The 140,251-nt window shown below is 49.3% G+C and overlaps 5 protein-coding genes across 9 annotated transcripts in view; 3 read left to right on the top strand and 2 right to left on the bottom strand.

Moving 5' to 3' along the window:
• NCOA6 (nuclear receptor coactivator 6) overlaps positions 1-25,176 on the top strand; it is a 43,756-nt gene extending 18,580 nt beyond the window's left edge. For 2 of the 3 annotated variants that reach the window (XM_014260789.2, XM_014260788.2), the window contains 9 exons: positions 201-1,016; positions 3,710-3,856; positions 4,798-5,917; positions 11,200-11,321; positions 12,214-15,165; positions 16,267-16,335; positions 18,239-18,275; positions 21,499-21,647; positions 24,575-25,176. In XM_014260789.2, coding sequence (XP_014116264.2) covers positions 201-1,016; positions 3,710-3,856; positions 4,798-5,917; positions 11,200-11,321; positions 12,214-15,165; positions 16,267-16,335; positions 18,239-18,275; positions 21,499-21,647; positions 24,575-24,621 — 5,459 coding nt within the window. In that variant the 3' untranslated portion in view covers positions 24,622-25,176. The remainder of the gene's footprint in view (positions 1-200; positions 1,017-3,709; positions 3,857-4,797; positions 5,918-11,199; positions 11,322-12,213; positions 15,166-16,266; positions 16,336-18,238; positions 18,276-21,498; positions 21,648-24,574) is intronic. The other variant, XM_014260791.2, reaches the window with a different exon arrangement.
• Positions 25,177-28,202: 3,026 nt separating this feature from the next.
• Positions 28,203-50,748, bottom strand: TP53INP2 (tumor protein p53 inducible nuclear protein 2). The gene is made up of 4 exons (XM_088064456.1): positions 50,543-50,748; positions 40,530-40,858; positions 37,112-37,421; positions 28,203-35,659 (listed from the first exon to the last, which is right to left on the bottom strand). The coding sequence occupies exons 2-4, from the start codon at positions 40,651-40,653 to the stop codon at positions 35,413-35,415; spliced, it is 681 nt and encodes a 226-aa protein (XP_087920582.1). The 5' UTR covers positions 40,654-40,858; positions 50,543-50,748; the 3' UTR covers positions 28,203-35,412.
• Positions 50,749-77,676: 26,928 nt separating this feature from the next.
• PIGU (phosphatidylinositol glycan anchor biosynthesis class U) lies at positions 77,677-96,621 on the top strand. 3 transcript variants are annotated; one of them, XM_005532196.3, is made up of 12 exons: positions 77,677-77,842; positions 79,474-79,538; positions 80,802-80,861; positions 81,824-81,886; positions 83,141-83,250; positions 84,867-84,967; positions 86,912-87,009; positions 88,827-88,981; positions 89,496-89,639; positions 90,442-90,566; positions 92,285-92,427; positions 95,122-96,621. In XM_005532196.3, exons 1-12 carry the CDS (start codon positions 77,713-77,715, stop codon positions 95,233-95,235), a joined length of 1,308 nt encoding a protein of 435 aa, XP_005532253.1. In that variant the 5' UTR covers positions 77,677-77,712; the 3' UTR covers positions 95,236-96,621. The 3 variants fall into 3 exon arrangements, with proteins under 3 accessions (XP_005532253.1, XP_087920862.1, XP_014116237.1); XM_014260762.2 differs by lacking the exon at positions 77,677-77,842 and adding an exon at positions 78,149-78,390; XM_088064736.1 differs by lacking the exon at positions 79,474-79,538 and having other exon boundaries at positions 77,732-77,842.
• A 2,285-nt stretch (positions 96,622-98,906) lies between these two features.
• TLDC2 (TBC/LysM-associated domain containing 2) lies at positions 98,907-102,591 on the top strand. Its single transcript, XM_005532215.2, has 6 exons — positions 98,907-99,035; positions 100,032-100,187; positions 100,609-100,761; positions 100,901-100,996; positions 101,589-101,662; positions 102,098-102,591. The coding sequence occupies exons 1-6, from the start codon at positions 98,907-98,909 to the stop codon at positions 102,231-102,233; spliced, it is 744 nt and encodes a 247-aa protein (XP_005532272.2). The 3' UTR covers positions 102,234-102,591.
• A 2,596-nt stretch (positions 102,592-105,187) lies between these two features.
• On the bottom strand, positions 105,188-132,979 carry SAMHD1 (SAM and HD domain containing deoxynucleoside triphosphate triphosphohydrolase 1). Its single transcript, XM_014260759.2, has 16 exons — positions 132,805-132,979; positions 132,652-132,718; positions 127,685-127,757; positions 126,186-126,346; positions 124,484-124,599; positions 122,146-122,216; positions 121,186-121,341; positions 118,523-118,623; positions 118,316-118,424; positions 117,721-117,812; positions 116,276-116,391; positions 112,704-112,843; positions 109,890-109,979; positions 108,704-108,808; positions 108,250-108,387; positions 105,188-107,159 (listed from the first exon to the last, which is right to left on the bottom strand). The coding sequence occupies exons 1-16, from the start codon at positions 132,956-132,958 to the stop codon at positions 107,037-107,039; spliced, it is 1,812 nt and encodes a 603-aa protein (XP_014116234.2). The 5' UTR covers positions 132,959-132,979; the 3' UTR covers positions 105,188-107,036.
• Positions 132,980-140,251: the final 7,272 nt, after the last annotated feature.

Below are 140,251 nucleotides of genomic sequence, written 5' to 3'. Positions count from 1 at the left end.
AAAAAATGCAGGCAAACAATTTAGCCTTAGTTGTTTTGGGATGGGTTTTGTCTACAGTAAGATTTGGGGGTTTTTTGTTTTTGGTTTGGGCTTGTTTTGGGTTTTCTTTTGGTAGAGTTATGGGGTTTTTTGTTTGTTTTTTTTTTGTTGGTTGGTTTTTTGGGGTTTTTTGTAATTATTTTTCTTTGCTATTTTATTAGATGCAATGGACCCACTCTTATCTGGGCTAAATATACAGCAACAAAATCATCCATCTGGATCTTTAGCTCCCCAGCTCCATTCAATGCAGTCAGTTCCTGTAAACAGGCAGATGAACTCAGCCAACTTCCAGCAGCTACAGCAGCAGCAGCAGTTGCAGAATCGGCCTCCCCAGCCACATCAGCAGCCACAGCAGGGTATTCGACCTTCATTCTCTTCACCAGCACAGGTTCCAGTTCCCCCTGGCTGGAACCAGCTTCCTTCTGGAGCACTTCAGCCTCCTCCAACCCAGGGAGCACTGGGTACATTGACAGTAAACCAGGGTTGGAAAAAGGCCCCTTTGCCTGGACAAATGCAGCAGCAGCTTCAAGCAAGACCATCTCTAGCAACAGTACAAACTCCTACTCATCCTCCACCTCCATATCCTTTTGGAAGCCAGCAAGCTTCCCAGGCTCACTCAAACTTTCCCCAGATGAGCAATCCTGGCCAGTTTACTGCTCCTCAAATGAAAAGCCTTCAGGGAGGGCCCTCGCGGGTTCCTACACCACTACAACAACCCCACCTGACCAACAAGTCTCCTGCTTCTTCTCCCTCCTCCTTCCAGCAGGGCTCTCCTGCCTCATCTCCAACTGTTAACCAGACACAGCAGCAGCTGGGACCAAGGCCTCCCCAGAGTAGCACTCTTCCCCAGGGATTCCAGCAGCCTGTCAGTTCTCCTAGTCGTAATCCTATGGTGCAACAGGGGAATGTACCCCCCAACTTCATGGTGATGCAGCAGCAAAACCAAGGTCCACAAGGTTTACACCCTGGTTTAGGAGGTAAGAAGTACTGAGACCTTTTATTTTAAAAGGAGAAGAAACATAAAGTGTCTAGAACTACTGTAGCTGTTAGTTCTGAAAAGAACCTTTATGAGGCAGAATCAATGAACAGAGAGAGTATGAGGTGGGTATTGGTGAAAGAGCATCAGCATCACTTGGTTTCTACTCTGTCTCTGTCCTGCAGTGTCACAGAGATGCCTGGAGGGTCAGGGAGGAGTTGCTGCATACATTGCCCTTATTACTGCCAGTCATCCTGTTGACAGCTCTTCTGGTGCCTTTAAGCAAACTTAGGATGCTAAAAGCTGGTGTGGAGATTTTGTTTAGGTTTGGGGTTTTTCCTTCTGAGAGGAAAGGGGAGGATTTTTTGTGAGAGTGTAATGAAAACACGTCTTTTCTCTCTTCAGCTTCCTCTATCACCATTTACATTTTCTACTACAGAAGTGAAGCATTGTTTTGCATCTTCCTTTCTAAGCTGTGGATGTTTCTTCTTGTCACCAGTTTCTTCCCATATAAAGAAGCAAGAGCTATTGTTACCATGCTCTTGTACTTCCTATCCTAAAATTAAGAGGTTAAGGGATGTTGTAATTTCTCATTTGGCTATGTTGTCTTTAGTTTTCTCTTTGGACCAATGCACTCAATTTTTTTCCTTACTGCTCCTAGAGTTCTTCTCTAACAATGAAAGCATTACTTTTGTCAGTCCCAGGATCTCTTTTTTGTCCTTGGTGGGTTTTTTCCCCTTGACCCCTTTGCATTTTCATGCAGATTTTTCATGCTTCTCTTTGGTCACTCATTTGTTCATCTTCCTCTCAGATGGCTGTTCTCAGGTCCCATATGCCAGTTCTTGTTGAAGCCTTTGGAATTATTTCTTCATGTACTTAAAAAATATGGTCCATATTCTTTGTGCACCTACACACACATTCTAGTGTCTTGCATTCTCATGTTGTACATCCAAAATCTGTCCAAACACTGTAAAAATTCCTGTTTCTTGGTCTACTGATGTGGACAAACTTCTTGTCTTCACTGTTTGTACCATGGGTCTCGTTTGAATTCAGATGAATTTTCTGTCTTTCAAGGTTCTCTTGGGATCTGCCAGTGCCTTATACTTGGTGTATCTTATTTTGTCTCCATCTGGAAGCAGTTATTCATTATTTATTATAGTCACATTTCCCTACAGTTTTGTCTCACCAGCCCTATCAGTTTCAGTCCCCATCAGAAATCTTAGCCATGACCTACTACAAACCTACTACAGGTCTAAACCCACTACAAACAATCCTCAATTTTTTTGAGTTAAAAGTCACACCAGAAATAAACTATCAAAATATGTTATTTGGTCTTATTGAAGACCTCATTGCTAAAATCAACAATCCTGCTGTGATGTTAAGATAGGATCCTCAGGTGATGTTAAGAGATAGGATTCCTTGGTTTCAGCAAAGCTGTGTTGCTCTCACTGCTGAGATCTTTGCCTGACTTCTGTGCATGCTCATCCTTTGCTGCAATTTATATATTCATTTGTCATTATAAATCTTTCCATTTTTAAGCTACCTTACATTTAAATGTTTGGTGTAAATGAATGCATTCATACACTTTGCATTTCACACAGCCAATTTAGCAAATCAGAATTTATATGAGATTTGGAATAGGCCAAGCTAACACTTTCTTTTTTTCTCAGTTCAAGCATTCCTATGTGCAAAACTTCCCTGAAAGTTTAGCAAAAGTAAAGCTGGAGTCCAGTGATGTGGTGTTTCAATAAGTCTGTTCCTGTATTTGCAGATATATTTGGTGTTTGGCCTATAGACTTGATTACCTTGAAATATTATACAACCTAAGACCAGATAATTAGCACAAGCAGTAAAATTAGGTGTACAAGAAAGCTGTAACTGCAGAAGGAATTGAAGTCACATTCTGGCACTGGGTCAGGAAAATAAAAGGAGTGGTGGGCAGGGTTGGTTCAAAGTCTGAGGCATTGTGTGGACAGTGAGTTAAAAAGAAATGGATACTCTGAAATCCATCCATGCTGCTGCTCACATTGGCAGGTAGAGGGGAGGCTTTTCTCTCTGTCCCAAGGCAGCAGTGATGTTTGGATGTGCCAAAGTGTGGGTATTGTGCCACATAAGGGTCTCAATGAATTCCTTGCTCTTGCAGCAGGAATAGCAGAGTTACTTGAATGAGCAGAACCTCTGGATGTACTGAACCATGGGGTTCCTCAGAACACTCTGGGATGAAAAGAACCTTTGAGTGTGTGCACACAGCAGCAGTGATGACTGTGTGTGCCTGGTGTGTCAGAGCTGGTGAGCACATCACTAACATCACTAACAAAAATGCCAGTTATTTCTGTTTGTGTACATGGAATAAATTAAGGGCTTGTGCTAAGAGATGCAGTAGAGCAGAAAGGAGCAAACCATGTTACTTTTAATTTCTGGTTTCTAAAAGGCCAAATGTGGACTTTTCACCTTCTCTGGGTAGTAAGTTTTGTATGTAAATTATGGTTTAAAATTAGTCATAGTAATTTGTTAGAATTATTGCACAGGTAAGAGCTATAAATGTCATCAGTGAATTTTGTATATTGGCAAAAAACAATTGCCTAAACCTGTCATGCGACAGCACAGACTCAAAGGTATTCTCCAATTATAGATTTTGTCTATTTTTTTCTTCCCATTTTCCATACTAACTAATCAGAAAATTCTCATGTTCAGGAATGCCCAAGCGGCTCCCCCCGGGGTTCCCTGCAGGCCAGGCTAACCAGAACTTCCTGCAAGGTCAGGTGCCCTCCACAGCTCCAGGAACACCAGGGAACAGCGGAGCACCGCAGCTGCAAACCAGCCAGAACGTGCAGCACACAGGTCTGACTGCACTGGGGTGTTCCTCAGCTTTTCCATTTGCCATTTGTAGCACATGATGCCTTTTCCTGTGTCACATGGGTCCCAAACCATAAAACTCCTGCTATTAACAGGGAGCTGCTGGCTGGGATTGCAGCCGCACTCTGGTGTAGTGCTGGATAGGGAAAAGAAAAGCATTAGGCTGCTCATGTTTCTCAAGACCATGATATTATTGATGAGGGCTGTGGGTCTGGGCTTCAGAAGCAGCTGTTGAGAAACTGAATGGAAGGCAGCATTGAAGTTTGGAGGCAAGGGGTAATAAAGATACAACACAAAAGGAACTTCTTGACTAGAAAAAAAAAAGTGTAATCTTAGAAGCAGAATAGAAAAATAATACTGCTCTGCTTTGAAAAGACTATTTGTTACTTCCTTTAAAAATTTCAGAAGTCTGAAAATTTCTTAAAGTGTGAAAATGAATCTTTAATTCACAAATGTCTCCCTCCATTTAACAACTCAATTATTACTCTTTTGCCTGGATTCTGGGTACCCTGATGATGTAACTTCATCAGTACTCTGTGTGCATTTATTCTTTAACTACTATAAAGTAACCTCAGGGAAGCTCATTTTGGTTAGGAATTACTCTGCTGAGTCAGGTGACATTGTGGAAGATTTTCAAACTTAGGTGCAGAGAGCAACTGAAATTAAGTTTCTGTTCTGTCTTCTGCAGTGGGAGACAGAAGTACCAGTCCAAGTGTTTATTTTAATATGTACAATATTCTGTTTTGACAACTAACATGTACCTATAGCATCAAACTCTGCATCCCAGGACTGCAAATGTATGAGATACACCAGTTTATTGGAAAAGGGAGGAAAGCAATTTTGGAATTCTCAACATTTAAAGGTGTGAAAACTCTTGCACCACTTCAATTAGTTTCTTACTGGTATTTTCTTCTTATTTTCTTAAGGTGGCCAAGGATCTGGACCTCCTCAAACTCAGATGCAAGCAGCACATGGCCCACCAAATATGATGCAGACCAATCTAATGGGACTTCATGGAAATATGAACAACCAGCAGGCTGGTGCTAGTGGGGTGCCACAGGTTAACATGGGCAACATGCAGGGACAGCCTCAGCAAGGACCACAGTCCCAGCTTATGGGGATGCATCAGCAAATCGTGTCCTCTCAAGGACAGATGGTGAACATTCAGGCTCAGGGATCACTGAACCCTCAAAACCAGATGATACTTTCTCGAACTCAGCTCATGCCACAAGGACAAATGATGGTGACACCTCAAAACCAAAATCTTGGTCCCTCTCCTCAGAGGATGACCCCACCCAAACAGATGATTCCCCAGCAGGGACAGCAGATGATGTCCACACACAATCAGATGATGGGACCTCAGGGCCAGGTCTTGCTACAGCAGAACTCAATGATGGAACAGATGATGACCACTCAGATGCAAGGAAATAAGCAGCCTTTTAATACTCAAAACCAGTCCAATGTTATGACGGGGCCAGCTCAACTGATGAGAGGACCAACCCCAAACATACAAGGAAACATGGTGCAGTTCACTGGGCAGATGATGGCACAGCAAGGCCCCGTGAATGGGAATCCTTCTCAGGTGATGGGAATTCAAGGGCAGGTTTTAAGACCCACTGGACCTGGTCCTCACATCTCTCAGCAACTTGGGGATACTGCAACCACAACAAACAACGATGGGAACTTGACACAGATGTTACCTGAGGTTCCTGTGCAGCAGCCAAACATGGTGCCTTCTCATATGCAAGGAATGCAAGGAAACAGCAGTGCTTCAGGAAGTCACTTCTCTGGCCATGGGCTGCCTTTCAGTACAGGGTTTAGTGGAACTCCCAATGGGAATCAGGTTTCCTGTGGGCAGAACCCTGTGTTTCCTGTCAATAAAGATGTGACGCTCACAAGTCCGCTCTTGGTTAACCTACTCCAGAGCGATATCTCAGCAGGGCACTTTGGTGTGAACAACAAACAGAATAACCAGAATGCCAACAAGCCAAAGAAGAAGAAGCCTCCAAGGAAGAAGAAAAATAATCAACAGCTAGAACAAACAACGTAGGTTTACTATTACAGTGTTTTTTATAAGGGGCATGAAGAAACTCCACAGGCATCTTGTCAATATTTTATCAGCAAGTAATGGGTGAGAAAGGACTTGTATTTTATTCATGTTGTAGCAGTTTCTCTCAAGAGTCTGTCATTGGAATGTTTATTCAAGATTAAAACTAACATGCAAATATCCAAACTCAGTTATAAACCAAATTCTACCAGCACTGTTCCTTCCCTTTACTGGGTGAAGGAAGTTTAGCAAGTGGCCCATGGTGCCATAGCCCTTGGAAGAGGCTTTTTTAAGCAGGCTGACAGCCACGATCAAAGGGTGGGAAGTACATTCAGAAGAACTAGAAGCCTCTATATAACGTGTGCAGGACAGATTTTGGGGAATTGTTTCCTGAATCATGTGCATGTCCTGACACATTTCTGCCTAGAATTGAGCTGGACTTATCTCTTAGTTGAAGCTGCAGCTAGAATTTAGAGGGAAGAATGTGGTACTTTCTGGGTATGAGATTAACAAATCCAACCAGTGCTGGTCCTTCTGGCCTAGCAGAGATCAGGAAGGAAAAAACCCCACAGCTCTTGAGAGGGAGGAAGCCAATGGAAAAGATTGAAAGATAATGAATGAATGTGTCTTATTAGTGAAAATACAAGATTGCAGAATCTCTTCCTTCTTTGGCCAGCATGTTCTTTCTTGGCCAGCTGTCCTGTAAGCATTTGCCATTGACAGTTCACTGTCACCCAGAACAGGGTGGTAGCTGCTGCTGCTGTGCCATAATTCACCTCAAATGGTGATAGCAGAAATACTTTAATTATCCTGATGCTGCAGATGAGCCCATGGGGCATTAACAGGAACCCACCTGATGGTACTTTGGGGGATTGTTTCAATCAGGGAAAAACAAAAAAAATTTGCACAGAAAATTATAACACAGAAATATCCAAATATCAAAATTAAATTCTTAGAATGAGACAAAAATAGCATATATATTCATAGCAAATATATATTCATATATATTCATAGCAAATTAAACTCCTGGTGTGGCTCTAATTCCACCAGTCTGGCCCTTTTGAATAATCATTTTTTTAACCTGAAGTTTATACTGCCTTTCCTAGGGACACATGTTCAGTTCAGTGCAAAGATGGCATCAAGTACTCAGCATCTGTTCAATATTTTAACTTTTCCCTTGGTTATTCTGTGTGTAGCCCCAGCCTGCATATTCTGCAGTGTCAAGATTCCTTCGTGAAGATGAAATTAATAATCTCATGGACAAGTGCCTTGCTGTGGAAGTGACAGCATTCAGAGGGAGCAGATGAGTTGGCACCACCTTCTGAAAAAAAAATCCATTAATCATTAAAGAAAACTCTTATGATTTTGTTTTCATTGGTCTTACTGATGAGCACCCAGCCTCAGTGTGGCCTGGGAACATCAATAAATGTGTCTATAAAGCTCTTCCTCTGAGCTTGCAAAGCCTCACAAGATTATTTGCTTATTAAAGTTTTCACAGTAGAAGAAGTCTGAATTACAGCTTTTCTAATGAGCTATGACAGCTCAATTCCAGCTCCTAAATAATGCTTTGAATCCAATTTTGGTGTAATTAACAAAGGAACCAGAATGTTGTTCTGATATGGATGAGCATTTTGGTTCTATGTGGACTATATCAGTATTTGATCCTTTCAGAAGCACTGAGAAAGGAGCTGTGCTTACAAAAGTTCCTGAGTTTGTTCTCCAGCAAAAAGAGGGAGACTGCAGTGAAAGCTGGCTGTAACACCTTCCTGCCTCCCTCACTCTCAGCTTCCCTCACATCGTTGGGCAAGCTCAGCATTTCCCTGCCTTGGAATTGGCAGGAATGTAATCTGATCTGGATCACGTTCTCTTGCATCAGAGGCAAATAGGATGCTTTTCATCTCAGCTTCCTCTCTGTCATTCTTCCTCAGAAATTTTAGAATTCAGAGCAGCAAACCTTGTGTAAAAAGTGCAGCTAAATTGATAAAGAGACTAAAAAGAAATAATTTCTAAGAAATAATAAGATAATAACAAAAGTACAATTAGTAATATAGATTGCAGTGACGTTGGAACATAAATAGGATAAGTGAGCTATTGAATGAGTTTATTCAGCTGAGTCTAGAATACTTTCAAGGGGTTGCTTAATTGAGCAACTTTGCATTGGAATGAAACCCAGGACATTTGGGTTGTTTAAAAGTGTTTGCATCTGTGTGCTGAACCTGAAGACTGTGGGTAATGGGATGTAAACTAAAGAACAAGATGCTAGATGAAGTGGGATTGTGGATAAAACAGCTTGGTTAGTTCTACTAAATCCATGCACAAACAAGTTCTTTAATGTTCCCCTGTGCATGGACCATGAACATCCTGTGCACTGGGAGAGCAGAAATCATCCACTGTGGGAGGTCATTGCCAGTGCTGCCATTCAGGCTGCACATCCAGTGCAGGTGGTGACAGCACTGCAGGACAAAGAGACTTTTCCCAAGCAGACTCGAAGAGTTTCACTGTAGGTCTGGGGGTGCCCTCATTCAGCAGCAGAGGAGGAGCCTCTCTGTACCCCAGAGCTGCTGCTCCTGGGCTGGACTGGGTCTGCCACACCTGTCATTTGAGGTTTGCTCTCCTTGTGATCCAGCTGCCACCTTCTTTGGTTTGGTTGGTTTGGGTTTTCCTGGAGTTCTCTCTGCTCTGATGAGGGGTTTGTATCTGAAGGTTGTACTTCAGAGTGCAGCTGGTAGAGCAGAGGTACTGCTGATGACAATCCAGACTGTACCTGGTGTGCACTTACTCATGTATTTTTTTACAACTAGAGCAATAGAAAAGAAGAATAAATATGGAATATTTTGTCCCTCACACAAACACCTTGCTATTCATATTCTGGCTATTTTTCACAAGTGCTTGTTGCTAAACATGCCTGGTGAATTTCAGCCACACTTGAGATTCAGTTGATGTTTAAATTTTCCAGCAATGATAGAAGCAGACTTTATTACCATAGCTGCTTTTTGCTGGCAAACCAAGCTTGGGTCTTTTCTGACAGATTTGCACAGACCCATCTGGCAGGAGGTGTTTGCTAAGGATCCACTGTGCACCAGGTTTGTTTTCTGGGTTAAAGCTGTCTGTGCAGTGATGCTGTGTATCAGCTTTGAGCTGAACTTTAACTGTGGCATTTTTAATCTCCCACCATTGTAAATAAATAGCAAAATTGACAAAGCTGAGATTGCTTTCAGTTCACATGGCTGGTACCTGCACCAAAGGCTGCAGCTCTTCTGGATGATTTTGCTGCCAGAATTTTTGTTCACTTGTGGCTGTTTATATAATGCTCTGGGGCATATCTCTGCATTATGCCAGTTTTCATCAAATTTATTGGTGGAGGCATGTAAGCCTACACCACCTGCATCACAAAAGTTGGTGGTGTGCTGGATTAGACACAGCATTGCACTCCAGGTGCTTTCCTTGCCAGTACTTGCCCTCAGCAGCAGTGGCAGGAACAGTTCTGTTTGCCCTATTTTCACCTTTCTTCTCTCTTGGTGTATGTTCTCTCCAGTTTTGACCCACAAAAATTCAGGGATTTCCAGTCACATGCTGCTTTTTGAATGTTGATTAGGTAGCTGATAGAACATCAGGAGAGGTCAGGGTGCCTCCATGGGTGTCTACAGCTTTGGGTCAGCTGTACAGATGCCAGAAACTGTTACTCTCAAGGAAATTGAAGTAGGATAAATCTCCCCACCATTATGTATTTCAAATTCTTAGTTTGCTGAAAGTGTTACTTTTGCCCATGGCATTTCTACATGATTCTGCCTCTCTTTATTGGCAGTGTACTTTTTTGATGTCTTTAATTTTAACTTAGAGCTTTTCTTACATAGAACTTCCCATAAACTTCATATATTCATGAAGGTGATAAGCAGTTTAGTTCTGCTCTTCTTCACTCTTTGTTTTACATCCTCTGACCATATATATTGTTCACTATAGAAACTTGGGGTTTTTCTAAGTCTGCAAAAGCTCTCTTGATTTAGTCAAAGTATTGGGCATTGAGTCTGGACAATTTTAAATTGTCCTAGAGAGTCTCCTGGAGCATCAGATTCCTCAGGAGAAGGACTTGGGGGGTGTTGATGGGTGAAAAACTGAATGTGACCCAGCAATGTGCACTCACAGCCCAGAACCCACAGAGTCCTGGGCTCATCCCCCAGTGTGGGCAGGAGGTCCAGGGGGATTCTGCCCCTCTGCCCACTGAAGTGAGACCCCACCTGCAGAGCTGCCTCCAGTCCTGAGGCACAAGAAGGACACTCCTTTGGACACAGTCCAGAGGAGGCCACAGAGATGCACCAAGGGCTGGAGTCCTTCAGCTCTGGAGCCAGGCTGGGAGAGCTGAGGGTGCTCACCTGGAGAGGAGAAGGCTCCAGGGAGACCTCAGAGCCCCTTCCAGGGCTTAAAGGGACTCCAAGAGAGCTTGAGAGGGATTTTGGAAAAGGGATGGAGGGACAGAACAAGGAGGAATGGCTTCCCACTGCCAGAGGGCAGGGCTGGATGGGATATTGGGAAGGAATTGTTCCCTGGGCAGGCCCTGGCACAGGGTGCCCAGAGCAGCTGTGGCTGCCCCTGGATGCCTGGAAATGTCCAAGGCCAGGCTGGACAGGGCTTGGAGCAGCCTGGGACAGTGGAAGGTGTCCCTGCCCATGGCAGGAGGTGGAATGAGATGAGCTTTAAGGTCCTTCCAACCTAGACTCCAGCATGTGATCACTTACAGAGTCCCAGTACTACACAGTTCTGTGCTCTGGAGGGTGACTGCAATGCCTGACATGTCAGTGCAGTTGTGCTGTGATGTTATCGGAGGTTTTGGATACCCTGAGTGAGCCACTTCTGGGTGCAGTACTGGAAGAAAATGTTCTACCATTAAAATAAATTAAAAATGCATTTACCCATGGCATTTGCTTATCCATACAGATGTCATAGAAAAGCCTGTTTAGTTTAGTTGGAATATACATACCTCTATAATTTGAAATATCCATTGGCATTCTCTTAGTTATAAAGCTCAGATTCATGGTAGAAATAAATGTTTTAAGATCAACAGAGCACCAGGCAACTTGTTTCCTTTACAGTAGTACTTAAGGCAGTGACACACAGACCTGGAGTGTGTGTTCCAGTCTGGCAGGTTACATCAGAGGCATTTCAGTGGGTTATTCCAGGGCTGTGGAGAGTGCTAGGTATTAACTACTTGAGTACTTAGTTATAGAAGCAGAAATCAAACACTGATGTAGGGGCTGGATCTTAATTGCAATTATTTTTCTTTCAGTTCTTCAGAATCACGTCCAGCTGGCCTGGAGGAGAGTGATCAGTCGTCAATGTCTGGAGACCAAGGAATGAATTTAGATAAGTCAGGCCCTAAACTCTCAGATTTTGCAAGTAGACCACCAGGTAGTAGGATTTTTCTGTGATTATCTGAATGTAATAACTATAGGAGAGCTTTTAACGATCTTTGTGACAGTTCTATTTTATTTATGCTATCACACACTCAAGTTCAAACCTTTTTTCCTCCTAGTAAGCAATTGGTACCATTGTTTAAGTGTTTTCTTTGGGTTTGCTCAAAATGAAGAGGTGACCCCATTCTCATTTATCATCCTAAATGTATCATACTGAGTACTGTAGCATTATTCACCAGTAACATAACTGATAAAAATGTTGTATTTCTAGCTGTAGCACAGACTGATGTCTTAAAAATTCAGCATTGGGTAATAGCTGATTTTTGAGAAGAAAAAGTGTTTGTAGTTGGAATGATCCTTTGCATGTAGAGGAGATTAAATCTGAAGTCTGCAATAGGATATATATTATAAACCACACAGGGGTCCTTAACATGTTTTTGGCTGAGTAACACATGTCAGATTTACTTTGTACTGAGGAAAATGTCAGGTCTGGGGCAGGTGTGCTGGTCATGACTCTTGGGGGCTGTCAAACTCTGAAGTTACTTTTAAGGAGTAATAATTAGTGAAAGTCCAACTCTGCATTTCTCAGTGAAAGGAAGCCTATGGGCAGTTGCAGACTTGTCAGGTGGTGTGAACCTGGGTTAGCAGCTGATACAGTGCACTAAGAGATCTCCAGTTAAATCTCATACGAGTCATACATTAAGTAAAACTATTTTTATGAATTAAGTAAAATCTTTGGCTTTGTTTGTAAAGCCTGTTTTGTTAATGTGGCTCTCATCCAAGATAAACAGGCTGCAGGCTGTACTTTCTATCCAATCCTGTTTGTTACAGAAATTCTGCTTCCTCTGATTTTTGGTTGGTTTTAACACGTCATCCTGTTGCCTTAGGTTATCCATCTCAGCCAGTGGAGCAAAGGCCACTTCAGCAGATGCCACCTCAGCTCATGCCACACACTCAGCAGCCCCAGCCCCCACAGCAGCCACAGGCAGCCCCACAGCAAGGCCAGGCACCCCCCCAGACACCGCAGCAGCAGCAGCAGATGATGATGATGCTGATGATGCAGCAGGATCCCAAATCAGTCAGGCTGCCTGTGCCCCAGGGGGTTCACCCCCCCAGGGGACCCCTGAACCCAGATGCCCAGCGGATGCCGATGCAGCAGAGCGGGAACATGCCAGTGATGGTGAACCTCCAGGGGCCTGGACCGGTGCCTCCATCTCCTGACAAACAGAGGATGGCCCTGCCAGGCAATCCTCTGGGAAATAATGCAAGAAAAATGGTTTATCCAGATAATGTACAGAATCCTTCCAGCTCACCCCTCAGAGAGGTGTCATCAGTATCTTCTGTTCCAGAAGGAGGTGGAGCTGAGGGCCCTCCAACGTCAGGAGCTCAGAATAATGTGACATCTCATTTAGTAGTTTCACAGAACCAGCTAATGATGACAGGACCCAAGCCTGGACCATCCCCACTTTCAGCTGCTCAAGGCGCAAGTCCCCAGCAGCAGTCTAGTTCTCTGTCTAGTGCTCTTACACACCATTTTCCAAATGTTGCTGCCCCATCACAAACTTCAAGGCCTAAAACCCCCAACAGAGCTAGCCCAAGGCCGTATTACCCTCAGACTCCTAACAACCGTCCACCCAGCACAGAACCCTCAGAAATTAGCCTGTCTCCAGAGAGGCTCAATGCTTCTATAGCCGGTCTGTTCCCTCCCCAGATCAATATCCCTTTACCTCCCAGGCCTAATCTCAATAGAGGGTTTGATCAGCAGGGTCTGAATCCCACTACTTTAAAGGCCATTGGACAAGCCCCATCAAATCTCACAATTAACAATCAGTCCAGTTTTACTGCCTCACAGTCACACAAGTTGGAAGGTGTGGTCATGAATTCAGGCAAACAAACCAACGCTGGAGGAACAAAGAGAGCAAGCCCAAGCAATAGTCGAAGGTCCAGTCCTGGATCCAGTAGGAAAACTACACCAAGCCCTGGCAGACAGAATTCAAAAGCAGCTAAATTATCATTGACAACTCAGCAGAATCCATCTCTCTTGCAGAACATGGAATTACAGAGAAATATGATGGCTGGTCCCTCTTCTTTGCCGACACCTGTGACCACAAGTTTTCAAAGTAACTCCATGCTAAGTAACCAGAATCCTGCGGTTTCTGTACCTGCTGTGACTGGCATTCCTGAAGACAATAAGGAGAGCCTTAGTGTGCCTCAAGATACTGAGAGTCAAAGTGCACAAGGTGTCCAAGGTAGCAAGGACCAGCCCAGTATGGAACTGAAAGGTGTCCTTACTCCAGAAATGAAAGTGCTGGTTCCTGAGGAACCGGCAAAAAAAGATGGGCAAGCCTTAGACAGCAGTAAGCTCCCAGTCATGGAGGAAAGTAAAGCCGTGGTGTCTCCAGCTATGAGGGAGGCACCAACTTCTCTAAGTCAACTTCTTGACAATTCTGGAGCTCCTAATGTGACCATTAAGCCCCCTGGGCTGACTGGTCTTGAAATGGCACCAATAGTCCCCACTGGTGAGGAGCTAAAGAAGATGGCTGTCATTCCTCCACTGCAGGATTCATCCTCGAGCAAGGAGCCATCTAACTCACTTAGCCTGCCTCAAAATAATGAGCCCTGTCCAAATCCAGGGCACCAGGAACTGGGAGAAGTAAATGCAAGCGTGGCACAGAGTGTTCCTCCAGTAATGCAGAGGCCTGTTAGCTCTTCTTCAATTTCAGGTCCTTTACCCCCCAACCAGATCACAGTTTTTGTGACTTCCAACCCTATTACATCTGCTGCTAATACATCAGCTCCATTGCCATCCCACTTGCAATCTGCGTTAGTGTCCACTGTTGTCACCATGCCCAACGTGGGGAGCAAAGTGATGGTTTCGGAGGGACAGTCGGCAGTTCAGTCCAACACCCGGCCACAGTTCATCACACCTGTGTTTATAAACTCATCCTCAATCATCCAAGTGATGAAGGGCTCTCAGTCCAGCACGATTCCAGCAGCCCCCATGACTTCTAACTCGAGCCTGATGCCTCAGTCGGTCGCGGTTGTTGGTCCTTTGCATATCCCGCAGAATATCAAGTTTTCCTCCGGGCCCACTCCTCCCAGCACCTCATCCACCAGTTCTGTGTCCAGTATTCCCACCAGCAGATCACTCGTCCTGAATCCCTTGGCATCTCCTGTCCAACTGTCTTCTTCCACCCCAACTCCTTCCAGTGTTCCTTCACAGCTTCCTGCTCAGCCAGCCAAGGACTTCAGCCTGGAGGAGACTTCCCAAGGTGCGGGGTCGGGGGAGCAGTGCCCTGTGCCAGCAGCCCAGGCGGGACCTGTTGTTTCCCCTCTGCTTACAAGCAGCCCGGGATCTGGGAATAGACGCAGCCCTGTCTCATCCAGCAAGGGAAAGGGAAAGGTAGACAAAATTGGCCAGCTCCTGCTGACTAAAGCGTGCAAGAAGGTCACTGGCTCCCTGGAGAAAGGGGAAGAGCAGTATGCTTTGGACGGAGAAGCGGAAGGTCAGGGACTAGAAACGTCGGTCCCAAATAGTTTGGGAACAGAGCAACCACCAGCAGAAGCCGATAACAAAAGCGGGACGCCTTCAGCACCCAGTGTTACAAAACAGAGCACTTCTGGGCCCGGCAGCTCCAGCCTCAGCCCCTCGGCGGCCGCTCCGTCCTGCGCGTCCCCGGGCGCGCCCCCGAGCGCTCCCGGCCCCGGCGCGGCCCCGGCCGCAGCGCCCCCGGCAGCCCCGGAGCCCGCGGGCAGCCCCGGCGGGGGCCCCGAGCCCAGCGGCAGCGCCGGGGCCGAGGAGAAGCCCGCAGCACCCCCGGAGCTGCTGCAGAGCGCAGGTGAGTGCGGGGCTGCGCGGGGCACGGAGGGAGCGAGGGGGGCTGGGGATGTGCCAGGGGCTGCTCTCCGTGGCACTGCAGCCGAGGCTGACAGCTGCTCTTGTTTCTAGCAGCTGACTGATACACAGCCTTGTATTCGCCAAGACTGGAGCTCCAAATGTTTTATTTCACTTTCCATTTACTGCTTCAGTGGGGTGTTTGTCATGAACATATGATTCGGTGACTTCATGTAACTGTTGGAAGCAAGGAGGAAAAGTGGATGTATCAGTAATGACAAATACTCAGGGTCCCTTTTACACTGGTAGATACACTGGTGTTCTGCTTTGGTCTTGTCAAAACGATAAAATCATGGATAATAAAATCCACAGAAATCAGGGGAACTGAAAACTTCAGCTTCAGTGTGACTTTCCCGATGGCTGTTGGATGTTGTAGCTGTATGCCACTGGAAAATGGAAGCTTCCTTTGAGCTTCACAGAAAGAATTCTGGCTTTCTAGGAAGTGATAATCTTTATTTAGGCAGGAATGTTAAACTTTTTGTCTTCCTGTTCTAAGTTCACTATCACATAGAAGATTAGAAAGCATTAGCTCAACAAAAATTATTTTTTCCATCTGATTTTTTTACTTGGCAAACTAAGGTCAAATCATCATCTTATTGCCAAAGGCCTTCAAAGGCAACTCTGAAGCATATTGTGTATTTTAATTGAAAGAGTGAGGGCATTGGTTCATTAAAAATATACTATTTTCCTCCAGAATCTCTGTTGAAATGAACATTAAAAAAAGAAGACTAAACTATTGAAATTTTAGGATTTCCTTTAATGTCACAGTCTGCTGAAAAATTGTTACCTTTTAAAATGTTTATGATACTTCATTTCATCACTCATTCTAGTTTGAGAAAACTTGCTTGGGATAGTTTTGCTGAAGTTTGTTTTAAAAAGGGGGAGGTGTGTGTGGTGGGAGGGGAGTGAAGGGTAGATTAAAAACATTGCATCTGTAAATGGCAATCAGTCAGCTGGGAAAGTATTTTGTACCAGCCTGATCACATAACAAGAACTCCTCTACTCCCTTTGACAATAATGTTTTTTCCCTCCACTTTTATTCTAGCATCCTCTCAACATTTAACACAGAAAAAAAGTTCAGTTGCAACATCAGAAAGTACTGTTCAAAGAACAGGTAAATCTCCCTTTGGAAAAGCAGAATAGAGGTGAACTAAATCCTTTATGTTTGGAACTGAAAATATATTTGTTTGAATGCATATTCAGTGGCCATTAATACACTGAGTATTTGGGGGGGTTGGGTAGGGTTTTTTATTAATATTTGTGCTTTTGGGATTGTTTTTCTCTGCTAGTTACATTGTGCTTTGGAAGACTTCAAAGCCTTGTAGAAGATTCAGGGTGGGGTCAAGTAAGAAATGAAAAAATGAAAAAGGAAGGTTTTAGATAGTCAGTGATAAATTGGAGGGACTGGATTTGTAACAATACATTGTATTTGAATTTAGAAGTTCTATGCAGAGCTAATAAGAGGGGTGTTTCTTTCATTGTACCCTTCTGAATATAGAAATATGTTCATGCCATGCTGGGATTGTGTTTTAGAGTTGTAATCATTTTTTTTTTGTGTTCAACTTTTAATGCCCCTCTCAGCAGTGTTTCAGGATGGACCCCTGGCAGATGACTTTATGATGTTGACATCTGTTGTCATGGTGTTTCACCATCAGTTCTGGGATGGTTTTAAAAAATAACTTAAAATTTTCCCTACTCCAGGCTGAGTAGGGAAAACAGACAGATGCGGGCTTACTTATGGGAAGTGCTACTCTCCATCCATTTCCATCTCTAATCTGATTAGAAATAGGGTTTTCAGAAAGTAAAAATGGTATGAAATTGTTTTCTTTGAATTTCCACTAAGACAAAGGTGGTCATACTCTTGTTTTTTCACACCTGACTCATTGCCCTGTGCTGCTGTGACTGTAGTGGGGGTTCCTTTCTGGGGGAAGCACTGATGCAATCCATGTTTTACTGTTGGATAATCTCCCAGTTTAAATTTTGGGTGGGAAGAAAGGTAACTCCTTTGATTGCTTAGTTTGTTGTTCCTTTGTTCCCAAGACATCTGTTTTATTCAGACAATGTGAAATATATCCATTTACACTGAAGAGGCTGCTGTTCCAACACTGCAAATTCATCCTAGGAGGACAGATGTTACCTGTTCTCTTACTTATTTTTAATGCCTCTGTTCATTGTGCACACTCTAGCAAACTTTGGGGGCTAAATTGCAAAGGCAAAACCCCAGTTTGTGTCCCACTGGCCTCAAGCTTGATGGGGGAATTGGGCTGGACAATGAGACAAAAGCACAGGGAGTTCATCCATGGCATTGCAATGGTAATCCCTAAATCTCTGCCAGTTCCTCAGGAGAGGGCCTGTGTTTAGGTATAGCTCTTCCCTCAACAAAGGATATGGTGCATATGGGGAGAACTAAAAGACAGACAGTAAAAAGACTTGACATTTTATGTGCTGTTAAGGAGAGCTTTTTACTGAGGTGAAGACTCCGAAGGAAACCTGACCTGTTTGTACAAAATCACTGAGAGAGAGAAAAAACAGGCCAGGTCTTTGCATCATCTCCCCTGAGATATTTTCCAATTCTGTACAAGTGCAATTTGGCTTCAGAAATTTGTCATTAGAAGATATTGCTGTGAGAGGCAGTTGGGTTAAGGCAAATTTTTACTTGCAGAATAAAAGATGGGTACTTTTAAGGTTTAAAAATTAATAAAACCTAGAACATTTAGTAGAAATAAGCTGTCTAAAATGGAAGTTTAAAAAGGGAGAAGAGTGTAGTGTAGCCAGGGAGTTTCTCTACATTTTTTTTTCTGCAGGGCTTTAATTTTTCCCTGTCCTAGCTGACTGCAGTGTCCTGAAGACTGTGATCAGACCAAGCACTTGGCCAGTGTGGTATTTTGGCTTGCTTTGCTTTGAGAGAAGCTTATCCTTGAGACCTAATATGTGATAGAAAAATGTAAGCTAGTCATGCCTTGTCAGCAGGTATGTACCTCTACAGCAGACCTTAAAATTATCTTTTTCTTTTGTAGAACTTGAGACAAATGCTGCAGTAGTTGCTGGTCAAAGGTAAGGAGATAGTTTATAGATTCAGAGTAGATGTAGCTTTCGTGGGAGGAAGTCCCTTTCTCTTTGCTTAATTGCTCAACCTCTGCTACTGCTTTTCATTTTCTTGGCCATATCCTTTCTTTCCTGCTAAGAAATCAGTCCAGTTGAATGATCCAAACCATTGCTGAAATGCAATGAACATAAGGTAACCTTTTCCTTAGTCTGTGCTTGAGCAATGTTTCCTCTCATCCTTTCAGGCCTGGATGTTTCATATCCTGGAAGGGTCTTGGTGGTTGCACAACAAATCAAAACTAACCCCCCAAAAGCCTGCAGCTTAGCTGTTGTGTGAATTTTTGTTTTCTGAAGTCTTTCAAAAGTTTGTTCTTCTGTGTTGAGGATTTTTTTCCTCTATTTGCTTGTTAACACTCTACCAAAGCTTGATAAGAAGGTCAGGTAGAAACTTCATGTTGTCTTGGTTAAGTTATTCAGTAATTAAAATAAATTATTTCAAATGGTTATGTTCTATCAGAAGAAAGTACAGTTTCCAAGATCTACTTGGAAGATTCTAAACTCCCCAGGCTCTCACTCAGTTGGCAGTGAGAGCCCCTGGGAGGGATTTTGGCTAATGGTGCTGGCACAGCCAGTCGGGTTTTGGACACTGCCCTTATGTGTGGAGAGACCCCCTAGGTCAGGGCAAGAGGGGCAGCCCCTTGTTGGGTTCCTCAGGAGATGAGGCAGTGCCTTCCTTTGTAAGGCAGGGTATGCAGTACATTTCCTCAGATCAGGAATGGCTCTGAATGGAATATTTAACCATATTTATCTTCATTTGGATTGGTATCTTTCAAAGACAGGCTGAAATTTCACAGTGAGTTTTCTTCAGGATAGATTTTTTCTGAAAAGCTGAAGGTGGGACATTGGCAGCTGAGGAGATTCTCCAAATGAAGTGTCCTTGTGTGACCATCTCCAGACTCACCCAGCACATCAGATTACCACAAGGGCACTCTCAGGGTTTTTCTGATTGATGCTCTTCTGAACAAGACTGGAAAGGAAGGAAAGTTTGCAGGCAATCTGGGTCTAGTGATGGCTGATACAGTGGGCAGCTTTGGGCTCCTGGAGTTGAACCATACAGGACATATGGTATACATATCATGATAGAATCACAGATGGTTTGGGTGGGAAGGGACCTTAAAACTTACCTTCATTCCACCTCCTGCTATGGGCAGGGTCACATTCTACTATCCCAGCTTGCTCCAAGCCCAGTCCAGTCTGGCCTTGGACACATCCAAGGATGGGGCAGCCACAGCTTCTCTGGAAATGCTGTGCCAATTTCTCCCTAACTGTTGCACTATATTAGGAATGGCAAAATGCAACACAGACTCTCTATATGGGTTGCACAAGAGAGCAAGTTTTATTCTTCCAGATCTTCTTTTATAGACAGGTCTGAGAAGGTCCGAAAGGTAAAACTCTCATTGGTCATGAAACCAACACATCACCATCACTGGACAGTTGGGAACACCACCCCTTGACCTTTTCTTGCCAGAAAACAACAAGGTGACAAACACCTGCAGATGTTGTTTTCCTTCTCTAAAGACGGTTTGGATTCCTCCTTATGATTTCCCAGGTCAGAGTGAGAACGTTGTGTGACTTAGTTTCACACAGGCTCAAGCTAATGCCTGAAGCCTCAAAATCTCTTATTTGACCATTGCCAGTTCCCATACCTAATATCTGATCTAAACCTATTCTCATTTAAAGCTATTAAAAACCTTTAAAGCCTTAGGGGAACCTTGCAACCCATAAACCACTAGAAATATTTTCACTTGGAGTAACTTGATTTCCTCCTATAAAAGGAGGGAAGTGATGTGCTGGTTCCTATGAGACAATCCCAGCTCTGGATTTAGTCTGAATCTGTAAAAATGACCTGTACTTCGGGTGCTGATGCCTGTTTGCTTCCCTCTGGGGGTCCTCTGAGGTAGGTGACAGCTGGTTCAGCTGCCCCAGGTCCATAGGAGAGCACCACTTTGAGACCTGTTTGGGGGATCCAGTTTATAGATGGCCCATAATACTCCCTTTTGGGGAAATAGATTTCAGTATTTATTTTGTATCTGAGATAATCTACAATCCATATATCCTTTGCTGTGTGTCCTTCCTTGAGAATGTTTGTCTCTCCTTCCATTGAGAAACTGTTTTATTTCAGGTTTCTGTTACTTAACCCCAAAGTTTGTGTGGTTTGAGTCCTTCCCCTCAAAGCAGGACTTGTGTGAAGGGTGACACTGCAGTGAGACCTCTGTCACACCCTGTGCTGTGTGTTCACTCCAGTCTCTGCTTCAGGCAGAGACTTTCCTGAAATCCTGCAAGTTGTCACCCAAAGGGCCTGAAATTAGCTTTCTTCTTTTCCATTAGCAGCAGAACAATTTATTTAGTTAATTACTTATCTTTGAATTCACAAGAGAGAAGTTTGGTTTAAACTTCTGAAACTGCTTAGTCACCATAAATTGTCTGGAAATAATGCATTAAGGAGAAAACACCCAAAGCTTAGGATGAGTTTACAGGGCTAAGAGCAATAAAATAAAAGAGGAATTTAATTACAAAATGTGGCACTCCCTTTCTTGTCTCAGTGGCAAGAAAAAGATTTCCACAGTACCTAAAATTATTATTTTATAGCAGAAAAACTTTCTGTTTGGAAAAAAAAAAAAGGGATTTTTACAAGCTTTAAAACTTGAACAAAGTTTTAAAAAACCTTTTATTTTTAATATGTGAAGAAATCACTTGGATCAATGGAGTAAGTCTTTTTAGCAAACCCAAAAGTTGGCATACTCCCCAAAGAGTTCTTAATTCCTCCTGATGTCCATCTGCAATTTCAACTCTGTACCCCCATACTGCAGCAGTCTCTAATGTAACCTGTTTGCTTTTCCTAGACTTCAGTAATGGTGGCACCTGTGGAAAACAGAGCAGACAATTTATAATGCATCTAATTTCTTGGTCTTCTAATGTTGAAAATATTCTCTTTGAGGACTTCTCAATTCTGTATCCTCTGATAATTTTTGATAGAAATGGACTATACTCTGGCTTACTCAGGTCATTCTTCATCTGATAGAACTTCTGGTATCTCTAGCGTTTCATATCTTCAGTGCTAATAGTCCGGAACTGGTACCTGTGTCAGGCCATCCTCCAGCTTGTCTGACTTGCATAGAAAAACATAATTCTTCTCACACTTCATCAGAAATATTTTGTCCCACTTTATTAGTAATGAGACAAAAGAAAATTGTGAAAAGTCTAAAACTCCAAGTAGAAGAAATTCAAGAACAGAGGATTCTGCCGCTTCACAGGAAAGTGTAGAAAACGGGCAGCGCAAGAGATCCTCGCGACCCGCGTCCACGTCCGGCACAGCTAAAGGTAACATGCACAGCCACCCTTCCTGGGGAGAGGGCAGCTCCTAACCTGCTTCCCCAGGTGTTTGCCCTGGCAGTAGCTGCCTCATAACACTGGTTTGCAGCTCACACACCTTGCGTGCTTTATCTCTAGTTTCAAGGATTTAGCCACAGGTTGGTGTTGAAGCGTTTCCCGGCGTCTGCACTGGCAGTAAATCCTGTATGAATTCCTCTTTGGTACATCTGTGGAACTTGTTTTCTGCAGCACTCACCACCGTAGTGTTCAGCACCTTGCCTAGTTGAATTCTCTTGGCAGAAATGTGTTACTGTTGGAAGGACCGTACTCAGATCAAAAAGTGACATTTTCCTTTTCCTGAAGCCTGAAAGACACAAGACTTAAGTCTTCCCAAGTGCACTGTCAGCTCTTGCCAAGTCAAATGCCATGGTTCAGGCACGCTCCAGAGGCTGCTGAAGTGGCAGCCAGGAGCATCAGGGAGTGCTGTGTGCTAGCACAGAGCCTCAGCTCTGCTTCGCAACAACATCTGAACTCCTGAAGTTATTAAGCCATGGCAGTAGCAGGTGCTGACGTTCCTTACTCCTACCCAGGTTACAATCTTTAACAGTTATGCAGCATTTCTGTGATATGCACGGCCCAGTGCCAGGCTGAAGCTAATTCTGTCAGCTTCTTGTGTTTAAGGGTCAGAAAAATGCTGATGGACCAAAGTTATGCAAGAGAGTAGAGAGAGACCGTCAAGAGAAAACATTCAACCACTATTTTAAAGATAATATACAGAACAAAGAGATATTAATATAAAATGATTATAAAAGGAAGTCAAGTTGAATTCAGCCACCATTTCCATACTGGAGGTACTAAAGTGTGATGGTAAGAATATTGTGTTTTCAGAGTTTCAAACAAGCATTCCAGCTTTATGTCATTGTGCAATGACTCCCAAAGATTATACAGGGGACCTATATGTTCTGCACTTTTGTGACTGCTGAACTTAATTACATTTACTTCTTGTGGCAGGACTGTGCAGAAGAATCTGAGTCTGTATTGTAAAAATAAATTCTCTTTCATGATTGTGAAAAAAAGGTTTCAAGAATGTGAAGCCAGTGTAAAATCCCTGCCTGCGTTTGAGGGGATCTGGAGGGTGTAACCTGCCCCCACACTGTACTGGGTAAACCTAAAGATGACAACCAGGGACACATCAAATTCTGAAAATGTGGGAATGGGAAAGTGCATCAAATTTAAATCACACCAAAACTCTCACAGGGGTTTGTGCTGATTGTGTAATTTGTTTACCTCTGTAAATAAAACCCTTGTTTTTAAATGATGCATCTGAAGCTGCCACGGTGTCCAAGGGCTTTGCTGGACACTTGGGTGCAGTTTGCAGGGGACACCTGGCTGTGCTGCCATACCTGTGAGCTGCTCTGAGCTGTGGAGAATGAGCCAAACCAGGTGCTGTGTGCCAGAGGACAGGCTGCACGCTGGTGAGGTGGCTGCAGAAGTGACATCTGGTTTGCCACCTGTGCCTGCTCTGTTGTACATTATTGTTAGTGAATCAGAGCTTGATTATTCTGGTTTGGTTGCTCCTGTCCTCATGTTATCTGTGTCCTGAGAAATCCCCTAATCCATGGCAAAAGGAATGTGGGGCTGGGAGGAGTTATCTCTTGAGATAAAGGCTGTTTAAAGTCATTATTAGGGAAAAAAATCAGCAGGGAGAGAGAAGGAGATTTTGACCAGCTGGAGCAGGAACTTGGTTGCTAAACCTCGGAAAGGAGGAGGCAGAAGGGTCACTGTGAGAGAAGAGCACACAGGGAGGGTCAGCCCTGTCCATGTGTGCATTATGGGTGCAGGGTTTGGGGGGATGCTGGTGATGATCCCAAGGGATGGAGACAGGGGCTGAGTGCTGCTGGCCCAACCCTCCCAAACACGGAGCCTTGAGCAGCAGCAAGGGCAGCAACAGCTGGAGCTGAAGCTACTTCAGTCAGCCCTGCTGCTTGGAGGGCTCCAGGCTGGAGCTGTGGAGATGTTTCACTTCTGAAAATTGGTACTGTACTGGTGTTTTCCCTTTTTGGAGTACTTTTCCAGCAAGGGCTGCTTTTAGCATTTACTGTAGCTTTGAGTTTGTTAAATTTTGGAATGTTGATTGTTTTTTCTAATTCCACATGTAACAGCTGTGGAGTTGTACTGCTGCTGTTCTAATTTTAGATGGGCTTGGAAATTTTTTTCCCTTTTGACTCTTAAAATATACACAGCTGCAATAGTTTTTGGAAAACATTATGAAGAGCCAAAGAGACATTGCCAATGTTTAAAATCACATTTTAAAAAATATCTAGAGATGCAAATGCCCTTGGTCCTTACTCTTTTTTTCTTTTGAAATGGAAACTTAGTGCCTTGGTAAGTGCACTGAACATGTCATCTGCTGTTGCAGTGGCCCTGCAGGTGTTAACATTTGTGTCTTTTTGCATCAGCTGTGTTCCTGTGACTCAGTGTACACTGCAGAGACTTGTTTTTAATGACTTTTTAAGAGCTCAGACAACTGGGTTGTTATCTGGCATGGCAGGCTCCAAAACACCTCCCCAAGTGGTTGCACAGCACAACCTGGGTCTGTGCTTCCTCCTGTGACACGTGGGGGACATTACAAATATTACAAATATTACAAATATTACAAATATTACAAATATTACAAATTTTAGGCTCTTCTTGCAAAGACTGTTCTGTTAGGTTTGCATAAATGTCCAGCTCCCACTGCTGGTGTCTGGAGAGCAGCTTGAGCTGACGGCCCAGGGGTGCCACAGCTGCTCCAGAGTCAGGCCCAGTGCTGGGGAAATGCTCTCCAGAGGTTCCCACTCTGGTGGGAGTTTGGAAAAATGACAGGGCAATCTGTGCCCCTCTGGGGAATGGTTACCGACTGCATATCCATGCTTCTTTTCTTCTCTTGATTTCAGAAACGAGTGCCAGTGCAATGCAGTCAAAAAGAAGAAAATCCAAGTAAATTACTGCATGGAAACATGAGACTTGTAAATGAGTGTGAATTTACCAATAGCAATTTTGAGCTGTGATTTTTCTTTTTTAAATAAAATTCTGTACAGTAAGTCATTTTAATATTATACTGTTCCCGATAAATGATTTTTTTTTTCTATAAAACAGATAAATAGATATAAAAACTGGGTTCTTCTAAAACCCCCTGGATTTGCAAAGTGAAGTCAGGGTTAGCACATTAGGGTAATGTGTTTGTATGAAATGGAAGGGGAGGGGAAGACAATTGTAAATTTATTTGTTTCCACTTTTCATAAACAATTTAGAATACAGGGTTGTCATTTTTAGGTATTATAATAATGTAATGTGCTGTTGTTTAAGTACTGTATGTGAATAGCAGTCAGAGGGTTTATAAATGAACCCCATGTTGTTTGGAAATGTAAATAATTTTATTATATAGTAGATCTGATGTATTTGTTGTAGAAATGGACCAGTGAAACAAAAAATAAATTTAAGGGTTTGTATAATGTGGAATCCCTCATGCTCTAAATAAATGTTATTGTCCTATAAATTGGGTTGAATTATTATTAGCAACAACAGCAGCATCATTCCAAGCAGGGTGATTGGAGAGATTATTTAGAGCTCCAGGCCTGCAAGCTCCTTATATGTAGCTTCAGCAAGGAATTTGTTTAACTACAAACAAATTAAGTGATGCAGCTGTTCCTGCAAAGCAAGGGGGAGCAGGAAGGGCACCGTGCTGCCCTCGGGGCTGTGCAGGGAGCACAGGAGCTCCAGCAGCCTGGCTCCCCACAGGGAGCAGGGAACAGGCAGGGAAAAGTCCCAATTCTGTGGGGTGAAGGCTTCTGCCAGGCAGAGCCTGGCGTCCCTGGGTCTGGAGAACTCTGCTGGGTGGGATGTGCTGCCTTGCAAAGTAGGTCAGGCTGCTGGGGAGAGCCAGGAGCCTGAGCTTTGTGCACACACACTGCCACCTCTTCTCTTTCTTGCTGAATTCTAAAAATATGTATCTCAAAATGCTAATTAAATATAAATTGTTATTAAATAGAAGTTGTCAGCTTTTATAATCAGAGAAATAAGCTATTTGTGCACAAGGTAACAGGCACTGAGTGGGGCCTCACAGAATCACTGGGGTTGGAAAAGTCCTTTAAAACCATCAAGTCCATTTGTTCCTCTAGCACTGCCAAGGCCACCACTAACCCATGTCCCCAAGTGCAGAATCCACACTTCTTTAAAATCCCTCTAGGGATGGAGACTCCAACCAGGCAACTGTGCCAGGACTTGACAACCCCTTCCATGAAGAAATTTTCCCCAATATCCAACGTGAACCTCCCTTGGTACAACGTGAGGCCATTTCCTGCCATCCTGTCCCTTGTTCCCTGGGAGCAGGGCGTGACCTCACCCAGCTCCACCCTCGTGTCAGGGAGTCCTGGAGAGTGAATGTTCCCCTCTGAGTCTCCTTTTCTCCAGACTGAGCTCTCCCAGCTCTCTCAGCTGCTCCTTGTGCTCCAGCCCCTTCCCCAGCCCTGTTCTCTTCTCTGGATATGCTGCAGCCCCTCAATGCCTTTCTTGCCGTGTGGGGCCCAGAACTGCCCCCAGGACTGGAGGTGCTTCAGCAGTGCCCAGCACAGGGGCACAGTCACTGCCCTGGTCCTGCTGCCACAGCACAGCTGGTACAGGTCAGGTGTCATTGGTCTCTTGCCCACCTGGCTCTTGTTCAGCTGCTGCCACCAGCACTCCTGAGGCCTTTCCCACCAGGCAGCTTTCCAAGCACTCTTCAGTGTCTCCAACCTCCCTGCCAGAGTGTGGCTGCTCCATGTCCCTGTGCAGGCACAGCTGATGTGGGTACAGGAGCTCCACATCTTTGCTGGGCCCCGCTCTCTTGGGGCTCACCCTGCTCCGTGCTTGGCCTCGCTGCTCCGTTGCTGCTCGGGTTGGGTGAGGAGCTTTGGAAAAGGAGGACTAGGTCCATGAAACTGCAAAGTCTTCACAGAAAAGGTCCACATACCAATAAACCAGGAGAAGAGAGGGGATGTGCTTCAGTTTGTGGGAAATACTACACTGTGGGGAGCAGAAAAGCTTGAGGTCAGGGTCACCATTTACATGGATCTTGGAAAAGAAGAACTGCAAAATCCTATCACTGGGAAGGAGCCTTAGAAGGAGCAAAGGGTCCTTGTCTTTGTCCTCTGAGTGGTGCAGGACTTTGGAGCAGCTCACACCCAAAGCCCTGGAGGAGAGCTGAGCCAGGCTGGGTGCAGGGAGGGCAGCCCATGGGGCAGGGAAGTGATCACACCCCTTGGCATTTGGGGATCCGGAATGGACCTGGTTTCCACCTCCCACCCAACCACAAGATGTTGAGAATGCAGAGGAGACACAAGAGAGGGCCACCAGGATGTCCTGGGGCTGGAACATCTGGCCAACATCGCCCTTTTGTGCTCTGGAGCAGGTGGAGCCAGGATTTTATAGAGATGTGAGCTGGGAGAAAGGGACAGACACCACCAGGATAAATGGAAAGAGAGGAGGTTCTGACTGAGCAGAAGAAAGGATTCCCCCTGGGATGCAGTGGCAGGATCTCTCTCTTTGGAGAATTTCAAGCATTGGCTGAACAAAGCCCTGTACAATGTGGTCTGAATTCAGTATTTTCCCTGCTGTGAGCAGGAGGTTGGACTGGACATCCTGAGCTCCATCCATCCCAAATAACCCTAGGCTTTAACACCAGCTGCCAAATTTGGTTTTTCCATAAGAAGGTTTATCAAAGCTACAAAAGCTCACTCCCAGCTATTTTTTTCATTCCCAATATCTAGTCTAACATTTCTTTGAAGTGCTTTTCCCAGCAGCTGAGGGGTCATGGGTATCTCCTCAGCTTGGCTCTGCTGGAGGAGCTGGCACAACCACTGGGCTGGGCAAGCCCCATCCCACTGCTGCCCAAAGCTGCTCATGGCCATGTCTCCTCCCATCTTGGGTATCTCCAAGGATGAAGACTCCTCAACCTCTCAGCCTGCTCTTGTGGCCAACCACCCTTGCAATGAAAAAGCATTTTCTTATGTTTAAGTGAAATTTCTCTTTTTTATATATTTTTACTTCAATTTGTGTCTCTCACCCTGTCCCTGCACTGAGAATGTTCCAGTTTTGTTTTCTGCACTCCCCTCATCAGCAGGCCACACACAGAACCAGATCTCCCTGAACCTCCTCCAGGCTGGGCAATCCCAGCTCTCAGCCTCTCCTCCTCTCCAAGACTTTGATCACCTTGGAGGCATCTCTGCCTCCCCTGGGTACTGAGAACATCTCAGTGCTTGGAGAAACAGCTGATGCTGCAGAGATTGGCTGATCTGGGATTTTCTCAGGACAATTGACATCTGCTTTAGCTCTGTCATTATCTGCTGAGTTGTAAGGTTTGGTAATGGGGAGGGGGAAAAAATCCCCTCCAACCCCTCAGCCTGTGCCATCTCCTCTCCTGTGTGACAAGGGTCTTCAAAGGGGATGTTTTTCTGTTGTCTCTCACACCATTGATTTTTAAAAGCATTTTTAAAAAACCAAAGCATTTTGCAGACAGACTTCAAGCTTTAGAGGAATACACAAAAATAGTTTTTAAATATATATAATTTTTATTTATTGTGATTTTTCTTTATATTAGATTTTTTTTTTTTTTCAGTCAAGAGACAGCATTACAACCTAACAACCAAAACCAGGTTACACACACACAGGCACACTACACAATGTATCCCAGGCAGTCAACACTCAAATGTTTACACAATGTCCTACCAGGAGGAGACACCCCTTCCCTACAAACCCTGCTTGCACCAACTGAACACGTAACACACAAAAAGGACGGATTTTGTCAGCTTCGAGTTCCAGACGAGGTCTCAGTCCTACAGCTGTGATGTACAAAACGTGAAGCTGCTTTTTCCCTCTTCTCCAGGATCCCCAGTGGCTGTGCCACGTGTAAGGCAGAGCCCAGGCACAGGGCAGGAGGGCACGGGAACGTTCTCCAGGGCATTTCAGGGAAGGTTTAAGGCAACCTCTTCCAAGCATGGAACAGCCATCTGTCCTGGCGCTCCTCCATCCTGCTGCTCCTGCTCCTGCTCCTGCTCGCTCCCCAAGCACAGCCCGGTCAGCAACTGGGATTTAGAGCTTTTCAAAGCTGCCTTAGAGATTTAGTATATCCAAAATGCTAAATGGTTTTTAGGGAAAAAAAAAAAACCAACAAAAAAAAAACCCCAAAAAAAACCCCAAACCTGCTTTTTGGGACATTCATTCTGTTGGGCTTCTCTGAAAAACCCCACAGTGACTTTGAAAACAACACAGAAACACAGAAATATCGAAAACTGACTGACTCCCTGGTCACCTCTTGCATAGGACTTGTAACTGCAGTTCAGTGATTTATTCAAGTTCTGTAATTGTGTTTAAAAAAAGATGCCAAACCATGAAAAAGGGTGAAGGCACATGTAACAGCCAGTCCCACATAGGGGAGGGTAATGTGTGGGCATGAGTTTCACAAGTAGATACCGAGGTGGATACATACAGATAGAATATTGCAGTGCTTGGTGGCTCTGTACAAGAACAGTTCTGACACAAGAGGAAATTTCACTGGTTTACTGCTACACCTTGTGCTGCTCCCTCATCCCAAGAGTTCCTGAAGCATAAAGCCGAGCACAACAGTTCAGTGAGACTTGGGCACAGCTGCTCGTGGCTCCCCAGCAAGGGTACATGAGGTGAATGTGGAAGAGCAGAGGAGCTTTGGGCTCCCATGTACAACCCATTTTTAAGCTACACGTAGAATTTACTGTGCTGTTTCCCCCTCCCTTTGCAGAGAACACAATCCTCCCCCCGCCCCACCATGGAACAGAATAGGGTCAGAGAAGGATTTTCAGGTTTAGCTACAACAGAGTCAAAGCTTTGCAGCTCATTTTGTGCTCTGGAGCATGGGGCAAGCATCCCTGTACAAAATATGGGGTTGGAAAAGCAATCCCCTTGCCAGCCCAGGAGTGTCAGCTCAGGGGAAGTGACAGGGACACACCTGGGTGTCACCACTCTGCACAGAAGAACTGAAAAGCCAATCACACATAAGAGCCACCTTTGCTATGCTCTTCCTTGTCATCCTCATTCCTCTAAGGTGAGGGTTATGGGTTTAGTTAAGGACTAACATTTTCAAGAAGCAAAAAGAAAGGCTGATGGAGATGCATCGATGGAGCAGGAGACCTCCTGCCCAAAGGTGTCTGGAGCCCACGGCTGGGGACTGCTCTGGGATGCTGGAGATGAGCAAAGAGAAGGTGGCATCTCCAATAAGTGTGAGGACACCTCTCAGCAAAGAAGGGATTCTCCAGGCAGGCAGAGCCTTTCCCACCGCTGCATCCAGCTCCTACAGCCGCATTCAGCAACTCGTGGCAGCCGCAGTGATGGGAACGGGATGAGGACAGAGCCCGTGAGGACAACAGGAGATTACTGACTTCGGATGGAGCAGATCTGAGAGATGGAAAGCTCCACCTTGAAGAAGACAAGCCCTGAGGGGATCAGCCCCTTTTAAGGACTGTTCCTGTGGGTCTGCCTGTGGCAGTCCCCTGGGAGGGAGAGGCTGCCGGAGCCGTGGGTGTCCCTCCTAAGGCTCTGGTCCCTGCCAGCAGCTGTGCTGGGGAAGTCACCACAGTCCAGTGGTGGAGAAGGGCTTGGGGGAGAAGGTCTGAGAAGCTGGGGGAATGCTGGGGTGCTGGTGCTTCCCTCCTGCCACCAGCAGCTATTGCTGAGTGCATGCAGCAAAGGAGGAGCAGCAAACTGGAGGCTGGGAGTGGTGGGACTCCCAAGCCACCAGCTGGACGTGGATGGCCTCTGGTTTGAAGCCCGAGACTCAGGGAAGACTCGAGGACTGCCACCAGCCATTGCCAGGGCAGTGGGGCTCAGTGCTGCCTTCTGAGATATGCTGAGAACCATTTCTCTTGACTTGAGGTGACTTTGTCTTCTTACTGTTTCCTAATTATGTGATGTTTGATCTTTGGGGACTCACTTGTTTTTCAATAAATTCACACAAAGTTTAATTTCCACTTTATGCAGGGCAATGGAATTGATACTGATCCAGAGGGGCAACTGCAAGGCTGTGGGACTCAAGCCTAGACCTCACTGGAGTATTTTTTCATCCTTTTTTTTTTTTTTCTTACTGGTGTGATAAGACATCTAAGTGGGTATTTTGCTCCCCAGTAGGGCTGAATAGAAGAGGAAGAAGTACTAGTATGATGTAAATGTAAAATTATTGATTAGAAACATGCCTAAAGAGAGAAGATTCTCACAATAGTGATCTTTGGAATGAGCCATGCATTTATGTTATCCACAATGAGAAGGAAACGTGGACTCCCATGGAAAGAATAATTTTCCTTTCAGACCAAGCTTTTGCAGCAGGGTTTCTTAGAAAGAACATTTGTGAGCGCAAGTTTCAGAGCAACAGGTGAGGAGGACTTTTGCCCCTCTCTCTTGGCATCCCTCCAGCCTCAGTGCCAAACAAGAGCCAGAATTCAGTGTGAGAACTTTGTTGTGGCTGCCAGTGAGGGTCCTGAGTGTGCTGTGGCCACAGCCTGGCCTTGCCCAGTGCAGCAAGCCCAGCCTTGGGGGCCTGGGGGCACTGGGGGGCTCTGGTGCATCCCAAGAGGTGGCACTTCTCCAGCAGGGCTGTCCCTCCTGGTCCTGCCACACTTTGTGGGTTCATTCCTCACACTGGGGCAGGGCAGCCAGAGCAGAACCAGGCAATCAGATGAAATCTTACTTGGAGAAGACACCCCCGCACCATGGGGGCTTCAGTGGTGGGAAGATTCTTCCCTCCATAAGGGATCTTACGTGCACTGCCCCAGCCTGCCCCAGTGCCCTGCTGTCCCTGAGCCTGCAAGTCCAGTACAGGGCTGGAGACAGCTCAGGTGTCTGAGCCCAGCACTGACACTGCCCAGCAAAGCTGGCATTTACTGAATAGGGATTTACCCAGGTCTCTCCACTGGGAATTCTTCCCTTTTTTATGCTTTCATTGCAAGAAATACATAAATTTCCTTCAGTTGCCTGCATCACCATTTCTCCAGGTGATCATTTCGATGGCTTCCCCCATCCTGGTTGTCTCCTGACCTCAGTGGTGTGGTGTGGTGGGTCAGGCCATTACACACAGCTCTGCTGCACTTCTCAAAGCCTAGGATGCTCAGTGCTGAAAATCCGTACCTGGTTGTTCACAAGCCAGTCTAAAAAGGGACCAGCCCCATTCAGCTGTGAAGGTGAATTTTCAGGGCATGAACGAATGAAGAGGGACTGCAGCCCAGGAATGATCCCACCACAAATGGCCACAATTTCTTTTCCACACAGGAGTGTCAGAGCACCCTGCAGCTCCTGTCACCACCATGAGCCACATCCCTGCAGCATCCTAGAACCAAACCCCACATTGTAACACAGAAGCCTGGGAAAAGGACATTTTTTAAGTCCCCAGCAGATTGGTTTGTCCCTGAGCCCATGCTGTAGTTTCCCCCTACACAAGCACAGAAAAGAAAGCAAAATACACCCCACCTGTCCCAGCAGGAGCAGCCCAAGAGCTCCCTGCAAACCAGAACCTTCCAATCAGAAACACCTCACAGCACATCACAAATGATGGGTGCAAAAAAAACCCCAAAACAACAAACCCCTAAAAAATCCAACCCCAAAACAAGCTACTGAACACCCACACTGGGCTGTGAAATATCTAAACACGCAAATGGGTGCACACACAGGAAGTTCTCAGTTTTTAAGCACCTTTCATTTGTTTTAAGATTCAAGGAGACAAAAAACCTCAGTGAAAAGGAGTTTTCTTGCTCTGGCAGCACTGGGCAGGAGGCCTGGGACCAGGCCAGGCCTTGTGCTTGCTGCTGGGCAGGAGCAGAACACTGCAGGTCCTCTGCAAAGCACAGGTTGAGCAGAGCACAGGGAGATGGGTCACACTGGGGGTGACAGTAGCCTCGCAAGGGTTGGCAGGTGAGTGTTAGGTGTTAATAGATAGCAAGAGTGCAAACAACAGAGGGGACTTGCAGGAGTTCATTTGCTGTGGTTTGTGCACTCTGCTGACCCACCAGAGGCTTAGGGTCTGGATCAACCTCTTCATGAAAACATTATTAATAATTTATTAATCCTTTATAAACATACTCTGAATATAAAGTGTGATAATAGTTCTGCTTGATCTCCTGTGCTGGCTGGACATGGAGCAATGAAAGACATCTCAGGCTGGCACGGAAAGAGCCTGAATTTGCTTCTGAAAACCAGGATGGAAGAAGAAGAAGATCACCTGTTTGAAATGGGCACTGGGGGCTGAGTAATGGGGGCTGAGTGCTGGTGGCAGTGCCAGGCTGAGACAAATCCCCCAGGAACACAGCCAAGGGCTTCTGGCTCACAGCAGAGAAGGGTGCACGGGAGGATTTCCATAGGGGATTTCTCCTGGGGTACATTTCCAGCAGTCGGGCAGGCACAGGAGAACCTGGCAGGTGAGACATGGCAGGATCTGCCTCAGGACCACTGCTCCCCCCAGCGTGTTCCCCTGGGAGCTGCCAAGGGGACAGACAAGGGGTCACAGCCAACCTCTGATTTCTGGAGTGCTCTGGAGGAACTGGCAGCAACTCAGATGCACAGGAGGAGAATCTGTAATGGAGACCAAGCTGAGGGTTGGACAGTGCTTGGCTTCTTGATGTGTGTTGGGGCTGGAGAGAAAATGCCTCCTCCAATGCTGCTGCCCAGTGGCCACAGCAGCTCATCCAGCAGCACGGGGAGAGCGGGATGGGAAAGCAGCACCTCATCAGACACCCGGGAGCTCGGGCTCAGCCCCTGCCCGCTGTCACAGCACCTGTGCCAGTGTCCCTGCAATGCTCCTGGCCCATCCCAGGCATCACTGCAGGGGAAAAAAGGCATTGAGTGTGAAGCCCAGGAAGTCAAAGATGTAAACGCTCCCTTGGAGTCGGGAGATGTCAGTCTCTCCACCAAGAAGACATGAGGGACAGAACAGGGTGATCTCAGTGTGGTCTCAGGCCTGGCGAGGGACAGAGGTCGTGGTGAGGCCCAAGGAGGGTGGGACAATGCCGAGGGCACCGAGTTCCCCAGCTCTGTGCTTTTGGGAATGCTCAGGTAGTGCAGTGAAGGGGAAATGCTGCAGGTGAGCAGCAGCATCCAGCTACTGCAGTCCAGGCTCCCTGGCCCGGAGCTAGGGGCCGTTGCTACTAAGAAAGTTCATTTTGGCTTTATCTTATTAAAAGAATCAATAACTACCAGCTGTCTCAGTTCGGGCTCACCACAATTCCTTCAACCGAGATTCCTGGCTGATATTAAAGGATGCCACATGATGAGTGGAAGAACCTCTGGTGAAATCAGAATTTTCTGGAGTGTTGTGGAGGTATCAGAGGGTGGAAATCCAGGCTGTGAGCTGGTCATGAGCAGGATTTTCCCAGGGCACAAGGTGCAAAACCAGTTTTTAAAAGGAGTGAACGGGGAGCAGATCAGCAAATTTCTGCTGGATTTGAAGCTGTCTCAGCTGGTGCTGGAGCCAGTGAAAAGCCTGGACCATGTTCTTCTAAAGGCAGAAGGAGTCCATCATGGAGAGAGGAGGGATTTGCATTTAAAATTAGTGTTGCCTAGCAGTGGAATCTGGCCCTTCATGGGAAAGGATGCAATTTTTATTGGAGAAAGAAGATGCTTCTGTTACAGCTCCTGTTACAGCAATCCTCTCACTCAGGCCTGCCCCATCTTGATCCATTGCAGTAGCTCCCAGATCCATCTTTGTCCTTATATCAGCCTCTTCCCCCTGGCCTCCTCTTCAGCATCTCTTCACCACCAGCATGGACGTGCTTTGGCCACCTCAGGGAAGCTGTGCAGATCCCTGCCTCCTCTCCCCTCCCAGGGACTGACACCAGTCAGACAACACTCCTCAGCTTAACAGAGCCTCTTCTTAGTGTAAAGATACAGAGAGAAACATATCCACACACACAGACAGGCGTATCCATAGGGATACAGGTGTGGCTGGGGCAGGTGACTGGCTCCAGGAGGAAGGGGCTCACCCAGATGGGACCACCAGCCACGGTGATGCCACCCCAGGCTGGCCATCCTTCCTGCCAAGGGCTCCAGCGTGGCGCTGGGACAGTGCTTTGATTCCTGAGATTCTTTTTAAGGTTGATTTTAAAAAAAACACCGTGAGGCACCAGGAGCCGCCTGGCTGACCCGGCCACAGAGATTCCACCAGCGCTTTTAACCACAAGCCCCTTCAGGACTGGCAGTGGGGGGGTTATCTTATAATGGTAAAATGTAGCTAGGAAATCAAGGAAAGGGAGGAGTATTTGCTGGTTTTGCAGGGTGGAAGCATTATTTAGTGTCATTGATGAGATTTTCCTAAAAATCCCAGATCTTGTGGCTTCATTGCTCTTGTCACTCCTGCTCGGTGTCTCTGTGACATCCCAGCCAGGTTGTACACGGAGTCATGACGTGAGGAAAGGCACTGATGTCACAGGCTTATCAGGACAAACGGGTTTTACCGGGAACGGGTGGATTTCAGGAACAGCTGATTTCACTGGGAATTCCCACGTGAAGCCGTCGAGGCTGTCGGGGGTGGCGGCGGGACCCTCCATGCCGGCGGCTCCGGGGGTCATGGTCCAGACGGCATCGAGGGCTCGGTGAGGGCGGCGGGAGGAGGATGAGGAGCGCGGGCCGGGCTCCGGGAGGATGAGGGCGCGGGGTGCGGAGCGAAGCCGCCGCCGTGTCCCCGGTGGCCGCGGGGGCCGCACTCCCGGGGCCGGGCCCGGGGCAGCCCCAGGGCGGCGGAGCGAGGTCAGTAGTTGCAGTGGCGCTGGCAGGGCTGGTGGACGAAGGCTCCCGGGAGCTGCTTGGCGCGGCGGGGCGGGCGCTGCCGGGCCCGGTTCTGCCGCTGCAGCGCCTTCTGGGCCAGGCGGTGCCGCTCCGCCAGCTGCTTGGCCCGCTGGGCCCGCTGGGCCGGGCCCGCCTTGTCCAGCAGCGCCGCCTTGGCCGGCAGCGCCCGGCCCCGGGCCACCAGCTCCGGCCGCGGCTCCGGGCCGGCCCTGCGGAGACAGCGCCGTCAGCGCCCGGCACCGCAGCCGGGGAACCCCGGCCACCGAGCCGCCCTGCACGGCTCTCCTGCACACCCAGGGCAGCGCTGCTCCAGCCAGGAACAGCTGCGACACCCGAAAAAACCCAGACCCCACCGGCAACTCCACTGTGTCTAAATCCCTGGAGCCCGGTCTGTCTCAATCCCACTGCGACTCCTTCGGAGCCTTGGCTAGTCTCGGGTTCCCTTTAGCCCTTCTCTGACCCCTCCAGCACTGAGGAGCTCCTGAAGCTCTGGATATCAAGCTCTGGCCCACAGGGAGTGTTTGGAAAGAGAGAAGTCCTGAAGGAATGGTGTCACCTAGACAGGAATGGTGTCCACTAGCCAGGGCCCGTGTCACCTAACCAGGAATGGTGTTCTCTAGCCAAGAATAGCATCCCCCAAGGAGGAATGCTGTCCTCTAATTAAGAATGCTGTCCCCTAAGCAGGAACAGTGTCTCCTGGCCTGGAGCAAAGCTCACCCCAAATTCTTACTCCTCCCCTGCTGCACTGAGGGGCTCCAGGGGAGGTGTTGGAGGGCTGGGACTGGGGGGACAGCAGGGACCCCATGGCACGGTGGCAGCCAGGGCTTGTCCAGCAGAGCTGGGGCTGAGCGTGGGCATGCTCCAGGTTTTCCCTGGGGGCTGCTGGGCAGTGGGGAGCAGCCCTGGGGGGCTCCATCCACAGCTCCAGGACGTGGCCTCAGGAATGGGTGTGAAGAGCTCCAACCCACAGGCCTGGGGGGGAAAAGGGGCCATTTGGGGCATTTCTATTTAATTTCCCCACTGCTAAGCTGGGGTTTGAGGCAAGGAGAAGCTGGTGGTGTCCCACTCCCCACAGCTGTGGGATACCCCTGTGCTGGGCCACTCTGGGGCCAGGTGGGGGACTGAGGGGGGCTGCAGGTCCTCCTGCCTGGGGGACCTAGGGGTCTTCAGGGGGCCACGGTGCCCAAGGGCCACCCTGTCCCATTGGGTTTGCTTTGCTTGGGTGATACCTATGCAAACCCCCCGAGATTTTTTGTTACCCCCCCTGGACAGGTGGCAGGGTGACAGGTGACACTGGTATGGGCAGGAGTGGCTGTGCACGGAGGCCCTGCTAAGGGCAGGGGAGATGAACACAGCCCTCTCCCACCACAGCCCAATGCCAAGCTCATGTCCCGCAGCCGTGGCCATCCAACGAGACCCTTTGGCAGGGGATTTTGGGACACAAAGGCTGCCAGCCATGCATAGTGCCAGCTGGGGCACCCTGCCAGCTACGCAGGGTGTTCCCTGAGGTGGGCGTGGAGACACTGCCTCACTATGTCCGTGAGTTTAAACATTCCCGGGTGTAGGTGGGGATTTGGGATGGCAGGACTGACCATCCAGCCCCGGTCCCTCAGTGGCTGCTGGGGCTGCTGGACCCCCAAACACCTCCAAAGCGCACTCACTCCGCAGCGTGGTCCTCGGGGCCCTCCGCATCCACCTCGAGGGTGCTGGTGACGTACACGGACATGCTGGGGTGCTCGATGAGCAGGTCCTCCATGGGGCTGCTCCCCACGCCGTCGGGGCCGGGCTCCTCTGCAGTAAAACAGGGGGGAGGGGTGACAAACCAACTCTCGTCCATCAAGCAGGGACCGGCCGGAGCCGGGGAAGCGGCCGCTGGCGGGGGCGGCCCGGGGGGCGCCGGGCGGGGCCGCGCCGGGCGCCCGGAGCCGCCAGCGGGGGAGCGGCGGGCGGGCCCGGGGCGGGCACGGCTGCCTGGGGCGGGGTGCAGAGCCATGCGGGGCACAGCGGGGACACACACACATACCATGGACAGTGGGGAGGGAGGGGGAGAGGGGGAGAGAAAGGGGCATCGTTAGTGCGAGAGACACCCACCGCCACCGCGCCGCTCCACCGGGCCCCGCCGGGCAGGGAAACGCGTCTGCTTGGAAAAGCCCGACCACAGAGCTGGGAGAGCAGCACGGTTCACTGCAGCAATGGGGCTTTTTCCTTCCTCAAAAGGAGAGAAGTTGAGGTAGTGAAAACCGCTGCTTTCCCCGTTCTGGTGGCACCTGAGCCGGGCCGGGGAACGCCTGTGCTCACAAACACCACCCAGCAAACATGGAAACCAAGCACACGCAGAGCAGAAAAACAGTCCACACCTTTTCTCTGGAAGAAATCATGGGAATAAATTCTTCAGCAAAGGTTTTCACCGTGCCTTCAACTCCAGCCTGTTAGAGGCCAAATTTTGAGTGGCTGATCCAGAAGCTGATACCTCCCCAGCCTCCCATGCCTTCCCTTCCTCATCTCTACCTGGCAACAGCACTTGGGCTGGTGCTCTTCTAGGCTGCCTGTGCTTGAAATTACTGGTGCTGTAGTGGGAAGGGAGCATGCACCAAAAGTGGGGGTGCTCACACTCATTCCCAGACTCAACAGGGGGATTTGAGGGAACTGGTGAGGGGGGAGGCAGTGCAGTATCTCCATGGACTCTGCAGCCAGGTGAGGGAGCAGGAGGAAGCACAGATGAATCTGTTCTTTCGTGGAGAAACACAGAGGATAGGGCTGGGTATTCCTGGCTCAGTGCTTCCCCAGCTCCTCCTGCAGCTGATGCCCCAGCCCAGGGCTCAGAACAGGCCACAGTTGGCCTTGCAAACACAAAAATGTCTTTCTCCAGGTCAGAGGATATCAGTCTATTAATAGTTGTTGACATGCCAGGAGATTGTTTGTCAGCCTGGGGACAGCCACCCAGCCCAGCTGGAGCAGCACTCCCACTACAGTGGTCTGTGGGCACAGAGAGCAAGGGACTGCCCTGTGCCCATCCTTTGCCAGGTGGGTTTTAATGTCACAAAGCAATATTTTGGGATGCTCAAGTACCTCAGTGATGCAGCCACATCCTGGGAAATGCTCTTTGCTCTCTCCCTGGGTGCTGAGCAAGGCCAGGCTAAGCAAGGGGGCAAGAGCAGCATCAGAAACATTCCAGGAAGGTCTGAGTAATTCGGCTGCATTTTGTGACACAGAGGGCAATGGCCAGGCTGCCAGAGGCTGAATCCAGAGGCTGAATCCAGAGGCTCCCTAGGCTGCCTCTCTGCTGCTGGGAGGGAGCCAGGCTGGGAGCTGCTGCTGACCACCACAGCTCCAAGGGGAAGGATGGGGCTGAGTCTCCGGGTTTGGTTTTTGGAGTGTTTGGTATAACTCGAGCCCCAGAAATAGGGCTGAAAGAATCTGGTCCCCCACTGTTCAGGGACTGCTGTGGGAACAGACTGCAGCTGAATTAGCAGTGGGGTGGCATTCACAAGCAGACTGCTGGAAGCCAGCACTGCACCGAGAGCCGAAGGACTTCACTGGAAAAACATGGGAGTGTTTTGTGCCAGAGTCAAGCCCTGGTCCCCTGTGAGCCATCTGCAGATCAGGCCTCAGTGTATCGTTTCTGTAGCTGGGGAAGCTCCTGGCTCCTTCTGGCATGCTTTAGGCTCGCTGCAGCTGCTGCCAGCTGGCCCTGACACGTGGCTGATGCTCCAGGGACCGCCTTGCAACACCCCCTGCCACGGCACTGCCAGGACCCCACCTGAACACCCAGAGGACAGAGAAGCCTCCACAGCTGCCCATAGCCACAGCACCCATCACCTCCAGCAGCTCTCCACAGCTCCCACCAGGCATGGGGCTGTCCCTGTCCCCCATCCCAGTCTTGTCCCTGCTCTGGTCCCCTCTCCAGGTCAGTGCATATGGGGAAAAAACCCCTAACTAACAACATGAATCACAAAAACAAGCATGGTGAACAGGCAGGGAACATCTGCTCAGAGACCTGCTGCCTGCAAGAGAGAGGACAAAACCCTCCTAAACCTGCAGGATACCTCTGTGGTCCCCTAAGCTGGGACATCACAACCAACCAGGGGCTACCAAAGCAGAGCATGGCCATCAGGAGCTCCTGCTCCAGGCAGGAGGGTTTGTCTCTGATTGCTGCTGGATTTGCAAGGAAAAGGTCATAAAAACATCATTGAAATTGGCTGAGTCATCAATCTACAACAGAAACTCCCAAGGTCTGAACAGAGCTGGAGAAGATCTGCACAGGAGAAATTCAATCCACCTGGCTGGTGTCAAACAGGGCTCTGGATGGCTCTGGGAAGGGGCTGTGGGTTTTCTAGGTACAGGCATCTGGTGCCAAACATGCCTTGTGCTTGGCATGGGCAGTGGGAATAATTTGGGAAGATAACCCCCATGGAGCTGAGATTTACTCCTCTCAAATGACCCAAAGATGGCCAGATCCCTGGTGGCACATCCCCATCTGGGACAGGCAGGCTCCACTGCCACCTGCCCTCACAAAGGGACAACCCCACCCCCCCAGCACTGCCCTAGGCCTGGGCTCTCCCAGGGGAACAGGAATGCTTTAAGCAGGGGCAATGCAGGGAGCAGCTGAGCTTGGCTCCTCCTGGAAAAGTGCTGTCCAGGGCACAGCTCAGCACAGTGCTGCAGCCGGTGGCAGAGCCTGCCAGGGCTGGGCCCCCCACACCATCAATCCCCCCTGCCCCTCTGTGGGCAGGATCACACCAAAACTCTGGGTGATCTCCCTGGCTGCTGCCTTGCCAGGCTGCTGGACAGCAGCAGCCCCAGCTGGAGATGGTGATGCTGCTCCTACACCAGCAGAAAGTTGAGAACCATCACTGGGAGAGGAAAGGGAAAAAGGAGGCGCAGGTCAGGGGCTGCTGCAGTCACCACAGGGCTGGGCACCATGGGCAGAGCATGGGGACCAGGGGAGAAAAAGATGAAGGGCAGAGCTGCTCCCATGTGGTGTAAGCTCATCTTGCTGACATCTCAAGGGTTTGCCAAGCTCTGGAGAGACAAGGTGCAGCAGAGGCTGTGGGAAGCCAGTTCTGTTGCTTTCCTCACCTGCAAGATCAATTATGAGCCAGCCATCCTCCTCCTCCTCTTCCTCAACAAAGGGTTTGGGCTCCTCCAGGCCCTCTGGCGTGTTGCTGTCACTAAAGAAGAGGCTGGTGAGACGCTGAAACATGGTGGGGAGAGGTCCAGCAAGATGGATGGGGAGATAGAGCTACTGCTGGGCACCAGTTTCCAGGCACAGACACAGGAGAGATGGGCAGGGAGGGGAAAAAGAGCCCTCAAGGTCTCAGTGACAGATGTTTGGCTGCCAGAGAAATCAGAGCTAGGCGGTGTGCAGTGCAATTGTGAGGTTCTTCACTTGGCTTCAGTGCAAAGGCCTGTAAAAGGGAGAGAAAAAGGAACATTAGAACAGGCTGGCAGTGTGGCCCTCCTGCATCCCAGGGGCTCAGATGGGCTCCAGGGGACAGCAAAAAGGTGGCTCTGGCACTGCTCTGTGCCATGGGCTGTCCCAGCTGGTGCTGTATGTGAAAGCAGCAGTGAAGGGCTGGGTGCTGTGCCCTGCAGCCTCCACCTGCATCAAGCCCCACATTGTGTCCCCATCCTCATGAGTGGGGTGCCCAGGAGACCCATCCCCAGGAGCTGGCAGGGACAGAGCAGACACTGTCCCTACGTCAGGCAATGCCAAGCTCCTCACAGCAGGCAGGGTGAGGACAGTGTTGTCACAGAATCCCAGACTGGTTTGGATTGAGCAGGACCTTAAAGCTCATCTCATTCCACCCCCTGCCATGGCAGGGACACCTTCTACTATCCCAGGCTGCTCCCAGCCTGTCCAGCCTGCCCTTGGGCACTCACAGGGATCCAGGGGCAGCCACAGCTTCTCTGGGCACCCTGTGCCAGGGCCTGCCCACCCTCACAGGGAGGAATTCCTTCCCAATATCCCATCCAACCCTGTCCTCTGGCAGTGGGATGCCATTCCCTTGTCCTGTCACTCCAGTCCCTTTTCCTAAGTCCCTTTCCAGATCTCTTGGAGCCCCTTGAGCCACTGGAAAGAGCTCTGAGGTCTCTCTGGATCCTCTTCTCCAGCTGAACACCTGCAGCCCTCTCACCCTGTCCTAGAGCTGAGGGACTCCAGCCCTCAGAGCATCTCTGTGGCCTCCTCTGAACTCACTCCAGCAGCTCCACATTCTTCTTCTCCTGGTTCCCCAGGGCTGGAGGCAGCTCTGCAGGTGGGGGAGTCTCACCTGAGAGGGCAGAGAGGGGCAGAATTCCCCGCCCACCCTCATCTGCTGCCCACACTGTGGGGACAAGCCCAGGATGCTGTTGGCTCTCTGGGCTGGAAGCACACACTGCTGTTCACATCCAGCCTCTCATCCCAGCCCTTTGTGAGTCTCTGCTTCACCTCTGCTCAGCTCATCACTGTTTTATCCCTGGGAAAGCAGATTTCCTCCAGTGTGGGGAATTAATTTCATTAATGACTGCCAAGCTCCTGGCAAGGCACAGAATGGCAGCCAAAAGGTGCAGAATGTTATTTGTGTGTTACTTGTGTGCCTTTTGGTCCAGAGACATTAAAAGGGTATTAAAAGGCCATAAAATGCCATGAGAGCTCAGTGCAGTGAGAGGGGACATCTGGGTGCTGCTGTGCTTGGCACACTGATGTGGGTGCATTTAAAGGGTAAATCCCCATTTCATGGCAAAGCCCCAGCTCAGGGCCCTGTCAACCAAGGGGCCATGGAGCTTAAGTGATCCTCCAGCCAGGGGAAACTCCATCTGCTCTAGGCAGTGTGGAATGGGAAGGGTACAGGAGGCACCATGTGTCCATACACACCCCAGTCCTCCAGCAGGTCAAGTTCTACATCAGTCCCATCACCCTGTGAAGTGGCTTCCCCAGCCCCAGCATCCTGGGAAGGGGGCTGGCCTGGGCACTTCTGGGGCTCAGGCACACTTTTATTCATCCCTGTGGGATGGCAATGCCTTTTGCAGTTTCTCAGGTGCCTTGGGAGGAACAACATCTGCTCTACAATGGAGAAAATGAGAAATCAAAGGAGCCTCCTCCGTGGTTGGGATCCCCTGGACCTCAGGGGCTCTGATCTCAGACACTCCCAGATGCAGAAGGGAGTGATGGAGCATTAAGCAGCCCTGCAACATCCAGCTCTCCCTCCCTGGCATGGCCAGGGCAGCAGTGTGACACTGCTTGTCCCTAGAGCAGGTCTCAAGCTCCTGGTGACTCCAGTTGTCCCAGAGGCCCAAGGCAGACCCTGAGCCACAGCCATGCCCTGCTGCAGACTGCAGCACTCAGGGGGCAGCCCAGCCTCCCACTCACTCTGGGATGGCTCAGCTGAGGCCTGTGGAGCCTCTCACCAGGAAGAACAGGAGGTCAGGGAAGACTGCCTGCTCTGTGTCCTAAGAGGGTCCCTGGCTTCCCCTGGAGGCACTGAGCAGGGAGGGAATTGAGGCAGAATTGTCTCTCTGACCCCACAACCACCACGGCCATTCTGCTACCCTCCAGTGCTATCAATGGAATCAGCCAGACACCCCCTTTAGCTGGATCATTAAAGCACAATAATTGAGGTTAGGGAAACAACAGGCAGAGGGGCTGGTGCCCAGCTGGGCTTTGAATGGACTCTCATGTGCTCCCTCCCACGGGATGTCCATGTGCACCCATCCCCACCGGGGTTCCATCACACCATCTCAGCCTGGAAACCCAGCACCTGCCTGAGCACTCGCCTAGTCAGTAAATATCTTTGAATATGACATGAATGTTATTTATTTATTTAAGAAGTTTATTACATATCTAATTGTGGCAGAAACTCCACCGCTCCCAGGTCCCTGCTGGTGATGTCCCAGTGTCCCACTGCTTGTTCCTCCCGAGGTGCCCGGGCAGGAGGGCGTGGGGCAGGCACAGGGGTCACAGGAGGCCAATCCATGGCCCTGGCTCAGTGCAAGGTGAGTGCTTATTGAGCTGGGGCATTGCCAGGCTGAGCCAAAGCTGATCAGGGTCACCAGGCAGGTCCTGAGGATGACACAGCGGGGCTGGGGACAGCAGGGTCCCCTGTGCTGTGCCCCAAGCCCACCACACCAGGAGGACACTGTCAATGCTCTTGACTTACCTCATGCAATTGTCAGGCTTTCCCCCTGCCTAGGTATGGATGTCACCCAAGAGCAGAGCTGGGGACAAGGTCTGGCACACAGGGACAGGGGAAGACAGTGGCTCCAGTCTGGCTGCCAGGGGAAGGTCACCCAGAAAAGCACCCAAGCAGCCACCACAGGCCAGGGGCTGAGCCAGGCAGGGATTTTCCCTGTTGCCTAAGCAAAGTCAGCCTGGAATGTCTCACTGCAGTGAGTGCTTCCCATGCTCTGCAGGCTTGGCTTCGGGAGCCCCCTGCAAGAGTCTCATCCTCCAGCAAACTCAAAGTCAAATAACCAATGACATGGTCAAAACCTTTTCATTTTCCTTTGTTCAATCATGACAAAAGCCTTCACAGGACAGTAGAAAGCTGTTCCCCCAGGAACCAGAGGTAACTTGTCTTTTCTGAAGACACAACAGACACTATTAATTTTGATTGTCCCCTCTCCCAAATTTAACTCCTTAAGTTAAGGCACAGGGGCTCACAGGCAGCTGCCATAGCTCTGGAGGAAGTGGGAGAGAATTAAAAGCTCCTCTAAGAGCAAAACTTGAAATGGATCATTTTAAAGGATCATTATCCAAAGAATTCAAGCCACCAGCTATCACCCCCCCCAAACTAGGGAACATGGGGTGGCCCTGACCTCCTTCCTGGTGCAAGGGAGTTGGTGCCATGGGTGGGCTACAGTGGCAGGATCAGCCCCATGGTGGTGCCCAGGGAGCTGCAGGAAGATCCTGGCAAAGCCTTCAGGATCAAACCTGCAAGGGTGAAGTTAGGAGCGAGGCCAAAATGTAGGCAAGGACCAAAATGAGCATTCATCTTCCCCCTCACTTTATCCTGTCTCCTCTGAAACACTCAGGTTAAAGCAGCAGGATGAAGCTCTGATCTCCAAAACTCTCAGCAGGTTTGTGGATGACACTGAGCTGTGTGGAGCAGTCGATTCAGGACCAGAGGGTCCTGGACAGGCTGGAGGAGTGGGCTCACGTGAACCTCCTGAAGTTCAGCCAGGCCAAGTGCAAGGTCCTGCAGCTGGGTCAGGGCAGCCCCAGCAGCAGCACGGGCTGGGGGCTGGGTGGGTTGGGAGCTGCCCTGGGGAGGAGAAGGACAGGGGGTACTGCTGGTGACAATTGGATGTGACCTGGCCGTGGGGACTGGCAGCCCAAAAACCAACCCTGTGCTGGGCTGATCCCACAGCGTGGGCAGAGGTGAGGGGGGATTCTGCCCCTCTGCCCACTCAGGTGTGACCTCACCTGCAGAGCTGCCTCCAGCTCTGGGGACCCAACAGAAGAGGGATTTGGAGCTGCTGGAGTGAGTCTAGAGGAGGCCACAGAGATGCTCCAAGGGCTGGAGCCCCTCAGCTCTGGGACAGGCTGGGAGAGCTGAGGGTGTTCAGCTGGGGAAGGCTCCAGGGAGACCTTAGAGTCCCTTCCAGTGCTTAAAGGGGCTCCAGGAAAGTTGGAGAGGGACTTGGGACACAGGATGGAGTGACAGGACAAGGGGCAGTGGCTTTCCACTGCCAGAGGACAGGGTTAGATGGGATACTGGGGAGAAGTTTTTCCTTGTGGGAGTGCTGAGGCCCTGGCACAGGGTGCCCAGAGCAGCTGTGGCTGCCCCTGGATCCCTGGAAGTGTCCAAGGACAGGCTGGGCAGGGTTTGGAGCAACCTGGGAGAGTGAAAGGTGTCCCTGCCCATGGCTGGGGTGTGGGATGAGATGCTCTGTAAGGTCCCTTCCAACCCCAACCAGTCTGTGTGTCTGCAATCTCCCCCTAGAAGGGAGCAGCTCCTGGCCTTGAGCTGCTCCAGACCCTCCCTGGCAGCCCCCAAGCTCCTCCATCAGCTCCTTGTGGAGGGCTCGGGGTGATCTGCTCAGCCCTTCACAAGGCAAGAGGCTCCTTGGCCGGCTCCTGCCCGGACAGTGGGATGGCCACGTGCCACCTCCCTCCCTGCAGCTCCCAAGCACTTCTCTGCCTGGGGCAGCCAGTAGCAGATCAAGCTCTGGTGTTTATCCAGGTACTTGGAAAGCCCCTGCTTTCCCTGCAGCAAACATTTGCCCCGTTCACACCAGGGCATGGAGGGCTGGCAGCCTCAATGGGAACTGCAGTGCAGGAGGGACCGTGTCCCTGACAGGGGATTGAAGTCAATCTGTGCCTTGTCACCACACAGAGATGGTGCCCACAGAACCAGTTTGGGCTAGGAGATGACTTCTCTTCCTTTCAGGACCCTTCTTCTAGCTCTCCTATGTCTGCAGGTGCCCCACATCTATGAGGGAGGTGTGTCCCAGGCGTCCCCCTCAGGACACAAGGGGACCACCAATGTACCACATCCTTGGGGCTGAGCTGCCCCAGAAACCACACACTGACCCCCTGTCCCCTGCCAGAGCTGGGACCACCACCACAGGACAGCTGCCATCCTTCCCAGGCTTCCACAAACCCCCTTACTCAGCACATCAACCCCATTCCAGTCATTGCCAGCACAAGGAGACAGCCCACCAGGGACACTCACTTGGGGACAGATGAGTTTCTAAATTAACTATGTTTATCAGACTCCTTCCAGAAAGTCCAACAGCCTTTTACAAGCCAGAAGGTATTAAAAATATTTAATTTAAAGTGGAAGTAAGGAAACCACAATGCATCAAGTTACTTTTTCTTCTTCAGAAACCTTGACACAATAATTAGTTTTCTGAGTCACAGCGGCTGCAAATAACCCCAGGAGCTAAGAATAGGGAACAGGATCGGCAGCAAAGCCCCAGGATGCGCCAGGAGCTCGCTGGGGCAGGAGCTGCAGTGTCACAGGACTGGCAGCTCTCAAGAGTCACAGTCTGCAAGAACAACAGCAACTCCCCTCGAAAATGGCAACAGGCTCCCTGAAACTTTCCATAAATACTTGGCAGCAGGAGGGATGCTGCTGACAGGCAGCAGGAGCAGTCCTTCCTCGGCACAGCTAAGAATACCCCGCAGTCATCCCAGCAGGAGGCAGAGGTACAAATCAGGTGCCTTCCTTCAGCCCACTTGGGAAATGGGATTTTCGACTCATTTTACCTAAATTAGACAGGCGTTTCACAGGCTCACTGTGCTGGACATATGAAAATCCTAAACCTCCACAGAAACACAAAACACAGGAGAAGGGGATTTGGCAGCTGGGCAGTTCAGGGGAGTTCTGCTCATCACCCCAGAAATGACCAGTGGATCATCCCTGTGCTGTCCTCTACCCATCCCCATCAGGGGAGGGACAGAGCTGGCAGGGACCTGCTCAGGACAGTTTGGCCAGGCTGAATTAACGCCTTTGGTCCCACAACAACTGTACTACAGGTCCAGCTGATCCTGCTGCTTTGCCAGCAGGCCCCTTGATGGGATTCCCTTCAGAGAGCCCTGGGCACAGGGGCAGAGCTGCACCCCGAGGTGCTGCTGGCACAGACAGGCTGATTCCAGCAAAACAGAGGCTGAGTCACAGCCAGAGCCTCTTCCATGGCAGATCAGTGGAGCAGAGGGGGAGAAGGCAGAAAGCAGTTTGAAAAATCCCAGGAAATTCTTAATCATGAGACTCTTCTTATTAATGGCAGACTGAGACAGGACCTGGAAGGGCTTTCCTCAGCCAGTTCATGGTCTCAGCAGGGACTGGAGTTCCCACATGCTCCTCCAGAACCTCCTGAAGGAGGGAGACCCTGCAGAATGAGGAGATGCTTTTCCCGGAGCTGGTCTCTGCATCCATGCAGGCTCTTGTGTCACTGCTGCAGGAAGGTCCTTACCCCAAGGGCAAATGTGACCTTGTGCTGTTTGATGTCACCACACACAGTCCTGGAAAATCTGCCAGTGGCTGGCAGAATCCAGGAAATTTTAGATTTACCACAAGCTATGCTATGAAATGTTAGAACTTTCCTTTCTGGGATTCACTGGATGAATCACCCCAAGGAGTGAGGAGCCCGAGGAGCTGCACACTGGGAGGGGAGCAGCCCACCCTTACTGCCTCCATAAATCACAGAAACTGAACAGGACCTGGCACTCTGGACTTTGACACCTCAAGAACCCCGAGCTCCCCAGCAGCTCCCCCCAAGCCCACTCAGGGCCCCCCTGACCAGAGCAGGACTTGCTGTGCAGTCAACATTAAAAACCCCTTAGATACAAGTTTATGCCACAGGGGTTTCCAATCTTATTACAAGCAGGTGTTACCATTTCATTATCTGGGGAAAAATTTTCATGTTTTTGCTTTTTTGTTCAGCCAGATAAGCAGCAGTTTGATGCAATGGGTTCCCAACAGTGACACTGAGCTACAGCAGACAGCTTTTGTCTTTTTTTATTGTAGCTTTGTTGTTTGAGGGGGGAGAATGGGGGGGTATCTGGGGAGGGGGAGGAAATATAAAAGGAAAGATTTATTTTAGAGCAAAACAACATAATTCTTGGCACTCTGTAGATTAAACCTGGTGGGAAAGGAGGTCCAGCACAGTCCTGTACCAGAGCCCAACACCTGTTTCTGGGAGGGTTTCTGGGATGATTTCCTACCCCAGTAAAACAAGGAACAGCACTTGGCACCTGCCCAGCTCAGCCCTCACTGGTGCCACTTCAGCACTGGCTATTGCTGGGCTCAATGGAGACAGTTTAATCCACTGTTTTGGGATGCCAGGGTGCCAGTCTCTTTGCTCAGGTGCTCTGAACAGGGCCGGAGCTTCCCTACACAAATATGTAAATGTATATGCATAAAACAGCAAAAATGCCCTTTTTAACCCATTTCTGCACTCAACAAAGTCCAAGTTTTTCCACAATGAGTTCCTCCGGAAGGGAGCAGGATTAGTTTCCAGGGCCTGCCAGGCTCAGCCAAGCTGAGGTGAGAGACATGAAATCCAAAGGAAAGTTGCCCTTTTAGGACTTAAGACTTTTTTGAGCTGTCCCAAAGGAGGTGCCCTTGGAGCAGCAATAGCAGAAGGAGATGCTGTGTTTGGTACCCGAGGGACTCCTGGGTTCAGCGTCCTGGGATGTGGTGGAGCTGCCCCACCGCACAAACCTGAGCCTGGCACTGCCAGCAGCCTCCCCCTGCCACGCCTGGCCCCTTCCCGGGCAGCACAATTAACTCAATAAAAACACCAAAGCGTTCGTCTGAATCTCATTAAAACTGGTGGCATTTACAAAGACAACTGAGATCTAAAGACAGAGGGACCTAAATCCAAAGCACCAGGATTTACTAGAAATAAGTTAAATATAGAATAATTTTCTGTATTAGAGATTTTAATCTATTCACATTCTTAACACGATTTTTTTTTATATATAGTATACTATATATGCTGTATTTTATACAGTATATAATATATAGTATAGGAAGGTGTCCCTGCCAGAACATCCCCCTGCAGGGGGTTGGAACGAGATGATTTTTAAGGTCACTCCCAACTCGACTCATTCTGTGACTCTACGACATATTTCATATATTGACACATAGTTATATTTATATATTCGCATTCCTTTTTCCAAAACTACACGTTTTGCACCCGAAGACCGTCTAAGCATGCCGGGGGGAGGCACAGGCACGTTTCGTGCTGAGAACAGGCGCAGCAGGGCCTGGCGCGGGGGGACCCGGGGGGGCAGCACGGCGGGACCCGGGGGGGAAGCACGGCGGGCCCCGGGGGGGAAGCACGGGGGGCCCCGGGGGGCCAGCACGGCGGGACCCGGGGGGGCAGCACGGCGGGACCCGGGGGGGCAGCACGGCGGGACCCGGGGGGCAGCACGGCGGGACCCGGGGGGGCAGCACGGCGGGACCCGGGGGGGCAGCACGGCGGGACCCGGGGGGGCAGCACGGCGGGACCCGGGGGGGCAGCACGGCGGGACCCGGGGGGGCAGCACGGCGGGACCCGGGGGGGCAGCACGGCGGGACCGGGGGGGGAAGCACGGCGGGACCCGGGGGGGAAGCACGGCGGGACCCGGGGGGGAAGCACGGCGGGACCCGGGGGGGAAGCACGGCGGGACCCGGGGGGGAAGCACGGCGGGACCCGGGGGGGAAGCACGGCGGGACCCGGGGGGGAAGCACGGCGGGACCCGGGGGGGAAGCACGGCGGGACCCGGGGGGGAAGCACGGCGGGACCCGGGGGGGAAGCACGGCGGGACCCGGGGGGGAAGCACGGCGGGACCCGGGGGGGAAGCACGGCGGGACCCGGGGGGGAAGCACGGCGGGACCCGGGGGGGAAGCACGGCGGGACCCGGGGGGGAAGCACGGCGGGACCCGGGGGGGCAGCACGGCGGGACCCGGGGGGGCAGCACGGCGGGACCCGGGGGGGAAGCACGGAGGGACCCGGGGGGGCAGCACGGCGGGACCCGGGGGGGCAGCACGGCGGGACCCGGGGGGGCAGCACGGCGGGAGACGGGGGGAAAGCACGGCGGGACCCGGGGGGGAAGCACGGCGGGACCCGGGGGGGAAGCACGGCGGGACCCGGGGGGGAAGCACGGCGGGACCCGGGGGGGAAGCACGGCGGGACCCGGGGGGGAAGCACGGCGGGACCCGGGGGGGAAGCACGGCGGGACCCGGGGGGGAAGCACGGCGGGACCCGGGGGGGAAGCACGGCGGGACCCGGGGGGGAAGCAGGGCGGGACCCGGGGGGGAAGCACGGCGGGACCCGGGGGGGAAGCACGGCGGGACCCGGGGGGGAAGCACGGCGGGACCCGGGGGCAGCACGGCCCCGGTGCCGCGCTCGCCACCGCCCCCGGCCCGGGGGTCACGGCGGGACAGGGCAGCGCTGTGACGTCTCAATGTCATATGCAAATCAGGCGACGTCACCAGAGCGCAGCCAATGGGAGCGCGGAACGACCGCCAATCTTAATCCGGTGATGAAGAAACAAACAACGGGCGCGGGGGGGCCGGAGCCGAGGGGTCCCGGGCCGCCCCCGCCGGCCCCCCCCGCCCGGGCCCTGCGAGCCCACCGAGCCCACCCGCGCGGCCCCGGCCGTGTCCCGCGGGACTCACCGGCCCTGCGTGTCCCGGGCGGCAGAAGGCGCTGAGGTAGTGCCGGTGCCGGTGGCCGCGGAGGTGCTGATACCGGTGCCGGTGGCCGTGGCGGTGCTGGTACCGGTGCCGGTGCCTGTGCCTGTGCCGGTGCCGGTGCGGACCCCGCGGTTCTGCCGAGCGCCCGCCGCTCCCCCGCACAAATCGGCACCTTCCGACAGCTGATCGTGACGTCACAGCGATGCCCCGCCCACCGCAGCCGCAGCCAATGGGAGCGGGCGCAGGGAGGGCGGGGCCCGGGCCGGGGGTCCCGGGTGGGGAGCGGGGTCTGGGGGGAGCCGGGAGGGGCCGGGGCCGCTCCGCTCCGCTCCGCTCCCGTTCCCGCTCCCGTTCCCGCTCCCGCTCCCGTTCCCGTTCCCGCTCCCGTTCCCGCTCCCGTTCCCGCTCCCGTTCCCGTTCCCGTTCCCGTTCCTCTCCCGTTCCCGTTCCCGTTCCCGTTCCTCTCCCGTTCCCGTTCCCGTTCCCGTTCCGCTCCGGTTCCGCTGTGCCACGGAACCAGGAGGTGGCGGAGTCCCGGGCGAGGGACTCCAGGAACGCGGGACGAAAAGGGAAAGGCTGGAGACCCCCGGAGTTTTGGGGTCGGGGAGAAGGGCTCAGACCCCCGAGGGTGCGGGGGAAGAGGGGAGCTCCGGCACCGAGATTGGACGGGAACGGGAGGGGGGAGATGGACGAAAATGAAGATCTGACGCCACTGGGAAAGAGGAAAGCGATAGAGTCCGGTCCCGCGGGCAGCGGCCCCAGGACGGGGGGGACAGGAAGGCTGCGGGGGGATGTGCCGGCCCCTCCCGAAGGGAAGGGACAGAGCCCTGAGGATTCCCAGACACGTTTCCTTCTCACTGCTGCGCTGCAGAGGCCTCATCCAAAGAGAAATTCTGGTGGGACAGGAATGAGGGGGCTGAGGCTGAAAGCCCTGGATGTGCCACCCAACCATTACCTGAGAGACAGAGGAGGCTCAGAACGACACCAGGAACATCCCTGGAGTGTCACAGCCCCTCAGGATGCATCACCAGGTTTGCCTTCATCCTCAGCATGGGCTGAACATGGGACCGAGGTTTGGTTTGACATTGTGCCAGGCTTGTCACACGGCAGGATATTGTCTGTGTAAAGATAGAACATTTATTAAAACAGTCATTAATGGAGCAGTTTGGGTGTCTGAGTCATGCATGGAACAGTTAGGACTCATCTGGCATCACAGGTGAGAATTCCCCATTGTAAATTCACACGAGGTAGAATTTAATTGTGTCTTATTCAACACGAGGTCACAAATAACATTATTTAGTCTTCTGTAATTGAAGTATCTTGCAGAAGAACGTAAACCATTTTGGGAGGAGAGCTGCCACCCTGCAGAGCTCCCACCCCACTTTGCCGGAGGGGAGCAGAAGCCTGTGAAGCTTGGAGCAGTCCTAAGCAGAAAATCCATTCATTTGGGGTGTCCATGGAGGGCATTTTGAACTGGCCACGGCAGTTTCAGCTAATGCCCAAGAGCTGAAGTTGTTGGACATAGTGGGGGACGATCTGCAGAAGACAGCCAGAAGTTACAGCATAACCACACTTGACCCCCAACCTGGTCCCTGCCTGAAGCCAAGAGCTCCTGCTGCCCATGGAGGTTCATTTTGCTGCTTCTACTTGTCCTGGTTTCACGTGGAGATTGCAACATGGCTCCTGCTGGCTGCAGCAGGGCTGCAGAAATTAACCTTTAATCCTGCTGCCATAGAGGAGGGCATAAATAAATGCAGCAGAATGAGTCTTGTTAGGGTGAAACATGTTCCAAGGTGAAGTGCCCCATTTGTGCTGGCATTTACCCTAAAGCACAGGTTTAAATGGGATGACCCTCTCTCCATTCCCACGGGGATGGGAAATGCTTCAGTATCAGCCACACCCTCCCCTGGTCTTCTACTGCCAAAAGGGGGTGGCAGTTCCCTCCCAGGGCAGAGTGTAGCCCAGTGATTTACTGCTGGAAAAGCTGCTGCACAGATGGAGAAGCAGAGGAAGGGGCTCCTCACCAGCCTGAGGCCATCAGCAGTGGCTGCCATGTCCTGCCATGTCCTGCTGTGCCCAGCCAGGGGCTGTGGCCGGGGGCTCTGGGGTGGGTGACAGCTCTGCTGTGTGACAATGTGCAGCGGGAAATGATTTTCATCTTGCTGGCACAGTGGGCACAAAGCCGTGGTGGCCCAGCCCTTGTGTGCCTACAACCCTGTGGGGCTGAGCTGGGCTCCACATCAGCTCACAAATCCACATTTGTCTTCTGTCTGTGCGTGGGGATAGCAGGGAGAGCCCGGAGGGACCCCTCTGTCCCCAGGGACAGCGGTGTCTGCCACCACTGAGTAAGGGAAAGGAAAGCAGAGTGCCTTCCCTGCGCTATCCTGAGCTAGCATGGGTGGACACAGGGCATGACCTGGCTTTGGCTGGATGGCCCTGGCTCTCAGGTCACTGGGAAAGTCACGCTGAGTTCAGCTGCAAGGCCTGAGGTGGCTGTGCCTGGAGAGGATGAGCAAGCAGCTGACTGCAGCTCACCTGCCCGCAGGTAATGGGGAGTTAGCTGGGTTTTGTGTGTCACAGCACGAGTGCACCCCAGCAGGTGCCTCGGGCTCTGCTGCTCAGGCGCGTAACTGGAGGCACTCTGAATTTGGGTGACTGCTGAAAATAGGAAGGTGATCACACTGGCTTCTGCTTCATCCAGGAGGTTTTGGGAGCAGCACTGAGAGCCTCTGGCAAGGTGCAGGGCCAGTGTGTAATGCACATGCTTCATTTCACCCAACAAATGGCATGCAAAGCAGGCAGGGTGCTCATTATGGAATGGTTTGAGTTGCAAGGGCCCTTAAAGATCACCTAGCTCCAAGCCCCATTTGCCTGCCCTTTATTTAAAAAATATGGTTGGTCCAGCTACCCAAAACTTCTGAAAAAATAAGAGATCAGGAAATAATAGTATGTTTGGATCTTTGCAAGCCCTCCAAGAACATCTCCAGCATTTGCCACTGATGAGAAGGGGGTCCCAGGGCAGCCCTCCAGCCCCAGCTGCCCATTCTGGTTTCCCTGCAAGTCCCTAGGATGACCTTGCTGCATCCCACACAAAGTGCTGCTCCTGGCATCCTTGACATGAGTTTTCCCCAAGCCCAGAGAGCTCTGCCCCAGCCATTCCTCCTGGTGATGCTGAAGTCACCAGGTAACTGCTGAGCACCTGCAGAAGCATTTCCCAGCCATATCCTGGGGCTATGGGTCAGCAGTCCTTGCAGCTCCCAGGTGCCTGAAGGCCACACGCTGAGTGAGCCACAGGGCTTGCTGCCACACTGTGAGCTGGGTGCTCGTTAGCTGGGGCTGGGAAGAGCAGTTAATGAAGAAATACATGTGCAGTGTACAGAGACAATCCTTCAACACAGGCTCTGTGCCAAACAGCAGAAAACAGGAAAATGAATGACAGAATATGCTGAGCTGAAAGAGACCCAAAAGGATCATCCAGTCCAGCTCTGAAGTGAATGGCCCATACAGGGTCAAGACCTCACCTGGCTGTTACTGGCACCATGCTCTGACCAACTGAGATAATCTCAGGGTCTTTATGAATGACCAGAAGCTGCTCATTCTCCTTTCCCAAGCCACCCTGTCCCAGCCTCCCCCATCCTGCTGAGAGCCCTTGGAGCACCCACTCCAGGACCCCAGGGATGTGCCCAGACACCCACCCAGCCCCAGTGAAGCAGACTGGGAGGTGCTGCCAAACACCCACACAAACACACCTCTGGTGTCTGTATGTGCCACACCTCAGCTCCTCAGGTGGTTTTTTCCATGCTGCTTGTCCCTTGGGATGGATTTGCCTGGAAGCTGCTGCCTGAAGTTGTTTGCATATGATGTAGATCAAAAACTGCAACATGCATTGTTTCACATAATTAAAAATCCTCACTGATCTCCTTGGGAGCCCCTCTGGTCCCTTGAGTGGTGGCACTGGGGACAAGAGGTGTGCTCCTTACTTAAACTGGGAAAGACTACCAGTCCCTGAGGAGCCTCAGTGTCTTGCTGGGGTTTTGTGGACAGAGTACAGTCCATGAAGCACAGGCTCAGCTTGGCTTCTTTCCCACTGCCTTGCTCCGCCCAGAGGTACCTGAGACCTGTCTGGTTCAGGTGGTCTCCATCCCAGGTCCACAGGATTCCACAGCAGTGTCTTCTCCCTCTTCTCTTCTCCTCCCTGCTGGCATCAAACAGATGCCAGCAGGGAGACACAGCTGTGTCCAGCCAGACACACACCCAGGTGAAGGGCTTGGTTCAGCCCCTGCTGGAGGCAGAGCAGCGTGGATGCACCGTGGCACAGGTGAGTGGTAAATGGGGATTGTTACCAAGTCTGATCATTTGCTGCCTGATGGCTGGGACCCCACTGCCCCCATCACCCCACTGCTCCCATCACCCCACTGCTCCCATCACCCCACTGCCCCCATCACCCCACTGCCCCCATCACCCCACTGCTCCCAGCACAGGGCTTTGCATCGGTCCCAGCCCCCAGTGGGCACAAAGACCTCTGTCCACCCTCCTGGCCTGCACTGGAGAAGAGCTGTGAGGCACTCAGGGAACCTGTGGTTATTCCAAGGCTGGGGACAGCTCCTTCCCAGGACACCTGTGGGACAGGGATGTGCTCTGCAGTGCAGAACAGCTGCTCTGTGCTGCATGGCCTGGATGAGAGACAGTAACCTGAGCGAGGTGCAGAGCAGATAGCTGATGATCATACCTATGGGGCAACACCACCCTCCAGCCCCATAAAACTTCCTTGTGCCACCCATAGATGCCCAGAGCCCATGTAGCTCCCGAGGGTGAGGGGAAGAGATGGGGCCTGGCTCCCCAGCTGCTCCCCACGGGAGAGGGCAGCAGGCTGGGCCCATGATGCACTTCCATCCTAGAGGAACTGCCCAGCACCCGACACGGGGATGCTCCATGAAGAGCCTGGGATTTGCTTGGGGCACTGAGTGTGGCTTTCCAGCAGTGAAGGAGCATGGAGGAATTTACCTAGAACAAATACTGTGAGTACCCCCTGGGAATGGCCACAGCCAGGAGGTGACCTCACCGGAAAGAAATCTGGGTGTTATATTTGCATTTCTCTGACAAAAAGACCTATTTCCCAAAGATGAACGTGAGACTGAGGTTTTGCATTTGTCACATAAAAAATGGACTTGCTTCTATATTTAGAATTTGGGTCACCAGCAGCTTTCTGCCAGGAGACACCAAAACAACTTTGAAAAACTGCAAAGCGGCTTTGGGCCAGGCAGCAGTGTGAGGTCGGGAAGGCTGCCCGGGGAGGCAGATTTCTGGGGAGCGAGCAGAGGAGAGCTTGGCCGCCTTTGGGTGGCTCGGGGTGTCCCTCCAGGCTGGGGACGCTGCTGAGCCCCCTCCACGAGCAGCCCCGTGATCCCAGCCCGGCCGAGCTCTGACTCAGGGCACGCTGGGCTGACACCTCCTTGTTTTCCGCAAGCTCCCCGCTTGGCTTGGGGACAGAAGGAAATAGCAGCCGGTGAGATGAGCCCAGTAATTTGACCCAAGGCGATTTTGGGGTGTGTGTCTCAGCGTGCAGTAACCTTGCCGGTCGGGGTGCAGGACCGGGGGGTGAGGCAAGAGCTTGGTGTGGGGCTGGACACAGCAGCGCCCTGTCCCTGTCCCCGCTGGCACCCGCAGAGCCCTGCGGTGGGAGCAGGCAGCTGCCACACACAGGGAGAGCCGGAGGAGCTCTGCGCTCTCCCTGCCGCACTGCAGGAGCGGGGAACGCAGCTGCTGCGCGTCCACGGTGGCTCCTGACGGCTCTCCTCAAAAGTGGCTGATACCCAGCTTCAACCTTCCACACTATGCCAAGAGCAGGAACCTGCCCACCCTGCTGCCCCATGCCCCTCCCCTGCCGGTCCTTCCTGCTCCCTGGCCTTCCCAATCCCCCGAGGCTCATCATTCCCCGCTCCTTGGATCCCAGCGGCGGCTGCTGCCTCCAGGGGCCCCCAAACTCACCACAAAGGAGCTCATGCCACAAGCCACAGTAGGGGGATGTGCTCCAGAGGAGTAGGATATGCTGCATAGTGGTGGGGTGCTCTCCACAGGGGTGATGTGGACTCTACAGGGGTGGGATGTGCTCCACAGGGGTGGGATGTGCTCCACAGGGATGGGATGTGCTCCACAGGGGTGGGATGTGCTCCACAGGGATGGGATGTGCACCACAGGGATGGGATGTGCTCCACAGGGATGGGATGTGCTCCACAGGGATGGGATGTGCTCCACGGGGTAGTGTCCTCTCCATGGGGAGAGTGTTCTCCATGGGGGAGTTGTTCTCCACAGAGGGAAGTGTGAGTTCCATCGAGTGTGCATTAGCCCAGAGGGCACGCAATGGTGTGGAGGATCAAGGCTTGCTCTTCCTGAAGCCCTTCTGAGTCCAAGCAGGCTGGACAAGGACCCAGGAGCCCTTGGGAGCCTTGGCACTCAAGTGTCCCCCAAGACTCTGACACTCCTGAGGGGCTTCAGTGACAACATGGCTTTGTAGCTTCTATAAATCACGACAGTTGGATTTTCCAGGGTTTGGATCATGGCTCTTCTGCCTGCTCCTGGGTGGAAATGTCCCGCTCCAGAGAGGTGCCATGAGGTGCCCAGTGCCCAGCATTCTGCCCAGACAGTGGTGCTTTATTCAAGTGTGTTCCCAAGTTGTCCTCAAGTCTGTGTGTCCCAAAAGTGATAAGAACATTTGAATCAACATTCAGGGCCTCTTTAAGGTCAAGGTTAAATCTTGCCTAAGCCAACCCCAGGCCAGTAGAAGTGCAAGCCTGACCATGTCTTTGTCACCGAAGGTGCTGCAGCCCACTAGGTCAGGGCAGGTCATGCCATGATGCTGCTGAGGCCCTGTGTGTGTCTGGGTTGGATGAACCCTGGAAGCTGTCACCTCCCACACGATAGCACTTCTGGCTCTTTTGACTCCTGTCACATATTTATCTTGTGCAAGATGAGGTTTTGGCAGTCAGTCCTGCTGCAGCAAAGTGCTGAGCCCTGGGATGCACCCAGGCTGGGGAAGCTCAGCCCTCTATGGCAAGAGTGGAAGAAAAGGCTGGGCTGAAGCTGAATAAAAGAGCACCCACTCAATCACCTGGCCAGGCCTCCCACAGTTCAGTGTGGATTTGTTTGAGCCCCAGGAGTGCACACCCTGAACTGTGAGCCTGTCTGGGCTGAGGCATAAGGCATTGCTGACCACAGAGGACTCAATCCTCATCTTCATCTGTTCATAGTCCCATATATTTGTACCAATTTTACTTTAAATCCCTCCCTAGGACAGAGGCAGGAACTTCCTACGCTCAAATTCAAGCCAGGATAGTCATAATCAAATAAAATGAAATCTGAGTCTTCCATTTCAGGGAATGGGAATGTAGACAATCACTCTTCTGTAGCTGCCCAGCCTTGATTGTTCAGCAAAGGCTTGCTGGAAATTGGTCAAGGTGTTGTGTCCCAGGTGGGCCAGTTTTCTGCACTTTGCTAGTGCCATCCAGATATGTTCCTTCTCTTCAGGCCTTGGCACAGGGTCACACCACACCTTCCCCAGCAGCTGGTGTCTGCAGGGGACACTGCTGCTGGCCACCACCACGCTGACGTGGTGACATGGTGACACAGCCCAGTTGTGGTGTGGAGACAAGGCTGCTCCAGCAGGCTTTCCTCTGGATGCCTGTGCTCCCACCCAAACTGCATGGCCTCACCATTAGTGTCCTCATGCCAGAAGGTCTGAGTAAAGTGGGGGAAAATGAACCCATCTCTCTCTTCTGAGGAATTCTCTGTACTGCAGTTTGGTTTTGTCCCATTGTGGAGGGGCAGGGCTTCCCAGAGCATCCTGGAAATGGGCTGGGAATCTTTTGCTGGCAGGAGCTGGCAGGAGCAGCCTTGGGATGTCCATGCTGTGTTCAGCTGCCCTGGCCAGGTCACCAGCACCAGCTCTGCTCTGCTTTCCCTTTCCTAATGGGTGAATTTATGACAATCTAATTTGTTCATGCTGGAGTAGGATCCCCAGGACAAGGACAGGCTCATCCACCACCCAGTGCTATTCTCAGCCTTGTGTGTTCCAGCTGGGCTCATGGTTGTCCTTGTGCTGAATCTCCTTGACTCTTCTTTTGTCTTCAGACTATGACATGCCACCCAGGAGAGAGGCCAGCTCCCACCACCATGTCTCAGCTTGCTATCCCAAAGTTAGAGGCAGCCAGGAGGGAATGTGCAGCTGCCCTGGCTGAGCAGGGACCTCATTGCTCCCGCAGCCCTGAGCCTCAGCCTTGCCTGGGTCTCCCTGGGGACAGGGACTGCATGCCTGCAGCTTTCTCTATGTGTTTCACTGGTCCACGATGCTGGGAGGATTCCTGCCCCACTGGGATCTCCCTGCCCATTTGGTTTTTTGGCTCAGTCTCTCTCTGGAGAGACCCTTGCTCTCAGCACCCTATTGAGAATCACTTTATATCCTTTGTGGAACAAGATTGTAAAGCCAGGTGTGAAAAAAGGAGATGAGGGAACTGAGGAGCTGATGGAGAGCCTGGAGCAAGTTCACCAGTTTCCATATGGAATCTCTCCAGAGGGATCTTCCTTGCTGAGGTCCTGTGGGTGTGGTAAGGACCAGGCAGAGTCTTTGGAGTCTCATGGCAGAGATGGCACAGCAGGGGTGTGATGCCAGACCAAGAGACCTCCCATGCCTGATGCTCACAGAGAACAGGAATGGCTCTGAGGGGCATGATGCAGGTGCTCCAGGTGCCTGGCACCACCACGGTGCCCCCACCTTGCCCAAAGCTGGTCCCAGCTTGCAGGGACCCTGGGGCTGTGCAGGGCAGGAGGACTCTGCAGCCTCCTCTCAGCTGGCTCCAGCAGCACCAGAGTTTGCTCCCAGGTGTCACTCCAGAGTGAAACCCAAGAGAGCTCCCAATAAGGGAGGGCAGCTATAAATGTCCTATCCTCTGTAGGTTTCGCTATATTGAGGGGAGGAAGGGAACACTAAAGTCTTCTCTTAATCCACAGTCTGGTTTTGTGCTGAGATGAAGGAAACAGATCCCCTGTGACTATGCCCAGGGTGCCTCCCCCCAGTCCAAGTGTCTGTGCAGACACCAGTGTGTGCACATCCCTGCACGCGGCATGTCCCCAGGACACCCCTCCAAGCCCTGCCCACCACCCACCCCAATGACCTGAAAAAAACACCACCACCCAGATTAAAATTAGCTTGGGGATATTTCCAGTCAGGCCAGTCAGGTCTTCTTGGGGGCAATACCAATGGCATGGCTGGATATGTCATGGCCATGGCCCTGGCTGGAGAAGGAACACAGCTCCCACACCAGAACAGTGTAAGATGTGGGACCACTGCTACAGCCAGCCAGACATGAGGTCTGAGGGGATCTGAAGAGGGGGGCTGGAATTTGGCTGCAAATGGCTGGGCTCCATTTTTTACGCACCTGGGGATGTTTGTAGTTATTCCCTCAGGCTGAGCCACAGCCACAAGCCTGGGGAGGCAGCACTGCAGTGCACAGCCACATTAGGGCCATAGTAGAGAAACTGTCCACTGACAGGAGGTGAGCTGGTGGATATCTGGCTGCAGGTCTCACATGAATCATGCCAGCAGAGTCCTGGTCTCATCCTGGCTCTGGTCCTCCTCCTGCTGCCCCTCTTCCACAGGCACAAGACCAGACCACCTTGCAGCCGTGCTGCCTTGTGCATGACCAGGAGTGAGCCCCTGAACAGCTCTTGAAAACCTGAGCACAAGCCCCCTCCACGTGCTGGCAGTCATGGATGGGCAGCATTAATGGCCACGTTTGCTCTGGGTGCTGCCAAGCACCTGCTTGTGCTGGCAGGGCACCCTCCAGCAGCCCAGCACAGAGGCAGGGAAAGGTGTCCTGCCATGGTGGGGTGCTGGGTGAGCCAGGCTCTGCCATGCTGGTCTCATCCTACAGGCTAGGGCCGAGGTCACCCCCAGGGCAGATGGGGGACAGCAGCTCTGCCCTTCCATGAGCCCTGGGCTGACCTCCGCTGGGTGTATCCGGTCTCACCATGCCAGGCTGCTCTGGAGGTAAACACTGCAGAGCTGGGTGACAGGACTGAGAGCCCTCAAGGACTCTGTGGCATTTTAAACATCCTCACCCAAACACTATGAGAGGCAGTCCTGCTGTGTATACCTTGGCACTTTGCTGAAGGACCATGCCACCCTCCCCTGCAGCCAGCAGAGGAATTAGAATCGCTGTGACATTGGAGATGGGACTTCAAATTTGAGGAGAGGACAAGGGGAAAGTTTTTTCCTTTGCTCTTCGGGCACCATCCCAAGACCTTTGATACACAGAGGAGTTTTAAAATACCCACAATCTCTGGTAACCCCATGCCTCTGGATTACATCATCTGGGTCCTGGCTGCAGGCCGAGTGTGAGTGTGGTGGCAGACGCAGCTCTGCAGCGCTCACCCTGCCTGGATCAAGCTTGGTGCTGGCTCTGGTCTGGTGTGACTTGCAGGAGCACTGCACTGGCTGTGCCCAGCTCCACTCCAGGGCATGGTGGCTCTGCTGCTCAGGACCTCCCTAGGTGAGTGAAGCACTCCTGGCCCTTGTGTCACCACACCGCTCTGCGCCATCACAGCAGCGAGACCGGTCACCCTGGCACGTGGATGCTGGGGACACATGTGCCTGTCACTTTGCTCCTTGGATGGTGGCCTCCCCAAGCATGGTGCTTTCCAAGAAGTTGACCTTAAAAAGAGCAAAACACAGGCTGCCTTGAAGGTTCCTGCTTTCAGGCATTTCCATTGGCTCTTGGCAGGCACCCTGGTCCTGCCAGCCAAGCTCTCCCACCAGGAGGGTGGCTGTCACCAAGCCCAGCCACCATTACCTTATAAGGACCCCTCACTGAAATTGTCCTTGGATCCATCTGCTCTCTCCATGTTGCACATGGAGATGAAACCCTCAAGAACCATCAAACCACTCCAGGCAGAAGACGCCCCTGCACCTTCTCCCATTCTCTCCCACATGAAGCCCAGGTTTCTGCTTCTCTGAAAGTGTCTCTGAAGGAGAGTCAGCAAAGACCTGTCATGGTTTCCAGGATCAGCTGCTCCACCAAAATGCCTTAAAAATCAATTTTCTCACCTTTTTGTGAGTATTAAGGAAGAAGACAAAAAGCTTATTTGCCTGACTTCTCCTTAACCTCCTTGCAAATATTTGAATACCTGAGGATCCCAAAAATGGAGAGGCTTTGACCTGTGATACCGTTGAGCACAAGAGGAAAAAGGGGCCCTAAGTCAGCACATGGCCCAAAAATAGAACAAGGCTTATCTGAAAAATGCACTAAATATAGACAAAAGCGTTTCAGCCCCAGCTGCAGCCGGGCCAGCCCAGCACAGGGCTCAGTGTCACTTGCAGACAGGATTTTAAAGGTCCATGGTCCCAGCCAACATGCTCAGAGCAGGTTCATGCCATACCTCAGTTGGTTACAGCCCCACCTCGCTCTGCCTTGGCTCTCAGGGCACCCAAAGTGAATGTCCAAGATTCCCATCTCCAAGGGTGCTCCCAGGGTGAGGAGGAGGCAGCAAGCCCAGCTCTGTACAACCCCAGGCACATGGAACTTCCATAGAAGGTCTGCACTGGCTTTTGGAGGGCACAGGTACAGGTGATCCTGCTGGGAGTGTGACCCACCATAATCCCACAGCCACCAGACCTCTCAAATCACTCAGAACTTCACAACTGACTTTGCTGTTGGTTTAAGCCAGAGGGGAAGGTTCAGGCAAGGGCTCCTTTCATCCGAGTCAGGTCATTCAGCTCCATTTACAGCACAGTGGGAAAACTTCCAGTTTTTTGTCACTTTACAGCCCTGTAAAAGCTTTTTGCCCTGCCCAGTGTGGAATGGTGACCTGCTGCAGAAGCTTTCAGCAAAGGGGGTCCAGGCAGCCCTGAGCCCATCAGCCCATGCAACATTGCTTCCTCTGGCACCACGCAAAGGGGATGTCCCCAGTGGGTCTCTCCTTGCCCAGGCTGGGGCACTAAAGCCAGGTCCAGGGGGGAATTTTCCACCTGCAGTCTGCCAGATCCCTTGACCTGATAGATTCACCTCTTTCCTGTCTCCTGCCCACCGAGGTGCAGCAGTGACCATACCATCCTGACACACATGTTCCAAGGACAACAGGCGTGGTCTGTGGGACGAGAGGGGAGCAACAGTGGGCAGCAGGATGGAAGGAAGGGAATTTCACCCATACAATCCCGAGGCACTGGAGGACTGCTCTCCCAGGAGATCTGCAGAGCTCTGGGTGGGCACCAAAATGGATCTATCAGCCCTACATATTTCTGGGATTTGACAATTTTTGGTCACCAGCTCCTGGGATTTAAAAAACCCTCCCCTGAGAGTAAGGACTGACAAAGGTGGAAAGAAGCTCATAAAATGTGTCTTATAGAGCCAAGTCTTGCTATCTTTTCAAAATGAGATAGGAAAGGTTCCTTGAAAAATGTCCAAGATCCTTTGAAGTTCTCACAGCTCATTGCCTCAGCCTGAGTGAGCCCTGGCAGGCTGGCAACCTCCTCTGCCAGTGCTGGCAGCAGATCCAAGTAACAGCCTCACCTGCAGCAGTGGGGTTTCTTTTGGGAACAAGGAGCACAAGGCTGCCTTCCTCCCCTGATGATGAGAGACACATTTTATTTGTGGATTTTTAGGTAAATGCACACTTTGCCAGGCAGGTCCGATGCAGCCAGCTCAGAGCATGAGGCAGAAGAATTGCTGCTGCTCCCCACAGCTCTGCCCTCAGGAGCCCGGGTGCTTCCCCAGCACTTCTGCTCTGAACTTGCATCAACCCTTCCTGACCTCCAGCTGCAGCCACCCAGTTTCAGCCACCGAGTGAGCTGGTTTTGCAACACCAGAAACACAAACAGCCTCCAGGACTTGTGCCCAGATTTCCCCTGATGCCCCAGACTTTCTGAATAACTTCTTTCATAAAAACAGTATCAAGGCAGGGTGCAGGTAAGCTCTGACAAACAGCACTAGGCGTTCCTGTCCTCACCTGTCCTTTATGGGACCGTGACACCCCATCATTAGAGTTGAGAGCAGGAAGGGGCTGGAAGGTGAGGCCAGCACAGGGAACTGTCCCATGGGTGTGCAGGGCAGGGTGCTGGCTGGTGGATGAGGAGAACCCATGACATGGAGGAGGAACAGGAGTGGGAAGTGCTGCTGTTGGTAACCCCAGGGCCTTGTGGCCCCTGCGAGGCCTCCCTTTCCCTCCTGGAAAGAGGGTCACCACTGCAGGAGGGACATTGGAGATGGAGGAGAAACAGCATTTTGTGGGACTCAGAGCTGAGGGTTCCCCAGCAGGCACGGGTCACCATGCCCACCTGCCCATGACCTGAGCACGCAGGGTGATGGGGACAGAGCCTCCTCTGTGCACCATCCACTTCTCAAAGTTACAGGGCTGGGTTCTGCCTGGATGAGGGCACCATGACCCGCATCCAGCCAAGCATGTGCATGGCTGGTGATCAGACCCAGCTGGGATGAAGCCAGACAGCACTGGGAATAACTCCCCTCAAACCACTCCTCCAGCACTACCTGGGCAGCAGCTTCAGCACTAGTGTGGGATTGTGCCTGTGCACCCAGGGTGGGGTTTAGCCCTAGGGAAACTTCCCTGAGCAAGGACACCAGGGAGGTTATGGCCTGACCAAAATGAGGGGGATCAAAGCACAGATCCAGTGGGAAAAATCACCCCCTTATGCTTCACCCAGCTCCTGTCTCTGCATTAACAAGCCCATATCCCTCCAACACCCCCCTAGGCAGCTCTGCTGCATGCCTTCCCAGGCAGGCATTATTCCCAGGAAATAAAATTCTTGTGAATTTTTTTCCAATAAACCTTTTTCCTGGTCTCGTCCAAATTAAAGCAACGAGAGAAGAGCAGCAGCAGATTATGTCCAGGAGCACTGCTGCTTTTCTGGTTACAAAGCTCTCACCTGGGAAGCCTCACACACCTGGATGAAAGGCTTCTGCAGAACTGCTTCTCCTGTGAACCCCACTTTGCCCCAGTCAGATAATTGGTGTGTTGTGTATAACGTGGGTCATTAAAACATCCCTTTTTACTTCCTGCTCTTCTGCACCCGGAGGCTGCTGTCAAGGTGATGCAAGAGGTGGCTGTGATTGCAGCTGGGTGGCACCAGCACCATCCTTGCTCTCCTGCCCGGATCCACAGGATGTTGTTCAAGGGGGGATTTAGTGAGTTGGTGTGAAGGTAAAGCTGGAGACAGGCTGGGAGTTGGGGGAGATGTGGAAAAGCAACATAGAGACTAGAAACCATTGTTTTGGTTACCAAAACTATTTCAGATGTGCCTAATTCAGCATCACAAACACTGCAAATGGGATGGGGCCAGAACACTGTCACTCCCTCCCTGGGGCTGCCATCACTGGGGCTGGTTCAAGGAGTGGCCATTATAGAGGAACACTCACAGATGTGCTTCTCCTTAGGAGGATCCTTCTGAAGGCAGCAGGACTCCAACTGCCCCTGTCCCACCCTATAACCAGGCAGCTAAAGGTGGTGTTTCCATTGCCACCTCTTTCTGACAGAAATCTGAAGAAATACAAAGGTGAATCAAGTTGACCGTCTCACAGAGGGTGGTGCCTCTCCTACCCTGGGATCAGGCAGCAGCAGAGGACAGTGACCAGCTCAGTCATGCCCAGCCCCAGCGTGGTGGCACCAGCACGGCCGGGCTGTGCTGGGTTCACGTGGCAGCGAGGATCGTGTCCGGCAGCTGAGCCTGGGCGGGCGCTGCCAAAATCACCCTGGGGACAAAAACTGGGGAAGACTGGCCCGAGCAATCTGGCCAGGCAAGTAGAGTCAGCGGTGGCAAGAAGCAGGAGAGACAGGTTTGGGAGAAGGACAGCACCTCCTCAGAGCTTGCTCCGAACAGTCTGCGCGCAGCCCGGACCGCTCCTCCCGCGGCCGCATCCCCTGGACCTGAGTCCCTGTCGCGGCCACCGAAACGCCGTGGCTGCCTGGGGAAAGCAGCAAAGCCGGAGGTGCGGGGGGTGGGAGGCAGAGCAGGGCACTCCCAGGGTCTGTCTGTCCTGCCTCCTGCCACCCCGCTGTCCCAGGAGGCGGGTGAGTCCCGCGGGATGGAGGGGGCAGCGCCCAGCTCGCCCTGCAGACCCACGGCAGGTGTGGGTGCTCTCCGGAGCACGGCACTGCAGAGGTGCTGGGGTGGCACCTACACAGTCTGGAATTACCTTCATCTGAGGAGGACTGCGAGGCTCCAATTCCCCCACCCTGTGGCCCGGAGTCCCTCCCTGAGAGAAAAGGAATGGCCATCATAGGTAGAGGCAGGCAATGAGTCCATCCCAGAGAGCCGGGGTGCTCCCCAACAGCACAGGCTGAACTCCAGCGCTCTCATCCTTCCTGCATCAGGACACAGGGCAGAGGGTTTGGCCAGGGCAGGGCTGCAGCACAGGAGCCCTGGCTGCAGGGATGCTCTATTGTGGCAGCAGCTGGGGGGATGTGGTTTTCCAGATGCTGGCTATAAACATCCCATTGCTTTTCCAGAGCTCAGATCCCCAACACTCTGGCCATGGGATGGGGAGAGCGTGGGGATGTGGTTGGCAGCTCAGGCCACGTGTGACAAGCACAAGGGAAGGGTCCCTGGGGCAGCTGACAGCCGAGTCATGCACCACAGGACAGGCGGGGTGGGGACTGACTGAGCCCCGTCCCACGGGACAAAACAGGTGGGGAGTGACTCCTCTGAGCACCCAGCAGCCACGCTGAGCATCCAGAGCAGGGGCAGTCACAGCCAGGCAGCTCGTGCCTCATGGAGGCTTTGGGCATGACTGCAAATGGCCCCAGGTTCAGGCATGGGGAAGGACCAGAGATCACCAGCTGAGTCACTGGCAAGCCTGAGCACCACAGTCCCCAGCTCCAGCTGTGGGCTCCCCTCCAGCCCCGCTCCCCAAAGCACTCCCAGCACCTCCTGCCACACTGTTCATTCAGAAATTCATTTTGGCTGAATTTCTGCCCTCTCCTTGAGAATGCCTCTCCCCCTTCTTTTTCTCCTGACACCCCCACCTGTGCCAGGAGGTTCATCTCCACCAAGCTGGTGTCAGGAGACCTCTGGGAGCACTCAGGGTTGGGGGGACCTGTGCCCAGAAAGAGTCACCCTCTGCTCTGGCAGGAGCCAGCCCTCAGAGCTCACGCTACACCAGGAGAAGGAGCTGGGAGTCCCCTGCTCCAAAGACACACTTCTGTCCCAGACAACCTGGCATGGACACAGTGGTGCCAGCACCTCCTGCCCAACTCAGTCAGGTCCAGGCTGCACTGAGCTGGACACTCCCAGCTGGTTTGCTCATGGCCACTACCTTGCACGGAGGCTTGAGGAGAGCAGAGATTTTTTTTTTTATAACCTTAAAAGCCTGGGAGCATCTGGATGAGGCCTTGGGGTGAGGCAGGAATGTCCTGAGCTACATCTGATGCCAGGGAAGAAAACATGTGGCTCTGTCCCTGCCCTCAGGGTCCAGTGGGGTTTGTTACATGAGACAGATGTTTGCTACCTTGGAGCTTGTGCTGTCAGCTGGGGAAGCACAGCTGGGGCAGCCTGGCTTGTGCACCCCACAGCAGAAGGAAGGGAGCTCCTCCCAACCCAGGAGCACCACACAGACCAAGGTGCCAATGCCCCCAGGATCACCCACCCACCAGGGCTCTGACAGGTCAGGGTGGTGTGGGTAGAGGGAAGGACCATGCCAGCCAGGCCCCAAGCTGCAAATTTTTCTAATTAAGAAATTCAACATATTTTTCAACCTGGAAGCAGCCCATCCTGTAGGTGGGAAGAGGCAGAGTGGGCAGGGGACGAGTCTTGAGTGAAGGACCATTTATGTGGGAATGTGGTTTTGGGGAGCCTTCCTTGCTCCTCATCCCCAGGGGGACAGAAACAGGGCAGAGAGTGGGGCTGGCTGTGGGGTGACCAGCAGTGCTTTTGTGCAGGTTCACAGCAGGATGGCCATGCCTGAGAATTTTCAAAGAGCAGCTCAGGGGTTCATGTCTCCGTGTGGGGTGCTCCAGTCAATGGAAGAGTAAGATGTTTAGGTTGGATATCAGGAAAAATTTCTTCATGGAAAGGATGGTCAGGAATTGGCACAGGTTTCCTAGGGCAGTGGTGGACTCACCATCCCTAGAAGTGTTAAAAAAACACATAGTGGCACTTGGGGACACAGTTTGGTGGTGGACCTGAGTTAACAGCTGAACTGAATAATCTTAAGATGTCTTTTCCAACCTTAATTCCATTACTCCAATTCCATGACTCTGTGTTGGACACCCAGAGCACCCTGGTGTATTTTTTGTGCAGAGTTCAAGACACCCTGTGCTCTGGATGTGTTCTCCCCATCACACTGGAGGGAGAAAGCTGTGCTGTGCAGTCACCATGGCCAAAACCCTGGGGTTGAGGAGGGGATGGCACTGTGCAGGGAGGACATTTGCTGTCTCTGCAGTCCTCTTTCTTTCACATTTTTTCTCTTTCTCCAGGCTAGACCACTGCAAGCTGTGGGTTCCTCCACGCTGGGCACACTGAGAGGTGTTGCCAAGACTCAGGACTCTCATTTTCCAGTAACAGTCACTCTGTCACTCTGCTTGACGTGGTGGCCTTTCCTTTTCTATGACCATCCTCCACTCATCTCTCCTATAAAATGATCCTTGATTTTAATTACCAAGTCCCAAGCAGAGGGACCCAGGGGATTAGGACTGGAGCTGGGCTCAGGATCTGAACATTCATTCACATCTGACTTGGAGCAAGCATCTTCAACTCTCCCTAATTTTGTTCTTTTGGAAAAGAAAACAGACCTTTCCCCTTGCCTGTTAAAACAGAGCCTTCCTCTTGCCTGTGTCAGTGCAATTTCCAGTAGTGCTAAAAATGACTATACTTGCAATGTCACAAATACTGTACAAAATGCCCTCTCAGACCGCATAGCACCCATTAAATGCCATTAATAGGACATTCAGGGTAACTTCAGTTGTAAGATTTGACTAATAAGGGCATTCCAAAGTGGCTTCTTCCAGAGAAAATCATGAATTTATAGCATGGGACTTCAAATCCCATTCCATTCCACCTCCTGCCACAGGCAGGGACACCTTACACTGTCCCAGGCTGCTCCAAGTCCCATCCAACCTGGCCTTGGACACTTCCAGGGATCCAGGGGCAGCCACAACTGCTCTGGGCACCCTGTGCCAGGACCTCACCATGCTCAAGAGAAAAAATCCTCTTTGCAACAGAAGTCCCTTCCCTGCAGGTATCTCCCTGCATGCAGAAGTGTCCTCTCCCCTGCAGAGCTGCCAGAGGGGCTGGGGCAGGGGGACACTACAGCCCTTGCTCCATGTGCAGTGCAGGTGAGGCACAGGGGTGCGTGGGCCCTTCCCACCCACAGCTGGGATTCCTGTGTCAATCCCAACTTCATCTCACAGGTGACCGGTCCCTGTCCCTGTCCCCTCTGTCACAGTCTGAGTTCAACCCAGTGAGAACATGGAAAGACATCTTCAGGGCAAGCCATGCCTCCATTTTCCTTTAATCTAGTTTTACACATCCCCTCTTTGCCCCTCAGACTGGACTTGATCCGAGCTGTTGGCAGCTGAAACCACAGATGGCATCACAAACCCTTCCAGCAACTGGGACTTAAATGGACTTGCTGTGAGGAATTCCCAGGAGCTAATGGTGTTTCTGGAACACAAAGGAATACCCACAGAATTGAAGGATTAAGAGGAGTACTTCTAGATGTCACCCAGGATCACCAAATGGTGATAATCACAAGTCTGCACTTCTGAGGGCTGATGTTGGCTTTGCTGCATTGGTTTGGACCAGGATCGAGCTTTCCACAAGTCTGATCGATGTTTTGGAGAGAAGCTTGCCACTCACCTTTTATTTTACCATTTAGCCCATTCTCTCCCATCCCTTCTGAGGATTAACTGGAAAAATATTGATCAAGATACTGGTTTCAGCTTAGCAGTGGCTTTTCAAGGCAGGGCTGCTTCCCATCTAAGGACAGCACGGCTGCCTTATGGAACAAAGCAGGGATGGACAGAAAACTTGTCACAGGATGAATTTGCAATTCCATTACTTTAAACCGAGAAATACGTTCACTGTTACTAAAGCTGCACACAAGGAGGTGGGTTCTGTATTCCTGTTGCCTTTATTTCCAAATACAGAATCAGAATTTGTACTTCAGTGGTTTAAAACAATACCAAGCTTTTAAAGGGCAAAAATATTTGACCCATAAGTGCCCACAGGCCATGACACTCATTTCCCATGTCTCTGCAGCACCTCCAGCAGCTGCCAGAGCTCATGCAACAGGAAACCTCTGTGCTATCTGCAGAGTACAACACTGTAGAACACCACATGCCTTTTCTCCATATTCCTAATGGAAAATAAGGCAAAATGACAGGACAAATCCTCAGACACCTCCACTGCAGTGCTCTGGGGCTGGATCAGGCTTGAGAGGATACGTCTGGGGGAGGACCTGGTGCTCCAGGAATGCTTAGCAGCTGGGAAAGGCTGCTCCAGTGCCCTACAGGACCAATACACACCTCCTGCACAAACCCCTCCTGTAGCTGAAGGCCCAGGCTGGGAGGGCACAGGTTGATTTTTAACACATCCCATGGACACTTGGGTGTGCAAGCTGGACCCTGAGCAGGGGAAGTTCAGCTCAGGAACAGCACATGAGTGATATGTTAAGGCCTGAACAGCAGGCCTAAGCCTGAGTTGACTTAAAAGATGAATCTTGAGCATGATGCTATTAATACCATCAAGGTTCTTTAGTTAAAAATACATTATTTAAACATTTATATTAGTTATTAATGCAAATCTGGCTGTTGTAGAGATGTTTGTATAACCTTGTGTAGGATATATCAAGAAATCTTCCCTACAGATATCCCTTGAGACTTGTCAGTAGAGTATTTTAGGCAAAACCCTCCTGGCTGTGGCCTGGGCTCTGGCCAATCCCTGTCCCCAGCTGGTCGGGAAGTGGGCCATCAGAACCAGATGTTTTCTGCACAAAAAGGTAAACAAGTCACTTGGATTTGTCAATTTTGGTCTAGAGAGCTGGACCTCTTTTTTGGGCAACCTGGAGAGCTCAGCTATGGGTGGATACATCAGGTAGGATTTCCCCAAATGCTGGGAAGGGTTCTCCAGGACCTTGCTGCAAACCAGGGCTCTCCAGCAAATGTGGACTCTGGCTGGTGGTGGAGTATTCAGGCAATTGGTGATGTATTTTCCTCAATCACTGTTCTCTCTCTCCTGCTCACATAGTAATGATTACATGCATTACCTTGCTTATTTTTACTTCTTGCTAAAGTCAAGCAAGTAATAAGCTTGTTGTTTTATCAAATGTATCCTTTTACTTCTGTTTTGCCTCAATATTCATAGTAAAACAAGACCATTCTTCCTTTTGGTGGCTGGGTCGATTCTATTGCCCCTATCAGACTGGCAAAACAATGAGCAGGAAAGGGAAGCAGGGAAGGGGCACAGGGAGGTGATTCATGGCTCAGAAATGCCCATAGGGCTTCTCTGCATCTGGCTCTTGCCTGAAAACACACACTTGTCTTGAAGACAAAGAAATCTAATGGAATGTTTGAGAAAACATTCTCTCGTAGTCACTGCAGCACACAAAGGCACAGTGCAGTTCAGCAGCTGCCAGCCAAAACCCAGCTTTTTGTTCTTAAGACACACTGACAGTCCTGTGTAACCACACAGGGAGAGGGAGCATCCGTCATATGATCCTATGGCCTTAAACCGCTGTCAGCAAAGGCTGAGGCAGAAGGAAAGAGCCACGTGTTCAGAACAAGAGAGAAAGGAGTGCCAGGACTGGGACATGGGATGTCCCCAGGAGGGTGAACCCAGCAGCAACTCCTGCTCCCAGAAGCACTGAGTGACCAGCTGGAAGAAACCTGCCTGAGGAAGCACTTTGTCCTTCCCCACTTCCCCTGTCTAGCTGTCACCAGCAGCTCTTCCTTGGCTGGGACAGTGCAGAGCTCAGGAATGCAAGGCAGATCCAAGTGGGATTCACAGATCTGTTTCCTACTGGCTTCCTGTAGAGGAAAACATGACAAAGAAACAGAGTGTGATACACAGAGCTGCAGTTCATAACCCACTCTGCCTTTCCAGTCTCTCTTTGCTCCAGCTGTTACACACCTACCCTGTTTTCTTTCACTTGAAAAAGAGGAAAGAAATGGGGCTGCTGGCTGTGAGTGCTCAGCTGTGTCCCAGGATACTGGATCTGGACAGCCCTTATTTTAGAGATGCTGCTGTCAAGGTGAGTAGTTTAACCAGTGCCCAGAAGCTGAGCAGTGCTGTTTGTCAGACCCCTTTGATTCCTCTTGCCTAACTTCAGGTGTCCAGAGTTTTGGTGTTCAGTTCACGTCATCAGTTCATCCCTTCCCCACCCAGGAGGGATGTATGAAGTGAGTTTGTAGCTCTCTGGACAAGCCCATCTTGTGTAGATGACAAGCTTCCAGTGGATGATTAATTGTCTTAACTGAGCTGGCAGGAATTTCATCTTTGGGTTTTTGGTTTTTTTTTTTTAAACATTGCCATTCAAAGCTCACTCTGAAAAATATTCAAAGCAGAAGTACAGTCTTTCTGGGGGCTGAGAAAAGTTGATTTGCTTTCTTACACAGATACCTGTCTTTCATGTAAAGGAAGTTCTGGCACATGAAGCCAGTCAGAGAAATTTGAAATGCAGTTTATTTTCTCCTGTCTCTGAACCCAAAGAAGAAAAAACAATCATTCAGGTTCCATTTTTGATCCAGACCACTACTATCCTCCATAAAAGACCACAAACTTCATGCTGTCTTCTGTCAGTCAGTAGCAGAAAGATTGGAAGATACCTACAGCAGTGCTATTTCAGACTGATAGGAAAATCTGTTGTTTTCCAAGTTAATAAATAAAAGGCAAGCCCCTTTCTCCCAGAAATTTCTAAAAACAGCAATATCCTTCAATTTAAAAGCAGTTTTTACCCATGAACACTGAAAAAAAAAAAGTAATGAGGAGTCATGTAGCCCACAAAAATAAAGGCATATGAATTTATGGGTATTTCTTCATTCAAACCCAAAAGCTGGCAGGTGTTCTAGCCAATAAACTCCAACAGAAGACAACTCGAAAAGAGGCAAAAGCAAAATCAAATGTTCATTAGCAAAGGACCTCAGTATAGTGAGACAGAGTATGTAAATGTGAATTTCTCAGGGACACCAAAACCACTGAGGACCAGTAAGGACTACAATGTGCTACTGCTGTGCAAGGTCTGTGGTGGGAAAGGCAGAAGGAAACATAGTATAACCCTGAAGGGGTTGATTATGAAAATAAAACATGACAGCTTGGCCAAAATAAATGGTGGGTGAAAATCACCCCTCTGGGACATGGGATAGGATGGGATAGATTCCACAGGAACAAGAAACATCCCTGAGATGTGTAAGCCATTGCACAGGGCCCTGATGAAATCTCAGAGTAACAACAAAGCTGTGGTCTCCCAAATGCATTAGGCTGGAAGAGTTGCCAGGGAGGACTGGAAGGTGCCTCAGGAACCAGAACACCTAATTTGTACAGTGAGTCGGGGAAAGGAGTGGCTTGTTTACCCCAAAAAATGTCACCATTGCATAATTCCAGCAGGGCACACAAAAAGTGCCCAAACCAGCATCTGTTTGCAGGAACAAAGATGAATCATCCCTGAGTTGGCTCAGTCTTAAACAGAATGTTTTATGAAAGTTCTGTGATGCAACATCCCCAGGTTGAATTCACCACCCTGAGTGTGGGTGCCTCATGTAGGCAGTGTGATCAAGGGAGTGCAGGTCTCCCAGCAGCAGCAGCAGCTGCTCTCAATTGTGTGTTTGGTTCCATTAGATCTGCTTCTTTTTGCAAGGCAACAAAACCTGGAGGCTTTAGGGCAGGCGGTGTGAAGTTCCCCCCGAGAGCTGCATTTGTTGCTCCCTCTGTGGACCAACAACCACTCCACTGTCACACTGCTGGTGGCAGCAGATCCCCAAACTTCAGCTCCTCAAACTGCTCCGAGGCCTTAGCAATCAGCCCTGTGTGCATGTTCCTACCAAATCACTTGCAGAGCCAAGGAATTTCAGGAAGAAAGGATGGCCAGTAAATGCCCCAATACTGCAAAAACTACCATCAGTTTGGGTAAACATCAGAAAACAGAAAATCAGATTTATGCCTCTGGAAAAAAACAAAACAAAACAACTAATTGCTGCACTAAACAAACAAAGCAGAGTTTTCTCAGAGGTTTCTGGTTTGTGTCCTTTCAGCTCCTTGCTGGAAGTCTCCATTCAGCTCAGTATAGGTCTCTGACAGCCCCAAGATCTCTCCTCTATTATGCTGTCACCCCTCTCTGCCCCTTCACTGCTGCTGGGGAAGCAGCTGGATGTGCCAGCTGACTTGGAGCAGCACAGCAACACTGCCAGATCCCAAACTACTGCCTATGCAAAACCCACCCCAGCCTGGGTCTCCTGAAACTTCCCTTGATTTTTATAAAGCCTGTAGGAACCCCAAGAGTTTTAAAGGTCTGCTCCTCTGTCTCATTTGGCTTCAGAAGCTCCTGGAAGACAAAAGGCAGCACCACAGTGTTTGTGTATTTAGTGCAACTCCTTAATGGCAGATCTAACCCCACAAATCAGTGGCCATCAGAGAGCAACTGATAGTCAACCCTCTGCCTGATGTATTTGATGCTCTGAGAGGGATGAATATGTCAATTAGTTTAGGAATTTCTCTCCATTGTTAGCCCTGGAGTCTCCTCCTGGAGAAATGCTGGAGCAAACTCATGCTCCAGAAAGAATTGCTGCATTTCTCATTAATTATTTGGCCTTTCTTCTTAGCTGGCTTTGTACACCAATTAAACACAGAACGTGGCATGATTCCACATCTGATTTCTGCAGCCCTTGGAGATTATCTGAATCTTCCCAAGACTGGATCAGACAGTGCTGGGCAGGACATGGCACAGCTCAGACTGGCAAAATCAGCATCCTGGAGCAGTGCAGCTTTAACCACTAGTTAAGGCACACTACTGTGTGCTAGTCACTCAGCAAAGCAGCAGTCACAGGAAGGCTGTCAAGAACTTTGGATCAGAACTGTCATTTGGAGAGAAGCAGCACACAAAAAAGAGCATTTCTGATCAGAAAACTCAAGAGACCGTTGTGAACAGCTGCAAGGAAGATTCAGCATTTCCAGCTCCCTATTTACAGATGCATGCACAAATAAACTAACTTGAATGAATTCACCCTGATTTATCAGAGGATGTGCCAGGTGTCGGAGTCTGGGATACAGTGTGCGCCCTTGTTTCTGATACTTAGTTCTAAGATCCAGAAAAACACTGAATTTCATATAACAGGAAATTCATGAGCATGTTTTCATGGTGATACATGAAAACAACTGTTAAAGTTAGATAGAAAAAGCTAAAAGTGTAAGTGTGTAGATTAGAAAGTTTTCTTAAATCACTGAGTGAAAAAGTTAGTTTAGAGAACAGGAGACAAGATGGAGGATTTAGGGTGTTGTCTCTTGTCCTTCTTCTTTCTTCTTCATGTTCTACTCCTAAAGGTTTTTAGGTAATAGTAAGTGATTGGATAGAAAATGCCACAGTGTAGCACATAGGTGAAGGGTCATTGGGTCATTAAGAAAAATAATATACGTGTCTATTGTTAATTGGGTGAAAATAGGTATAACAATAAAAGAACTGTGTAGTTTGAGGCCCATTTCGTACATCAGACACGAAGTGTGCCACAAAGGCCTTGTTTGTACCATCAGAAGAAAGAAATGTACCAGATTACAAAGATATAACCTTGTGCAGTTAGTCTGGAGAGACCTGCCAAGTTTTGTGATGACCTTCTAATAAACATGAGAAACAAGATTCTAACGAACTCAAGAGTTTTCTTCAAACTGATATAAGCAAGACTCCCCATCAGGGAAGATCCAAAAATAATTCAGTCCAAAGGAGGCTGAGAAAACCAGAAAGAGAAAAAAAAATACAGAAGAAATGCAACAGAATCAGAGAAACAGAAAAAGAATTTTTTAGAAAAAAGTTACGCCAGGTTCAGTCAGTCCCGAGGCCATCAAGTCCCAGAGCCAGCCAGAGCCACACTCACAGCTTTACCAGCACAACCCCTGGGTGTGCCAGAGAGCCTGAGAGCAGAGGAGCTGCCACATGACAGCTGAGCACTGAAGATCTCCTTACAGCCTCAGGACCAGGTCTGTTGTCCCATGGCAGTGGATGAGACCACACCTGAGCTGCAAAGGCAGCAGCTGAGCCCCACTGAGGGAGCGAGCACAGTAGGAAACAGTCTGGGGACCTTCTGAAGGTGGTTTTGTAGCATGAAGAGATTCATGTTCCAAGCAACCATGGTCCAGAAAGTTTATGTGACTGACCACCAAACCCCACCAGTCTCTCCAGTCCTGGGACAGCACATGCTGGGTCACCTGGGCCTTTAGGGACCACATCCCACAAGAATTCAGCCTTTCTCCATTTCTGCAGGTGGGTGTAACTCTGCTCTACAGCTCTGAAGCTGCTTAAATCCAGAGTAGATGTTGACTTGGACATTATCCAGTTCTTTTCAATGGCAGCCTGAGTACACTCAGCAAATCCTAGTTTTAATTATGTGAGAAATGAACTTGTAAAAATTCGTAAAAATCTAAATAAATGTATATAACAATAACGAAATAAAATATAAAGTACAGTATGACACACAAGCCCTTCCCAGATCTAGCCACGAATTCCCACTCAAAGGATAACGATCCTAGCCGGCGCCCATCAACAAAAGAATAGACAGGACGCGGCCCATCAAGCTGACAGAAAAAAAAAAAAAAAACTCCTCAAACTGACAAGGACAGGCTCGGTGACCATCAACGGGGAAGAATAGGCAGGACACGAAACATCAAGCCAAAACGGAGAGGCACCGACGAGATATTCATCACCGGACCCGAACACCTCGCCTTGCGGGCTACCGTTGGGGGAAGCCATCAAGTAAACAAAAGGAAAAATCCAGCCGAAATATCCATCGGCTCCAACCCGGATCCAGCCATCCCATCCGGATGGCCTGAACCACAAGAGCCACTCAGAATTTCTTTACATATGAGGAGACTCGGTCCGGACGTCCATTCGACTCTATTCTCCAATGCCAGGAAATCAATTCATACGACAATCAAGGACTGTTGATGAATGGTGCCTGCCTGGAATTCGGCCTCAAGGCTAAAAATCCCTATAAAAACCCCGGACAGTTTACCCTCCTTCGTGGATTTGGGAACACCTATACCTTTGGGTATAGACCCCTGTCCACCCAGCGCTGCGCTGTTTATTTTATTGTGGTTTTCCCTCATTGTTTATTTTTTTATAGAAATTGTTTTATAATAAATTGTTTTTATTTAACCCAAATCTGCCTTTGCATTTATAACAATTACATGAAAAATTGCTGTCTTCACATACCACATGAAATGTGTTTTCACTGTCACTCAGTTTTTTAGGGGATTATGTCTTCCTTCTACTTGTCTCCATTCAGATGAAATGTTATAAAGGCTATTTTTGTATGAGATTGTGTGAACAGGCTCTGCACATACCCAGGGATGGGGATGGAGGAACAGTTGCTGCAGGAAAGTCCATGTTGGGAAGGTAGATGAGTTAAAGTTTCCCCAGAACTCCTAAACTCTGGAGCTGTTGAAACCACACAGACTGAGACCCTGAGTCTCATGGGAGTCTGTGAAATACCTGAAAAGCAAAGAACTCTCTGAGGGGATCTCCAAACACTTCAGAAGCCACCGACGCTCCTCGTTCGCGCTGGGCCCGACCCGCCCGCCAGGCCTCGCCCCCCTGAGCAGAGCCAAAATCCAGAGGCACCCTGGATCCACAGCGGGACGGACGGCCCGCGGGGAGTGCGATGCCCCTCGAGTCAGACCCGCCTCTCCTCCGACTGAGGAGGAGCTATCCCGTGTGGCCGTCCTGGGCAAGGGCGACCCGAACGGGACAGCTCGAGGGACGGGAGCGGGACGCTCCGAGCGCGCTCCTGCTAACTTCACCCCCCCGCGGCCGCCGTAGTTCCGAGTTGTGCCGGGCGAGGCGGCGCGAGTGCCGCTGGGATATGTAGTCTGCCTGGGCGGGCCGGTTCATTGGTGGCGCGTTGCCCGGCGCCGCCCGGGAACTACAGCCGGCGGAAGCGGCGGAGCGCGCGCCGGGATGGCGGCCCCCTTGGTGCTGGTGGTGTTGGCAGCCGTGACGGTGCGCGCCGCGCTGTACCGCTCCAGCCTTGCCGCCTTCATCGCCGAGCGGGTCGAGGTGGCGTCCCCGCTAAACGCCTGGAAGCGAGGTGAGGCCTGGCGAGCCCGGGCCGGGGCGCCGCTGGCCGGGCTGAGCCCCGCGGGGGCGGCGCGGAGGAGCCAGGGCGGCGGGACCCCCCGAGCCGGGCGGACAGGGCCTGACCCCGGCCGGGCACCGGGCTGGAAGCGGCCCCGCAGGTGGGGTGGGGCAGGGCCGGGCCGGGCCGGGCCGTGCTCGCCCGGGCCCGAACCAGAGCTGCACGAAAGGGCCCTGGGCGGCTGTGGCCGGGAGGAGCCCGTGGGAGCCGGAGCTCGGCGGCTCCGGGGGGCGGGAGGGCCGCGGGGGTGGGGGAGGAGGACAAGGAGCCAGGACGGTTCACAGCTGGCCGGAGACACCGGGGGTGTCCCACGTGTACACAGACGGGAGCCTGACCCGCCCAGCACAGCGTGCGGCTCCATCGGCCGAGCCCGTTCCGCTGTCCCTGCACTGGCACCGTGTCGCGGTGAGAATGCCACTGCCCCCTCCTCACTTGCCTTGCTCAGCTGATGTCCCGACACGTTACCAGCGATGCACATTCTCTTCTGAAGGCTGAGTGAGGTACAGGGTAACTGGGGCTTTTCATTGACGTTCAAATGTGTATCATCTGAGTCTGTTAGGAACCTTAATTTATTTTAATGATGTCCTTTTGGTATCCAGTTATTATGCAGGTAAAAATATTTGCAGTTTTGGGGTGGAAAAGAGTGGCCAGAAGTAATAAAGGTCAAAAATACAAGTGTATTTGATGACCTGAAGCCTCTGCTTCACAATATGTAGCACTTTATGCTTCCTGTGCTATTGACTCTTTCTAAATATTACCTTACAGCATCAAGGTAGGTGTCTAGATAGTAAAGGGGAAAAGTAGGATCATCTTGAAAAGTCTGGGTTGTCACCATAGAGGAAGTTAGTGGCAGCTAGAATCTATTTCTCTAGCATGTCGCTGAACTGAGCACCTCTTGTGTTTTCTTGCAGTGTCCTGCCTGTTTCCCTCTGAGCAAATGGGCCCATTTCCTTTCACTGCATACTGCTCAATACCAGGGAACCTCTGTGCTCAGGAGGGTGGAGATTCTATGGAAAAGCACACACATGCATTGCAGGGCAAGCTGTAACTCCATGAGCACAAAGGAGCTGAATTAAGGCTGTAAAATGGCAGGAAGTTTCAACAAGAGATAAAGCTTTTAGCTTTGCCTGGCAATATGTGTTCATTTCTATTCTTCCCTTGTAATTTTGGATGTTTGAGGCCTCTCTGCATCGAATGAGGCAAAACAATTTGAAATCTATATTATGTTGTGGTTGTTCTCTTGGAATTAAGTATTTCTGTAGTGTAGATGCCATATATTACCTAATAGGTGACTCAAAAGGAGGAGATGCCATGCATGTGATTTACATAGAGCTAAATGCAAAAGATTTTGTCTAGAACAATTTTGGCTGAAACAAATCAATAGGTGGTGAGTGCCCATGCAGGAATGTGCATGGTAGAGCTGGGGGTGAATCTGTTCTGGCTGGCTGTTGGCTCTGGGAGGTTTGGTGTCACCCATTCTGTGTGAGATTCTTAGAGTGTCAGAGTATTTTAAAAACTTCAGTTTTCCCATCTCTCACTTCCCACATTACAGGGTTCTAATCCAGGTGTTTTGTCTGTTTCAGTGGTCGAAGGATTAGCTCTGCTGGATTTAGGGGTCTCGCCATACTCTGGAGCTATTTTTCATGAGGTTGGTTTGCATGCTTGGTTTTAAATGTGATATTCCATTGGCAGAGGTCTTAGTTTGGCTGCTGGGGGCCTGTTTCATCCCAGAGTCTGCAGAGTACCTGAAGTTGTCTGGTTTGTCTGAGCAGTGGTTATGCAGTGACCAGCATGAGGAAATCCAGGTAATCCAGTGAATTCCCTGTGCAGGGGCAGGCAGTGTCGTATTTGTTACTGCATAAAGAAACTCTGAGACAGGGGAACTCTGTGATACAAAGTCAAATACGCTGTTCACATCCAGTTGTTTCTGTCAGCACAAGCTGGAGCAGGGATGGTGTCGCTGTGAGTCTGATAGGATTTACTGGGTATCAGCACCTGGAGTCTCTGCATTTGCACAAATTCCAGTACTAGCACAAGTAGGCAGTTTATTTATTCCTCATCTTGGAAACACCTCATTCCTACAAAAGCACTTAAGCACCTGTGGGGCTTTGTGCCCTTGAATGGCCTTACTGATATGAAGGTACACTCAAGCATAGTGTCACCTGGGGTGAAGCACGCACTTGGTGTCCTCTGCAAAGTGGATTATTTTCAATAAATTCTACTTCTTTAGGCAGAATTTCTCCCAGATTGTGAAATATTTCCCCATGCTTATTTAGGCCATCACATTTTTTTGAAGTTTTTAAAAATAAATTTATTTTCTCACAGTGAAGACTGAATTTGCAGCATGTAAATATTGTCCTTCCAGAATAAGCTTTTGTGTGATGGGAATAATTCAGAAACATGCTTTTCCTCTTACCTTAGAAGGGTAAAACTCTAGGAGTAAGAGGATGATAGGATTGTAATAATCCTACTGCTTTATGTTTTTAATATGCTTTCTTTTTGCATTATAAAAGACACATTAAACAGAAGGGGAACCAGCTATGTAGGAAGTCTTTCAAACAAACCTACAGACAACCTGAAAAATAGATTTTCTAGGAAAAAAATTACTTTCTAAAGCTGGTCTTTGTATGCTTTCTATTGTAAGTCTACCACTATTGTAATAGAATTGAAAAGCTGGAGTAGAATACAATTTTCAGAGTTGATAGTGTCTTTTATAAAGTGCATTGAGGACTTTGCAAGGTAAAAGACCAGTGAGTATACTCTGAAATACCAGAGTTGGAGAATAGGCCAAAGAAAATTACCTTTGGCAGTGTCTTGTAGAACTGCTTAACTCTTGCAGTTTGTCTCATCAAGTCACCAGTATTTCCTCTGGGTAGTATTTGATATGGATTTCCCTTTTGCTCTCTTTCAGACCCCACTGATAATCTATCTCTTTCACTTCCTGATTGAATATGCTGAACTGGTGTTCATGGTAAGTGCTTATGGAAAGCTTCTCCTGAAAGGTCCCATTCAGGGAAATGCTGACTATGACTTTCTTTTCAGTCCTTCAGCCTCCCTGGAGCTCAGATTCCTGCTGAGCTCACTTTTAACCAGAAAGGCAGCTTTGCCTATACAAACCCACGTTCAGGTTTTTCCCTTCTTGTACATACGTATTCCTTCTTTTTTGTGAGTTCTTGCTTAGATAAGTATCCCCACACAGGCATAGGAATTCTTATTTCAAATTTCAAACGTTCTCTTATAGGTAACAAAATGCTTCGTCCCCCCAGCTTAATGCCTACTCTGCTGTTTCTCACCATTCCCTACACTGCTGTTTGTCTGCCAAACCCCAGACCTGCAAGGAGCACAGATGGGTTCATCCCCCAAATATCTCTTGTAAATTGTTCTCCAAGTTCTGCACAGTTTAGGACAGAAGTCCTGTTGCTGGCTGCACATAGCACCCAGTGGAGCCTCTGTGCCCAGGTCCCTGCCAGGCAGGGCTTGTGCAGAGCCAGCAGCTGTTTGCTCTGCACTGCTGCAGGGCAGTCTGGGGCAGCTCAGGGCACTGTCACACTGCTCTGGTGGCCAGGTGGCTTTAACCAAGCTGGGCACTGTCCCAGTGTTGCTGTGCTCTCCCTACATCAGTGATTCTCTCTATTACACTCATGTGCTGCTCTCCACAAACAATTTCTTTCCTCTTAATTCCCCATTCTCTTGTTTTGTGAATATACATTTTTTGATACTGCTCATGCCTTCAAGGTGAAGTGATGGTGTGTAAGAGCACTGTACAAATCAGCCTTTCAGGATTTTTAAAGTTTGTGTTTTGTTCCCCTGAGCTGAGTCACAAATGTTAAATGCTTGGTCAGCATTAAACAGAGCTCCTCTTAAATGCTGATCAATATATTTTTCTCCATTTCTTTATTTTTCTCACAATCAGTCTGTCCTTTGCTTTCTTAGATAACTGATGTGCTAACTGCTGTTGCCCTTTACTTGGCAATCCAAGACTTCAACAAAGTTGTGGTAAGCTGACTTCCCAGTGTTGCTGGTCCTCTTCTCCCAGCAAATATAATTATCTTGGGCCAAAGAAAAGATGTGCCAGAGGATGTGGTGTCAAGTCCTTGTTTCAGTAAATCTGGTCATATTATAATGACAAACAGGACTGAATGTAGTAGATAACTGAGGCATTTTAAATTTTGTTGTGGTGCTATCACACTGTCTGTAGCTACACACTGAGTGGTGATCACAGCAGTGTACAATTTTCTACAGCCTGGGTGTTACACCTTGGAGTGGGTTTCTTTGCACACAGCATGAGGTAATATACAGACTAGAAATGTGTAAGGAAGGAGTGAAACCTTCCAGCAGTTCTGAGGTGACGTAGATCATTCTTGTGAGCGTGAGGAAAGTCTGACATCAAATACTACTTGTTCCCTTCAAATTACAAGGATGTGTATTTGGAGGTGAGTGATTCCTCCCAGCTCTCAAATAACATTTCGTTAAGCAGTGCTTTGCAGTTCAAGGGGGGTGGGGATTAGCTATCAACCTCAGCAGGGAGACTACATTTTCTACAGCATCTCTGTGGCCTCCCACCCAGCTATGTGCTTGTTCCTTGTCTTCTGACTTTGAGGTTAAGGAAATAACTCAGGATAGAACTGCAGGCATGTAAGAATTCCACAACTTTGGTTGTTGAGAATTTACTGCTAGCATCTCTGTCCTTTTGTCTCACCATAACATAATTCAGTCAGTTCATATTTCAGATTTCTCTTTTGTCTCTATAGAGAGCCTCTAAAACAAAAGAGATTAAAGAGATATTTGTCTTAGAAGTATCCATCATTAAAACAACAAACACTGCATACATATGGGGCTTGGGGTTTCAGGGCCTTGTGTGTTGAGCACTGAATTTATAAAGTTAGTTTTTCATTAGAGATCTGGAGAGGTGTTAGGAAGATTGAGTATTGGGCTCTAGTGTGGTGAATTCACTGGTGGCTGTGTCAAGACGTAGATGCAAGTAATTAAGGAAGTTTAAACAAATAAAAATTATCTGCTTCCTCCTGACTCTCACTTCAGTTGTTGAGTATTTGGGAAACAATGGGGGTTTTTTGTTCTCTACAACTCCTCAAATAAAATAAGTTTTAGCTCACACCAGGAACTTGAATATGCTCCACAGTAATAGAAACCCTAGGTAACTGGCTGAGTAATATGAAATAGAATTACACAAGTAGTACAGAATAATGACTTTCCTCTTCTGACAGTCTTTGATTATTCCCTCTTGTTCAGTTCAAAAAGCAAAAGCTCCTAATAGAACTGGATAAATATGCACCAGATGTGGCTGAACTCATCCAGACACCCATGGAGATGCACTACATCCCCCTCAAGGTAGCACTATTGTAAGTATTGCTCCTGTAGACTGCAGTGGGCTGCTTTGGTTCCTCAGCTCCCTTTGGGGTTTTTTTGTCTCATTTGTGCCTTCAAAAACTGTTGAAAGTTGAGTTTCTTTCCTGCAAAAATTCTGAATTTCATATTGGCCCTGAAAGTGAAAAGCAGATGCATGTGCTTGTTGCCAGCAAGTAAATTCACTCAGGCCCTTTGAGATGGGCTCAGCAGCATAAGGTCATTATCTGGGTAACAAGAATGTTTTGTCAACACAGATCACATTCCCATTTATTTTGCCTGTATGATAATGTTATCAAAATTGATCCTATGCCTTCCAAACGGTGTCTTTTCTGAAAAGTTAGGAGAATTTTTCAGCAGCTGGACAGAATATCTGAATGTGTGCTGAATATTACAACTTGAATATCCCAAATTGCTTATAACAGTTAAAAGATATCTACGTGTTGTCATTTTATTAGTTTCATGTCTCGGTCTTCTTCTGTACATGAAACATATTTTTTTTCATTTCAGAAGGCTGCAACTAAACTAACATACAAACAAGGTGCCTACTGTTACAGATTTTTTTTTTAATTGCTATTTGGACACAAAGAAATTATCCAAATTGTTCTGTATCAGAGAGTTCTCCATTAGATAAATTGCCATTTTTTCTTATTTTCAGTTTTTCAAGTGGCACATTCCCCATGACCAGAAGTGGGTAAATTGCAGACTGTTTTGCACATTGCCACAGCAAAGTTTGCATTAAATTATACTTGTCCTGCTGTAGGCTGCCTTCTGGAAACGCTGGAAAGACAGACTGGGACTCAAACATTGGAAAATATAAGGAGAGAATTACAAAATCATCAGCCCTGTCTACTGACACTGATGAGCAATTTAGTTATTGGCAAGGCTGATTAGTACATGATCATACCTATTGTATTGGCAGTCCTCCAAACCTTTTTCTTTGCTCTGAACCTATAAAAGAGACTGTTGTAATTCTTATTTCCAAAAGGAGCTGGCATCCTTGCAAACTGGAGTGTGGCTGAACTCTGGAACATAAAGTCATTAAGAGTTTTTCTCTAATTCCAATTAAAATGTGCCAGTCTTGCATATCTGGCTGGGTTTGTGCTCAAATCGTGCCATGGTGAGCATAAAGGCTTGCTCTGCCACAGCAGGAGACTGGTTGGGTTGTGGGAAAATCTGCTTATGTCTCAGATTTGTTTCTATCATGTTTTCTTTTTATTCTTCTTCAGAAGTAGTAGGTGTGAGTAACAGAAAAAGTTTCCTTTGGACCCAGTAATCCTAGATGTGACTGAAAAAATGTACAATGCTTCTGCAAAGCAAGGAACATTTGTGGTAGTCATTTTCTAGGCCAGAACTTGCATTTTGGACATCTTCCCAATGTCTCACCTCTGTAGTGGGCTCCCTGTGGCCCCTGTGTCCAAGTCTGCAATCCAGAGGTCTGGTTTTTGCTTCAGATTGAGGAACCTGTTCAGCTGAATTAATTTGCTGATTAGAGGATCCCATCAAATGTAAATAAACAAAAAGAAAAGGCAAAGTGCATATTTTTTTTTCTTTGAACATCTCTTTAATTAGGTGCTCCTTTGAATGTAACCTGAACTTTGCTCTTTTTCAGCTACCTGTTAAACCCCTACACTGTGATGTCTTGTGTGGCAAAGTCCACCTGCACCATCAACAACTCTGTCATTGCATTCTTCATTTTAGCTACAATAAAAGGTAACACAGTGAAGAAAAAAGAGTTCTTTATGACTTTCTAAAAATATTAGAAATGTAGCAAAAAATAAATCACGGGGCAACTTTACAGATACAATTGCTACAAAGATCTCAGTGAATAATGGTACTAACAGGACTGGAACAAGGTCCAAGTTCTGCATGAATTTGTGAGATCAAGAGACTTCATAGTCAGGTGAAAACTGATTTTCACCTCAGTGTACCTGAGGGTTTACTCTAAAAACTGACTCCTTTGCCTGGTTGGCTTCAAATAGTTTTCTGTTCAGGAAGAAACACGTTTGTGCATTGCAAAACATAAGAGCTCTGTTGCTTTTCTTTTGTATGTGAATATGCACTTAAGTGTAATACACAATTTATTTTTAAAGTTTATCATTGAACTTCTATTAAAAAGCAAGCATTTGCCTACAGCTATTATTTGGCTTTCACTTACAGTTGTAAACATGGTTTGAAATTAATTAATTGAGCTTTGGGGAAGCAGAAGCAGTAACCAAAGACCCAAACCAGTGGAGTAGATTATGTCAGAATCATTGTTTCATTCATTTTGTGCATGATGACAGCTTTCTGTTTCTTCTGTGACTCCACAGTGCTAAAATCTTCTAGCCTTTATGATTTGTAATAGTCACCAAAGTTTTAAGGAGCTCTTTGCTGGATAGTCTGCTCTTTTGTCTCTAGCAGGGCCCAGATCCTGGCACTACAAAAAAAAAAATCTGATATAGATAGTTTTTATCAGTGTTTCCAAAAGAAAGTTTTCCTATAATTATTTGTTAATTGAGTCAGGAGGTGTTTTAATTTAAAAGCATTTGCAGTAGCAAACAAATGGGGTCTATTTAATTAACATGATTTTGAACTGTTTAGTTAACATGATTTTGAACTGTTCACTGATACCCTGAGACCAAAATTTGGTTATAGATGGAAATGTAGTGACTGTCTCGTGGTTTGTCCCTGACTAGGAGTGTGGCAGTCTGGGGTTTAAGAAGGGGGCAAAGAAGATACCAGGTTATGACTGTGATTTCTGTGAGTCACTTCTTTAGATCTGTGCAGAACTGAACACTGGATAAAATACAGGATAGGGAGGTTTCTGTCAGGAGAGTGTATTGGAGGGAGAAGAGGCTCATCACCAGGTAGCCCTGTATTTTCCCTTTCAAAGGAGGAAGCCATGAGGAGCTCTCTGAGTGTTGGCTGTCAGCAGGGTGACAGCTGGTTCAATGCACTGAGTCAGGGCTCTTGCTGTCTGAAATCTATTTTTACAGGGGACTTCCATCAAGTCTGTAGCTATAACCAAGCTACTGCACTGGGTGCTTGTATTTCTGTCGTTCAACCTGAGATGTTTTGGACATTATTTTCATTATTGGTAGTTGAGAAATGTGAGTGCACAACACTGAGACACCTCTTATAAAGCTACCCCAATAAAAATGTTCATATTTATAAGATCATTTGGAAAAGCTGTGCCAGTTTTTTCTATGCCTCAGTTTTGGTATCAATAAAGCAGAGCTAATGCTTCAGCTGCAGACTTTGCCTGCACACAGCTTTGCTGAGGCTGCAACACATTCTGGTGATGAGCTTATCCAGCAAGCCCAGCATGGCAGTTCTTACATACAGATATAACTTAAGGGAATGCATTCCTATGCATTAACAGCAGCCACTATGGGCTTTATATAGAGTGAATGATATGAATCTCTTTCTGTGTGTGAATGACAGGAGATATAAACCAGACAGTGGTTTTCTTATGGAGTAATTAATTTTCCATTCATGTCATTAACAAGAGGACTCCCTGCAGGATACATTCTGCTAAAAACTCCTTTATGTTGTGTCCTGGTATTTCTGAATCCCCTGCAGAGGGTTATGAGTTTTCTCCCATTTGGACTTCCTGTTTGTATGGCTGTTTATACTAAAAGTTCCTTATAATTTTTTTTTTTTTTTTCTTTGCAGGCAGTGCCTTCCTCAGTGCTGTGTTTCTGGCCTTAGCAACATACCAGTCACTCTACCCTCTCACACTCTTTGCTCCAGCACTGCTTTACCTTCTACAGGTAGGTGATTTCTAACTCTTGGTACCTGTTCTTGTAGCTGTGCAGGGACAGTCTTGGGGAGGGGAGTCAGACAAGTGCAGAGTTTCAGAAAAAGTGACTCTTCTCAAGCCATGACAGGTTTGAACCCTGAATGGAAATGTCTGTGTTTGGAAAGAAGGGAGCAGAAGTTCCTGCAGAACTGGGTGGTGTTTAGTTTGCCCAAAATAAGTGCAGTTCTTTGTGTTGTGTGAGCAGCAATGAGGGGCTCAGAGCCAGAGGAGTTCAGAAATGCTGGTTTGGGGTTTAATGGCAGAAGGCATGTTCTGGAAAGTGGCTGGTTGTCCTTTCACCCTCTCCATTAACAAGACCCTGAATCCCACCAGGGTTGCCCTTGCTAATTTTATCCTGCTATGGCAGCAAAGTGAGGTTGTGATGCCAGCAGAGGCTCAGCTCACTTCACTACCACTTTGTGATAATGTTTAATATTTGAAATTACTATAATTCTGAAATGCTGCTGTGCATTTCACCAGTCTTTTTTTGTTGCTTCTGATGGTGTTTTTATAGCTTGTCTTTACTTGAGTAGCATGTTCTCAAATCTCTGAGCTTCCAGACAGAATGAGAGTCAGTTCTAATTAATTTTCTTTCTCTGACTATCTGACATGAATGTCTCTTACTTTTTTTCAGAATTTTTATTATTATTAGTCTTTGCAAGAGAACAACTGCAGAGTCAGTGTTGCTTTTTCAGTTTGATGATTTTTAGGAGAATTTATATCTTCAATGTTTTAGTCTCGTTTGTTGTCTTTTAACTTTGGTCAAAGTAAATTGGGAGTGAAGTGCAAGCATTGTACTTTGAATTCACAAACAATAAGTGCTTTGATATGTGATTGGCTAATTTGCAACTTTTAAGGGCAGTCATGCCAGTGTGAGCCCTTTTATCTAAATTTGTGAATGAACTTTCCTGTATTCTTTGTACAGAATTAAATCACTTTTCTCCTGTTCTTTTCAATCTGTCCTGCCAAAATTTTTGGTAATGTTGCTTACATTGTCCCAGCAAGTTAAATTAAACCCACTCCAGCTGAGAAAACCCAGTGAGGTTTACACAGAGCCCACAACAGTTAGGGCAGGTTATCTGCACATCTCCTGCCACTGCAAACCCCAGGGCCAAATGGAAAAGCCACATCACTGACCTGGAGCTCCAGAGTGCTGAGCAATTGCCAAAGTGTTGGCCCCTGTATATATTTGTGTATATTTGTACACAGGCAGTCTGGGGACCTGATGGAGTGAAATATCCCTGTCATGACATGTTGACTTCTGACAAGGACATGTGGCAATGACAGGACTTTGTCTGAGGAAGCCAGCTTTCAGAGAGGCTCCTTTGTGCTGAGGAACACATTTTTCCTGATTTCAGCAGAGCAGGAGTGCCAGGCCATGTGGGGGTACCACACAGTGGGGGTACCACACAGTGGGGGTTCTGGATGCAGTGGGGTCATGAAGGAGAAGGCAGGCACCAGTGCAGTATTGCAAACATCTGAGGTACCAGTGCAGCTGTGAGCAGGGCTGTGTAAATCTTACACCTGTGTGTGTGCTCACAGGAGGGATTCACTGCAAGCAGAAATGACCAGCTTTGCAACTGTATTTTCAAACACAGCTCTGGGAATACATGCAATGTGTGGGACTTAATTTGCCACAGTGAAGAACAAGAAGCAAATTGTACTTGAAAGCTGCTCCTTCAAGTGCCATAGTGCAATGCTTTCTTTCATAAATTTAAAATTATGTTCTGAGCACTCATGCTTTCTTGTGGCTCTCCACCTGATGAGGTGCTTCTGTTTCTCTTTCAGCGTCAGTTCATACCTATCAAACTGAAAAGCAAGAGTTTCTGGCTCTACACCATGCAGTATGCATCCCTGTACCTGTGCAGCCTGGTAGTGATCATCTGCCTCTCCTTCTTCCTGCTCAACTCCTGGGATTTTATCCCATCTGTTTATGGGTTTATGTAAGTATAAGGATTCTTACTGATGGTTTTCTGTTGGGCCCCACCTTTCCCACCCAGGTTGTTTCTTGCCCATCACTTACAGGTCTGTGCTTGGCCCAGGAAGTGTGGGGTCTGTGATTTACTGACAATGCAATAAAAGAAAGAATATGTGGGGGGAAGCAGCCATTAGCCACCTCCAATTTCTGTTAAATAAATAATAGCAAAAATTAAAGGCAGGAGCCGTTTTCCACTGATTGGAAATGAATTTGATTGTTGAGCTACCGTGGCTCTGAAATATTCCTCTCTGGAGAAGTGTCTGCTTGAAATGGTTTCAGTCCTGCTGTAACATCAGGAAGAATTCCTCAGCAGGGTTTCAACTTGCTCCCCACACTTTCATCCATTTGGTTTCTCTTTCATGGATTTACAATTTAGGTCCTACATCCAGTAGCATACAATGATTAATTAATGCAACAGAAGCAGGGTAGTGAAGAACAATCACTAAAAAATTTACTGTGACTATCTTTTCAAATTTCAGCCTTTCTGTTCCAGACCTGACACCCAATATTGGCCTTTTCTGGTACTTCTTTGCAGAGATGTTTGAACACTTTAGTCTTTTCTTCGTATGTGTGTTTCAAATCAATGTGTTCTTCTACACCATTCCCTTGGCAATAAAGTTAAAGTAAGTATAACTGTGTTTCTCTGCTACTTTTTTTACTCTTAAGTTATCCAGTGGAAGCTTCTAAGGCTGAACTTGGATGTTTTATCTACAAGCCTGAAAAAGATTTTTAACAGGGCCTGTCCTCCTCATTTCCCATAGTTTCAGATCTGTTCCTCTTAAACAGAGTGACTTGGTCTCTGCAGTGGAACGCTGTGTTGCAAGCACTAACAGAGGCAGCAGAAATGGAGGCTGTGCAGTGCCAACATAAAGCACTGTAGTCAGAAAGCAAGAACTGGATGGAACTTCCAGCTCGTCATTGTCAGAAAAAAAAGTGGAAACTTGGGGACTTCCCTATCTCAGTCATTGATTTCTTTCTGATGAAAACACCACCTAAGACACCTGGATTCCCAGTGAGCTTGTCCTTTGGCTTGCACTGGATAGATCAGGTGTACTGGAGGGATAACCATGGGCTTTGGGCTTCTCCAGATTGCAATCAGAGGGTAGGTGCTAATTGCTTCTGGTGCATAAGGCAGAGATGGGGAAGCACAGTGCAGGTGACCAATGTGCAGGTGTAAATGTGCACTGAGGGAAACCCAAAGGTGCTGGGTGAGGGCTGTGGCAGATGTGCCTCCCCTGACCCTGCTGCTCTGCAGAGCAGCTCTGTCTACCCCACCTAGCATTCAGAGCCTAGCATGGAGAGAACAGGGTTGCAGGAGCCTCTTTGAGCCTGTCCTGTAGCACATCTGTGCCCTTGGTGATATTTGTTTGCAGTTTCCAGAGGCACTACTGCATTCTCTTAGCCTTTGTTTGTTTTCCCTTCCAGGGAACACCCTGTATTCTTCATGTTTGTCCAGCTCGCCATCATTTCTATCTTCAAGTCCTATCCCACAGTGGGAGATGTTGCACTGTACATGGCCTTCCTTCCAGTCTGGAGCCACCTTTACAGATGTAAGTTCTTTGTGCTTGATTATTATTTATCTGGAATTGAAAAGTGCCTGCCAAATAATTAAATTACATGGTCATCACTAAACCAAACCAGACCAAGTTCATAGGCTCTCATGGGCTCCATGGGGTGTCTAGAAGGAGGCTGGATTTTGGAGGTTTTTTCCTCTGGTGATACAGTCCTTAACATTTCTTAAGGACTTAGGTTGAAATTGGTCAAGGAGGGAATTTTCACTTGTAGTGTATCTTCCCACTCTCTCCAACTTGTTCTGAAGTTCATCTTTTTTGTAAGAACCTTTTGCAGTACTACATCCTCCAGATGCTTCTCTCCCATTTAAGGCTGTGTAATTTGAACAGTGCTTCTGCAATTGGTGAGTCCCCCAGCCTTAAAGTGCTGGATCTTGCAGTTGTGCTTTGTTTTGCATCTGCTTGTTTGCTTAGATTTGAAAGTAACCGAATTACTTGAAGCAATTTTCCAGTCTTTCTTAAATGCTTCAAAAAGACTCTCTTTAGCTCTTGAAATCACCAGAGAGCTTCCTGTGGATTCTCAGGTTCAGTCTGTAGAACCTGCTTCCATGGGGAGATTTGGAAGTGTTGTGTTTTTCCTGGTGTTTCTTGCTTAAACCAACTGCTTTGACCAACCCTGCCCAGCTGTCCAGGCCTTTCACTGCAACCTTCTCCAAGCCAGGCCAAGTGAGTTCATGGACAGCTCACCTGCCTGTTGTAGGAGACACAATCAGGAGTCAGGAGACCTGGAGACCATCTGCTCTGTAGGTGTCAGACTCAGCTGAGGCCAAAGCAGCTGTGATCAAACAGGGCAGGAATCCACAGGCTGGCCCTGAGCACATCACAGCTGTAGCAGGTGATGAACTTCTGAAAGTCCTTGCTCAGTGTAGTTCAGTTCCACATTCCAAACTCCCACCCCGCAGTGTGTGAACAGACCTACTGAACAAGAAGTTTAAAATAGGTGGGAAGAGGTTTGGATGTGACAATGCTCTCAAAACATCATCTCCCCTCAAGTGCAGAGTGATGGGCATGGGCTGAGCTGCAGCCAAGCACAGCAGCAAAAGTGTCAGGATGGATTTGAGCACTGCTGCCAAAGGACAGACATAAGCACTTCACAGAAAACAAAGCCTCTCCTGGTCTGGCTGTTCCCAGCTCTTTTAGACAAAGTTGTGCTTGGTTTTTGTCCACCTGACACATACTCAGGCAGACTGCTGGATTCTTGCACCTCTCGATGTCATGTGTCTGTCAGTGCATTTGGCCTGTACGAGTTTCTTCCTTTTATGGTGCTTTCATTTCCTTTCCACCTCCCAAGAAAGTATCTTTTCCTATAACCCACAGATTCATTTTTTCCTTTGTCATTACCTTGATGAGGCAAGGGATTAAAGTGCTCTGCTCTCCAAATTAGGCTGCTGTTTACTGTAGTTTTGATACCAAAAAGCCAAAGTCATCCAAGCAATAGTGGAAGCAGGACCTAGAGGGAAAGAGCTACAAATGGGGATTTCACACTGCAACAAAGGCAGAAGTATTTATTTTCAAGGGAAATACAGTGGATTTCTTATAACCACTACCCAGGAAAGCAACTTGTGGAAGGCTATTGGAGGGAAGTATGTCTTGGCAAGTGCCTCTCACCCTCTGCACACACCCTAAACACCATTGCTGGTTGTGTGACCATGACTGCTCAATGATACATCATTTTAACAGCTGGTTTTCTTTTACAGTCCTCCGGAACATCTTCATCCTGTCATGTGTGCTCATTTTCTGCTCCTTCCTGTTCCCTGTTCTGTGGCATCTATGGATTTATGCAGGAAGTGCCAACTCCAATTTTTATTATGCCATCACGTTGACTTTCAACATAGGGCAGGTCAGTAGAGTGAGGTGAATGAAGCTGCACTGTGGGCAGGCTGCTGGATGGGGTGGCCTGTCAGCAGCAGAGAATCCTGAGGATGGGGCTGGCTCTCTGCATCCTGTGTGGTCCTGCCTAGCAGCTTCCCAGCTCTCCTCCTGGATTCTGCTTGTTCCTCAACCCCTGGCACACTAATGGGAAAGAGTTCTTGTGGTATTTGAGCTGTGGCTTAACAATCCAGCCTGGCTGACTGCAGGTTCTGTGCTCTGTTGCTGATGGCCAAGGAAAAGTGTGGCAGGACCAAGCACAAGTGAATGGAGAAGGGGAAGAGGGGAAATGGGAAAACCTCAGGGCAGTAGCAGTGGGGCCAGAAAACAAATAATGAGATCTGCCTGTGCACAAGGACATGACACCAGTTTTTGTGAGATGTGGCAGCACGCACAGGGTCCCAGTGATGCTAGGACTTCCCTCCCTGCCTTTGCTGAGGCCATTCTGTATACATGACTTCCACTGGCCTTAGGGAAAGCAGAGCTTAGCACCCCTGAAAGGTGGAACACTGTACACAGGTGCTACAACCTTTTGTAAGTCCTTCCTTTTGTCTGTGCTGCTTGTCATGTACCTGAGCCCTGGGGCAGTTTGGCGTGTGGGTGAGCAGAACGTTCATTTCATGTTAAAGTTGCCTTTATTTTGAATGTGCCTCAGCCATTTATGCTTGTCTGCTCCTCCTAAAGCCAGGGGAACACTTACCAGGGGCAGAAAATTACCTACTCTTACTCTTGATTAATGGGGAAAATACTCATTTGGTAAAAGCCAAAGAGACTGCAAGGGTGAGAGGGAGAATAGACATTCTGTTAAGAGGAGCTGATAGGAAATTGGGGGTGGTTTATTACATGTCCTGCTATGGAATGAAAAGGGTAGTAAAACTTTATTTATAAATAGGAGGTGTTGATATTCTAAGAGAATTTTATTTCCTACCTGAGAAAGTCATAGCAGATCCTGCAAGGTCTTGTGCTCTGTGTAAATTCAGGTAGCAAAAGTCTCTTGTCTGATTTCCTTGTGAGAAAGACCTAGCCCTCATCCCCACCCAACTCAGCTCTTCCTTTTCCCATTTAGATATCTGCAGAGAAGCTTAGTTAAAGGTAAAATCACCTGCACTGACAGAGCCTGTCAGCAGTTCCATGAAGCAAGTAGATCATGGCTGTTGCCCTCTCCCTAGGTCTGTTTTCTTTCACACTTTCTCCCCTGACCTTAGCAGTCTGCAGCTCTGTTTCTCTTTCCCCTGCTCTCCACCTGATCCTTCATCCCCTCCTGTCCTGCCATTGAGCCATGCAGCAGCTGCTGTGTTTTTCTGTGCTGTATTGCACAGTAACCCAGGCAGGCTCCAGCTGTCCCTCCCTCTGTGCCCTTAGCACTGCCACGTACTTCAGGTGACATAGTGCCAAAGGGGTGCTTTGAGTAGCATCTGCACATTAGGACACAAGGGTGACACGGGCTGGCACTGAAAAGGCTTTCCACTCCAGTTACCTGCTTCTGTTTCCACATGGAGGAGGAGAGCAGTCCTGCGGGAAGGTCACTCTGCAAGGGGCTAAGTGACAAATGGCACTACTGAGCCAGCAGGTCCCTGCCACAGCCCAGTCTGCCCCAGCAGTGGCAGCTTCCCAAGGTGGCAGCTTTAGAAACTCCTGTCACCCATTCCTGTAATCTCCAGGCCTCCAGGTGTGGTGACAGTCCCACCATGTGCCTCAGTACAACCAAAGGTGTCCTGGCTTGGGGCAGAGTGGCTGGAAAGTGCCCAGTGGGAAGGGCCCTGGGGGTGCTGGCTGACAGCAGCTGAACATAAGCCAGGTGTGCCCAGTGGGCAAGAGGCCAATGACACCTGACCTGTACCAGGTGTGGTGTGGCTGCAGGACCAGGGCAGTGACTGTGCCCCTGTGCTGGGCACTGCTGAGGCACCTCAAGGGTTGTGTCTGTCTCTGGGTGCCTCCGTTCAGGAAGGACATTACAGGGCTGGAACATGTCCAGAGAAGGGAACTGAGCCCCAAGAGCAGCTGATGGAGCTGGGGGGGGTCAGCCTAGAGAAAAGGAGACTCAGTGGGGACCTTCTCACTCTGCAACTCCCTGATAGGAGAGTGCAGCTGGGGGGCTCTGCTCCCAGGGAACAGGATGAGAGGAAACAGCCTCAAGCCTTTGCCAGGGGAGGTTCAGGTTGGACATTAGGAGGAATTTCTTACAGAAAACATGGTCAGGCATTGGAAGGGGCTGCCCAGGGAGGTGGTGGAGTCCCACCCCTGGAGGTGTCCAAGGAATGCCTGGATGCAGCACTCAGTGCTCTGGGCTGGGTGACATGGTGGGGCATCAGTCAAGGGTTGGACTTGGTGATCTCAGAGGTCTTTTCCAGCTAAAATGACCCTGTGATTCTGGGACAGCACTTGGATAGAAGGAGTTCTGTGGGTACAGCTGAGATGTCAGTGCAGCTGTGGCACAGCTGGACCTGCCATTGTCAGACATTTTGGCCAGTTTATGGAGCTACTGTATGTGAGTCTCCCTTGGCTTAACATGGCAGGGGGATGGACAAGGTGTTCCCAAGGTCCAGCAGCATGTGCTGAATAGCCCAGGAGCTGCTTAACCCCCAATAGTCTGTCACCAACACATGTCCCTCTTTATTCCTTGCTCTGAAACCCCACTGATGTGTCTGAACATCTCACTCCACAGATCCTGCTCATCTCAGATTATTTCTATGCCTTCCTCCGGCGGGAATACTACCTCACTCACGGACTCCACTTGACAAGGCAGGATGGGACAGAGGCCATGCTGGTTTTGAAATAAGGACTGAACCACCACTTCCTGGGACATGGGCCACTCTGAGGAACATGCAAAGCTTGGGGTACATGGGGTGGGTGGGGAAGGTTCCCTGAATGAGGTCTGACTTTGGGAATGGTATCTACTGAAAGAAAGGGCTGAGGTTCTGGGAATACCCCTCTGAGCTGTGGGCTCAGCACAGACTGTCAGAGCTGCAGTGCCTCCCCCCTCAGCTGTGCTTTTCACTGCGACCTCAGCCATCAGCTCTGGGCAGTCCAGCAGGAATGAGAGTGACTGAACTAAACCCAGGGCTGGAGCTCAGACCATGAACTATTTTCCACCACTGTTTCTTGGAGATGTTTGCTTCTCCAGGGATGTTCCCCTTCACTGCTTTGACCAGTAACGCTCCTGCTTGGCACGAGGCAGTCTCTGGTGCCCCAGCCCTGCCTGCAGATTCCATTTCATGGTGGTTCTGCTGTTGAGGGATCTGGAAGAATCCCATGTGCTCAGTCACAGTGGATGCTGCAAAAGGGTTGGGTGACCAAGGATGATGACTTTGGAGGACAGCTGGAGCTGCTGCCACATGTGGTAACCTCAGCACATAGACACAAGTAGGAACCTGAACTGGGATGGGATTGAGAGCAGGGTGGGTACCAGGTAACTGCTCTATCCCATTGGAGCAACAGCCATGCCAGGAGCTGCATAGAGGCATTGCAGGTCTCAGAAGGAGTACTACTGAGAAGATGAGCTCCCACTGTTGTGTTGCTGTTGGATGTCAAAGCCTGGCAGTGCTGGGCTCACACTGTGCTGCTGTGACCACTTGGGACAGTAGCTGGGACCAGGAGGTGTCACAATCTCCCTGTAAGACTCCAGACCAAATCCAGGAGGAGTCTTGGCCACTGCTGTTACGGAGTTGTTCCACAGCTGCTTAACACTGCTGGATGTGCACTTGTCTGTGTCACCCCTGTGCTAGTCAGTGCTGGGCTCATGGCTGTGCATGGGGGCTCCCTTGAATCAGCTCCCCTGGTCCCCCCTGCTCCTCTGTGTGCTCAGACCTGCTTACCTGGAGCTGCTGCTGCCCCCCAAATGTGACACTCTGAGGTGAAGCCACCAGCCCTGCTGCCTGTGTGGTGGCACTGAGATGTGACCAGAGTGTGACAGGTGCCTCCAGCATCACTTCTGCTCCCATGGGACATCTGAGGGCTTGGGAATGTGACATGGAAACCAAACTGCACCTGGTACCGAGCAGCTGAGAGATGGATGTGCCCAGGCAGGTGTGTGAACAGTTCTTTCTGGACAATTGAAACGTTTGCCTTACTGCAGTGCTGTCAGCGCTCTGGGGCTGCCGGCCTGGGGCAGGCCCCGTGGAGCCTCCGGCCGGCCAGGAGCAAAATAAACTGTGCGAGTTTTGAACACCTCGTGTGCTCTGTGGGTGAGAGAGGGGTGGGAGGCACTCATGGAGAGGGTGGGAGGGGATCTGAAAGCAAACGGGGGTTTGGGGGAGGGAAACTAGTGATAAAAATGGAAACGGGTCTTTGGGGCAGGCTGAAACAGGCCTGGCTTTAGGGAAGGCCAGGAACGTACAGGTAACCTGGCAGTGGTGTAAGAGAAATTGAGAGGGTGATTAACTGGAGGGAGTTGTGGGGGATGTTCATTTCACAGCCCCTCTTTCCACAAAGCCAGCAATAATCAGCCATGAGGGGGGAGATGGTGATGGGGGGTGGCTGGACTGAGCTGAGGGCTGCAGGCACTGTCCCTGTCCTGTGCAGCAGCTGGATTTGTCCCTGGGGCTGTGCCCACTCCCAGGGCCCTGGGCTGGCTCTGTCTGTGTATCCTGAAGGAGCAAGTCCCAAATTCAGGATAAGCAGTCCTGAGGAAGGTCGTGGGGTCAGCACTGGGGCAGGGGAGCAAGGGAAGAGATGAGCAGGGCCAGGAGCATGGTGGAGGGTAGGGAAGAGGAAAGGGCAGAGGTAGGGGCAGGGGCAGGGAGAATGAAGGGGTAAAGGGACAGGGCCGGGGCCGGCACAGGGTCAAGGACAGGGACGGAATCAGGGTCAAAAGTATGGAAGGGTGGGGTCAGGAGCACTGGCAGGGGTAGGGGCAGGGACAGGGATTGCCATGTCAGGCAGCTCAGGCAGGGATTGGGAGCCCTGTCCTGGCTCTTGCCCAGAGTCCCAGAGAAGTTTTTGGGGCCACCAGAACTGCCTGGTCCCCACCAAGTGTTGCCACTGACCAAATGCCAGGCACCAGAAACCCCCAAACTCGCACTGCTGTTTAAGACTGGTGGGCACAACAGAGGAGACACCCACCAGGGCTGCAGTGGGCCTGCTGGGGGGATGAGGAACAACCTAAAAATGCCTGCAGTGGGCCCAGGGCCTGGGCTGGGTGCCAAGGCCATGGTGCTGCCATGCAAGGCACACAGGAAGTCCTGGATTGGCATAAATGGAGCATTGCTGCACTTGCACCCACAGGCACACAGCCAGGCTGAGTGGTTTGGGGTTGACATCAGTGAGAAGAGGCTGCATCAGGGCACTGCACCCCGGTCTGCTGGAGCTTCTGCAGAGGCACCTGAGCCAGCGATTCTCTCCCTCCGCTGCCAGCCCCAAGCTGGCTCCCCCAGAGTGAGGGTCATGTGCCACCAGGGCCTCCTATACAGGGTTTGCACCTCCAGGTTTTGGTAGTGGGGTGGCTGGAAGAGTGGCTTCTGTGAGAGGCTGCCAGAAACTTCCCCTGTGTCTGGCAGAGCCAACTCCAGATGGCTCCAGGATGGACCCACTGCACAGATGGTGGTGACGCCTCAGGGATCAAGGATTTAAGTAGAAGAAAAGAGAAAAGTTACTGTGTAATTGCACTCGGAGAAGAGCAGAGTGAGAATATGTGATGAGCAGTCCTGCACACACCCAGGGCAGGGCTGGAGAAGGGGCTGCAGCAGATTCAGGAACCTGAGCTGAGATTCCCCTGGGATTCCATGGGCAAGCCCTGCAGCCCATGGAGGGCTCAGGGGTGCAGAGATCCACCTGCAGCCCCTAGAGGAGCCCACACCAGAGCAGGGGAAGGACTCCAACTCCTCCCCCTGAGCAAAAGCAGAAAGAGCAGGTGATGAACTGATCATAACCCCTATTCCACATTGCCCTGAACTGCTGGAGGGGAAGAGGCAGAGTTGGGAAGGAGGGAGGTGTGGGGAAGGTGTTTTTAAAGTCTTCTTTTACTTCTTATTATCCTGCTCGGATTTTTTTTTAGTAATAAATTCAATTAATATCTCTAATTCAAGTCTGTTTTGCCCTGAAGCTAATTTGATGAGGGATTTCACCCGGCCCTTAACTCATGAACATTTTGCTGTATTTTCTCTGCCCTGCCCAGCTGTGGAGGGCAATGAGAGAGGCTTTGGTGGGTGCCTGGTGTCCAGCCAGGTTCACCTCACCACAGAGGTGTTGGCAGTTGCTACAACCATTGCAATAATTGCGTTGCAAAGAGCAACTCGGCACGACCTGCCCCGGTGATGCCAAAACAAGGGCAGCCCCTGGCCTCGGGGCTCTCGGCTTGGTTCCAGGTGACAGCAGGGGTGAGAGCCACCGGCCACCAAGCCCGTGGCTCAGGGGGATGCTTGCCCACACACCCCAGCAGCAGGCAGGGGGTGCATTCTGGACCCACACGAGCCGGGACAGGCTGCTGCCATCCACACCCACCCTGTCACACCGATGGCCGGGGTGGGGCCGGCGCGGCTGAACATTAACCCCGGGGCGGTGTCCAGGGCTCCCTGGTGGCGCAGTCCCAGCCCCCCACAAACACCTGCAATGAGAGGGCTCCGAGTCCGCTACCAGCTCCTGGTAGGTCCATCGTGACACGGCAGCGAGGAGTGAGCTCTGGGGCAGCGCTGGGAGGCACCAGCCAGGCTGGACACGGGGCTGGACAGACAGAGGGCGGCTGCTCTGGAGAGAGTGAGGGGCTGGGGAGGTGAGGGGGGTGATGGGCACACATGGGACATGCCCCTGCAGCCCGCTGCAGGATCCAGGCACTCCGGGACCAGATCTCCTGCTCCCCGGGGCTGCACTCGCTCTCCCCTCTTGCCCTCTGGGCATGAGCTGCACCCATAGCCACCCTGAGCATGTGAGACACTTGTCACCAGCGGCCACCAGGACCGCGGCACATCCCCGACCCCTTCCGCGCTGCAGGGTCAGCCTGGCCGTGGGCAAAAAGGGAAAAGGCAAAGCTTCACCCTTTCTACCGGAGCTGCAGTTGCAGAAGCCTTCCCTGCCTTCTGTTCCTCCCTCTCCTCCTCCACCTCCACCCCTTCCTCCCCCTCGGCTGGCCCTACAACCCTTCAAGTTCCGTGCAGCGCTGGCACGGCCTGGCGGAGTGCCAGGGCATGGCATGGCACAGCATGGCACGGCATGGCATGGTATGGCACGGCATGGTATGACATGGCACAGCATGGTATGGTATTGTATGGCACAGCATGGCACAGCATGGTATGGTATTGTATGGCACAGCATGGCACAGCATGGTATGGTATTGTATGGCACAGCATGGCACAGCATGGCATGGCATGGCACAGCATGGCATGGCATGGCACAGCATGGCACAGCATGGCATGGCACAACATGGTACAGCATGGCATGGCATGGCATGGCACAACACCTGGACTGTCTGGAGCAGTGGGCAGCAGGGACAAGAGCTGTAGGCTTAGCCTGGTGCCCGTTCCTGGGAACATCGGGCCCCTTCTCCCAGCCCCTGGGCAGAGGACGGGATTCAGCCGGCGCTGGGCGGGTTCGGGAGCTGCTGCTCCTCAGGCTCCCAGGGGTGCTCACCTCCCGCTGCCCCAGCCCGACCAGGACGAGGAGCTGCCCGTGGAATGCGAGGACCCGGCTGGAGAGGGGCAGCGGGGCCGGGAGGGAGCCCCAGCAGCAGCTGAGGAGGAGCCCTGCAGGCTGGTGCTGAGCACAGCCAGCAGCATCCTACGGGACACGGAGATCCATGAGGTGAGGCACAGGGACCCCACCCTCCTGCTCATCTGCCCCCTGACCACTGTCCCACCAGGAATGGTCCACTGAGAGGCCAGATGGGTGACATTCCCCTGGGCCTGGGACAGTCACCTCAGTCACTTCTTGGGGAAGGATGGCTTAGGGAGCCATCTCAGAAGGGTTTGCAGGGTGAGGACGCTTGAGGGAAGTATCCCAGGACGCTGCTGGGAGGGGAGGGGGCTTGAGGAGACCCCTTTGGGAACGTTTTGAAGGGGAGGAATGCTTGGGACCACCTCCTAGAAGGATGCTCAGGTGGGTGTCTTGGGAGGCTGCTTGGAGGGATGATGTGTGGGGCCTCTCGATGAGATCTCTCACGTTTGTGCTGGGGCACGGGAGGATGCTCAGCTGGTCAGCACCGACCGAGGCCACTGTGCTCCAGCTGGGCCCCCAGCTGCCCCCGCGGCTGACACAGCAGCCCTGGCACCTGCAATACTCCACCAGGCGGGATGGATTCAGCCTGCGGACGCTGTACCGGAGCGGGGCCCGGCCGGACTCCCCGGCCCTGCTGCTCATCAGGGACACGGAGGCTCAGGTAGGGCCGTGCCCTCCCCAGCCCGGCATCACACGGGGCCTGGGCACCTCCTCGCTCCGGTGGCAGGACAGGGACACGTCCCTGTGCTGGGAGCCCCGCTGAACACCGAGCCGTGAGTTTCCCCCTTCTGCCTCCCCAGGCCTTCGGTGCCTTCTCTGCCAGCGCCATTCGCAGCAGCAGCGGCTTCTACGGCACGGGGGAGACCTTCCTCTTCTCCTTCTGCCCCGAGCTGAAGGTGTGGCTGGGGGCTGCCAGCCCTGGGGCACCCCGGGCCGGGGGCTGGCCCTGTCCCCAGTGCCAGGCCAGGCCAGGCCGGGTTGTCCCTGCGGTGCTGGGGGGATCTGGAGTGACGGGGCTGCGCTTGGCCAGACGTGGGGACCCTGCGGGCAGCAGCCCCCCAGGCTTGGCCAGGGCTGGGGTGAGAAGGCGAATCCCTGCGGTGTGCAGGGAGGGAGGCTCAGGGAAGGAACCCTCCAGCTGGGTGTCACCAGGCTCCCTCCACATGGCCGGGCAGTCGCAGCCCAGCTCTGGGCCTGCACAATGTGGAGGCAGCCACGTGTCTGGCACTTCTGGGGGCTGTGTGTGTGATGGGGCGTGGGTGGTGGCAGCTGTCCCCTGGCAGGGCCCACAGGGCTGTTGGCAGGGATGGATCAGAACCACAGGCTCGGCCAGGTCTTCTGGAGAGGTGGAACGTAGAGGTGCCCGAGCAGAGCCATCGTGGCTCAGCAGCCCCCAGCACTCAGCAGTCCCTCACAGGACAGAAACAGGAAAGGGGATGGGGACGCTGCCCCAGCCCACGGTCCCCACTGTGTGCTGTCCCCATGCAGGTGTTCCGGTGGACGGGCAGGAACAACTTCTTCGTGAAAGGGGATGTGAATCTGCTGATGGTCGGTGGGGGCAGGTAGGAACTGCACCTGCAACTTCAGTCACTCAGAGGGCACCAGCCCCCATGGCCATCAGAGCCACCATGGGAACCCAGGCTGCCCTGTGGGGCTGGGTCCAGGCATGTGCTACTGGTTTGAACCCCAAAACACTGGCTGCTGGTTGTCCAGCAGCGCTGGGCCTTTCATTCCCTAACCCTACTGCCTGCTGGAAAGGCTGCCCGCTCCCAGCCCATTCCCAGCCTGTTTCTTTCCCTCTCCCAGCCTGTTCCCAGCCCTCTCCCACAACCCACTCCCTGCCTGCAGGCACGGCGGCAGACCTGGGCCATCTCACGTCCATTTTGGGGAACAGGCAGTGATGGGGGATGGGGATGGTCACCCAGGAGGCGGCGTGGGAGGTGTCCAGCCGTGAAGGAGGCCGGTGGCAGCTGACCGTGCTCCTGGCGTGTTGGCAGCGGTAGGTTTGGGCTGTGGCTGGACAGGGACCTGCACCACGGTGGCAGCCAGCCCTGCGAGACCTTTGACAACGAGACCCTGTCACACCGGGAAGAATTCTGCATCCAGGATCTGGAAATGTGGGGTCTGGCCTGACCCAGACAAAGACACCCTATTGGAAAAGTACTAGAGAGGGGATGCTTTGGACTGATGTCTCGAGCACAGCTGCTCCCTGACAGCACCTGCAGAGCCCACAGGATGCTTCCAGCCTCACCCCCTCTTCCTTTCACCTGTTCCCAATAATATCCCGATTTAATGGGGAAAGACCAGCCGGTGGGGGCAGCGTGATCGGAAAAATCTGCAGTGGGGTCTCAAGCCTGCAGTGTTGCTGCCATGGGGTCAGGAAGCCCAGAGTGTGTGCACAGGCCCACAATGGCATAGCACAAATAACCCTAAAACTAACTCTAACCCTAGCCCAAATCCCAGCCCTAACCCTAAACCCAACCCCAACCCACCTGGCTGGGATGAGGCAGAGCTGCCCGAGAGGGAGGGCACCTGTCAGCAGGGCTGCACACAGAGAAGGAAGCTTCAACAGCACTGATTCTTGTAGGACTGAGCAAGCTCAAGCAGCTGCTGCCCCCGGGGCTGGCTGTGGCATTGCTGGTGACACCACAGTCACCATTCCTCAATAAACTCCTCCTGGCCTCATCCTTGCCCTGGAAGCATTGAATGACTCTGAACACGTGCAGGACCCATGATGGGCCAGGAGCTGTGACAGCCATGTCCTGTCCCAGCCTGGGCTGTGTGGCCAGAGCAAGAGTGGGGGGTCAGCCCAGGGCACTGCTTCAGGGAGCCATCCCCCCTCTGGCACAGCCTCTGTCACCCTGTGAGGACCAGAGCTTCCTCAAGAGGGGGTGAGCGCCCTTGCCACCCAGAGCTCCACAACCTGTTGCCTCTTGCCCAGCTGACAGGGTTTAGTCTCTCATTCCTGGAGGCTGAGCCAGCTCTCCTCCTCCTTGTCCACCAGCTCAAGCAGCAGAACCAGCCCCACAGGGGGATTCCAGGCAGGGGTGGTTCACGGGGTTCCATGGGAGGGCAAGGGCCTGTCTGGTTTGACCACTTTTGATGTATTTATTGTGGAAGCACAGCTGGATATCCAGCTGAAGTATCACCCCATGACCTCACTTTATGTCAGCTCCTGTCCCTAAATCTGCAAATCTGTGAGGTCTGGATCCCATGGAGCCCCAGCCTTCAGTGCTTTACACCCACCCAGCCCTTGAGTACCTGTGCTGAACCTCACCAGTCATTTCATTGCTGGTTCCATCTCCCATGGCCAACCTGTGCCATGTCTCCAGCAGCTGGCACTTACTCCTTGCAGCACACATCCACACAGGCTGTGAGATTCACAGAGATAAAGGTGAGCATGGATTTAACAGAACAGACAGGACAGTGCAGGGCAGGGCTCAGGCAACCTTACACTGACCAGCCCTATTTTTAACACAACTCTTTCATATCGCTCTCCTCCTCCACCTGCAGAGTGCCACTGACCCCCTCCCCTGTTCCAGACCCCCAGTGACACTTGCCTGGAGCCCCCTGCAGCCCTTCAGGGCACCCAGCACCCAGCTCAGGGTACCATGTGCCATCCAGTGCTCCCTGCTGAAAGTGGCTGCACAGCACCATTCCCCCCTGGAGACCTCACCCTTGTGTCCATCAGGACCCTTCCCTATTCCCAGCACTGACTCACCCCTCACCAACACAGAGCCCCTGACTTCAGGCCCATTTCACACTTCTGCCAGTAGCACTGGGATAGGATCTCCAGTTGGGTGAGGTTGGGGGCACTTCTGGAGGTCACCTTGCACAGCCCCTGCCCCATCAGGACCACCCAGAGCCAGCTGCCCAGGATGTGTCCAGGTGGCTTTTGAGTCTCTCCCAGGGTGGAGGCTGCATCACCTCCCTGGGCACCTGCACCAGTGCTCGGCCACCTTCCCAGTGCAGAAGTGTCTCCTGAGCTCACAGGGCCCCTCCTGTGTGTCACTTTGTGCCCGTGGCCCCTGGGGCTGTCCCTGACCCCATCCCCTCTGCAGCCCCACCCTGGGTATTTATCCCCAGGGGTGAGATGCCCTGAGCGTGCTGTGCTCCAGGCTGGGCAGTCCCAGCTCTCTCAGCCTCTCCTCATGGCAGAGATGCTCCAGCCCCTCCATCGTGGCCCATCATGGCCCTGTGCTGGGCTCTGTCCAGTCTGTCCCTGTCCCCTGTACTGGGCAGCCCAGCTCTGGGCCCAGCACTCCAGGGCTGCCTCACTGGTGTGGAGCAGAGGGAAAGGGTTCTGTACCTGCTGGTAACACTCAGCCTAAGGCAGCCCAGGACACCACTGGAACACTTGGCTGAAAGAGGAGTTGCACATTTGTCGGCTCCTGGTGAATTCCTGGATCCCTTCCTCTACACTGCCTCATGGGTGGGTGGCCTCAACACATCCTGGTGAAGGAAATGGCCCTTCCCAGATGCAGGACATTGCACTTCCTCTTGGTGATCTTCAGGAGGTTCCTGTCAGACCCCTTCTGCAGCCTGCTAAGATCCCTTTGGATGTAGCCTATCCCACTGGAGTACCAGCCACATCTCCCATCTGCAAATGTGCTGAGGGTGGACCCTGTCCACCAGTACTGGGCCTCTGCAACTGGACCCAGCACCAGCCCTGGGACAAGACTTGTGCCATTGATAACCCAGACTGAACCCAGTTCTCCAGCCAGGCTTTGGTCCAGCCCTGCCTGCTCACCCAAATCCTATCTGGCAGCTCACTGAGGCTGACCCCAGCACTGCTCTGCCCTCAGCCCACGGCACTGTCAGCACAGAAGTGTCCTGGTTGGTCAGGCATGACTTCAGCTTCCCTTCCCCTCCCCAACAGCTGGAGCAGCATCTGAAACTTCCCTGGCCCCTGGAGTGGCCATGTCCAGGGTGTGGCAGGGCCAGGTGGCTGCACAGTGCACGAGGAGTGCTGGGATCCTCCCTCAGCCCTGACCCCACTGCCCCTGAGGAGATGTGAACCAAGAACCTCTTCCAGAGGGAAGCTCTTCCACAGACAGTGGGTAGGAATACCTTGACTGTGTGGAATGGTGCAGTAATACTGTTTTTAATAAAGTCCACACACCACAATTTTTTAAAAGAATAGTAAAATCATAGTTTATAAATTTACTCTTCAGAGAGGATGAACATGTTGAGAAAAGAAATGCTCAGAATCTAACGTTAAGTATAAACTTTTGGTTTAACATAAGAAAAAGATCTTTCCTGAGTATAAAGTGCAGTTAGTAACAAATTAAAAACAAACCAAATCAACAAGAACAAAACTGTATCAAAACAATACTTGATTTCAAGGCAGACAAGGGAGATAAATGCCTTCCCTCTAAGATATTGTTTCACAAGGAATAGTAAGTTTTTAAAAAGCTTTTAAAGAGGTCACAAACCCTTCTAACCAGTTTCCTGGTTTGAAATACCGCTAGACAGGAACACCAGAGGTTACACCTTCAGACACATGAGCACAGATACAGAAGCAGCAGAAGTACATGGATTTTTTACTCATTTTCCCTCCCTCTGTCTAACAGCATCAGTTCCCAGGATAAAAAGGGCAAAGGAGACATGGCAGGAGTTCTGGAGTTTTCTCACAGCACCTTCCCACTGGGTTATTTTTCACTACCTACTCTGGCCACCCACATCTGACTGCCTGAGCCAGATGCTCAACACCTCTCTCCCCCTTCCAGATATAAAGATCAGAGATGGCTCAAATTCCTGAGCATTACTGAACCTTTTACTTTGTATTTTTAGTTTTGTGGTCAGAGTTTTTCAAGCTTTGAGGTTTTATTTAATGAAAGCAGCCTTCCTCTTAGACCTGAATAAAAGATGAGAGGAAAATGGTCTTCCTCAGTCACCTGTTCAACAGCACAGACATTCAGAACACTCACACCAGTACAGGAAAACTGTAAGAACCCTCACACATCTGCAAGAGACAGAAAAATGATACAGGGATGGCCATGAGATCCAGAACAGGATGGGGATACGAGAATGGAGGGGTTCCTGATGAGCCTGTCTGTCCATTACAGTGCAAAGCAGAGCCAAGGTGCACTTGGTGCAGGATGGGCAGAGCAGGGCAGAACCCTGCTGCCACTGCCCTCTCTGCACACCTGAGCCTGCCAAACACCTGGGCAGCTCAGCCTTCCTGCAACCACTCACACCACTGGGCTTTTGAGCAGTCTTTGCAGGACAGACAGCAAAAAATGTAATATTCTATGTATCAAAAATCCACAATAAAACAATAAAAGGCTGCATGGCACTGCAACGCATTGTTACTTCAATAAAAATTGAGGTCACTTGTAGCAAGAGGCCTGCACCAGCTTTTTGAATACCAGAAAAATAATCTTTGATTATCAAAAGATTCCCCTCTCCCTTCCTTTTTTTTTTTTTTTTCATGAAATTAATTTTGCTAATTTTGAAGATGCCACACTTGGTAATTTCTTCTTTACCCCACTGTATTTTCAGAAGCATACTTATCCCTTTCTTCCTCAGACACTAAGAAAACCCCAAGCCTCCAAAAAACCCCATCAAACCTGGGCTGGGATTTTTTTTTTCTAAGTTATGCAATAGCACAGCTGAGGAAGGGATCAGGACTTGATGGAATAGTAAAATCCTGTAATAACAATTAATTGCAGTTTTTAAAGTTACTCTTGCTACACAGTGCCAGTACATTCAAAAATAAATGAGAACTTAGTTTACTCTGTTGTAATAAGTTGTTTTTCAGAAGTCCACCTGGAATATACACTTTAAGTATCTACATTAAAACATTCTGTATTGTAAAATGCATTCTGCATTGTTCTGCGAATTCTTCCAGTCTGTCCAGTTTTTAGAAGAGTTGATGCTCAAATTTATTCATCTTCTGAGGAAGCAGACTGAATAGTGCCAAAAAGAAACCTGTTACTCATCAAAAGAAAGTCTTTGTTTGCAGCTGGGCTCTGAGGCTCTCCTGTGTTCATCATCTGTCACATTATTCCAGGTTTCCTTCATTGGAGTTAGATGAGGAGCGACAACATCACCATCCTAGTATTAAAATTCAGGAAACATTAATTCACTTTTGCTTTCCTGTCTAAAGCAGCAGAGAAGTAGCTTACTCTCAGATTAAACAGGAAAAAAATCAATCCAAGGTCCCAGAAGCTTTGTAAATCAATAAAAACTGATGACTGTGCATCACAGAGGTGAAAACTGCTGCAGTGAGTGGTGGGGAGACAAAAGTGCCCTGCCTGAGAAGGCATCACCATCACCATCCAGTTCTTCCTAAAATAGTACCAGAAAATCTGGAAGGTCAACTCACTGTATCCTGGCCACTGGTCTACAAAAAGAATCATTAGAGTGTTTCCTCTGACTTCACCACAGTGCCTCACTACCACTGCTGCAATGGACCTACCCTTGGTGCTGGGATGTGCCTTGCACTGTCTGAAACAAGCAGTGGGGCTCATCCCAGTCAGATACAGATGTCGATCTGTGCTCAGGCATTTCCAACACAGACAATCTGCTGCCTGAGCTCAGAAATCAGCTGCTGAGATGCACACTGCTGTGCTCTGCAGCATGCCAGGGCTGCAGGGTGGATGTGCCTGAACCTGAACAATGTGCTTGCAGGACACAACCACACTCTACAACCAGGGAGAGCTGTTGCTTGATCCACTTGTAAAAAGCCCTGCTAAAATTAACTGCTCTAAAAGACAGATGCCAGAAGGATGACCTAAGAATGGACCTTACAGAGTTTTCTGTGCCTGTATCCCCACCCAGGAACACTCATCTCCTGGGTGGCCTCTAATGTTTGAGGATGCAGCTCTTTCCCCAGCCTGGTCTAATGGAAGGTGTCTCTGCCCATGGCAGGGGTTTGGAACAAGGTGATCTTCAAGGGCCCCTTCCAACCCAAACCATTCCATCATTCTATGATCCTATGGTACTTTCAGGTGTCTTCAGCACTACTTCAGTGAAACCAAAGCACCCTCAGATGGGAGCCATGATAAAACCAGGGGTTAGGTGAGTGAGTGAGTGCCTCTGCCATAAAGGCAAGGCCTGAATGTCAAACCTTTTAATGAAAAAGCAAGCTTATGGATGAAAATTATGAGCTCTAAACAAGAAATATAATAAGTAAATTTGTTACCTGTGGTTTGGTGAAATCATTCTCCATACACCACTGAACAAAGTACTGTTTTGCAGCTGAAATAACATGTGGATCCTGACTTTTGTAATAAACCCGGACAACCTGCTCCATAAATATTATGGGTAAAAGCTTTGAAACCTTTGAAATAAAACAGAAAAAAACTTTAGTATTTCTTGGAATACAAAAGGAAAGCAGTAAGAAGCCCCACTACAATCCATATGTTTTATCCAAAGCAATTGTGTTATTCCAACTCCCAGTGTATTCCAGTTAAATAGTGTTCACATGCAAAGGCTGTCAGGGCTCCAGATTGTCATAGTACAACACACACTGAAGACGTGCAAGGCCATGGATCCCACCACCTTGCCACAAATCCTGCAGGAACAACCACACAGGACTGTGATCACTTCCATTACAGGTGGTGAAAATGCTTTTCAGAAGGAAAGTAAAAACCTACCTGTTCTTTACTGATTTTGACTGCCTTGGAAGGATCGGCCTTGCAATAGAAGTGAACCTTATCAATTGGATTCTGTTCCTTCATTCCATAATCCATGCTGATAACCTTGCACATAAAACAAAGAAAATGGTATTTGTTAATGTTTGTCTAATTTGTTAACGTTTTGTTTTCTGACAATAAATACAAAAGGCCACACACACTCTACTTCTGAAAATTACAGTCATCAAATGAAACAGTAATTAACAAATTACTACTTAAAAAACCCATCCGATATTTTGCATCTTTTCTTCCATCCCCTCTTGCTCTGTTGCTGCCAGGTGGATATTCACATTTACAGTGACCAGCTCCCAGTTGTGCTCTGAAACATTCCAGTTTCCAGCACTGAAAATGGACTGGTCACTTGCCAGCCTGGGCCTTCCCAAAACACACAACCCAAGAGGCTGCAGCAGAGTTTACAGTTATAAACACAAGGTTTAGACAACGTTATTTAAATCAGCCTGATACACCAACATTTCTGTGGGTCAGCAGGGATCCACTTCCCTGCCATTTCAGTTTGTGGGATGGGAAAAGCCCAGGCAAATTCTTTAAAACCCAGTGAACGTTCCATGCAAGGGTGCTTCCCAGAGTGAACTGAGAACAGGGATTAAGCTGTGTGATACTGCAGACTGTCCCAGTTCCCTCCTCTGTCTCAGGCTCCCTCCCTCCCACCACTGCTGGCTGCAGTCCGAGCTGTGGCAGCAGGTGCTTTGTGCAGCAGACAAACCCCAGAAATGCCTGCCAGGCATCAGGTGGGCAACACCAGGAGCCTGGAGGTCACTGTGCCTCTTTTCCTCCCACTGGCCCTACAGGTTTCCTGCCTTCCTGACTCATCCAGTGGCCCCCAGGCTGCTGCCATTGACACCCATGTATCAAACCCCATGGGTTCCCCCACTGCTCCTTGTTGGAGTCAGGACTGTGACAGGAGAGCCTGTTTGTCACCAGGACAGTGTACAGATGACAGCCCAGTGGAGCTGCCCACTGCTTGCCCCACACCCTCCCACCACAGCAAACCTCCCACACGAAGCTCAGACCCTCAAACTGAACCAGGCCTGCAGCTGCAGACACCCTGTGGGTTTGTTCTTTCACCAGGGTACACAAGCCCTCTGCAACCGAGTTTTTACTTGAACCCGCTCTGAGAGGTGTTTACATCAACTATGAAATTCTCAGCCTTCAGCTCCACATCTGGAGGGTCCTTCTGTGGCTTGCAATTAGCAATGCTTTCTGCCAGGCTATTACTCTGAAAGAAACCAAACCAAAAGATTAACTCAGTAACTCAGATTACTTTTATGCACTCTCAGGTCTAGATCAAGGCAACACAACATGTGACACAATATGTTTTTAAACTAAAGCTTTCAGTTTTTCACAGCTTGACAAGACTTTTGCAGCAATTTGGTTGTTTGAATTATTGTACACCATAGCCATAAGTACAAAACCCAGTTTTCAGAAACAAACCAAGTTTATGCAGTTGAGAAGACCCAAAATCTGCCAGTCTGTGAAGGAGTTTTACACCTGGTGATGGGGCAGGGAAAGCAGGATTGCACCATCCAGAACGCTGAAGCATGAAAGCAGAAAATAAGTACCTTCAACCAACTGCTTTACCAATACAAATGTGTTGCAATAAAGTTCTCCAAAGCTGAATACTAGACATTTTCACTGAACTTTTTAATGGAGGGCTGTAGGATCTTACTCTCTAATAAAGCTTTTATATCTATGCAGTAAAACATATAAAAAAACCACAAGAGACAGACAACCACAAAATAAATAAAAAAAACCCACCAAAACAAAACAAAAAAACCACCAAAACATACAAACAAAAAACCACAACAAACTCCACTAAAGTACTCCACAAAAGCTGAAACCCACAAAGGAGTTTTGTTTGGTTTTGGCCTCAAGGCAAGATTCCCTGCAGACACTTAGGCAAAGCAGAGGAACATGGTTAGATGGAGAACAGCTGTCCACTAAAATGTGTGAGTCCTCATTCAAAGGCTGTGGCCTTTATTCAGGGCTGCTGTGTTCTGAGGAAAATAGGCAAGATTTGAAGCTGCAAGATTTCCTGGGAGCAACTGAGACTCATGGGAGTGCAGCCCAGAGCAGTCAGGAGACTGTCCAGGAGGGAAGGAATTCAGCTAGGATAAGTTGGGTTGTTTTTTGGGGTTTTTTGCTGCTGATTTATTTATTGCAGGGATGTGGAGACTGACAAGCAGAAAATCACACACATTGAAAGCTGAGGCATGTGTGTGGTTTGTAGTGACTCAAGAAACCAAGGAAAGGTTTATTTAAACTGAGAGCAAGCTTAGAGGAAAACCTTGCCAGGAGGGAACTGTCTTGAGGCAGCCTATTTGTAACTACTCCTACTCTGATCAGAATGTATATGTGTTAACTTACTTCCTATCTTTGCTTGCATTGTTTTGATATTACCTCTCTGGTTTACCTTAACTGGAAACTCAGCCTGAATTTAAGAACTCTGAAGCTGTTTGGGATTTCCCTCTGGCTCTGGCCAGCTTGAGGATCACAGAATTGCACAAGGCTGGAGCAACCTGATCTAGTGGAAGCTGTCCCTGTCCATGGCAGGAGGTTGGACTGGCTGGCCTTTAAAGGTCCTTTCCAACCCAAACCATTCTGTGATTCTAAACATAACCCTGTGGTGTGTGAAGGAGCAGAGCAGACACAGTTCTGTCTTGTGCAGCCACTGCTCCCCTCCAGTGCTGGGAGGAAGCTGAGTCTCTGGCATTCCTGCCATTGTCATCACAGGAGGAAACATCCTCCCTCAACCCCTCAGCGGTGCACCCTGAGCTGCAAAGCATTGGCTGGATGTAATTATGGCACCAACAGTGACCCAGTCTCCCTTCAAAACAACACCCTGGATTTCCCAAGATTTAACGCCTCTGGCTGGACTTTCAAAATGAGAGTTTTTCCTCTCATTAGCCAAGCTTCTAGAAGGAGCTGTTTAAAGGTGGAACTCATAACATTTGCTTTCACTCCCATCTCCTTATTTGTTGGGCCACCTATCCCAACCTTCTCTTCAGAAGGGCAGAAACTTGACAATGCAGGTACAACCACTGCATGTCTGCTTTCACCTGTTTCCTCTTGCTTTTGTAATACAGAATCTCTTAACACTATGTTTTCTTAGACAAAGAACACAAGCAAAGCTACTCTTCAAACAAAAAGATGAACAGCTACATCTAGTAGTCCTTTTCTAACCTTATTCTTTAAAAGAGCTGAATTATTTTCATGGAGGCTTTCTATATACAGACATCCACTTCTGGAAACTAGGGACAGAAAATTTTCACCATTATGGCTGAAGTTTGCAGGTAAGTAACTGCTGATTTGACAACACAGTATAGCACATTGAAAGAGCTGAGCCAGCTGAAGTGAGCTCTAATATACCATTATTTTGAAATAAGACAACAGGAATTAAACTGCTATCTGCTTTGAAAAGGACACATGAAAAAGACTGGGAAAAGTACATGCATGCTCATGCTCAATATCAGAATTTAACACCAAGAAATTCAGCAGCTATTATTCAGTTTGATATTTATTCTCAAAGCAAAGCACTCAAATTATGATTCAAAGCAAAGGTGTTCCTTACTATTTTGAAATTTTCATGAACATCAAATGATATAATAACCTTCTCAATCACTGGTCTTTTATAAAATTTTCTATTTTTCAGAAAAGTTTTTCCTGAAAATATTTCTGCAATAATCAGCTTCTGAATTTCTACCTCTTGCCGTCCATCTGACTGTAGATAAAACTTTCCCCAATCTTATATGTTTTATGGCTCAGCTACTTAAAGATGGGAGGAAAACTTCTGACTTTATTTTTTGACTAGCAAATAACAAAAAAAGAACAAACCCTCAAAGTAAACAAAGCCCACATGGAGATAGGGATAAATGGAATGTCAGCAACTTCAAGAACATTTTTATGGGCACAGAATTCAGAACCTTCTGCTAAAGGACATTACCTTTACAATTTCCGTCTTTGATTCAGGTCGAGTCTCTCCTAAAAACTTGTATAATTTACGTCGTTCTATTTTACGCAAAATTTCTCGTGCCTCTTCCAGTTCTGGATGACTTGAGTTAAGAATTTCCAGGTAGATACAGTCTGCCAAAGTTGCATTGATTTTTGTTACATATGTCACATTCCAGTGTCACAATAAAATGCACAAACAGGGCCAAAGGTTAAAGCAAAAAAATGCTGGTTCAGGAAAGACACTTTCAGGGAATGAGGGAACAAAGTTTGACAATGAGAAGTCACAATATTATCTTAATTATCATTAGATTCACAATAGCTGTTGGCAGAAAAACTATCTGAATTCTCACCCTGGTAACATACCTCATTATTTCACTAGAAGTTACATTCTTATCTCATTTAGTCTTGTTTAGCAGACTATGCTGAATTCCACCACTAACTAGCTCAGGACATGGTACTCTGTCTAGTAAAAAAGAAAGAATGGCCATTAAGCCTTCAGGTTTTCTCAGACTTGGGATGCCAGCTTCAAAATCCCCCATCCTGTCTCTACATGACAGTGATACATGCAGCGGGATTCCCACTATCAGTTGGAGCATGACAGAGGTCTCTTTTGATGTGGCTTCAGAGCAGAAAGGTTATTTTTGGCTGTCCTAGAGACTGCTGTTGCCAGGATGCTGCTGGCCTGATCTGCACCCCACAGCTGCATTCCCTGGCTGGGAAAACCTGGGCAGCTCTGACACATGCTGCAAGCATAGCCCTGCAAGAGCCCACCTGGAGCTGTAACCATCTGAGGAGCTCCCAATATGCTCCAGAACAACTTCTGAGTTGTTCTGGTGTACCAAAACACCTTCAATTGGTTTAATGGACAAGGTCAACCAAAGCCAGAAACTTCTCCAGGAACCACAGACCAGGTTTCTTCAGACAAAGAAGAGATAATGCAGGAGAAATAAGAAGCCCATGAAATCTTCCCTGTGCAAAAGCAGCAACAACAGCTGTCTCAGCCTTTACTAGAACTAGGATTTGCTGCCAAATCAAGAAGCAACACATTAAAAAACAACTGTGGTTCTTCATCCATCATGGAAGAAAGCTAGGGAACCTTCTGCTGCAGAATCTCCCAGAGGTTCATCATTTGTAGAGGTCCATAACTGGACAATTTCACAGAAAAATCACTCACTAGGGACTGCTGAAAAAAGCCTCAAGAGCATCCAGGTCGCAAACACTTGTCCTGGTTTAAAGACAGGTCTCTGACAAAGAGGACAGGAACTTCCCTTAGAATAGAAAATACGACCCCCTTCCCTCCAAATTATTGTAAATTTGAGATTACAGGGCTTTCAGGCACAGATACGGGAAAAGGAATAGCAGTTCTTTACATGTGTGTGTGTGTGAGAAGGCAAACAAACAACAGCCCCGGCAGCAGCAAGGAACAGCCCCAGAGAGCCAGTCCCAGCCTCCTCCCGGCTGCAGGCACCTTCCCCTTTGCTGCAGTTCCGGGCACAGCCGGCAGGGGCGCTGCTGGCTCCCGGCCGGGCAGGGCGGGCGCGATGATTCCCCCGCGCCTGCAGGGGGCGCTGTGGCGCCAGCTCGGCCGCCTCTCTCCACACGGGAATGGCGGGCGGGCTGGCGGAAGGGATGGACAAGGGGCTTCCTTTGGAAAGTCACGGCAAGCAGCCGGGAAGCTGAATGGACTGCAGCAGGAACCTCGGAGCAGCGGGCTGGGACGGCACAGGCGGGCACGGCAGGGGTGACAAAGACTCCCGAGCCGTGCCAGGAGCCGCAGGGTGTCCCGGCAGGTGCGGGGTGCCCGGAGCAGCTGCACGAGCAGCGAGGCTGGGCACAGGCAGGCGGGCTCCACACACGAGCAGCCAGAGACGCTCCCTCCGGGAAGGGGCCGTGAGGTCGGATGTTGGAAAGGTCCCAGTTCAGCAGCTGCTCTTGCGAGCAGAAGCTCACCCATGGTAAGGAGAAAGCAGTGCAGGACAGAACTCCGCAGTGGCAGCAAAATCTCCCAACAGCAGCAGCCTGCCCCTCTCACCTCTGATCCCAAGGGCGAGAGGGAGACAGGAGCTGAGCCCAGTCCTTCACCCCCAGCCAAAATCTCCCGGTATCCCCGCTCTTCCCAAAAGAAAGCCCCCCAGCTCAGAGATGGTAGCAAACTGCACACTTCCCCCTCCCTCCTTGGCTACATCTTTTGTCTCTCTTAAGTATTGCTCATTCCCATCTCTTGAGAAACAAATGGGAGAAAATTCCCTGAGCAAAAAGAAAAAAAAAGGAAAAGTCCTACCCTCCACAGCACTAGATGCAGGAAGGAGTTTTAAGAGGAAAACATACTCGTCCTTCATGCTCCATTGTACACCTGATGCTGCTACATTCCTCACATCACTCTCCCTGCTGTTCAGCCCTCCTTGCTGAACAGATGATGCCAGCTAGCAGCTCCTTGCTGTGGCAGACTGTGAGAGGCTGGGCACAGCTCTGCTGTCCTTGCCCTGAGGTGTGCTCCCCACCAGGGACCACAGGTAAGCAGGTATTTACAGCAGGACCCGCCAGGCCAGCCGGCCCCCAGGAACAGGCCCAGCCCAGGAACAGCTTCACCTCAGGCCTTTGCTCTCTGCCCAGCCTTCCACTGCTCAGCAATGCAATTCACATTCCCCAAGAACTACTGCCCCTCAAAGCCAGCCCCCCTCATCCTGCCCTAAGCAGAGGCACACAGTGACAGAAGGGACACGCAGCTCCTCACCTCAGCAGCAGGTGTGTGCTCAGACTGTGGATGGCTGTGGCACATGAAGGACTGCCAGCAGAAGTCCTTTAGCATGACAAAGGCTAAGGCACACAGGATTCTCTGCAACAGTGCCCTCAGGCCCTGTCATTTCATCCATGGACCAAAGATAGAAGTTCTTTAGTCTCTCTGTTGGCCAGCTAAGGCTTGGTGATGGAAACTCAGGAGAGTTGGCTTGGAAGTCCTGGTGAGCTGTAGCTGACAGGTGCTGCAAGAGCTGCCAGTAATCAGAAGACGCCCTGAGCAGGACCTGCAGCACCCTGCCCTGCACACACAGAGCCATCCACAAAGCCTGGGAGCAGTAGGGTTGCCTGGCCCACACTGCAGCTCTGAACACAACCAGGGGAACACTGGGGCCCCACACCACAGACCAGGAGAGGCAGGCAAGCAGGGCAGCAACCCTGAGACCTTACGAGAGCTGTTTGGAACCTGCTTTGGGAATAGCTTCACACCACAACACACATCCAGTACTTCACCTGACTGAGCCACCCTGTACTATCACTTAGAGCTCACTTACATCCCACTTGTGACAAGTACAACAAACTCAGGGCACAGGCAAGACCTTCTAACACTGCTGAATCTGAACATATATGAAACATAAGGTTAGTGCTTCTTTCTCTCTCTCTCAACGTAAAAGTGATTTAAACTGGAAGGTCTTGCTCTCCCAGCAAGATTTGAGAGCACAAGCACTAGACCTTGCCCCACCTTCTGTGCACGAAAACTGTAAAAAGAGCATTTTAACAGGTACTGATGCTCTTTTACTTAAAAAAAATAATTCTGAGACCTCATACCAGTTAGTTTAGTGTAGGCTTCCATGTCCTCCATTGCTGTAGAAATCCGATACACTTTTCCTCCAGAGCCTCTTATTTCAAAAAATTTGTCCGCTTTTTGAAAAGCTTCTGTTATCCTAGTTTGAGACAAAATTATGACTTTAGGATAATATAGTTTTGAAACACCTCACTGGTCAGCAGGCAAAATGAAACAAATTAGTATGTTATGAGCAGAAGACAACAGATGAAACTGTATCCCCAGCACACAGCAGACACTGATGACTGCATCATCTTGTCTCCATGCTGTCATTGCACCTTCCAACAGAGATTTACTGAAGATGGGTTCAGAACAGAATGTAAACTTTTGATGAATGAGCAAATTCACTTTGTTCTGCTTCAGACTGTGTTTAGCACTGCTGAGACAATTGCAGAACCCCGCAAAACAGTGACTGGTCCTTCAGCTGCAGTAATGCTTCCTCACAGATGACCACACCCTTTTACAGACTCCTTGCTTCCCGAGTTAGCTGAGACAGTACAAAGCATTGTAAAGGGAAAGCATCACAAACAGGTAGTATTTTCAGATGGGAAAAATTATGTTCTAAAGATGAAGTTCTTCCAGATTTCCATGTACTTTGCTGTCATTTCCAGCTTGGACACTCTTGAAAAGGCTGCTATAATTATAGGAAGCCAAGAACTGAGTTTTTCTAAAATAAAAAATATGCTTTACTCATCATATATGTAGGTACTGTCAAACCTGAGCATTTTTAGAAGTTTTAGAAGATCCCTAAATTAGTTTTGGAAGTTTATGAAGTTAAAGCAATCCAAATCACTCTTGTACTGTGTAATCCTTAACATTCCTTTTTACCATAGTCAACAGACCATACCCTAAGGAAAAAATATTTGGGGATACAAGTATTTCTGATTCTCAAGAAAAGCAAAAAGAATAAAGTTAATTAAAAATTCTATAGACATCAACAAGAGAGGTAAAACAGCAGGTAGCCAGCTGAATTGGTGCTGAAAAAATCTTGCATTACATAAACACAAAGCCAGGCCTCAGCTGAGCTGCATGAGTCCATTCGTGACTTTACTCTGTTAGTAACCTTGCTCTAGTAACCAGGCAGTTTGAGCTAAGTGGTCTCTAACTTTCAGATAAGGATTTGGATTCAGCTGTCAGCAGTTTAAATGGTTTAAGCACACCCTGGTCCGGTGCTTCTTCAGGCCTTTAATAATTTTCATCTAATTTAATTTTATGTGGAAGGATGTTTTTATCCTCCTCTCCTGTTTATGTTTGCTTTGTTAACCAGAGCCTCTATGATACTCTAAGCACTAAGTCTTTCCACAAGAATCAGAAGTGGCTTTTATTCTATGTCACACCTTATGGATTTTCTGAATATTCCAAAAGGGTAATGGATTGTTTCAAGAATTTAAAAATAAATTGAAAAGGAAGGAAAGGAAAATATACTTGCATTATTTCAATGATGTTGCCAGTCTTATGCTGGTATGCTCTCCGGTGCAGGCAGTTCCGGGTGTGGAACATCTCATACAAATTTCCAACTTCCTGAATCAAAAAAACCCTATCAGCATTTATTTTTGCCACTAGGAAAATTAAGACAATCAATCAATCAATTAATCAAATTAGTTGCCTCCTCCCGTTCACAGCATAAAGCAGAATGATTATTATTCACAATTTCCAAATTTTGAAACTGGCTCAGGCCACTGTAGAGTGGCACTGCAGAGTGCTGAGAGTGACCCCAGGCAGCCTGGCAGCCAAGAGGACCCCTCATCCCTTCAGCAGCCCCTCACCACAGCCACATTCACTTCCTGCCCAGCAGACCTGGAGCAGGATCATGCAGATCTGAGGAGTCTGCAGAGTCTCCCCTGACAGGACCTGCCACAAATAATTTCAAACAGTGGTTTGCTCTGTCCCTCCCCCAAACAGCAGCTTCAGAGCAACTGCTTTTCTCCCTCTTGGGCTATGGGAACATGGGGCAGGACCCCAGGACCCCCAGCCATGGGGTGCAGCTCCCCTGTGTGCCCCCCTGGGCTCCACACTCTGCTCACCTTGTCACGAGTACAGATGTGCTTCTGGCTTTTCACTTCACAGACCCGAGTGAAGATAAGCAATCGCTTATAGTCAAAATTATTCGGGATTCCCAGGTGGTGGCAATCCCTAGAAATATTCCAAAGAATGTTTAACAATATGATCATTTTCATACATACAGCAGCATTTTGTCAATAGGAGTTCATAATAAAATGTAAGATTTGTACCTTGCAAAATAATCCCACTTGTCAACGTCAATGCCATTTTTTTTATTAGCTACAATCTCGTAGAGGAAACTTTTCTCCTTTGGACGACCACGGTAGGGCCACTGACAGGGGAGACAGGAAGAAAAACATGAGAAACAGCAAGAAATTAAAGTGTACCAACAATGTCAAACAGCTTTTTTAGGACAGTAGGAATACACTTTGCTTATGATAAACATCCAACACTGAGGTAGTGAAGAACACAAAGACAAAGAACTCCCAGAAGCTATCAGGCATTAGAAACCCAGAACAGGGCCTGAGCAGCTGTCTTCCCAGAATCTCAGAAAGAATAAAACCCATGAAAACACAAGTACTCATTGCCCATTACTTACTTAAAGAAAGCCTGTGGCTTTGAAATAAAAAAAACCAAAAACAAACAAAAAGAGCATATCAACAAAGAGGAAATTTTGGAATTATTTGATTTTTGGGAATTAAATACACAAACACATCACTGTCCCCCAATCTTCTGCAATCTACAGCTTTCTAGAATAGAGTTTAAAAACACTTATTTAGATGTTTTAAGCAAAAAAATTGATAGATACTTAAACTCCTACCTCACAAGGGACAATTCAGCCATAAGGTAAACAGGAAATGAACACCAAAATAAGTAAGGTAAAAGGTGCACATTTTCTTGAAAATTTAAAGATCCTTCACCTAAAAAAATGCCATAAAGTGGCCTTGAAATTCTGAAAGTGGAAAACATTGTATGCAAACATGGCTTCCATGTTACCTGCACTACAGAAATACAAAAACTGATGTGAATAGCAATGGAAACACGTGCAAGCAGAAGGAAGAAAGCACATCATGGATAAAAATACCATGATCACAAAGAGCTCTGCTATTGGGACATGTTGAGGACACTGTTTATGTCTGGTGCCTGAACACACACTGTCCTTGTCATGACAGAGGCCTGCACCAGTGCACAGCCTGTCAGTGCAATCTGCTGCCTAACACCAGGAGGGTGCTGCCAGGTAGTGTGTGGCACTCCTCTTCCTGGTATCCTGCTGGAAAACAGGCACAGAATCCAAACAAGGCAAATCAGACACAGGGAAAGAACCTGGCACAAGAGCAATGCTAGTAGCAGGCACCAAGATTCATGTGCAAACAAGCCCAGCAGGATAAAAATCAGCTTGTGGATTTTGTAAATGAACATCCTCTTCCTACAGGATCTCAGACTCAATTTCACTATGTCCAGTTCCTTGTATTTGCCATAGGATTGCTACCCACTCCTGCAGTAGAAAATAATGGGCAAGTGTGAACATTTGTGGGTTACTTGTTTGGGACTACATATGAATTCTGATTAAGACCATATTGTCCTGACAGATCTCCCACTGACTTCAGCTGCTACCAGTTCTTTACTCTGATGGCAACTGAATCAGTGTCCTTGAAGGGACACAAAAGCATAAAACAAGGAGAAAGGACTTAAGTCTTTCATAGAGTTGCAATAATTAACTCTTCTTTCTTGTCTCTTGAGGCAACCCATTTCTTCAAGTCTTATCCCTACCTCTATGTTTGCTATTGCAATAAATCCAAGCATTTTGCTGCTGTCATCAAAGCTCTTGTGGCTCTGGCACTTGGGCCAGGCTCGGATTGCTCACTGCCTCATTGCTGCCCGTGTCCAATTTTGTTATCCAGACTGGGGAAGGCCTCCTTTACTCCAGGACAAATCCCCCTCACTCCCTCAGCTGCTCCTCACCATACTTGTGCTCCAGACCCTTCCCTAGCTCTACTGCCCTTCTCCACTGCACCTCAGTGTCTTTCTCCAATGAGGAGCCCAAAACTGAACTCAGCATTTCAGTTGTGGCCCCAGCAGTGCCCAGCATAGGGGTACAGTCACTGTCCTGGTCCTGCTTGCTGTGCTATGGCTGGCACAGGCCATGTGCCATTGGCATCTTGCCCACCTGGGCACATCTGGCTCTTTTTCAGCCACTGTCAGCCAAACAGCACCTCTTTTCTGCCTAGCCACTTTCCAGCTGCCCTGCCCCCAGCCTGCAACAGGACCCAACACCTGGCATTGTGGAACCTCACACAATTGGCCTGGGCACATTAATCCAACCTGTCCAGATCCCTCTGTAGAGCCTTCCTGTCCTTCAGTTGAGCATGACCTGCATTTCCTAAACGCAGGCTGGCTGGGCCCGATTCCCTGGTTGTCCTGTACAAGCTGCATGATGACACTCAGGATTATCTGCTCCATGACCTTCCCCAGCACCAAGGTCAGGCTGATAGCCCCCTAATTCCCTGGGTCATCCTTCTTGTACATGGAGTCACATTTGCTGATTTCCAGTCAACTGGGACCACCCAGGACTGCAAGTAAATGATGGAAAATACCTGGTACCCTTGACTGGATCCCAGTCACCAGTTAGGTTCCCTTAACACAAGTAACTTTCTACAGCTTTCCTCTGATCTGGAGGTTTTTGGATAAGAATTCTCAGGGAGCTGTAAGCACATTTACATATCTGCCAGCACTGTAAGAAATTAACACAACACTCCTCCAGCATCAGCTGTGACAAGATCCCCAGAACTTCATGGGGCTAGAAGTAACATATAGCAGAAGCCAAAATTATCTGTTCTTTCAGAGAAATAAAGACGTTTCTTGGGATAACCACAGGAGCAGCACACCAACTCACCGATTTCACACAAGCAGTTTCATCTATAGGCCCTCCTATCTGTTCCTTGATGAACAACATATCTTCCTCCAGAACAAGACCATGCGACTTCATGACTTCTTCTAGTTTATTGGAAGTGATCAAGTGCTCAAACATTTGAACAGAAGCAGTTTCATGCTGTGAAAAAAAAACTCATCCAAATATTGTATTACATAGTTTGAGCATCTTTCCTGCAGTGTCACAGCTTTACTCCAAATCATCAGCACTGCTGAGCAGGGCACATGGGCAGGCTGGTGTGAAGGGCAGCACCTGGGTGCTTTCCTAGTCATTTTGCATTAAACAGAACAGGAAATCACCTGGTCTACAGAGTCCAGAAACACTCTTCAGCACACAGCTGTTAATTCTGTGTGTTGACAAACAGCAGCAAAGCCATTACAATGCTAAGAGACAATTTTGCTTGATTAAATGATTAACCAGTAAATGTAAACCTGTAAGTGTAAATGATTAACCAGTTGACTCAGCTGATTTTGCTAAGAAATTACAAGCAGAGAGAGGCCTGAAAGGACTGTGTTGCACTTCATCCACAGAAAACAACTGTTGAAGCTGTGTTCAAAATTTTGGGAAGTTTGAATTCTAAAGACTATTTAATATCCTGGCCCTAGGCTAAAACATTATACTGGAAAGGAAGCTGCCAGTTGCTATTTTGCAAATGTAAAATATATTCTGCAGAAAGCTCTCAATACACATTTTAAGGCACAGTGCTGGCCAAAAACGATTACTGCAGCCCTAACAAGGATAGCATCACAAGATTAGGAAATAACATTCTGGTTTTCAATTAAGCCATCAAAATGATGCAATAAGGTAAAGCCAGATAACCACTACAGCCTCACAAGCACTGGAACTCTTAACTCTTTAAAGATTAATTATTTTGCCTCCAGAAATTTCAGGTTTGTATTTTTATTTTAATAGTGAAAAGCCTACCTTCCACTTCAAATCTGGACGAGTGAGTGGAATAAATCTTCCATCAAACATGTGTGAAAATGGCCCATGACCTTAAATATAAAGATTACACAGGTTTAGTCTGAGACATGGTTGTCAGCAAAAATTTCTTGAGCAAACTTAGGATCTGAATTCTCCTGTATCTGACTTTTCTTGACATATCACAGTCTTAGACTGGTTTGGGTTGGAAGAGACTAAAGATCATCTCATTCAGACCCCTGCCATGGGCAGAGACACCTTCCACTATCCCAGGCTGCTCCAAGCCCTGTCCAACCTGGCCTTGAGCACTTCCAGGGATGGGGTGGCCACAGTTTCTCTGGGCAATCTGCTTTACCACCCACAGAGGGAAGAATTTCTTCCCAGTATCCCACCCAACCCTGCCTTCTGCCAGTGGGAAGCCATTCCTCCTTGTCCTGTCACTCCAAACCCTTGTCCAAAGTCCCTCTGAGCTCTCCTGGAATCCCTTTTATGTGGTCTAAGGCCTCTCTGGAGCCTTCTCTCCTCAAGGTTGAACACCCCCAGCCCTCCCAGCCTGGCTCCAGAGGGGCTCCAGGCCTCGGTGCATCTCCAAAGCCTCACTCCAGCAGCACCTCATCCTTATGTTGGGGCCCAGGCCTGATGTCAGCTCTGCAGGTGGGGGTGTCACCTGAGCAAGGCGGAGGAGCAGAATCTCCCCCCTCACCTCTGCCCATGCTGGAGATCAGCCCAGCACATGGGGGGTTCTGGACTGCCTCTTGTCCTGTCCAGCCTCTCACCCACCAATGCCCCCAAGTTCTTCTCCAGAGAGCTGCTCTCAATCCACTCTCCACCCCTCCAGGCTGTCCAGGTTCCTCTGGATGTGCTATCCCTTCCCTCCAGCATGTGTCCCCACCACACAGCTTGGTGTTGCTGGCAAACTGCCCAAGGGTGCATTAATCCCACTGTCCCCATCACCGACAGAGATATCCAACAGTGCTGGTCCTGAAACACAAACCTTAAAAAGTTTTGGATTTTGGAAAAGTTGGGGTTTTAAAAATAGTTTTGGATTTTGGAAAAGTCAGGGTTTTAACTGGGAATTGACATTATTGAAACTAATTGGAATAGAGTAAGCTTTGCTGAGACTAATTAAAACAAACAGATGGGCCGTGCTAAAACCAAGGGCAAATGGAGAGGCCCTATCAAAGTTACAAGGTAATTGCTAACTATCCTTGATGTAGATGCTGACTCAGCTGGGCTTGGAAAGGAAAACAGGGAACCCAGTAAAGAACTTCAAAAACCTTAAACAACAGTAAATGAAAAAACTCATTAAAACAAGAAACTAGGAGCCCAGCCAAAGGTCCACCTGGCCCATTTGTCATCTTGCCCTGAAAGGTAGGAAGGTTAAAATGAGGAAGAGATGTATTCCTTCCTCCCTTTCAGGACCCCTACTATAAAAAGACCATCGACCTACTTCAAAGAACAAACCACGCATGCTTAATTGCCTTTTTCCTCATTAGCATGAGAAGAGGAGAGTGGGTGGTAATTGGGTTATGAATATGTATTTGTATTCAATACTTTTGTAAATAAAGAGCCTGTAATCACCTGTACTTGGGGCCACATACATATTAGGGGTGACCCAGCACCAGTCCAGTGCTGATTAAATATATCCTAACTAAAACAGAGAGTCTTTGTCCATCATTGTCAGATATTGATGCTAGATCATATCCTTAATTTGGTAAATCAGTCCCCACACAGGTCACTCATCACTGGGCTCCACCTGGACATCGAGCCTGTAACCACAACTCTCTGAGTGCAACCATCCAGATAATTTCTTATTCATCATCTATGCGGAAGACTTCAGTATAACAAATACACTTTCCTAAGATACTTTAAGTACTACTGCACTTAACAGCCATTTCCAGCACCTACACCACAGACAAATACTGCAGCAACATTGAGAATATTAATTACCCTGTGTCAGCTCTGAAGAAAAGAAGTAGTTTTGAAGTAAATGTTACAATTTTTGAAAGAAACAATAATTTTCATTCTGAAATGTTTTAAGAGACCTGGAGAAATCACAGAAGGAAGCAGACACTTTAGCCACTGAGGGCAGAACTCTAAGCACCATTTAGAAACAGGACAAAACACTAGCTAAGAGAGGCTACATTTTCAAGTAGAACTGTCTCCACAGATGTACTCCAGACCAAAAAGAACAGATAAAACAGATAAAACAGATAAACCTGTATTGGAATATGGCTATGCACTGAGCAGCCCAAAACAGCTGACATGTTCTGACCTCACAGCCAGCTTTTCGTCCTGGTTAGCTTTCCAAGAGCAACAACCCATCTCAGGTATTCCTTACCCAAATCGTGACAAAGCCCAGCAATTTCTACACAGAGGATGTCTCGCTGAGTTATATCCAGGTCTGGTTGTCTCTCCTTCAGTGTACGAACCAGACATCCTGCAAGGTAGCCAACCCTGTTGCAGGAGAAAAGGAAAGAAATACAGCAGTGGTTTAGGATGAACAGAAAAAGATAAGTTCCCCTATCCTGTTTTGCTCCACTAAGTCACAGCCCTTGTCTGAGAGGCCGCATACAAGGAACACCCAAACCCTGACTTGTGACAGAATCACAAACTGCTTCCTGTAAGTAGAGTTTTAGTCCTCCGAAAGCAAAAAAGCATGGCATACCATGCCCAAATGGGATGCCATGCCCAAAACACAGAGATTCTAAAGCATCCTGCAGTATTTAGTAACACACAACTCCACAGTAGCTGTTTAAGGGAACAACAGTGCACCACCGACAGTGACAATCTTGAAGCACCTTACACCAAATCCTTGAATTCCAGTAACCAAAGCATTTGGTACTTTTTTCAAACTGCTGCTTTAATTATAGCTCATGACAATTATTTCTCTTCTCATTCATTTTAGATTTGATTTAGTTAAATGGGACCCTCTGTTCTCATGACACAAAACCAACAGGAGGAAATATATGGCATATACTCCCACAAACTGTTTATAACCTCTGCACAAACATCTTTTTCCACTTGCCTCAACAGTTCCCCTTTCAGAACAGCTTAAAGCAAGACCAGGCTGTAATGAGGTAATATGTTTCCTTAGTCCAAATTTCATTGTTTGGTGGCTTTTTCCTAGATCAATGACCACACAAAGCTCACTTCTGCTATTTGTAACACTGTAGAAATCTTTGAAATTATATACAAGTGGAGAACAACTGTCCTAAATTTAACTCCATAGATCAATGGATTTACCATTTGCAATCTGGTTTACCAGATGCAATCAATCCAGGCTGCCTCATTCAACTGAGCCTTTTGCAAACAGCCATTTGAATCTCACTATAAGTAAACCAGATTTAATCCACAATATTTCAGCACCAACAAAAGCAACTTTAGGCTGGCCAGATCACCCGAATAAGAAACCATTTACTTTCTTAATTTCACTGCCCCTTGAGATTTACCCTTAAAACAAACTCAAATTTGTCATTCATCTGCTTCCCTGAGGAGCATGAATGACCTGGCAACACTCTATAAATCCTTGTAGACATCACATTTCTGCTTCATGGAATTATAGCTATCAGCCTGACAACCTGCCATTGAGTGCATGAAGCACATCTACCTACAAAGGCAAACATTACAGATCAGAAGGACTTTGGCTGTGCTGGATGATGTGTGAGGATTACAACTGTCTGGCAGATCATAAGAACAGCCCCTGTACACTTACTAAGTTTATGCTTTAAAACTTGTATTTTGACTGAGGGAACATAAAGTACTTAGTTTTTAGCTAACATTATTCTTAGAATAATAAAGGGTGGGGAAGGAAAGCTAGCATTGATCCATCTTGTAGGTATCTGTCTTTATTAAAAGAAATTCAAGGGAACAGCCCACAATCACATGGGATATCCAGGAACATTTGAGACCAGAAATGCGCCCCCATAAGTTTTCACCAATGCTCAGTCATCAATGCCCTTTTGCTGGCACTCCACTGCAGTGGAACCAAACTCAGGGATATCCAGATACCAGAGATGGGTGTACCAGAACCACCACCTTACCCCAGGGAGTGTTCAAAGCGGTTGTGAGAGGCTCCTGGAAAAACAAAGTACGTGCCACCCAACTGCTTGATGTACCGGAGGCGCTGGAACTGAGGGGTGTCGATGATCTGAATAAGCAGGGGATGAAATTCAATGTGCCCATGAATAGGATCATTAAAAACCTACAGAAGGAAAAAAAAATTAACCAAAAAAAAAAAAATTAACATTTAAAATCTAATTTTGAAAAGAAACAATCACCAAGGTAAAGGATATCTAAAATGGTCAGGTATTTGGTGGGAGAGACTGTTCATCTTCTGTAAAACAGACATATCCTGCCAACCCTATATCAAGATCTATCTCAGAATCATAAGATGGTTGGGGTTGGAAGAGACTTTAAAGATCATCTTGTTCCAACATACTGCCATGGGCAGGGACACCCTCCTCTAGAGCAGGTTGCTCCAAGCCCTGTCCAATCTGACCTTGAACACTTCCAGGCACGGGGCATCTGCAACCTCTCTGCACAGCCAAATTCATCTTGGAGAACTACTAAAGCTTGACACCAAAAAGATAAACCTGCCTATTTCACATAGCAAGGGAAATAAAGTCAAAATACCTAAAAATGTTAGTTCTCCACCTGTGCAATTCCAAAACTTAACATGTGTGAAAACTGCTGTCTTTATTAATCTGCTATTCCAATTAAAGCAGGATACTGCAATGCATGTCTGAGATATGCAATAAAAGTGTTCAGCCTGATACTGTTCATGCTTTTAAAATCAAATGCAATTTTGCCAAGCAGAAATTATGATTATTACTTTTTTCTTTAAAAAAATGCAAACCCCCAAAATTATTAAAATATGAAAGAAATACTTCCTGATAAGCACAAATTTTTAGAGACATCTCAGTAACTACAGGGACTCAGTAGAGAAGGTTAACACATTTAATCTTTAATCTTTGCTGTCAAACTGCAGGCAAAACCACTCCATCACACACATATCTTGGTAAAATACTGAGGCAAATAAGGTTTTTCTGTGCTCTCTACCCTTGGTGACTGAGCTAGGAGGGCTCTAGCAGATTTGCAGATTACTACAAAATATGCACAGCCCTGGCCCCAGTTAAACTAACACACACCACTGGGAGAAACAGCTGGACACCAGAAACAGTGAAAGCAAGGAGGAGTCTGTTAACCCAGGCCTGGGGAAAAACTAATAAAATAAACCAAGGGGAGGCTCTAGACAGAGGGATGTGGAAGGGGAGCTTCTCTAACACACATCAAACAGCTCTTCCGCTCATTTAATCCTTCACAACCTGCAGGTGGCCACTGAAAGCTTCCACATTATCATCCTAGTATTTCTTCTGGTTAATGTGGTTTTTCATAGACCCCCACTACCAAGAGCCCAGAGTTTGCTGCTGTGCAAAGGAAACACACCAGCTGGCAGCACCTAGCCAAGAGGGGAGAAGCAGAGAGGGTGTGCAGGGTTTGGGGCAGGACCTGGCCATGGTGTCCCCACAGCATGGGTTACCTTCATCACCTCCACGTGCTGCGGCCACAGCTGTGTCAGGCACGCCAGCACTTCCAGTCGCTCAGCTGGGCAGCTAGGAAGGAAAAAGAGACACTGAGAGCCAAGTCTGCAATGCACTTCCCTTTTCAATTTGCAATACATATGGAATTACTTATGTGAGTTCACATTACTTTGATATTCCTTGACAGAAGAAGACAGCAACTGCAACTTTTTCAGAAAAATATTGAAAGCATTTATCCTTCTAAAATCAGAACATATCTGTAGAGCAGTGTAAGTGTTTCTCTGAAAACTGAGAAATAAAACCACCATGAGACTGATGAAAAAAAATGTGTAAGCCATACCCAGCGTCCTTTAAACTTATGGGAAAGACAACATGCAGCATGTGACTAAATGACATTTCTAAAGGATGCAAAACTTCCTTAAACTAAAATGTCAGTCACAACAAATGATTTTTATAAAAATTTCTTGCAGTTAGTCAACTGTGTATTAAAAGTTTAATTTTCTCAAATTAACTTGAATTTTACATAAATCAATTTAAATTCCAACAGCAACTGGAATTACATTAATTCCAGCAAAAATTACAGCAAAATCACTGTAATTTAAAACATATTCTAATTTTGTTGAGACTGATTCTTCTATTTTGCAAAGATATTTTTCTGTCATTTTTAATAAATTATTAAAGGTCCCCTTCACAACACACAGCTAAACTTCCAGTGCAGATACTCTGCCACAGCAATCTAAGAGCACAGAGGGGACAAGTCTGGAGAGAGAGATAATGTGCTCTATTACACCTACTTTTACTAACTCTGTCAGCAAGCCTTGCCCTTGAGCTAAATGGTTTCAGCCTTATTATGCCAGCAAACACTATCATGAGAAAATACTTTTTCTCCAACAGTTAACCACCAAGATCAGTTTGATATCAGCCTTTCAACATAAAATTTAACAGAAAACAAGACTGTAGTGTCAACTATTAGGAAAAAGTACTGCTTGATGCACTACCTATTCTCATCTGGATCATTTAATAATTCACAATCCCTAAAATATTAAAGGTGTGGGATGTTTGAGCTGTTGGTAAGAAGTGTTTCTCTCAATCACTTGGTATTGCTTGTCCTAACAGGGAGCTCTTGGGCTGCAGCTGCTGCTCAGACTGCCACAAGGCAGTGCTGGAGCACCTCTCCTGTGCTGACAGGCTGAGAGTGCTGGGGCTGCTCAGCCCAGAGAAGGGAAATCTGTGGGGAGATCTCATTTCAGCTTTCCTGTACCTTAAGGGGACCTATAAAAAGGAGGGAGAGGGACTTTTTATAAGAGCAGATACTGTCAGGGCAAGGGGCCATGGTTTTAAACCGACAGAGGACAGGGTCAGATTTGGTATTAAGAAAAAATTGTTCCCTGTGAGGGTGCCGAGGTCCTGGCACAGGTTGGCCAGAGCAGCTGTGGCAACCCCAAACCTGGAAGTGTTCAAGGCCAGGTTGGACAGGGCTTGGGGCAGCCTGGGATGGTGGAAGGTGTCCCTGCCTTGTGTGGCAGGGATCTGAATGAGATGATCTTTAAGGCCTGCTCCAACCCAAACCACTCCACAATTCTAAGATGAAAAGTACTCTTGGTGATGCCCAGACCAGCATGTGTTCCATGATACAAATCCGAGAGCAAAGAAATCAACAGTGTGACCAGCAACCATTAAACTAATACAATGAATGCTTCTAACAACTTATTTTTCACACAGAATCACAGAATTAGCCAGGTTGGAAAAGACCTTTGAGATCATCAAGTCCAACCTATGACCTAACATCACCTTACCAACTAAACCATGACATTAAGTGACACATCCAGTCTTTTTTTAAACACCTCCATGGATGATGATTCCACCACCTCCTTCCTGGGCTGCCCATCCCAGTGCTCAATCAGTCCTTCTGTTAAGGATTTTTTCTTAATGTCTAGCCTAAACTCACCCTGGTGCAGCTTGTGTCTTCTGGTCCTGTCATTTGTTGCCTGGGAGAAGAGACCAACCCCACCTGGCTGCACCCTCCTTTCAGGTAGCTATCGAGAGTGGTAAGATCTCCCTGAGCCTCCTCTTCTCCAGGCTAAACAAACCCAGCTCCCTCAGCCACTCCTCATAAGGCTTGAGTTCCAGACCTTTCACCATCCTCATTGCCATTCTCTGAACACATTCCAGCATCTCAACATCCTTCCTAAATCAGGAGGCCCAGAAATGGACACAACACTCAAGGTGTGGCACAACCAGTGGCCCAACCAGCACAGAGGAAGAATCGCTTCCCTAGTTCTGATGGCCACACTATTCATATTTTAATATGCTCTGTTCAAATCTGTCATAATCACAACCCTTTGTGCTTCACACTGGGCACCAAGGATTGCTGTGGATTAACCCCAGATAGGAACTCAGTCCCACACAGCCACTCACTGCTCTGGTGGGATGGGGAGGAGAACCAGGAAAAGGTTAGATCCTGCATGCTGGATCCTGGATCAATTACCTGCATGCCCCACCTTCCCTGCTCTTTTTCCTCCTTCAGATAGAAAACAGCCACAGGGCATTTTTCACCTGAAGTCTACAAGGTCAGACCCCCCCTAAGCAAGACAAATCCTGTTAACACAGGATTGTAGTTTTCCAGGGCTCTGCAGGCAGAATTCCTCCAACAGCCAAAGCAGCATTACTGCTGGCTGCTTGGAAATGGTGACAACTGGCACTTCTTCATCCACTCCCCTCCCTGCTTTGTCCACACCCTCCTTCATGCCACAGGTCACAAGGACCAGAAAATCCCTTTCCTGTGCCTGAAAGGTTACCCAGACAGTCCCACTCATTATCTGTGTTCAGCATGCAACACACTGCATGCCACACTAAACATCCAGTGCCAGCAACATGGGAACATCTGGGAAATCCACTGTCCAGGTACCACCTGCCCAAGCTCTCCCTTCTGAACATCGAGGGACCTAGGGAACTAAAGACATGCTTTCATTAGTAGCCTTTCACAGAGAAATTATCAAAGTTACTGCAGGACAACAAAAGACTTGTTCTTAGTGCAAAGCAGAGATGTTTACAAAAAGCAGAACGCTTGAGCAATTTCTCATCCAATTCTCAACAGTTTAAGCTTAATAGAAACAAGATGTCAGATCTCACAGAAGGAAACTTATACAAAGTTAACAATATCTTCTACAAAGAAAACCGACAAGCCTGTGAACCGGCACCATCTGCTCTCTACACCAACTGAGAGCTCTCCACAGCCCTGTGCCCACATTACCTTGTATCCCATGCTGAGGGACTCCTGGCTACCTCATCCTGCTGCCCATGTTCAGCACTGACAGACAGTCTCTGACTCCCCAGACTGGCTGCACATGTCCAATATGTCCTGGACACCTGATGCTCTTTCCCTGCTAGAAGCAACCAGCCTCCTGGCAAGTCCTAAATAAAACTAGACACCAGCTTGTCATTTCAGTCAGGCAATTACCTGGTATTTCAGCAATTAACAAAGCCTTCATCCGCCTTCCATGACATCACAGCATTTCTATCTGCACACTTCAAACAGCTGCAGATAAACCCCTCTTCCATAAAAGGATAAATCAAAAATACCTTAATGACTCCAGCACGTCTTACCTAGTCCAAAGTGCAGCACTTCTGCCGTGTCCCGCTGCGTCACACCAGCTCTTTATTCTCTTCCAGTACCCGTGCCCAGGCACCTCCTCCTTTCCCACTCCCCCTTTGCATGCTGATGTCTCAATAAAACAGCGTAAGATCCCTTCACCCCCAGCACAGCATGAGCTCTGATGAGTTCTCACCCAAGGAGCCAACACCAAAGTGCTCTAGCCTCCAGCAGAAAGCACAGCTCTGCACTTGTGTGGACCTGCCAGATTACACACCCAGCCTACCGCAGGGCCACCAACCACATCAGCAAACAGCTGGAGCCAGCAGGTGGGTTTTGAGACAAATTTGAAGGAAACAGTATAAACAAGTTTAACAAAGGAGTAAAGAAAAGACATTACAAGATTAAAAACCACCAGGAAGTATGTGGTGAGCAAGCAGGCTCACATCCCAGTAGAGGGGAGCAAGAGAGGATCCCCAGTGGGGCAGAGAAGGGACAAGGGGCCTTTCCAACACACAGAATAGCAGGAGAGATTCATACTCTCTGCTGTTCCAGAAAAGCAAGAAAACATATTCACCACCAGAAAGATTACAAGGGTTTTGGGACCAGTCATTCCCTCACTGGTGCGAACAATCCTTTACACACTTTAGAACAGCATCCAGTGTCCCTGTGCTTGCAGCCGGTGACCACTACCAGCCAGACTACCTGCTCCAGCCTGCTCAGGGCAGTGGGGGCTCACGGCAGCAAGGACTCGGCCACTCACCCACAGGGCCCTATTCTGCCTGGAACACAACAACACTTCTTTTTCCACAGCAGCCCCACGGCCCTGTAGGCACAACAGAGGGCCAAGCCCCAGCAGCTGCTGCACGGCTGACCTGACAATGCCCTGGATTTCTCCTAGGGAGACGGGTGACACTCGGTCTCTCCCGAGCAGCACCTCCCGCTCTGTCAAACATCGGGGCGGCTGTCGTTCCTGGAGCTGGAGCAGCAGCAACTTCAAGCAGAAAATTAAGTTCCTGTCAGAACCCCTGGAGTTCACTTTTGTGCTCCCAGCAACACTCCACTACCCAGGGGATTTTCATTAAACCTTTTCTAAAGGATCGAGTTTCTGTTTCTCATGGTTATTTGGGCAGGGAGCATCCGCGCCTTGGTTGTGCTGGGATCAGCGGGGAACGGGAACTGCTCTGAGGGTCCGGGATCAGCCCCAGCGATCCCGTTTTACCCCGCACAGCTCCGCTCGAGGCGTTTGGGGCGGCCGCGGTGCAGAGCCGCGCTGGGCCCGGCCATGCGCGTTTGCAGCCGCTCCCTGCGGGCACGGCCCGCCCGCCGCAGCTGCTGGGCCTCGGTCCCCCTTTCCCGGCGGGCGCTGCTCACCAGACACGGATGAGCTCGGGGGTGGAGGCCGGCAGGTCCAGCAGCATCCTCCCGGTGATCCCGCTCTCTGTGGGAGCAAGAGAAGCGTCAGCGCCAGCGGTGGGACCGCACGGCCACGGCCCCAGCCCCAGCCCCGGCCCCGGCCAGCCGTACCTCGGAAGCGGCGCAGCAGGCTGGGATTGCCCACGCCGCAGCGGGAGAGGTGCTGGCAGAGCCGCTCCGTGTCCCACAGCCGCGGGTCGCTGCCGGGGCCGCGTGGCCTCTCGCACCGCGTGCGCTTGGCGGGAGGGCCCGCCGGGCTCCCCATCCCGCACCGCCACCGCGCAAGCGCCGCTGGCGCGGGGGTCCGGCGCGCAGTGACGTCACCAGCCCTGGCGGCCCCTCAGCCGCGCCTCGGCATGGCGGCCAGCCCCGCTGAGGGCTCCGGGAGCTGCACCGGCGCTACCCGGTCATCATCCCAAATCCCAGCCGTCATCACAAACACCAGCTGCCACATGGTGCTCCCAAAATAAGTGATGCCACAGCACTGCTGCCTTCAAACAACACCTCTTGAAGGCACCTAAATCCAAACTCGTTCAAGATCTTATTCCCAGGACATCACGGGCCATTGAAACAGCCTCAGCACAGCTGCCAGGTGCCCCATTGCTCCCAGCCATGGTAATGAACTCCACAGCCCCAGGCACAGGTACATGGGCTGTTTTTTACGTGCCTCGTTCACACGTAGTGTCCCAATATCCCTGAAAACAGCTCAGCTGCCCCAGGCCTCTGAGTGCCACGAAGGTCCCAGAAGGGGCCTAAAACTTTGGGTCCCCATTGCAGAGCCCACAGACCAAGGCTGGCAAAATCCCTGCTGCCTCGATCCACCTCGACAGCCTTCTCAGAGCTGTGTCTGCCACACGTGCCACTGCACACGGTGCCCAGAGGATGAGATACTCTCACCAGGACATCTAGGGGATCCCACTCACTGCTCCCAGCAACCTCATGGACTGAGGGTGTGCTGGGCGCTCCTCCTTGGGAGAAGCTTGTTGCTCCACCGCCGCCACCAGCACTGACAGGGATCCCAGAGATCCAGGCCCCTGGACACCTCCAAGCTCCCTGTGTGACCCAGCAGTTCTATGATGCCCAGCATATGCTGTGCTCACTGCAGTGCTGCATGGGCTCCCACAGGGAAGGTTACATGTTATCCCTCAGCAGTATGCATATGTGTGCTAAGTTTACATGGCCAGGTTTGGGGAACAAGAAGGGCAGGGGTGGCCTCTGTACGCTGACACCAGAAGCTGTTCCTATGTTGGGCAGAGCTGGCTCAAGAGGCTTCCAAGACAGATCCACTGTAGCACAGCTGTAGCTGGGAGGGAGGATCCAGAAGATGTGAGCACCACAGCCCTGCAGGCATCAAGGCCAGAGAAGAAGGAAGGGCAGGAGGCGCTCCAGGCACCAGAGCAGAAATTCCCCTGCAGCCCAGGGTGCAGACCATGATGAGGTAGATCCACCCTGCAGCCCATGGAGAACCCACGCAGGAGAAGACTCCCAGCAGGAACTTCAGCTGTGGGGAGATCCCATGCTGGAGCAGGGCCAGAGTGTGAGGTGGAAGGGACAGCAGGGACAGAGCATTACAAACTGACCCCATCTTCCTTCCCCATCCCCCTGCAACACTTGCAGAGAGTGGAGGTAGGATAGTCAAGCATGAAGTTGAGCCTAGGCAAAAGGGCAGAGTAGGGAGAAGGTGGTTTCAGTTTTGGTTTTGTTTCTCATTATCCTACTCTATTTTTAATTTGAAATCAATTTATCTTCCTCAGTTCCTGTCTTTTGCCCATGATGGCAGCTAGTGAGTGATCTCCCTGTCTCTATCCCAAAGCTGTTTTGTGGTATTTTCTCCCACTCTGCTGAGGAGGGGAGGTGAGAGCGTGGCTTGAGTGACCTGGCAGCCAGCCACAAGCCAACACAGTGCATGTCTGGAGTTGCTGCATCCTCCTCCCCATCTCCTCCCTTTCAGATGTGTAGAGGAGAGAAAAAATAACTGCAAAAACCTATCATCTTAATAATAAATAGTCCTTTATTTTTTTCTTGAAGTTCCTGCTTCTGAGGGGAAAAGCTCACATGTTCCACTGTCATGCTACAGTAATTTCCTCTTGTAAGCAGATATCCTGCTTTCTCACTTCTTGGCTTTTGTTAGCAAAGTACATGTAATGTTTGCTGTCTGATTTTCATTTGGAGGAGAGTCTCTCTCCATTCCCTCTGGGTATCTCAGTGCTGATCCATCAGCACTGAAATGAAACTGGCTGAGTCCTACCCTTTTACAGGAAACTTATTCTTGGAAGCAACATTGAGGAGGCAAAACCAGGCCAGAACCATTAAGGAATACAACCATACAAAATAATGTCCCATCTTCTCCATTTCCTCTGTCTTACACAATTGGCACACAAATGTCACTGGTGCTTGGCCTTTTAAGGAATAATTGATCACCAGTCCATTATTTACTTCTAAGCAGTGTCAAAACCTGCCCTATATATAGCTCTACCTAAAGAAGCTTTTTGGGGAGGGGAGGGAATTGAAGGACACATATCCTATCAACAGGCCCAATACATCTGGAGAGCTTATCCAAAAAAAATCAAGAGGGAGATCATTGCATTTGGGGCCTAAAAAACAGCAAGGGAGGATTATCCTGAAAGAACAGGACATCTGTCTTGGATGCAATCAAAAAACTGCTGATTTTGTAACATGAGATGAACACATGGCATGGCAAGAAGACAGGGATTACTAGTTTCACTTTTGGGTATCAGGAAGAAAAAGAAAAAATACTGCACTAAGGTGTTGTTCTGAATAGAACAAATTCCTTCATAATCAAACAAAGCACATGAAAAAGGGGAAAGGAGGAAAAAGTTATTTTTGGTCTTGTTTGTGTGCAATAGAGGTGACCTGAGTGCCTCCCCATCCCTGCCTCCTGCTGCACACACAGGAAACTCAGTTATCTCTGCTCAAGCAACACGGCAGATAAACCCAAAATTATGCCAACAAGGCCCCCTGCAATGGCAAACAAAACTCAAGGCACATGGTCAAATTCAGGCTGAAGAGAAATTATTCCTGTGTAAGGGCTCTTTGTTTTTTCACTTTACCTGTTTCTTGTATCACTTTCCTGGTGTTCATGGCTGGGATTGGAAGGGACTTAAAACCTTACCTCGTTCCAGCTGCCTCTGCCGTGGGCAGGAGAGCCCTCCTCCAGACCAGGTTGCTCAAAGCCCCATCCAGCCTGGTCTCGAACACTCCCAGGGCTGGGGCATCCACCACTGGACTGACTCCCCATTGGTGGACTCCATGAAGCAGTGCTACAAACTTCTACCAAGGAACTGAAAAGTTTACAGCAAAGCCACCTGTGACTTGGCACCAGTTTGTTCCAACTGCTCCAACTGTTCCAACCTCAACTGCTTGAGCCCCATATTTGCACATTAACTAGCTGAAATTTGTGTGACTAAACCCTTGCAGAGCTGTTTTTCTGTGGCTGGGAACCATGAGGGATGACATGTAAGTGAAGACAGAGAAGGTGCTTGCAGTAAAACTGCTGCAGCCCAAGCTCCTTGTGCCTCAGCTGAGAGGCAGCATTGGATCACAGGAGCACTGCTGTGGTGCACACATGCAGGGAAAAGTGGGCTCCCTTAAACCAAATGTTCTCCATTACTCAGGTGTACAACCCTTCAGGATGAGGCACCATATGAGCCCTGTGCTCCATCAGCTCTGCCCAGCCCTGTGGCTCAGATGGAGCCAGGGCAGCATGAGCCCAGGCTGCAGGCATGCTGGGAACAGCAAGTGTACCCTGCCTCTGATGCTCCTGTCCTCCAGTGCACTTCTGGTCACTCAAGGAAGTTAGAAAGTTTTAGGAGTTTGGCATTGTGTTCATCTGACACCAGTTTTTCAAGAACTGCTGCTTGGGAGATGAGTTATGTGCTTATTGCAAACTTTGATTATTGTAATCAAAGTCATCAAACTGAGTAATCTCTGTTTACTCAGCGTCTTTGGCCTTAAGACACATTCAGCTTCCTTTGTCTGAGATCCCAGCACTGCTTGCACACTTACAGTTTCTTCATGGCTTTACATTGTGTCCCCAGTTTCAGTTCCTACCACTCCTCAGACATCAACAAAAACTCCTAATGAGTCACAAAACAGCAACACAAGAAGGGTAATTCCTAACAGGAAACCAAAGAGAAAATCAGTTTCGATTCCCTGAGTTGTTTAATTGCAATCTAACCACAAATATTTCTTGAGGCTATATCTTAGTACATTTGGGATGTTGTGACCTATTATTAACATAGTGCTTATATGTAAAGAGCTAGCAGCTTTTTGGTATTCTCTGCAGGGTTATTAACAGCCTTTTAACTTTGACTCTAGAAAGCTGAGCTGTAGTAAACATGGAAGGTCTGAATCCACTTCAAGGAGCATTAAGGAGGTGATATTTTCATTTGAAGAATTGGTGAAATCCCTCACCCCTTCAGCAGCCAGGATGGTTTGCAGGTCTGGAATGCAAGAGCCTAATTTCTGTGTTCAGGCTGCTCATGATGCTGTCCCCCACTGGCAGGCTTACCTGCAAAGGAAGTTTACAAAGATAAAAATCAAAAGCCAGCCAGATTTCACAGCTACAGCCCTCTTCATTCCCTTGCCTGGTAACTAATCCTTGGGTAAAATTAAGGGACAAACAAACAAAGCTTGTGACTACCATGGGCCACACAGCCAGGACCATGACACTGAGGAACATCTGTTAATCAACCACCCTTGTCAGTGTCTGACTTCAACTTGCCAGATGTTAACTGGGAATGCCACATAGCTGGTACAAACTAGTCCAGAAAATTCCTAAAACACTTGGATAACAACTTCATGGTACAAGTAACTAAGGGAGCCAACCAGGAAAGGTGCCCTCCATGATTTGTTGCTACCAGAGAGGGTCTCGTAAGGGAGGTGGTGATCAGTGGCTGCCTTGGCCAGTTTTAAATAACTGGAGGAAAAGTGTCAGTAAAACTTCCACCCTGGCAATGAGGAGAGCAGAGTTCAGGCCACTCTAGGAGTTAAGTCAGTAAGGTTCTCAGGGGAAATGCTTTTGAAGGTGCTGGGGTCAGTAATTTTTTAAGCACCATGCTCTAAGGGCACAGGAACAGGCAGTTCCCACATACCTGAAGTCAAGAGGTGAGGCTGAAGGCCAGCTTGGCCAAGCAGGGATTTTCCTCTGGAGATAAGGCAGAAAAAAAGTACAGTCAGTGTGAGCAAACTTGGTGACATGGGAGTGTTCTGCCAATTGGCAGGGGCAATTTAAAGAACACAAACACCAATGAAAATAATGGTCTTGTTTTACTATGAATATTAAGGTAACACAAAAGTAAAATTATACATTCAATAAAACTACATGCTTGGCTTTAGCAATAGGCAAAAATAAGCAAGGTAATGCACCTAATAATTGCTATTCGAGACAAAGGATAGTGACTGAGGAAAATACATCACCAATTGCCTGAATACTCCACCACCAGCCAGAGTCCACATTTGCTGGAGAGCCCTGGTTTGCAGCAAGGACCTGGAGAACCCTTCCCAGCAATTGGGGAAATCCTACCTGCTGTGTCCACCTGTAGCTGAGCTCTCTAAATTTGCCCCAAAATTGGATCCAGCTTTTATAGGCACAAGTTGGCAAGTCAAAATGACTTGATTATATTTTTAGCACAGAAACACCTGGATCAGATGGCACACTTCACGACCAGCAGGGGCCAGAGCCCAGGCCTTGGAAAACCCAGGGAGGGTTTTTCCCTGGAATAGCCTACAAACAAGCCTCTATTCATTTCAGTTGGGAAAGTTTCTTAAAATGATACATTTCTTACAGATAACTACACAAGGTTATGTGAAAGTTTCTAAAGCAGCTGGTTTGGTGTTAAACAGCCTGCATAAGCATCTCACTCATCTATTTTTAGCTAAATAATACATATGGTTTTAGTCACATAGTGCCCAGAATTCAACTTTTAAGTCAACTCTGGCTGAGGCCTGCTGCTCAGACCCAAGCACATCAGGGTGGAACACAAAGAGACAGGTAATCACCAACCACATGAAATTTAACAAAGGATAGTGCCAGCTTCTGCACCTGGGACTGGACAACACTGGGTGTGTTGTGAGGTGCCTCAGGGAGGCAAGGAGTTAGTTTCAGATAAGCACTGTTAACGTGAGAGGCATGGCTGTAAGCCATGTGTGTGAATTTTGACTTCCTGTGTTTGAGGATGGGCATGTGAGCCCTGGATGTTGTCCCACCCCAAACCCCTTGTGAAGGATGGCCCAGGAGTTCTGATTGGGTTTGAGTCCCTGGGGGTTTCTCCCTTGCTGTGTTTCTAGTGGTCCCTAACCCTGAACTCCACCTTCAAAGGTGGAGACCCTCAAGAGTTCTGTCCTTCAAAATCCCTGCCTTGCTTTTGTTCAGGGCTCTCTGTTCTGGATCTGAGTTGTTCCCATGCTGAATAAATGGTTTCATGAGCAGAGGCGTATCTCGTTGTATTACATACTGGTTCCCAGAAAATAACATCCCTGAGCTGATCCTGCAGTTGTGGACTACAACAAAGGGTGAAAGAATGTGGGCATCCAGTGAGGCACCAGGAGAACAGCAGGAGCAGCTCCGTGGACACTCTGTAAATCCCTGGCTGATGGCTTGAGAGCCGGCGAGACCCCCGCCTTAGAAAGGAGGACTCGAGAGACCTGGCAGGAGGGCCTCATTGAGAGTGCCTCGGGCATGGGGGAAAAAGAGCTTATGGAGGCGCAGGGGGCCGAGAGACCAGACACTGGGACAAACATCTAACATCACCCAATGAGATGTATTATGTGAAATGAATGGGCAGGACTAGAGGTCCTTTTTAATGCCTTTATTTGAAGAACCAGCTTGGGTGGGGGCCCGAGGGGTCACGCACACTGCCACTGCTCCCCAGTTTCCACATGGAGAGGAGGAAATTGACTTTGCCACCCGGCAGAGTCAGAGCTTCCATCCTCATGGCAGTCCACAGGAATGCTCGTTTTCCTTTCCTCAGAGTCCAGGATGTCATTCTGGTCGAGTTCCCTCATGTTTATGTCGGCTCTTGGAAGGAAGTGAGGGGACTCCTCTAGGTCTTCCTCATTTGGTAGTGCTGTTTTTATTTCCTCCTTTTAGAGCGGCTCGTTGTCTCTGGGTTTTTATTAGTCTCTGTGCGTCCCATGAGTCCCTGGTTCTCCCTGTTTACATATAAGCCCTTATGTCATCCTCCTCCTTGAGGATGGGGACACCATTTTGGGAAGCAGCGGCGGAGGTTTCCCAATGGGACCAGGACATAACAATGAAAGGTAAATACAACAAATAAATAACCAGAAAAGAATTAACAATCTGAATGTGAAACAGACAACTGGTCTGCAACAAGAACTGTTGAGGCTTTTATAGGTGTGCTTGGCTTACAGCCTCTTTAAAGAGCATGCTGAACCTAACAGTAGACTGCCAAAGAAAACAAGGTGATAAATATTCCTGCTTGTTGAGCAAGAACAAGGATCAAACAAAGGTCTGCAAGCATCTAGTAATTTGCTTTAAGATAAGGATAGTAACGTGTTTAGAGAAGAACGAAAAGCA

Source organism: Pseudopodoces humilis, chromosome 19 (assembly GCF_049639895.1).
Source record: "Pseudopodoces humilis isolate 2021_Gansu_Grassland_sample_001 chromosome 19, ASM4963989v1, whole genome shotgun sequence".
In the NCBI taxonomy this organism is placed as follows: domain Eukaryota; kingdom Metazoa; phylum Chordata; class Aves; order Passeriformes; family Paridae; genus Pseudopodoces; species Pseudopodoces humilis.
This window is presented reverse-complemented; position numbering and strand designations above follow the sequence as displayed.

What these genes read in the sequence shown, in the direction of transcription:
- SAMHD1 (XM_014260759.2), bottom strand. Translation starts at nt 132,958, where the DNA reads ATGGGGAGCCCGGCGGGCCCTCCCGCCAAGCGCACGCGGTGCGAGAGG. An exon ending in AGCACGTGGAGGTGATGAAG is followed by an intron (nt 126,347 to 127,684) that starts GTAACCCATGCT and finishes TTCCTTCTGTAG; the next exon opens with GTTTTTAATGATCCTATTCA. An exon ending in TCAAAATCAGTAAAGAACAG is followed by an intron (nt 108,388 to 108,703) that starts GTAGGTTTTTAC and finishes TTTATTTCAAAG; the next exon opens with GTTTCAAAGCTTTTACCCAT.
- TLDC2 (XM_005532215.2), top strand. Translation starts at nt 98,907, where the DNA reads ATGGCCGGGGTGGGGCCGGCGCGGCTGAACATTAACCCCGGGGCGGTG. An exon ending in TCAGGGACACGGAGGCTCAG is followed by an intron (nt 100,762 to 100,900) that starts GTAGGGCCGTGC and finishes CTGCCTCCCCAG; the next exon opens with GCCTTCGGTGCCTTCTCTGC. An exon ending in CCTTCTGCCCCGAGCTGAAG is followed by an intron (nt 100,997 to 101,588) that starts GTGTGGCTGGGG and finishes GTCCCCATGCAG; the next exon opens with GTGTTCCGGTGGACGGGCAG.
- PIGU (XM_005532196.3), top strand. Translation starts at nt 77,713, where the DNA reads ATGGCGGCCCCCTTGGTGCTGGTGGTGTTGGCAGCCGTGACGGTGCGC. An exon ending in CCCCTCAAGGTAGCACTATT is followed by an intron (nt 83,251 to 84,866) that starts GTAAGTATTGCT and finishes GCTCTTTTTCAG; the next exon opens with CTACCTGTTAAACCCCTACA. An exon ending in CATTTTAGCTACAATAAAAG is followed by an intron (nt 84,968 to 86,911) that starts GTAACACAGTGA and finishes TTTTCTTTGCAG; the next exon opens with GCAGTGCCTTCCTCAGTGCT.
- TP53INP2 (XM_088064456.1), bottom strand. Translation starts at nt 40,653, where the DNA reads ATGTTTCAGCGTCTCACCAGCCTCTTCTTTAGTGACAGCAACACGCCA. An exon ending in GCTCATAATTGATCTTGCAG is followed by an intron (nt 37,422 to 40,529) that starts GTGAGGAAAGCA and finishes ACCCCGCCCCAG; the next exon opens with GCAGCCGTGCCCGCCCCGGG. An exon ending in CCCGAGGACCACGCTGCGGA is followed by an intron (nt 35,660 to 37,111) that starts GTGAGTGCGCTT and finishes CTGTCTCCGCAG; the next exon opens with GGCCGGCCCGGAGCCGCGGC.